We start from the raw sequence: 144179 nt of genomic DNA, 5'->3' as shown, positions 1-144179 counted from the left end.
ATCATACAAAATAACTAGGAATGGTGTGGGGGGGGGAAGGTTTGGTATTTTGAATCTTGTAGCTAAGGGTGTTCTCAGTAGCATGTGCATTAGCAGTATGTCTTAATAGCAGGACCTAACCTCAACTAACTGCAATAAAGCAGGTACAACAGCATCTTTTTACTAGAATTATCTGTTGCAATAGCTACTTTCATGGTAGTGCAAGCTTTTAAAAATCAATTTGTAGCTACAAACTATTTTCTTCTCAGCAAATGAGTGCATTCATAGTTAGGCTACTTCTGTCTTCTATAGAAAACTTGTATTTCTAATATGCCTAACCTGCAATGTACGTGGCTTTTTATCATGCTGGAAGCACTGTGGTCCCACTGGTGTTAGTGAGAATAACAGAGCAAGGCTATATGAGACAGTGTGAGAGGCTGACCTTGACTGCCAGCCTCCCACCCAACTGTCTCCCACTCCCCCTACTCAACAGGACAGATGATCACAGTACCAAGAAAAAGACCATGGGTTGACACAAGGACAGGGAGATCAGTCACCAAATACCAGCATGGCCAAAACTGAATCATCTTCCAGAAAATTATTTTAATGTATTGCCAATTAAGAGTAGGGTAACAAAAAATAAAAACAAGACTACAACCACCTTCCTTTCCCCCACCTTCCTCTTCTTTGGGGGCTCATCTCCATTCCTTCATTCATACTCCTACACATGCAACACAGACAAAAGCCATGTAGAGAATAACAGGGGCTGTGGTCTGCTCATTATGATTTGTCTCTGCCATTTCTTTCTCATCATGCTCTTTTCTGGCTACCAGAAGTGGTCTCTTCCATGGAGTACAGTCCTTCACAAATTTCTCCAAGGTGCATCAAAGACTGGTGAAAGTTTACTGGTATTCCATACCATAGAACATCATGCCTAGTATATGGGGGGTGTTGGCTAGAGGTGCTGATTGGGGGAAAGTCTGGGCATAATTAGATTTTATTTTCTTTCAATTATTAAACCATTTTTATCTGAACTAATGAGTTTTTGTGTTCTCCTGATTCTCCCCTCTATCCTACAGAGAGTGTAGGGGAGGGGAAGCAAGGAAGCACCGGCATAAGCTGCCAGCAAGGCCAAACCATGACAGATGTCCCAAGGTCTGCAGCATGAATATCTGCCCCAGCATGATCCTCAGTGAGCTGCAGGGAAAGAACCTGCACCGCCACACTCCTATGCTTGAGGTATCAGCAGAGCCTCGTGTTTTTCACAGTCTTCTCTCTCTGAGCTGCTGTGTGTCGTTTTTAACTCTATAAATAACTATAAAATCTATAATAAGCATGACATCACAGAGGTGCCAACCACCAGTGCTGCTGATTGTCTCAGCTTTGGGCAGCTGTTGGGTCTGTTTTGGAGCCAGCTGGTGCTTGCTCTGTCCAACACCTGGGCAGATGCTGCTCTTTTCTCACAAAGACCACTCCTGAAATCTCCCTGCTCCCAACACCTTGCCATGAAAACCCAATACAGATCACCTCTTCTGGTTTCAGCCACTGAAACTACCAGGTGCCACTAAAGTTACTCCAGGAAAGTTCTTGAAAACTATCAGAATAGCTAAGAACTTTAACTCCCTACATAAAAAGTAGTAGCATGTTTTTTAATGTCTCTGGTAATAATGAGAATAATAACCCTTACAATAGCAATCACCAGAGGGATGTTCGGGACTTCTTAAGGCAAAAATAATAAAAATCAAGGTAACTGCACAGCAAAGGAGTTCATCTGATATTTAAAATCAATATCTTTTGCCCAAATGGTTGTCTACAGTCTACAGTGTAAATGGTTGCATACAGCTATGTGATACTCCTCCAGCTTTTAGCTTTCCTTTATATTTTTTTCTTTCTTTTACGAGGGTGTATAGGAGATCAATAAATCAGACCAGTTTTAGTCTTCATAACAAAACTGTAATATACCAACACTGACTAAAAATACACTTTGCCAATGGCTAGCTTTTATTTGCTCTCCATCAATACCACTGCATTTTCAAAATTAGTTTTTAATAATCTTGTCTGAAATCAGCTGTAAATGAAGACTTGATGCCATGCTAACAGCACTGATGACTATAGTTCTCCACTGTTTTAGTAATCAAAGTTCAGCTACTCAGGCTTGAAAGCCTTTTGGTGCAGAGAAGCTGAAATCAAAAGGAGACAACATGCTCCAGATTTATTTCAACACCTTTGGTGGTGTTATGTTCCTTGATCCCTCCAGCACAACAATAATAAAAAGTTGAGGAATCTCATCACCCAGGATTGTTTATCTGATTTTGGGAGCTGGGTCTCACCAGGCAGGTTTCCTCTTTGTTCTACAGAATTTTTCTGTTTTCCCTGTGTTTGGTGTCCAGGTGCTCATTTCCCGGGTTTTCTACCTGAACTACTGTTCAGGTGTATTCCTGCATCTTGGCTGTGTAGGAAGTCTCTATTGCAAGTCTCTTTGTAGCTTAGTATTGTTTATGAATTGATGCTTTGTGGTTGGTACCAGTTATGTCATTAGCAGTATTACAGTGCTAGAAAATTCTTACATACTGCTATAATTTACCCTATTTTGATGCACTTATGACTAGGCTCAAGGCATGCAAATACTAATTATATTCTTTTTAGTGTAATTCTACTTTACAGGAAGCAACAGCCTTCTTCTTTTGCTAAAATTCATCTCCTATTAAAGATTTGGCTTTCTTATACTCAAAAATTGCCAAAGGCAAAAGAACTCTTCGTTGATTTCCACATGAATTTAACTCCCAAGGATAATGAATCCTTCAACATATAATTTACCAGAGAAATGCTGTCAGGCACTTGCACCCTAACTGTTAATTTGGGATCTTTAACATTGAGATGATCTTCATGATCAAGAGCATAATTTTGCTGAGTTAAAGCCTATTACATTAAATTCCATATGTTCCAAGTGGTTGGTGGCTGGAGACAGGGACCACACACACCCCAAAGCTCCATGGGACAAACAGCCTGTCTTATTGTTGAGAGTCTTCTTATAGAGGGAGTTCAAAACTGACAGGTCTCAACAGCTCATTTGTCTGATCCTCTCACAGCCCAGCTCCTGACCAGGGAGATGCCAGCAGCTCTGGATGGAATGTGATACGGGAAGGTCCCTGTCTATCAACCCAGGGACCCCAATGCCACAAAAGCCCTTGCTCATGGCTGAAAGCTATCCAAAGCTGTAGCATTTGATTTACTGGCTGTTATTACCATGTTGTTATAGATACATATTATACTTTTGGCTTTTCACAAATATTAAAATGGATTCTATATGTGTGGTGTTAAAGTAACTTTGCTATAAGGATTTAGTTTTTATTTCTGTTGTTAACTAAAACTTAGAAATAGTTGATACACATATGCTTTTGTTAAAATGCCTGCTTGGTTGGGATAATATCCAAGGAATATATGATGAGGACCCTGCTATGATAGGCTAACTATCAGCACTAGCTTTCTGAAGACAGTACAGACCAAGGCCCAAAACTGGAGGTGATTATAGGAATGAACTAAAACCACAGCCAAGGAATAGAAATGCTCTAAAAAGGCAGACCCGAGGAGGGGCCATGCTAAATAATTCTTGGAACATGTAAACTAGTTTGGGGAAAAGTTTACTATGTAATTGTTTATGAATATGTAACAGGCTGATGCAATGGTAATGGTATATAATGGGTGTTTCCAAAATAGCAGGTGTGCTCTTGGCTTCCTAGAGGCACCTGGCTGTAAATCTTTGCCTTATTGTCTTTGTCTCCTATTGTTCTTATAAACTTTTAATTTCTTACAGGAGAGTGAACCTCTCACAATGCAGTGTAAAGGAATGTAAATAGCAAACTCAAGCAGTACAATACAGGATAGTGTATCTATCTACACTGCCTTCTCCAGCAACTCTTTTCCAATTCCCTTCATTTTAAAATATTATTTGTATTCACTTGGGTTCCCATCATGCATGTTTATTTTAACAGCACCTTGATTACTCTCTGTGATTACTAGGTCATTTAAACCCAAAGTATTTTACTGAAAAAAGTTTCACACCATCTATAAGTTATGTGATATTCATTCAGACTTCAGATTTCCTTTAAATTTCCTTTATAATATTAGGATGTATAGAAGACTAACTAACTTCAGAGTTTCCATCATTAGAATTGACCTGACTTCCAAACATAAAAGTCGGTCTTGTTTATCTATTTATTTGTATAACCAGCATCTTGTCTTGAAATTCAAAGCTCTTGGCAACTGCTTTGTTGTACACTTCATAGTGGGCAGAGCGTATAATTTTGTACGTCTCTTTATCAACTGCATGTGATATGTGGCCTTCTGCATTTTTTAGTGAGACCAAAGAGCCTCTCCTACTAAAGCAGTAAGCATTATCACAGAATCACAAAACACACTGAGTTGGAAGGGACACACAAGTATCATCAAGTCCAGCTCCTGGTCCTGCACAGGACAACCAACCCCAAGAGTCACACCATCACCAAAACAGCAAGAAAAACAGAAACTCTCCAACATCTTTTCAGTGTTAGATAATTCAGGCATTACTTTATTCTGGCCAGGATGTTATTCTGGCCAAGGTGTGCCAGAGAAATTATTTCATCCACACATGCCCAGGTTGTGCAGAAAATTATTGAATCACACAGGGCTCTTTAACCCGATTTTTCACATATTTATACATACAAAACCCAAAGAAATTCTCATTCATTGTTCCAAATTACACAATTCTTAGTGTTGGATCTCCTGCTGGTTATTGATGCCTTCCACTTCCATGCTAATTTGGTCCTAATTCTTTGGTTCTCCTATCAGTCTTTCCCAGACCAGGTAACTGGTCCAGGGGCCAATGTTCCCTAATGCTCACTTATCTCCTGTATATCTTCTGGCTACTCCCAGTCTGTTGATTTTAAACTAGTCAGTGATACTCAAATAGGAGGAGCCATGGACTCTCTCCAAGGCAGAGAGGATGTACAGAGAGATCTGGAGAGCTGGGAAATCACCAGCCGCTTGAAACTGAACAGGAGCTAGTGCCAGATTCTCCCCCTGGGGCAAGGTAATTCTGCTTATACATACAAATTATGGGATGGGACCCCGGAGGGCAGCCCTGCAGAAAGAGATGGGGGTGGGGGGACTTGGGCTGATGGCAAATCCAATCTGAGTCAGCAGTGCCCTGGCAGCCAGGAGGGCCAAGTGTGTCCTGGGGTGCATCAGGCCCAGCATCACAGCTGGGCAAGGGAGGGGATTGTCCTGCTCTGCTCTGAGCTGGGGCAGCCTCACCTCGAGTGCTGGGGGCTGGTTTGGTTGCCACAAAATGAGAAGGACATTCAGCTCTTCAGGAGTGCAGAGGAGGGTTACCATGGTAGTAGGAGGTCTCAAGGGCAAGATTTACAAGGAGCAGCTGAGGTCACTTGGTTTAATTAGCCTGGAGAACAGAAGACTGAGGGGTGATCCCATCACCCTGCAGCTTCCTTCAGATGGGCAGTGCAGGGGTGTGCTGATCTCCCCTCTCTGGTGAGCAGCAGTAGAACATGAGAAAGTGGAACAAAGCTGCATATATGCTCTAGCATTGCATAGTCCTGTGTCGTAGACATCTTCTTGTGAAAATACTTTCTTAGGATTTTTTTCCCTTCTGAGAAGCTGAGGCCTCAGAAACAAAATGTAAACAATGGTTATCTGCTGCTGTGGAATGCATCAGTTGGATTTTTGATTGGCCCATCTTGGACGTTTATAATTAATGGCCAATCAAGGCCGAGCTATCTCCGACAGAGACCAAGAGAGCTGCCTTTTGTTATCATTCTTTTCTATTCTATTCTTAGCTAGCCTGCTGAGATGAACCTTTTCCTTCTATTTCTTTTTAGTATAGTTATAATGTAATATATATATATCATAAAATAATAAATCAAGCCTTCTAAACATGGAGTCAACATTTTCGTCTCTTCCCTCTCGAGGAACCCCTGTGAACATGGTCACAGTCCTGCAGGGAGTTGGACTTAATGAGGTTTATGGGTCCGTTCTATTGAGATTCTCTATGATTCTAGGTTCTATAAGCTTCTCATAGGTTGTTCAAACTAAAACCCTGGAAGATTAACACTTCTTTCTAAACTCAATGTCGGTTTTGAAAAAACAGGATGTGCCACAACTCTTACAAATTTAAGCCCTTTTAAATTTGACCTGTATATCACTGTTGCAATCAGTGCTGTTTCAGAAAAGACACCAGTCTGATAAATCACACTGCTACATTTAAACATGTTTCTATGTTCCTACCTACATACCAAGCAAGAGCTTCTTACAAAAAGTCTGAGAAAGCTGCTCCAGGTGGTAACAGCCACAAAACATGCAAATGACAAATCTTTTGAACTGAGAGGTGAGAGCAGCATTAATTTTATCAAGTAATCTCCTGTTTCTCAGCTAAAGATCCATTGTTTCTCAAAAAAGAACTCCAATGCTAAGAGACAAGTTTGAACACAAATGAAAAATTATAATTTCACAACATTCAAATACTATGCATCAAGTCATTTCTCTTGTCAATTTTGTCCCCACATCAAGTCTGAAGGTTACAGCAAGAGCTGGCTGATTCCTTTTTTCAGAAGGATATTTCTCAAATAAATGAGGGTTTTTCAGCTGATTTTTTTTTTAATAGGAAAAAAAGAGATCACCTGAGGTGATTTTTTTATAATTAGCTATGGAAACAACACTTATCAATTAGTCTGTATGCTTTTTTACAAGCCCATCTGTCTATCTTGTTATCCCAAACAAATTTTGGACCTGCTGGCTTATTCCAATTAAATTACTATTTTAAATTCAAAAATTAATTTTTAAAAATCTTTGTGAAATCTGTGATTGAAAACAACAGAAGCAGAAAAAGTTCATTAGTAGTCCTTGATCCAGACAACACTAACATGATAAAGAAAAAGGATCTCAATGACCACAGCTTTCTTTCTGTTATGACAATGAGAGAAACTTGAATCAGAGCTCCTGATTACCTGCAATTGCAAATAAAATCCAAATAGATCCAAACATCTATTCATCAGATGCAATTCTTCTAAGCAGTAAAAAAAAAAAAGCTGCTTTTTTGGGTGTTTTTGTTTGTTTGTTTGTTTGTTTTGTGTTTTGTTTTGCATTTTGGTTTTTTTTTAGCTGATTTTAATTTTTGGAAGAGAAAAAGGTTAAACCTTTCCCCTTTAAAAAAAGTAAAGAGAAAAAAGTAGAAGCACAGGATGTAAAAGACTAGGGGGCTTGTTTCTAATGTTTTTTTTTAATAAGTATTTTGAAGTAGATAGGTTTTTTCCTACTTTCAGAACTGTAACTTGGAAATCTTATTTCTGTATTTCTTATGAACACCGAGACATATAGTGTGCTTATGATTCTGCCAGTTAACAAGGGGCTTTAACACAGTCAACATAAAGACTAATTTGGTTCTCACAGGATTAATTAAGCTAATTTGAAGGAGCAGAAAATTTTGTTTTGTTTAACTTAGATTGCTAAAATGATGCTAATAATTTAAATGAGGATTCTCCTCACTCTTTAATTAGTTTATTTTCTTATGAAAGGAAAAAAAATACAGAAGATGGAAAAATGAAGTTCAGAACTACAGCCTCTTTGTCAAATAGTGAAGAATTTACATTATGAATATATATAAATTCAGCACAGTGAAGTACCACCAGTTATATGTCATTAAGTTATGCAGTAATTTTGTTTCTGTCACATCACTCCATTCCTCCTGGGTCAGCAGCCTACTGATTTACTCAATTTTGTTTGCATGGGTCAAATATTTTGCTTAAAATAAAAGCACCAAGAGAAAGCAAAAAATGGAGAACAAAAGGGGAGAACAAAACAAAAGCAAAATACACCATGGAAGAGGAAGAGATAGAGAGATAGAGCAAAGGTTTCTAGAGGTGAGACAAGAAGTCTCACATTTGGATGAAGTGCCTATTCCCTAGAAGGAACTTATCACTTTTGCTGTTAAGTGGCAGCCAAATAAACTCCACCAATCCCTAACATTGCTAGAATCCTTCAATATACACCTTTGGCTACAAATATTGCTGAAACATCAACAATTTTGGTAACTTGAAAACTTCCAAAATGGTGACGGTCTCGCAAAACACAATTCTAGGAAGCTATTTGTAAGAGATTATTTACTGTTAGAGTAATCCTTCTGCCTGTGTCTAGTCAAATAGGCTCAACTGATGATCCTCCAAGCCATGCCACTGCTCCTCCCTATGCCACTGCTCTTTGCTAAACGCTGCTCCTTACCCTGCCTAAGGAGTCCGCAGCAGTCTGATCATCCAAAGGACCTGCCTTTGGTACTTTGGTTGATCAGACTGCTGCGGACTCCTTAGACCCACAAACCACTCACAAAGAATATCAAGATGTGGGGGGAAAAAAATAAATAAAAGGGGGTGGGAAGGGGAAGTTTCTGGGGAGATCAGAAGTAGATTTACTGCTTTTTAAATTTGATCAGAAAGATTGCAAAGCAAAAACATCCTCCAGATAATATCTGCACTTGCATCTTTGCATTTGTGTAAAGTTATGGTTTAAGTTGAAAATACAAGAAGTCTCAGATAAAGTCTCCCATCCAGAAAACCCAAATCTGTTTCAGAGCTTGAACTGTGTAGACAGCAAGTTTCATCGGTCAGTGGTCACAAAATCAGATGAAACACAACCTTGAGGAAAAAAATCTTACAGAGTGATCTGATGAGCCAGTAAGTTTAATAAGCTTTAAAATAACAACCTCCTCATAGCATTTAATTTCTCATAGTCAGGGAAAGATATTTTAGTCAGCATTTTCAAATAAATTATTTTGTACCAAAGATACCTTACTGTGTCTTCAGTCTCTGACATAATTTTCCCCAAAACTTGTTAAGACTTGAATATCTGATGAGCTACTTCAGTGAAAATGGATCATGGAGTGGTTAAGATTACTGTACATTTCCAGTTTCTGAGCATTTTCTTCTTTTTCTATTTACAGTGACGTGCTTTGAAATTAATCACATTCCATGTATTGTCTCTCAAAACTTCAAGGTAAATGTTTACTCATCCTAAACATTTAGGCATGTGTCAGTTTCCAAATTCTTCACCTAGGAACTGCAATATATTTAGAGAAACTTTTGATAAAGGTATTTACTACAGGTTTGCCCTCACTTTACAGTCCCAGACAGATGACAATGATCAAATTGATAAATCTCCCATTGGCTATGGTGGTACAGGACTAGCTGAAAATGTTAGCTTGGTTTAATTTTGTGAATATAAGTGTGAAATTTTGTCATGTATAATTTTGAAATTCTCTTTAATCCTGCAACTGTATGACAAGCTGGTATAATACTCATATATGTATCAGCAGTTGTCAGCTGTATTTAGCTCTTTTTACTTCTGTTCACACTGATCCTTAAAGTCACATTTCATCCATTAATTAGAAGATAAAGAGAGGGATGTGCCTTTGCACCAGAGCATACGCTGCTATCACTTTTCAGATAACAGTCATGATCTTCCTTTGTTTCACAAATGGAAATGCAGGAGACCCTTCCCTGGACTGGAGTGTGACTAATCAGGAAAGAATTCTCAGGAATTAGGTGGGATTATGTTGGCCTGTCATCTCTCCCCATCCCCCAGCAGAAAATCATGAAACAAAACATACTTTCCAGAAATCTTTAACTTTACTTTTCTCAGATATTTCCACCTTAAAATAAAAATCCTCTAGATCCTACTTGATCCCTCTTTCTCAGGAGATGTCAGTTTGGGACAGGGATTTAGTACAAAGTGGATCTATGTGGTTTGAAAACTCCACACTGACATTTTTGGGCTCATGGTAGTAACTTCACTGGAATCTTGTTTCCATTGAAAGCCCAGTTTTCCAGAACATGATTAAAATTTTCTGTTGAGAGCCAAAGTTTCTGTATTTCCTCTACTTTAAATCCATTTGTTTTGGAAACATTTCCAAAGTAGAGTGGCCAGTGTCTTGTCCATGAAAACCTCTTGGGTCACAGCAACAGAAAGCCATCTCAGCTGTGGTCAGGATGTAAGGCTCAGTATGGCCCATGAATCAACCAACCTCAAAACAAACCAACCAACCAACCAAACCCCTGGGGAGTACTGGAATGATGCACTGTCTTTGGAATCTCAGCTTCCCTGGTGGTCTCCACTTGGTTTACAGTTCTCTTTCTGAGGCTCACCAATGTGTGCCAGAGAGGCACAGTGCACGCTGACAGGATTCAGATCCTTGATTTACATATTTTTAGCAAACATTTTTCTGCAGATTTCTCTATGGCTGTGTTTTCTTTCCCAGCTTTTTTGTTTTGTTTTTTGTTGTTTGTTTGTTTGTTTTTGTTTTGCTTTTGGTTTTGTTTTTATGTACCAAAGAGCAACAGTACACTCATTTAAAAGGTCAGAATTAATTAATCAGCAATTACGCTGACTCGCTGAATAGAGCAAGTCACAGGCTTCACATAGTGAGTCCTGCATCTAATCTTAAAATGAGCTATTATGTCTGCAGATGTGTGTTGCCTCATATTTGTTCCAATGTTTAATTCTATGTCTGGTTAAAACAGTGGCATCTGCATGAACTTTCCTATATCATCTGACAGCCACTCTATCTCATTACACCTTCACCTCCAAGACAAAAGAGGCACAGCTGCAGGTGTGAGAGTCATTAAATTCGCACACTGAAGACATGTAGGAAGTGGAGAAATAACTGTTGAGTGGAAGTAACTTTGCCTCTGCTAATGAGAGCACTTTTCCATTAGATTCTCCTCAAGTCTGTTGGGTGCCTGTTGCCATTATATCCACTTGTAATTCTACCTTTCAAGATTGCAGTTTTTCCTAGTGTTGCAGTAATGAGACGCAGCCTTTACTGCTTCTATGTCGAAAGAGGCTCTTTCACAGAGGTATGTTGATGACTAACACCACAAGCTCACTTTTCCTTGAAGTATTCTCCTCTAAATGTTTCTGTACCCAGCAACTCAGAATAGCAAATTAATAGAACAACTTTGCCTGTGCCTCTCAGTTCTATTTTGCTTTTCTCCAGCACCCTACTCCAGTATTTGAGCTTTATCAATGTGATAATCTCGTGGCTCACAAAAATCATGTATTTTTTTGATAGTGCAAAGTTTGGGCTACTTCCCAAACACTTCTGTTCTTTAACTTGTAAAAATCAAAGATACTTTATAAATTAATGAGAAAATATGTAAATTTTAAATTAAAAATTAATAGATCTATGTATTTATTCAAGACACTAATAAACTTTCTGAGTTAAGGATCAGGCTTGTTTAATGTGCAATTCTTACTTCTCTTTAGGTTTTCACATGTAACTAAAACATGGAACATGTGAAATAATTTTTCAGTTAACAAACAACTACTGCTACTAAGACCTTATAAATGTAGCCAGAAGACAAAAGAAATATTTAAACAGACTTCTGAGTTTGGACATTTCCTTACATGCTACTGACCTATTACTCATATTTAATGTAATGATTTCTAGAACATGGTAACTTTTTAAAAAAATATACATTTTATGTGAGGTCATCAACATCCTGTGTCTGCTCCACTTAGGAAACTCAAGGCTTCCTTTCTTTTTTTTTCCCCAAATATTTTTTTCTCAAGTATTCTTTTTTGATTTTTTGTTTGTTTTGCTGTTGTTTTGTTTCCAGTTGCGCTGGTACTCAAGGGAGTAAAGATCCAGTCTAAGAATGAAGAATCATTAATCCTGATGGTACTCTCATGGAAGAGGCATGGTGGTTGTCCTTCAGCTAGGAGAATTGGTTTAACAGCAAAAGATCATATAGGAACCAAGTCATCAGGCAAGGAGTGATGTGGATGAAGTCACCCCAGGCACTCAGCTGAGTGCTGCTGTAGATGCCAAGTAGAATGAGGGTAGTCTGCTGATCTCAGGTGCCCTTCCAGAGCATATTCAGGAAGGAGCACGAGTCAGAGCAGGGGACTCTTCAGTTTACTGAGTGTCTCACCAGTAATCTATGTTTGTCTAGTCCCAATATTGCCTAGTCCCAATAAGTAACATGCAATCATCATTGTTAAGCTTTGGAAAGCCTACTTCAGTGATGGGGACTATGTCTGTGGCATGATTTTGGAAAGAAAAGAGTGAAAATCATGCTTAAATTGGAGGAATACTAAGCTGCCATCCATTACCAATCCAGCACCTGAAATGGTGGCTAGGACCAAACAAAGGCAAGGTGTGATATGAGAATGCTGTCTAGCTCTGCTGAGGGGAAAGCACACTCTATTAGGCTCATGAGTTTCTAACAAGGAGAAAGCAACTAAGTCACTTGCAACAACACATTCTCATTCTAGTGTTTCTACTTGAGGATCTGGGTCACCCTGCTGTACTGCTCAGGAAGCTGGCCAAACTGGAGCTGGCACCTCCCTTTCCTCTTTTACAGGCCTCTCATATGGATACCATGGTTCCCATCTCTTTAATCTCCTGTCCTGACAAGGCAGTGGGTGGGGTCTCCTTTTCCTCCTAATACATCCTAGCTCATTAGGAACTTCTGCGATTGAAGTTGTTCTAGGAAGCTAAATTATTTTCCTTTTCTTTGCCAAAGACGAAACAACATTTTTTAAGGACAACATAATCATCATGAATACAAATAAATCACTCTTTCTCTGAAGTCTTTATATTGAAGGATAACAGCATACTGTCAAAACAATAGCAGATTAAAAAAAAATAAACTCTTGGAGAAGGAACAGTGTAGCTAGGAAGAATATCAGTGTGTTCTGCTGCTGTAATCATCCTGCAGCTTGTAAACCAGTAGCCATTTGTGAATCATGCACAGGAACTAAGGCACTCTATTCACATTGGAAAAATGTCTTAAAATGGGCAGATGATTTAAATAAATAATTTTCAGGGCTTGATAGCATACTCAAGCAAAAATATCCATCCACTTAGACAAAAATTACTCACTATGATATTCTATTCACATATACACAGGTATTCCTTACCAACGGCATTCTTGAATACAAAGGGTGATTATCAGAATTCCTGCTACATTTTCTTTCAACATTAATCTCCAGACTCTCATATCACACTTGGAAAAAACTGCTTCCACAGAAAGTCATCAACCTGACTTTTCCTTGGTTTTACCCCCTAAATACAGGTATAAAATAGATAAAATAGACATAAATCTACAGCTTCATTAAAATTTATTAATTATGTTGATAAATAATAACAGTTGTCATTATTCATTAAATCTATAGCCACACGAATTTACATGTGAGCTGAATATGTGTATGAATTTTCTTTCCCTTTTTTCTTTAATCTCATTTTCCTTTCCTTTCCTTCCTCTTCTATCATAGAATGCAAGTAGTGAAATTTTTACCTTATTAAAATTTTTGGCAAAATTCCCAAGTCTGACATGGAGCCAGGATTTTACTCAGTAAATCTGGTTGACCAAATTCTTCATTTTAATAGTACTACAGTGTATCTTTTTTTCTGTCTTGTTTTCATGCTATAGACTTTTGTGGAAGCTTGTATTCGAACTAGCTAGCATGCAGCTGTGAGTACCTGCTTATAGAAAAGAAATCTGAATATTATTTTGTCAGGTTTAAAATAGAAGACATGAGCTGCAGTTGTCCTTTATGCTCCTCTGATTGATATTCAAAAGCATCAGACACCTCTTTTGATTTCTCACAACAATGTGAATTGTGTATCTATTACTTTCAGCATATTTAATGCAAAATATCCTCAGAAACTTCCACCTAAATTCTGTGCCTTACTTTCATTTATAAGGAATGTCTTCTTGTTAGGTCTTTTCAATTTCTCCACAATCCCTAGACATGCTTTGATCACTGGAGTTAGAGACAAGATACACTCAAACTCTTCTCACATAAAAGAATGGGCAAGGCTGTAACTAAAGATAAAGAACAGTCATCACAAAAGCATTGATAGAGTTCTTCTGCTCAACAGCACATATATACCACACAAGAGGCAGAACAGTAGTGGGACCTGTGAAACAAATAGAGATATTTTAAGGTTCTAAACATTCTTAAAAGAGAAAGATGTCATTGGATCAAAGAGCAGGTAATTCAGATCAGCATATACATATATGAATCTGCATGTCCTTATATCTCTGTGGATTTCCACATTTAATGACTACGCACTAAGGATAACATTTAAATGCAGGACTGATAGTTTGATCTTTTGCTGTATTATTTTTCACAACCAATCTGGCTTCAAGTGGTAAATGCTGCTTCTCTTCCAATTTATTCCTGAAGTTGTATATTGGGGTTCCTTTCTTCTGTTTTCTGGTGTTTGTGTGAAAACAAGGATATAATTTCTATACTAGGCCCTCCTTTTTTTTTAAACAGATACCTGTTTTTCCAGCATAGGCATATATACAGATACATAAATATAAAAATATAAAAATGCAAATATCTATATAATTTTATCTGGCATTCAGGACCACTATTGTATCCATTCCTAATAAGGGTGTTTATTTCAGATATGTAAATAAAGCTTGCTGGAAAATCTTCACCATGAAGTTCATCAGTACTTTTGCTGTCAAGCTATAATACCTGTAGATATTTTTGGTGAACACAGTCAGAGAGTTAGACAAACTAAAGCCCCCTTGAGAATCCCAGTGACAGGGAGGCTCACAAAAGTTCTCTTCAGTGACTAACAGTGGAAATCTGCTTGACAGCCACCTAAAGTGGAGACCAGCCTGATCTCCCTGGAGCTATCCTTGACTACTTCATTCATGCCATTTCAGAATGGTCTAAAACACATTGCAGTAACACTTTGTAGGCAGTTTAAATCACTTGCATCACTTTTCTCTTGTATTACAACATTAAAATTTTTCTCCATTTTCCCAAACATTTTTCACTGAACCGTAGAAAATTTGTCTGGGAAAAACCATTACACTGTACTTAGCTTGTTCTTGGCAGACACATTTTTCTTTTGCAACCATCTTCAGTGTTTATGTGATTCCACCACCTTCTTAATTAAGTTATTTCTGTGCTAACCTACATCCAAGTTTTTAATGCTCCCCAAATAATACCACATCTGCTGCAATCTAAGTAACTTACATCTTGATTTCTCACTTGTTTCTTCCAGAGTGGCACTTGGCCACTTTGGCCCTGTGTGAGACCATTCAAGCAGGAATTTGCATTCATATATCTACTTGAGCATTAAGAGACAAATGTATCCATCACCCTAAGCCGCACTTAGCTATGCTTCTAGCTTTTGCTACAAAAGATGTTAGACTCTGACAGGAAAAGCAGAAGGTGGCACAAAGTGTGTGCAATGTGAATAGAATTTTGCAAATTAATCTTCAGCTGTAGGTAACAATTTTCAGGGAAAGGTCAATACATTAATAAGAATGGAGGAGAGGAAGTCTGCCATAACAGTGGGGAGACAAAAATGACAAGTTTTAGCCTTAACTAACAGAATATTACATTCACAGAATCAGTTAGGATTTCATGGACATCTTATTGTCTGACACTAGAAATTATATCATTTGTTTATCATCTTTTCTGTCAGTCCTTTTAATAAATTCAAATCTTAATGCAAAGCTAATTTCTCATTAACTTGCTGACATAAACATATCCTATGCAGAATAAAATCACATGGCAAGTAGTCTTAATATTTGAGGAAAATTATCCCTTCAGCTGGAAAACAGACTGTGAAGTTGAGATTTCTATGTTGTCTATACTTCTGAATGTAACTTATTTGATAAAGTGGAGCTTTTCATCTTACTTTTGATGTCACACATTTCTCAGTAACCCCAAAATATGTCAAACTTTGCACATCTGTAAACAGTATTTATGCACTATTCAAAACACATAATTTTTCAAATACACTACACAAAATTATATACACAATGAAAATACATATTTCAAATCAAACTTGGTCTATGCAGACACTTAAAATATAGGAGAGAAGAGAAAGGAACAGTATGTATGTACAATGCCTGGCTGAGATGGAGCTGGTTTTTGTCAGAACAGCCCTTATAGTGCTAAGCTTTGCATTTGTGGTTAGAACAGTACTGAAAACACATCAGTGTTTAGTCTACAGTATCAAGGTTGTCTCTCCAACAGCCTTCAACTACCGAAGGAGGGTAGGCTGCAGCTGGGCAAGAGTTTCAAGGGACAACAGTCTCCAAGTGATAGAAGAGATAGCCTGAATGGTGTGAAATTCTGCTCAGCAATAAAACTGTGGAAAAGGAGAATCAGGAGGTGTTATAGTGCTGGCTTTCAAAGCAACCCTAGGTAAGTTGAGACCTAGCTTCCAAGGCAATGGACAGACATCTGCCTGACAATGGGAAGTAGTGAATAATTCCCATTTTTTGCTTTGTTTCCATGTGCAATGTTTTCTTTTCTGGTTAAACAGCTTGTATCTCAGACTTTTCCATCTTATTTCCTCCTGCTGTCTTGAGGAGGAGTGAGAGAGCAGGAGAGAGAGCCTCAGAAAGCCATACAAGACAAAGTACAATGTATTACCACTTGATCCCATTTATCCTTTTCCTGCAGTACTTGGAAAAAATATTGTATTTGTAACTCTTAATACTAATGTTGTATGAAAAGAATTGCACCATGCTAAACGCAGCAGAGTGCCATTGGGATAAAGAAGCAAGAGATTTGATACTTTGTTTATCACATCACCTGAACTGGTATTTATTTTCTGGGCCATTAAAGTAATTACACAACAGCAGCAGTCCTGAGTGCTGGTTTCAATGTAGGATGGTGGTAATTCAATATAATTGAATTTATTTCCAAATTTTTGAATCATTCACTTCTAGCATTAGTAAGTTTGAGCAGAGTATAAACATGAGTTCTGCAGTAAATGAAAATCCTACTAACTTGATAGATTTCTGGTGTGGTTATAAAATCTGTTCCCAGGTGTGGTAAATAGTCAGAATTGTACAGTGTTGCTTTAAGACAGGCGCAGAATTGAAGAAGCTGGTTGAGGAAAACATGAGCTGGGCCATTTGGTTATCATGCTTCTGGCTCAAGCAGGGCTTAACAACAGAATGATGTCTGGAGTGGAGACTCCCACCCGATGTTGTTTCAGTGAGGCACAGAAAAAATACAAAAATATGGCACCTGCTGTACCGTACTGTACTGAAAAAGGTCAGGCAGCCTTTTCTGCAATCTCAGTATGTGAGGGAGGACCAAAGTGTTTATTCTACCTCTTTTGTCAACTATAAATCCTGACTAAAAGTAACTGAGACTCTCATTAAGCCCCATTAACAGATTAATTTAAGCATCCTTTGGGATGCAAATGAAGAACATGTGTTGTACAACCCATGTATGACCAAAGTCATCAAACCCCACCCCAACATATGATTGTTCAGTCCCCTAGGGCCAGTATAAAAGGTGGGCTTCAGGGCAGAAAAGGCTGGATTGGGAAAAACACGTGGAGGGGGAAAAACCTGTGGAGGAGGAAAACATCGCTGGAGGGGAAAAATATCTCTATCTGCTCGGCATTGACTGATAGACAATGTCTCTCCTCTTTCTCCTCTCCTGAAGGGATGGTCTTAGGTGAGGTTTACACCTCCAACTGCATTGTAGCACACCTGAGAATATTAATTTTCATATATATATACACACCACTATTAGAATATCTCTCACAAAACTTTCTGATGTGACACTGTGTATTTTTTTCTGTATTTTTAGTGCATTTATCACTGGCAGTCCTGAACATGCTGTTCTGTTGCTTCTGATTATTGTGAATCTGGATTGTGAACATTACTTTTTGAGTGCAACTAGATCTATAATGTTGGACTGGTAAACTGCACCTATGCTTCAAATTCTTTTGAAATTGACCGGATTTACAGTGCTAAATTGGTTATAATCAGGCCTTCTGATCTCTGAAGGCCACCTGGAACTCAAGGGGTCTCATTTTCTGCTGAATTCCCATACTCTTAACGTGAGACCAGGTAATTTGGCATGTGGGGTCTTAATTTACTGTTTTTGAAATATGTGTATGATGACCTAAGTACAATTACAAAATTGTAATAGTATTTAGATTATTTTAGACCATGCTAGATTGATGTGGTAGGTAAGTCAAATATCCAAGTAAATAAATATTTTAAAATTGTGTACTTTTCCTTTATATTACATTTTATCAAGTGCAACAGTTGAAAACATCAAAATCAGGTATTTTTGTATTCAGAAATATGTAATTCCTTAGAATCTTGTCTGAAGCAACTATATTTTAGATATACTTTTTGATCTTATTATGTATGACATTGAAAAGCACTAGTGACCTCCACAGTAAGGCTGTCCATTATTTCCAAAATAGATATAATTGCACCTTAGTGGAGATGACTATGTCTTGGAGCAAATATTTGTGCAAATTGTGCAAATTACTCTTCACAGTTAGGTTAAATGTCTAACAGCTAATTAAAAATTCTTTACAGATAAACAAGGCTAATCCAATCCAAGAAAAACATCTGTCTCATTTTTCACTATCTTGATTCATCTCTTAGGCTTCTTACCCTGAGTGGACTGATCTTAATTAGGTCAAGTTATTTACATGATTTTTTGCAGCACTATATGCTGTTATGAATATTTGCTGTGGGATACAAGTATTTTTTCTTTCCTTTAAATTCAGCATACTGTAATAAAAGACACATTGGTAAGTGCATATTTATTCAAAATATTGTCCAAAAAGATATTTTTTTCCTTCTCTTCATGCAGTTTTGGAGTTAAATGAACCAGATACACAGCTGCTGTCAGAAGGAGCAGTCTAACCATTTATTTTTCTTCTTATTTCCTCCCCACCCTTCCCAGTATGATGATCCAAATAAAAAACTTTGTATTTTGTACCAACATGTTTTCAGTGAAAATGCAGCTCCCACACACCACACAACTTCACTGTCACTAGATCTAACACAGGCTAATAAGGAGGAGTACACATCAAAAGGATGAAAAAAGACAGGACCAGTTGGCGACAGCACTGCTTCAGCTTAATTTGAACCAGTTCTGAAGCATCTTCTGAGAATGAAAGATGGGAATAGGATATTTCTGTCTTGTTTTTTTTATTTTCTTTCAAGTTCAGATTAATTTTTGACTGTCTAGCAAAGTGATAGCCTGTAGATAGCCTTGTTAGATTTATTATTATTGAGTTTACCAAAAGTCTGTGGACATCCTGAGTGTAGAAGTTGTGCAATTTCACTGGTCATAAATTTTCGTTGTTGTGCAAGCACTTTTCAGGCCTTTAGGCCCTTCCTGAGAAAATGGAGTATGAGTTAAATCCAAACACCTCTCCAGTCCTCCTCAATGCATATTTACTGAATAATTTACTGAAAATGTAACTGTCCTTTATCATGTTATCATCAAACAACTGCTGAATACAAAAATGGAATCAAGGAGCAGTATTGAGACCTTGTTTTTCAAATGAATGAAACTTCTCAGATCTCTCCATATTATAGATAGGCTGTTTCTTACTTGAGTCTTGATGATTAATTCAAGCAATTAACTCTCCATAATTCAGTAACAGTGCAGGGCTCCACAATTATCTCTACAGTTATTTTACTTTTTAAAAAAAAAGGCACAAAAATTAACTGTGAACTGACGCAATTGTTTCTCATTAAGACAGTTATAAGAGTAGTTCTCTATTCTAGCAGTAAGAAGATTACTTTCCTGGAACACATGAATTTGTTGTCCAGATTACTCAGCTTGTAGATCGAAAATTATACATTATTAAAAGACACATTGATATAAAACTTACATTAGTTTGAAAAGGGTGTAGAGGTTTGGCCTGATGTCAGCCACAGAAATAGTCCATCTTCTTACTACTGGGGCGAAAATCCAATACACCTGACCAGACACTTCTGCATCAATTTGATCTGGGAAACAATGAGGTGATGAGGATGTGTTTGCAGTGAGTACTCTTACACAAGACAAAAAATGATGCTCTCTCATGCCAACACCTACTTAAAAAAAATTTTGCAAGATGAAGCTTTGATCTGCTACTAATGGAAGGGATTGGATACTATTGTTAACTGATAAAGTATCCTCTTTACCACATAGTATAGATTACAAACCATATGTAAATGAAGGTAGGTTTAGGAGACAGATATGTATTTGAAGATTTTGTTTTTAAAGCTGTTACCAAAGATACGATCTCTCATCTATAATTTAGAATCATGGAATCATTTAGGTGGGAAAACATCTTTAGATCATTGAGTTCAACCATGAATGTGACACTAACAAGTCCACCACAAAAGCACATCCTTAACAACCACATCTACATGTCTTTTGAATACCTCCAGAGATGGTGATTCAACCATTTTCCTGGGCAGCCTGTACCAGTGCTTGGTAACTCTTTCAAGGAAGAATTTTTTCCCAATATCCAATCTAAATGTCCCCTGGCACAACTTGAGGCCATTTCCTCCTGTTTTGTTATTTGTTATGTGGCAGAAGAGACCATGCCCACTTAATCACAACCTCCTTTCAGAAAGCAGAAAGATCACCCTTGGGTCTCCTCCAGCATAAACACCCCCGGCTCCCTCAGCTGCCCTCTGAGGACTTGTGCTCCAGACCCTTCGCCAGGTCCATTGCCCTTCTCTGGACACTCTCCAGCACCTCAGTGTTTTTCATGGGTGGAGGGGCCCAGAACTGAACACAAGATTCAAGGTGTCGCCTCATCAGTGCCAAGACCAGGGGGACAATCACTGCCCTAGTCCTGCTGGCCACAGGCCAGGATTCCATTGGCCTTGTTTATAGCCATGAAGGCCATCTGGGCACAGCTGGCTCATGTTCAGCCATTGAACCAGCACCCCAGGTCCTTTTCCACTGAGCTGCTTTCCAGCCACTCTGACCCCAGCCAGCAGCACTGCCTGGAGCTGTGACACAAGGGCAGAACCCATCACTCCACGTTGCTGAACTTCTCCTGCTATAACTGTAACTTCTAGAATGCATAAACTACCTACTAAGTCACCTGAGCTTATTACACGGGTATTAGTAAGTTAGTTACGTACATGTAAATCACATAGCTATGATACAAATATTATATACTAATAAAGGCATCAGTTCATGCCAGATAATATATCTATTTCCAATGTGCTGAGAAGTTCAGCAAAGCTTTATATTGTATAGACATAATTTGTCTTTTCTAGGCTAACTGGAAGTAAGAGGACCAGAAGATATTGGGAGAATATCTGAGAAATAAGCTAAGGTTTTCTGAAAGCAGGAGTCAGAAGATAGCTTAAAAAGCAAAAAAGGAAAAAAAAGTTTGCCTCACACAGATTATTAATTTGCTATTAATAATGTCCACATACATATTAAAGGTTAGGTATTTGTATGTAAATAATATGCAGATAAAAGTTATTGGGATGTTTTTTCTCTGTCACTACACTCTGTTCTTCAGAGGTATTCATCTGCAAGTGGCCCAAGATTTCTCTAGAGTTTATTATTGCAAATTAAGTATACCCAGTGAAATTACCTCCCCAATAGGCTGACTTACTGCCACAGAATCATAGAATAATTCAGACTGGAAGAGGTAAATTCCCAACTTTAATGGCATAAATTTCAGTATTGAATTTACATATTTATTTCACATTGTATGCAGTAAGAGACTGTTTACTGCTGTTATATGTGACTTTCATATGTTTTCTTGGCTGTTAATGAATCTTTATTTACCTACTGTTCCTCAGAAGTCCCAGAAAAAACATGTTTCTGGTAAAATCTTGTTTATGTAGACTAGCTTCCTTAAACTGCTATAGGTCTCATCCTATGTCCAAGAATCAGTAAAACATTGTTAACTTTTAAGTTAGTTTAAGATATTATTAAGAAAGAAACATGAATTTTTAATTTTATTTCTGATACACAAACATGTGATACTCATAACATGACTCTAACTGGGAAATGAACAATCAACATATTTAATAGATTAACAGCAGTGAACCCATCTTTGATCATCAGATAATATGAATTTGAATTAAACAGAGACATGATTTTTGATTTTTTTTTACCTGAAATCACTTTAAGAATGATTTAAACCAGTCCATTATCCACGCTTTCTTAAAATAAGTCTTGAATTAATATTTGCCAAATAACTTCAGCTTCTTACACTATGGACAAATTCACTTATTGCAAGTCACAACATATTTCCTTTTTATTTTCCTAAGAGTAATCTGATAATAGCAGGGAAAGAAAACAACACACAAATAAACAGAGCTTCACCACAACCCCCCCCTGCCCCCAACACCAACCTATAAGTTTAATCAAATCATGATCTCTAGAAAAGTGAAGTGCATCCATTCACAAATCACTTGGTTAAAGAAGAGTCAAAGGAAAATTAATTTTGCCTCAGATTTTCAAAATGGGCTGCTTCAGCACTATAGAAGTACCTTAAAAAAATCTAAACCTTTCTGCATTGATGGCAACAGGTACATAATGAAAGTCTGAAATTATTCAGGCCTGAATGAGAATCGTCTGACTTTGAGCATTTACTAAAACCTGTTTATCACAGGATTATGATGCTGTTGAACTCAAGGATTTGAAGAAAATATAATTCCTTATATTCTGCAAGTGTTAATAATAGGTTCTGGATTAAATTCACAAATAATTACAAACACTAATTCAGATATTGTGTTTTCAATAAGCTTGTGCAGCAACTTAAAATTATATGCTGCCAGTAAAAAAATAATTGCTTAACATATGAAAATTAACTGCATTAGCACTGTATCTTTAAAAATATCTATATAATTAACTGAATTACTTCTTATTTTCCTCTGCATCTCATGCTCCTTGATCAGATGAGGTGAACCCAAGCCCTTGGTTTCAAGCAACTCAGAGTAGAAGGATGAAACTGGTTCCCACACTCATAAAGAGTTGGTACAGAAGGGAAGTTATCTTTTCTCTTCAAATAATGTGGCTGCCTATAGTTTAATGCTTGCTCTGAGAGTCTGCTGCTGTGAACACTTTTTTAGAAGGATGCAGAAGAAAGGAACAGGTGTCTACAGAGCAAAAGTTACATCTTATTTGACTTTATGGGAGACTCCAGTTTAATGATCTGAAATATTTCTGAACATTTGTTTTCCTGTCTTTTTACACTTTTTTGTTTAATATTAGTACTGTTTTGACTTTATTAGAAAATTGTAGGGTGACACTTTCCTGATATTTCTTATTGATAGGAAAATAATGTTTCTGTGTCGAGCATCTATATGAGCAGTTCTCAGAAGTTGCTTAAGAAAGCTCAGAATTGCCTCCACAGAGAAGGATGCTCAGCCCTGGACCAGAATGGAGACATTAAATAACTAGAATTTTCTTAACATGATCATGGAGAAATTCTTAACATGTTCATAGAGAAAATTACATGGGAGGGGACCTCTGAAGTATTCAAAGCAGAGCTAACTTCAAACTTAGACAGAGCTGCTCAGGGACTTGTCAAGTTTTGAAAATCTCTGAAGATGGAAATTCCAGTTTCTGGGCAGCTCATTCTGGGGTCTGATCTCTTTACCAGAAACAAACTGCTGTTTATAAAGAGTCAGAATTTTCACTGCTCTAATTTATGACTGCTGTCTCTTGTCCTTTCACTGTGTACCTCTGAGAAGTGTTTGGATGGTTAAAGCTACAACACACCCAAAATCAGCTTGAAGAAGCTGCTTACAAGCACAAGTTTAGATATCACATAATTAAAACAAAGCACATACATATGGCAAAAAAAGACCCCACTTGTGAAGGAAAACAGGTTCTCAGTAAATTATGTTGAAATTACCTCACCTGCCAAAAGTGACTCTTCATTATATAATTGTTCCTCCATTTTTCCATTTATATTACGAGCAGCCGAAGCAAATTTTCAAGAAGGTGGTTACACGGCAATAGGTAGACTCTAGCGTAAATATTCTGACAACTTATCTAAGTAAATAGGTATCTTGGAGATGGATTATGGGATCTGCGTCTGGTGAAATGAGGGGCTTTAACCTCAACATCCCTTTTGTGCTCATTCAGCACCCCCGTTTTACACAACATCACTGTTGGTTAGACAAGTTTAATTAATTATCATGCTAGAACATGCATTTGTGTTTCAACTACACTTTCACTGCAATTCAGACTTACTGGAGGAGCCTTAAGGGAGCTGTTTTCCAGTCAAGTGAACTAACAGACATAAGAGGCCTCAGTTTATTTATCTGCAGTCTAATCTCCTTCCTAATTTCCTTATATTCTTTCCTTATTCAACATTCCCTTTCCTAATGGATCTCTATATTTGAAATAATATTGCAACCCTTGCTGCAAAGCTCAAGATGAGACCTTATAAGAAGAAAAGGTTTATTTATTTTACAGTAAAATCAATTTCACCCACACTATCATTCACACTCACAAGTGCACTCAAGAAGTGTGTGTCCATGAGCTGTGTCATCTGTCAAGCATCAGGTGCCACTTAGTGTGCTGTGAGGTGTCTTTACAGGATTCAGATGACAGTGCAAAGGGCAAGGTACATAGACTACCAAGCCTCCTTTGCCACAAAAGCCACTATATTTCTCATTATCTGTTTATCCACTTATCCACTAGTTTCAGTTTTGCATCTGTGTGTCTGCTCCTAAATTTCTTTATCTATTCTGCCAGTTACTCTTTAAGCTCTCTTTAGTAACTGCAAGGGGAACAGAACATTTGTAATCTTTGTATTGTCTGTGTTATCTGTCAGTGAGCATGAAGACAGAGGTAGCAATTGCTTCAGCCCCACTACAGACACATATGTAGTTGCAATCTAAATCCCCAGCTGGCATGCCCACCTCCCAAACAGGATGGATGTTGATGCTGCTATTGGACAATCCGTGTTACTTGTTTTCTCTGATTCATAAGTAGTCTACACAAGTAGCAAAGATTTATTTTCTCCCTAAGTGAACAAAAATGGTATCTTTTGATTCTCTGGAACCATAGGTAAACAAACTTCACGGATTACCTTCCTCAATCCTGCTACACTACATAAAAATCACGTCATAAATCCCAAGATATTCAGATACTATTCTGTTGCAAAGATTGATGATTTCTGTAAGCAGTGAAGTCTTCATTGAATTATAAGCTTTTTTGAGAGTTAACTCTGAACATCTCCTAACAGTCCTAACAGCAGGAGCTTATAAATTACTTTTCTTTCTTAATGAAAGCAAATCTACTCTATATTGAAACCAGGAAAACTTTACCTCAGTATTTTTTGAACAATTTTCTTTCTGCAGTATCTTTGCTGGTAGGCTGGCTAGCTTATTTCAGATCCATTTGATTCATTAACACCTCAAGCCGGAACAGTTTGAAGCAACTTTCTTGCACTTTTCAATATTGATTCAATTTCAATTTATGGCATATTATTTGTTCTTCCCAATGATTGCATGATTTCATATTGTATATTTTTTATCACTGTGAATGAGAGCTAAAGCAGAACTTAAAAAAAAAAAGGTGAAAATCTAACTCTGGTTAGACAGGAATATGTTTTCCACAATTAAATATTTGAATGACAATCCTTTGTGTTTTTTTAAAACGTGATGGATTTGCTTCGTAACCACCTATATTATAGATTCTACAGGGTATAGAAAACAGTATAAAGAGTAAACTAATCAACTCTGATATCAAGAGATATGTTCCCAGATCACAAATTTATATGTCAGATCTGAAACAACACTGTGAAATCTTGTCAATCATTATCAGCATATTCCAAAAATGCATATTCATGGAAGGCTGCAAGAAAATGCATTTTAGAGAGATCTACTCACCTGTGAGATGTTCATGTAAATTTCAGTTTTTAATGTATACAGTTCCTGGAAATATTCAAGATATTTAAAACACACAGGTAAGCCTCAGGAAAAAAATGTAAGAAACTGTTCTGCAATTATGGTGATCACGAAATACTACCATTGGGGATTTTGGTGATCATTAACTATCTGCTTTCTGGAATTAACCTAGATGTTAAGTTTTGATGGTTTCCTTTTGAGTTAAGAGGGAAGGAAAATATTTTAAATGAAGGTGCTGAGAATCTCTGTAAGTTAATGAGCTCCCTTAAATCTTCTCAAGATTTACAAAGTGATCTTTATTCTCCATATTAACTGTGTACTAGAAATACATATAGTATGACTGCTGCTCGCTGGCTTCACAAAATGAAAGAGTACTCAGGCTGACTACTCCGATAATATTATTAAATATAAACAGATTGGAAACAATTATTTTTAGACTGTAGACTAGAGAATTTCATTATATGAACAGTCAGTATATGCCGTAGTTTGGTTAAGTCTGGCAGAAAAAGCACAGGAAAGCCTTAAGAATCTTTATCTAGGCAATTGCACCCACAAGAATGTTCATTCACAGTACCACTAACAGGTGCTTACATAAAAATTTCCTTTACTGCATCTACCAGTGCAAGAGGAAGTTGTGGGGAAATCAAGATTAAGATCAGAAATTAGATTAAGATCTTTTGAGCAACCAAACAAAAATTGCATCTATCATGCTAAGAACATTTACATTAAATTTAACTGAGTTGTACACATTAACATAAAAAACTAGAAAAAAACAATGCTCTGCACCAAGCAAACAATAGCAAGTGATAGAGGAGAGTAAGCGCTAGTAGGGAGTATCTGAAGTGAAATTTTAGATTGCATATATAGAGAGAAACAAACTAGGAACAATTTCTTCACTAAAAGGGTTGTCAGGCTCTAGAACAGGTTGCCCAGGGAAATGGTAGGAGTCACTACCACTGGATGTTTTTAGAAGATATGTAGGTGAGACACAGAGACATAATTAATGGTGGACCTGGCTGTGCTAGGCTAGTGGCTAAACTTGATCTTAAAGGTCTTTTCCAACCAAAATAATTCTATGATACTATGTCAAAATACAATTTTATAATTAAATTCAGTTAGAAACTTTTAGTCCCCTTGTATAAATTTTTGCTCCCAAGTGTGGTTTAGAAGGTATTTTGGTTTTAATCTCCCCAGAGGAAAAATATTAAGGCACAAAGGACAGTTATTTTGTGAAAATACTACTACTAAATGGATGTCTCCATCCTTTATCAACTGGTTCAATGGTGAAAAGCAGTGTTTGTTCAGCAGAACAGCACATTGTTTCCATGAAGACACATGATGGGTGCAATGGAATGGATCACATTCCACTAAATCCATATATAGAATTATTATATTTCTGTCCTGGGAGGTACCTATTGAAATAGCTGTGAAGTTCTGTGGGTATGTCTTCTATCAATTGTTCTGGTGTGATTTGGTTCCGTTTGCTGTATAGGCTTCAGGAAGCTTGTCCCTAATGAGTCTCACAGGGTTGTGCGGAAATGAAGTTCGTGCTTTAAATATGTTTTATGAATTCTTAATAGAATTTTCAAAACAGACTGGTATAAAATAACTGTATGAGGTATCACTTCATATTGTATGAATTTTACATAGGTTTTCCTTAAATTCTTCTCTCCATGCTGAGCCTTGTAAACTACTTTTCCCTTGTGTTACTCTTTCTTAATTTCTTTCCAGGTTCTGTTGCAAGTGCAGCTGAGTATAAAGTAATTGAGGCTTTTATGCAAGCATATGTTTTAGATGGTTGCAGGTTTTATGAAGGTGGATGTGTTATGTCTGAGTTTAAGTGCACCTAGTCGTCCACAGGTTGCTATTTCTTTTCATATTCATCATCCTACTCAGAGCTTACTGGATAAGTATCACTATAAAAACAGACTAATTTGGATCCCTAGACCATCACAGCTGAGACCACTAAAATGTTCATCTTACCAAGTTTTGTACAGACTGCATCTTCAGTATCAATACAGAACACAGTAAAGCCCACTTTCCTCTTTATACTAACCATGTGTAAGAATTAGCAAACACATCTGAACTGGAAGTGACATGGCTGTACTTAAAGCAAAATAAATTAGGTAATGAAGACAGCACACATAAAAAGTGAAGGAACAAATGAAAATAAGAAATATAAAGCACAATTTACAAGTAAAGTACAAGTTTTCATAGTAAATACTATGAAAAATTGAAACAGAACGAGATATGCTAATAATGGAACTGGAAAATACCTTTTAAGTCCTAATTAGTCCAACACTACTGAGAGGAAAATCACACAAGTTTATCTACATTGTATTTTCTATCTTGCATAGAAATACATTTGCCCTTCTTAAAAGTATTTCATAATTTTTCTTCTCCTTTCAGTACTAAATCTTTGAAATAACAGTCTTCCTATATTCCTTGAAGGCTATTAATAAGTTGAGGTGACATGCCTTTTTTCCCAAGATTGGTCACAGTGGTTTTCTTTCTTTTTCTTCCTGCTGTGTACTTTTTTAGTATTATTGTTTGGTTCCCCTGGAAAGCCTTAAAGAACATGGCACAGAGACCACATGAATCTCAAGTGGTTATGTAACTCTTTTAAAAAAAAAATTATCAGAATGGAAATGATTGTCATATATTTGCAAAAAAGTTGTTAATCAAACTTCTCATGTTTCAAAGCCCATATAATGGAAATCACGAACAAAAAGTGTACTTTGAAGTATCTTCCTTTTCTGTCATAGAGATTAATGTCTTCTACCTATATGGAAATCAGTGAAAAAAATGCTATATTTTGTTCTGCAAAAGGCTGGCAACTACTTATTTTGGATATATGTGTATGAAAGTGAGGAGGGACGATATAAGAGTGGGAGGAAAAGGGTTTAAATTTCTGCAATAGTAGTATGATCCACTGGACATTGTCTCTTGCTGTGATCAAAGTAAGTCTGTGAAGCAGGATGTCATCTCATATGACAGAAATATTTATCTGTTTTAAAAGATAATCTGTTAATATCTGTGATTCTTCTCTCAAAGCACATTAGACTCCTTCTCCTTCAGTAGTTTATCATTCCTTGACACTTAGTAATAGATCATTCACTTATAAAAGGGATGTAACTACACCAGTAAAAATGAAGACTTTTGTTAATAGTAGGAAAAATATAATCACAAATTGAGACTGAGCTATAAGAAAAATAATTAATTTGGCTACAAAAACTTCCCTATCAAACCTCTAAAATTTCAGTTAGTTTTTAGATTTTGCTTCAAACTGAAGTTCTAATTTAATTTATTTTGAACATAGTTTAGTTTGTTTTTTACTTTTTATATGTTTCAATTCTAAGCAGATTCACTGTAAGCCTAGAAATTAAACACATTGATCAGAAGTCACTCTCTCTGTTAGCACATGATAGACATTTCTGATAGATCCCGAGCTTCAGTTCTGTAGCAGTTGGAGAATCTCTTTAGGCTGAGCTTTATTCACCATATTCTGATGCATACATAGATAAATTTTTCAAAAGACAAGTTTTAATATAAATACCAATATTTGAACCTTATTGTTGTTTTACTTAAATTGTTAGAAGACAGGTATTTGGTTCCCGTAGATGTGATAATACACAAATGTTGCAACTATGTCATTCAGTAAACACACTAGGAGGCCTGTTTCCTTTAATTTTAAATAACTTCTATATCAGCTTTATAACAACTAGCTTGGAACAGACAAATTTTCCAGAGAGTCAATTAAAGCTACTCTTTAATACAGCAATTAAGTCCCATTAGTCCCTTAAAGAAAATTAAAACAACAGGCTGACTAATCCCAGTATTTAAGGATGCGGATTGAAAATCAGGCTCAGAGGCAAGGTAGCATTTCCCCTTCAAATTCACAACAAGCAACTTGTATTCCAAGAGTTCTTGATTCTACCATCAAGTCAATAATCAATTTGTTTCTTCAAGACTGACTGCTAATAATTCCTAGAAAAAGAAAATGTTTCTGGAACTGGGGAGAACATGGTTCCACCCAAGACCAGCCTTCAAAGCTTGTGGGAGATTTCAGCCATTCTGTTCCCAGAGAAACTAAGCAGCATTTAGAGCATTAAACATTCCAAGAAGTTTTTGTACAACATTTTGTAAAAAACCAGGATACTAATAACTGAATTAAGCGGCTTTTTGAGTTCACAATGTGATGGTGTCAAATTGAGCTCTTCATGACTCTTAAGGTACTCCTAAGGAAGCAAGATGAAGAGTGTTCTACAGGTCTTCAGGAATTAGTTTCTTTGTCTTATGTTGTAACAAAAAAGTCACATTATGTCATGTTATACCTGCCAAGCTCTAGCGGAAGGCTTTTCACCCTAATGGAACCAAAAAGTTAGGAGCACAAACAACAGTTCACCATGGCCATGTGAAAAGAACTTGCAACCTTGTGCTTTTTTTAGCAGGGAATTTTGAAATGTTCCCCCACATTCTTTTTTGTTTCCCTGGTTCACAGATGACAAGAAGGAGACAATATTAATGGAAGACTTCTGATATAACTACTCCTCCTGCAGTTGAAGAAATATTGCTGAGTCTCTTCCATAAGGAAGACTATTTAGTACAAAATATAGCATCTGGGTTTGCTTTGGTCAGCATCTGAGGGCTTGTATTGCCTAGCCTAATTAGTTGTCAGATAGCCACATAGTCTTGGGCTTCTCTGGACAGACATGACCTCCAACATTTCCTCAGAAAACCTGAATGGACATGAGAGCTCCAAGCTTGTGCCAAGGAATCCACAGTCCGGCTGAAGCAGAAGGTCAGATCCAAAGCTGCAAGGGTTACACAGTTCAATTTGCCCTGCCCCACCTACAGTCAGGGAGGAGCTCTCAGGAATTCAGAAGGAAGAACAAATGGCCTTGATGGGCAGTCAGTTTCGCAAGAGCTTCTCAATCAAGTGATCTCCTATGGCTCAGGGATCATCACACTTCAGATCCTGAAGCAAGGAATGGCTTGATAGCACTGAGGATCCTTTTCTGTGAGGGTTTTCCAAAGTAATGACTCTCTCATTCTTTCCAAGAGAAGAAAACAACTACAACCCTGACACAGGATTAACAGTAGTTACAGTTTTCCTTTTAAGCTGCTCCTGCCCCCTCCAACAGCATAACAGAACTACAGTGTCAGGAGTGTGTGCACGACCGAATTCAGTCCTTGCTCCTGGGACCACAGAAATTACTTTCTTGATTTCACATGTGGCGTGATGACTTCAGGAGCAAGACCTCGTTGGACTCAAATACTATTTCGTTTGAAAAGCAGCTACATCCCATTTATGTTCTGTGGCTCATAAACTGAGGAACAGGACCTGTGGTACAATGTAAAGGCTTCTGGGTGAGCATGGTAACTGGAGTTATTGGCAATGCATATTTTGGTCTGGCTTCCTGGGTACAGAAACATCTGAACTGACAAAGTGTAGGAAGACTAGAATTGGTTCTTATATGTTGTGGTCTGAATGGAAGCTTCAGACAAAGTTAAACAGAGAGACCTTCCCATTGTGACAGAGGGTTCAGAAAAGACTCCCTTGCTTTCTGAACTCCTTCTCAGAGAGAAGTCTGGGTGTGCTGGATCCAATCCTAGTCACAGATTTAATCAATGATTATGTCTAAAGGACTACATAGGTCTGATCAAAACTTATATGACTTTGTGCTGCAAGATTGAGGATGACAAACCAAACACATCTATATGAAGAAAGTAAATCAGTTACTTTAATTGATGATAGTGATTAGACTAAAAGACTTCAGTCAGGACTGTAACTACTAGCTGAGTGCGCTATTTGTTAAATCAATAATTTTGAAGCTAGCTAAATAATTATTGAATGGAGACTCATGCTACTTATGCAAACCAAAGACCGTGGGCAAAGTAACCCTGAGGGACATCAGCACTCAATCTCCACATGTACTCCTAGAAGGACTGTGTTGCAAGTTCCTCCTGGAAGAAGAGGGACTGGGCTTTCATAGTACAAAGTCATTGACTGTAAATGACATGTTTCTAGGCCAGTTATGTCAGCTCAGCAGCATTTAGCTCAGCACCTTTAAATCGATTACAGTGTAATCACTTGCTGGTTTTTTTATCAGGATCTTTGTCTGCAGCCTCCTCAGCAATGTCAGTTACTGTCAGAACACTGGTTTTTACATCCTCAGAATGTCTAGTTTTGGGATAAAAGACTCAGGCTGGCTTCAGCATTCTTCAAAACCAAAAGCAACATGAATCCCTTCTCTATCTACCACTGATAACTTTTACAAATAGAGAAAGGTTTGAGCTATTTACCCCCACTTAGGCAGAGCATCCTGCTACAGTCAATGACAGCTCAAAAGAACTAATACATCCTAGTACCATTAAATCCTTTCAGAAAAATGGCACCACAGCCACTACTGAGAAGCTGTTACTATCCTTCCATTATTAACTAGCTGGGATATTAACTAACTGTTAATATCCTTCCATGATGGAGTATGTCCCACACCATATATTCAGATCTATGTATTCTCGCTGTCTGAACAGTCATGCATGATTTGATGGGTGGACTGTTCAGTAGATGAGGAATTGGTAGGATGCTTGCATCCACAGAATAGTGTTCAGAAGCTCAGTGTCCAGATGGAGGTTGGTGACAAATGGTGTCCCTCAAGGGACAAGTCCTGTTTAATGTCTTTATCAAAGTTGCAGACAGTGAGATCAAGTGCACCCTCAGCGTATCTGCAAAACACCAAGCTGAGTGATGCAACTGACACAACTAAGGGATAAGATACCATTCTTAAGGACCTGGACAAGCTCAGCAAACATGTGAATTTCATGAGGTTTAAAAAGACCAAGTTCCAGGTGCTGCACCTCAATCAGGGCAACCTGCAGTATCAATCCAGGCTGGGGGAGGAACAGATGGAGAGCAGCCCTGTCCAGAAGGACTTGGGTGTGCTGGTGGGTGAGAGGCTGGACATGACCCAGCCATGGGCACTCCCAGCCCAGAGAGCCAAACGTGTCCTGGGCTGCATCCAGAGCAGCGTGGGCAGCAGGGCCAGGGAGGGGATTCTGCCCCTCTGCCCTCTCTGGTGAGAGCCCACCTGGAACCCTGCATCCAGCTCTGGGGTCCCAGCCCAGGGAGGACATGGAACTGTTGGAGTGACTCCAGAGAAGGGATACAGAAATGGTCAAAGGGATGAAGTACCTCTGCATAAGGGAAGGCTGAAAGATTTGGAATGGTTCAGCCTGAGGAAGAGAAGGCACTAGGGAGGCCCCAAAGTGGGCTTTCAGTACTTAAGCAAAGCTTGTAATAAAGACAGGGACAGACCTTTTAGCAGTAGCTGTAACAGCTGAACAAGGGGCAATGATTATATACTGAGTGGGGATTTAGAGATCGTAGGAAGCAATTTTTTACAATGAGGGTGGTGAAACACTAGCACAGGTTGCCCAGAGAGGGGACAGATCCCTGATCCCTGAAAACACTCAAGGTCAGACAGATGAGGCTCTGAGCAAACTGAGCTGAAGCAACCTCTAGTTGAAGATGTCCCTGCTCATTGAAGGGGCATTGGACTACACGACTTTTGAAGGTCCCTTCCTAGCTACGCAATTCTATTACTCTATGTCTATTTTAATTTCAGGAAAATTTAGCCAATGATTGCTTATCTAATGATATGCAAAGCTGGTTACAGATTTTACAAGCCGACACAGATGGTACAGCATTATTAACTTGTACCCACATCTTTACCAATCTTTGTCCCCTACTTCATTGTTTCTCACTCTCTTTCTCTTTCTTTCTCAGAAGTTTCTTCCTTTAAATTGCAAATGAATAATCTCTCAGAATCTCAGAACCCTTTTATCATAGGAATTACTGGGGACACAGTTCCTTGTATGAAATTAAGAGATGTGAAAACAACAAGGGAGAAACTAAAAATAAGATTCTTCTGTTCTGCCAATAAGAATTTTAAGCAAAGTTATGTGTGTCTGTACCTTCACATACCATATTTTACTTTCTGTCACAGGCACAGACTTCATGAATGATGTGATCTGTAAGTGTGACTTGGGAACTTGGATACTACCCTGTGCATTTGCTACTGTTGAACTAAGAAATCCCAAATGTCCATTCTTTGAACAAAATCTTCCCTTCCACAAGCTGACTTAATTTCTTGCCAAGCCTTGCTTCAGAAAAAGGTACCAGTATGATTTGTTATGGCAGATCAGCTATCCAACTGCTTTCATAATTAGACAAATTTGTCAAAAGGTAACAATCTTACTGATGTTTCCCATTTTGCTGTGAGCATGACAGTATGAATGGATCTTAGAGGTCTGTGCTTTAAAGATTTACCAAAATGACAGACTAGAATTTGATGACACTGTATCATATTTTCATCAATATATTTCCAGATTATTTTACTTTTTTTTTCCTCTCCTAATTAATGCCTTAGACAGTTTCATCTGAAAATTTCTGGTGTTATAAATGATCAGCAAGAAAGCCAAATTAATAATAATAGCGAAAGATTTTATTTTCGCGACCGAAAATTCAGTCCTCGGAAGCCAAAGCCAAAGAGACAGCATCGAGCTCGAGCTCAGGATCAGCGCTTGGTGAACCTGGATCTGACCTCTAGCACATCAGACCTCCTTCTGTTCACAAATGCCATTTCCAGCAGGGCTGGTTTATACAGTTTTTTCTGCCTGAGGCAGAGGTGCCCCCATTCCTTTTGTCACCCCGCATATGCATGAAGTTTCTTTTCACTGTACAGGGCTGGACAAGTGCTGTGTGGTGGCTGTGTGGTGGTGGGGCGCTGATCACGTCAGGAGAAGTCTGTACTCAGATGTATGTTCTTGACGACTTCAGCTATCTTGATTGATGATACTTATCAAGTGCTGATCATTCTTGGGGTTCCAGGGGAAGCCCATCTCCGCACCAGACGTCTTTTTACTTGCTAAGGAGGCATTCTTTCCTGCTGCCACCAGGAGTTTCGCAACTTCTATGTAGTAATCTGCCTCTGGGCTGTCCGTGGATTTTTGTTACATGTATAATTTATTTTACAATTTTTATTTTATACATTTTCCACACAAGCATGAATTACTTTACATCACATATGACACTGGTATGGCTCACCAAATTTCTTCCTTGTGTTCCACTCCATCTAGATCATGCATGCTTCATGAATTAGAAAATACTCCCCATTAGGATTAAGAAACATACTAATTTTCTCCTAGATGTCCTGGCATCTAATACTAACAGTTGAAAAGATGGCATCTTCTTATGGTCTGTCAATTGCTGAACAAGTCTTGATTACTTGCAGGTTTTCCATTACTGCTCCCTCAAGTACTGTCCCTCAGCCTGCCAGGGGCATGGAGGACAGCCCTTCAAGAGGGGGAAAGAATTTTTAACTACTGCTTTTGTTCAGCACAGATTTTTGAAGGCTTCCCCACCTTTTTTCATGTCCTTATTGCATAGATCAACACGTTTTCAGGGAAACCTTTAAGTTGTGAAGGAACTACACCTTCTTTCTCCCAGTAACGTCGCCTCTCTTGAAATGAGAAGACAATTTCATACAAAAATGCAGTTGTTCGCTTGTATTATTTACAAATACTTTCCCTGCTCAGGTTAAGTGCTAGCCTGCCTTCTGGCAGCTGCACCACACTCTTGACCTTCTTCAGCACCAACCCTGGCAGAATTCAATAAGCGTTTGCACAATGTACTTAGGCACATTGTGTGACTCGTGTCCCGTGCAGGGCTGAGAGCTGGACTCGATGATCCTTGTGGGTCCCTCCCAGCACAGGACATTCAGACACGGCCCGGTGGCTCTCTGTGCCCACTGAGAGCAGGAGGGTGACCTGGGGCACGCCGTGCGCCACTCGCGCCCCGTAGGCCGCGCTGTCGCCCATGGCGGCCCGGGTGGGGCTGCCCGCCGCAGTCGGGGCGGCGCAGTGCGCCTGCGCGCCGCCAGGGGGGGCCAGCGCGGGGGAGGAGGGCGGGCCCCGGCCCTGTGTTTTGAACGGCGCGATGCGGGCGGCTCACTATTTGGCAGGAAGGTGAGGAGGCCTCTATCCTGGCGGCGGAGATCGCGTAGGGAGAGGGGGATCCAAATGTGGCAGAGGCGAGCTGGAGGCAGCGGCCGCGGAGGGGGACAAGCGAGACGAGGGGAGCGGCCGTGCCCGCCGCCGCTGCTGCCGCCGCCGCAGAGAAGCTGAGCGGCCCGGCTGGGAGGGGCTGAGCGGCAGCCCTGGCACCCCCGGGCGCCCGCCCCGCCAGCAGGTGAGCGACCGGGGATAGGGAGGGGACGGGGGGAGCGCAGCCCGTCGCGCCGCCCTTGGCCTGGCCCGGCCCAGTACCGGGCAGAGCCGGAGGGAGTCGCTGTGGGGGAACCGGCGCTCCCAGGCCGACCGCGCCTCGCCTCCCTCGGGCCTCTCACTTCGTGGATCCCCCGCCCTCTCCGCCCGGAAGCCGCGGGCGGCATCGGGGCCGCGGAGGCTCCGGTCTGGAGGTGTCGTCTCTGTTCTCCCTTTCCCCGCAAGCTCCCTGGCTGCTTGGCAACCCCCCCGCCCTTCCGGGCTCCGGGGCTCTGCCGCCCTCCCCCGGCACGGCCCCGCGCCGCATCCGCCCGTAGGGAAGCGGTGCCCTCCCCCTTTCCCCGCTGCGGAGCTATTGTGTGCGGGCTGGGGCCCGCCGAGGGGCTGCTGGCGGATAAGCCTTTCCCCGGGGAGGTGGAGGCGGGAAAGCGGGACGAGGGGGGCGTGAGGGCGGCGGGGGAGCCGGGGCCGCGGGAGACAGCGCCGGCGCGGTGTGTGCGCGCCCCGCTCGCTCTGCGCTGCTGCGATCCTTTGTCTGCTGTGCCGCTTTCCCCTCCTCCCTCGCTCCTTTCCTCCCTCCTCCCTTCCCTCTCCCTCCCTGCGTTCCCCTCTCTCTCCCAGGCTCCAAGCGCTGCTGCAGCTGCAGGTTTGTAAATACTGGACCAACACACACACACACAACATGGCTGACGCTCGCCCTGCTCCTCCACCAGGGTCTCCGCCTTCTCCCTCAGTCTCCGCTGCTTAGCTGCTCCTCCGTGTAGGCTTTTGTTTCTTCCCCCCTCCCCCTTCATCGCCCGTCAAAAAAAAAAAAAAAAAAAAGAGAGGAAAAACAATTCACCCTCCTTATTTGCGCGCATGGCGGGATTTCAAGGGTAAGGATCCTCGCTTTGGAAGCTTTCTCCTTTCGTTTTGCTGTTTACAACAAAATGAAACCTAAAATCAGAGGTGATTTGGGAACCTGGCAAGGCCTGGGGCGAGGGAGGAAGGGAGGGAAGGAGGGGGGGGAACTGGGTGAGCCCCGCTGAGAGAGGCTTGATTGGAATGTGCGTATCTTTTTCTCGTGTTGGGTGGGGGGTGGCGGATGCACCAAAGTGCTGGCAGAGATGAGAATACTGTGTTACACTTGGCAGAATGAACTAGGGCCTTTTCTTTCGTTTCAGGACAATTCGGTATAAGGGGTCAACTCTGGACAATCACATTAAAAAGATCTGAACTAGTTATGTCAGAATAGGCATCGTGTAGTTAAAATCCGTAAAATCGGCGTTTTGGCTTTTTCGCATTTTCTGTATCTCCTTGTTAGTACCTTAACAGCTTGCGAAACATGGAGTATGTAAACGGGAATTTACACTTGTCAGGTCTTCGTGTTGCTAGCTTTCTGTCACAAATTAATTTGCCCTTGTGATGACAATAGTACAAACCGAAGTATTTCCTTTTTCCTAAAAGGAGTGATTTCAGATTTTTTTATTTTGGGGGTTTTTTTTTGTTGTTATTGCTTGTTTATTTGTTTGGTTTTTTGTAAAAAAGGCATGGTAACGTGAAGTTAAGTGAGCTCCCAAATGAAAACAAGACAGCATGCTTTTGACCTCTTTAGTAGTGCAAGGCAAATGCTTAGTTCAGTACCCTCCACCTCAGTTATTCAGAGCACCCCCTTCTGGCTTTGATAAACATGGCTTTTATTTTTGCTGCTTGTGACGTAAAACCAAAACACTTGAAGGTAGTTCGAGCGTATCTAAAGTGATCTGCCATGAAACAGTTTTATTTCTAGTTTGTAAATTAAGGGTGAATGCTGAAAGTGTTATGGCATGATGCTTTATATTTGCCTTCTAGACTTGTTACTGTAATTCCAAGTGTTTAATTTTTCAAGGATCATACTTAAAGATACAGTCTTTATTTATACACATGGATAGCCATAGGTTTCTGAGCACTGCTCTTAAGTAACAAATGTCCTAGCTATGTCGTCTTTTGTCTGCTTTGCTTTAGAAGCTTCTAGTGGAGAAGCACTGGAATGGCACAATCTTGCAGCTTTTACTGAGATAGAAATTGCGAATTAAATACTGCATATGAATACTTCTTTCTGCTGCTTTTTCCATCCCCATTAATAAGCAGTGATTAGCAAAAATTGATTATGGAGAAAATAATATATAGAAGGAGCTTACAACAAGATAAAACTTAAGTCATCCAAATTACAGTATCATTTTGGAATGTGTATCTACGTCATGGCTTCTGAGGCAACTGTTTTAATTCTAGATGGAAAAGTTAGAGCAAAAGTCTATAGCCTGATACATCAGTAGATTCCTGCAACAGGCAATTACTTTTTTTTTTTACATTTTTCAGTTTGAAGGCAATATTGCCTAAACTAGAATAGTTTTACCAGTTGTAGTTAATTTGTCATTTATTGTGATAACTACTGCATTTTGAAATTATGCTCACCTACTAAAAATGTGAAATGCATTGAAGTGTGCAGCTCTTCCCTCCAAATACGTCTTCAGATGCTTAAGCCAATTCTTAGGCTGAAGAGCAAAATAGAATAAAAATAAGCCATCCACAACACAGTTTAACTCTGTTACATTGCAGTTTTGTTGCTAGAGCTAAATTTTATTCTGTAACATTTGTCTCTATTTCATCATCTTTGTGAAGTTTCTTGCCTCTGTAGCATCTTTACTTCACCTTGCATTATTTTCTGTGACACTCAAAAGGTTTTTCTTCCTGTCTTGGTTGTGTTGATTTAGTCAAAAATCAGTATTGTGGGTCATCAGAGCCCAAAAGGAGCAGATGTAGTTCAAGTACCTGCCAAATCTCTGCATCTTCACTTAGTGAAGACCTTCCAGTGTTTTTGACTTTGTGAGTTATGCTAGGCTGTATTCAACCAAATTAAAAACCTGAGACTAGTAAAGCCTTCTTTTCAGAAACTGTTTGGCAAATGAGACTGAGGAAAAGGAAGACTGCAGTAAATGCAGTCTCAGTGATCAGCTTGCTGGGAAAAGTTAGTAATCGACTGTTTTTTCAAAGTAGGCATGCTTTTCAGTAGATCTTTAATCAAGTAAATCATGACTTGCTGTAGTTCTAAATATTTATGAAATTACCAAGTAACATACAGTCCTAAAGGTAATAAACATTTAGTACATTCTTATTCAGTACTTAATATTTTCTCAGTCCATGTATTCTTTCACTCTCTTCTTACCCAGTATCTTTCCTTGCTATCTGTTGCCAGACTGCACTCTTTGACATATTCAGATCTGTAAACCAATAGCTGATGCAAGAGCTGTGTGTAATGTAATGCATGATTTGCTTAATGTTTGACAAATTAAATATTTTTAGAAGGATTCTATTTACTGAAGCTAAACACCATTTTTTAACCTTTTTTCCCGTTTCCAAAGAATGAAGCCTTTGAAGCCTTTTGCTGCATACTTCTCATCATTCCATTTTGTTTTTCTTGTATCCTTTCTTTTTTTTTTTTTTTGACTTGGTAAGAGAAAGTTCAAACTTTGATTTCTTGATGGTGTGGCATGGCAATATGTTTTCATAGGTGACTAAAACCAATTCAACAAACTGGTTTAGAAAACCATCTTCGAAAGCTGTGCATTGAAGCTGAACCAAAAGAGAATGCTCTTACAGAAAGTTGTTTCCTGTTGTGTGGTTAGATAGCTTGTTTCTCATGACAGGTGTGGGAGAATTTTTTTGTTTGTTGTTTTTCTTGTGTTCCTTCTCTTACTGCTCTTTAGAGGTTAGTGATTTTATGATGGAAGGCTGAATGCTGATCTTTCTTGACACTGGTTCTCATAATGAGTGTCTCCTGTATATCAAGATGTATCCCACTTGCTGTCCAGATGCTATCTAGCTGCCATTGTGCCACCTGCCTTAAAAGAATGGGGAATCTATGTCGCAGACATCTTTCATGAAAAATCCTTTCCTAGGATTTTTCCTTGTGAGAAGCTGCAGTTTCAGTAACCAAAGTAAACAATGGTTATCTGCTGCTGTGGAATGCAACAGGTAGAGCCGTGATTGGTCTCCTGTGGGTGTTTGGATTTCTTGACCACTCATGGCAGAGCTGGCTCTTGCTCTGTCTGAGACACAGATCCTTGTTATTCATTCTTTTCTATTCTTAGCTTAACTAGCTGCTGAAGAAACCTTTTCCTTTCTATTGCTTTTTAGTATAGTCTAATGTAACATATATCATAAAATAATAAATCAAGCCTTCTGATCATGGAGTCAGCATTCTCGTCTCTTCTTCATCCTGAAAACCCTTGTGACCGCAGTCACAAATCTGACTTTGCTTTATGAATGTGTAGACTTGCTTCCGTCTGATGTGAATATATATTGAGATCCTTAAAACAGTGCGGTTAACTGGTGTGCATTTAGCTATGAACAGTTGATTCTAGAGACAAAAGGGCCTCCTCGCTGATCCATTTCAAACAGTAGTGGAATAATTTGAGCTAACTGCTTTCACCATGTGGTGGCTGAAGTTAACTTGCTGTTATATAGTAACATGTGAATTTGCTAAAGACATACAGAATTCAGGAGGTGAATGCCTTTCAGTTTGTGGAGGATAGTTCTACAAATCCAGGTTATATTTTTTCTTACTTATTTTCTGTGACATATGTTGTGAAACTGCTGTAAATCTGTGTTAAATGAGGTCTTGAATGACTGACTTGGAAACTTCACTATTGCAATGATTCCACAAAATGAAATATATAGAAATAGTAATGATTACCTGTGGTGTCTACTAGCTGTAACTGTTACCTTATTGTATTTTAATTTTTGCAGTTATTGCACCTTGGTTGAGAGGTTCTTGAAATATTTTGATGAATTCATACTCTTTTTGACAAGACTTAAAAATGTCTAAAACTTGATTAGCTTTTTGATTGGGTTCAGTTTGGAGTTTTTTAGTTGGTTGGTGCTTTTTAGTGTGATTTGCTGATGTTATTGTGGAATATTCCAATACACTATTCAAGTTGTGCACCTACAGATACTGGTGAGAGTAGGTGCTTATTTCAAAAGCAGTTCTGTGGATTCCAGTGATATAGTAAATACTTGACTTTCACAGAAGGGGTGCTGAACTCAAGACCGTCTGTTCCATATGGCATTTTGGACAACATGGAGCTGTATCAATTAGTTACTACTTTGTAGTATAGTAAGCTATTCTAGCTGGTCTGTGCCATCATGGTGAGGTCTGTAAAGTGTCACCAACACAGAGTTCAAAAAAACCCATAAACAACAACAGAACAGGCAAAACCCATCTGCCCAACTTTTTTTCCCATTAATTTCTTTTAATCCAGTTTAAATGTAAAAGAGAGCTTTGCTAGATTATGATTTCTTACCCTAGGTGGATAAGGACAGAAAGAGTCATTAGATGTCAAACTTTTGGTCTATTTGATTTATTAAAATCAAGTAATTATGTGTTTCAGAACTGTTTCAGTTTTACTAATTTAGTGTTTGTGTTTCCTAAATGGAAGTTATTGCTAGTTACATAGAATCAAGGCAGCTCAAGTCCAGTATATTAGCTTGTGATTTAAGTTGAAATTTTTGAATAGAGAAATTTTCACCTTTCTAGATTTAATTATTTTTGTGAGCTGAGTAGCACAAGAAAAAACATGTTCTAGATTAGTTCTCCAGTGAAAATTCCATAAAGTTTTGTTGATTAACTTTTCTGTATACCTTGACAAACATGATGTTTGCTGAAGTCTGGAGCTCTGCTTCAGGTTCTTTTAGTAAGCAAAGGTGAAGTACCTGCCATGGACTGGGAAGTATTATGTGTAGTCTGCTGCATATCTATAACTTAGTTCTGGTTTTAATTGTGCACTTAAAAGTGTCTGCAGATTAGACTGTCTTTCTTCCATTTTCTTGGAATTATAAACATTAGTAAAAATAATGCTTCAAATTTGGAGTTTGTGTAACTCATAAAATTTTACTTGGAAAAGAGTTGAGTGATTTTGGACAATTGCTTGCCCATCATGTTTAATAACCACGTATGGTCTAGACAATGAGCTAAACATCCCAATGAAGCTAGAAAGGAGGCAAACAAGTTAGAGATCAATGTACTCCTTTTTTCTCAAAGCATTCCAGTCGCAGAGAGCTTTGTTGAATGGATGTAATTACTTTTTTCTTCAGAAGTTCTTTGTCTTGTTGGTGAAAGATGGCCTACAAACCCATTAATTGCTTAGGTGTCAGTGGAGCTAAAAATGAGATATTGTGGTGGTGCTGAGATTTTGTGAGATATGATGGGCCAAAATCTGTACTCTGACAAGTATGCCTTCAAAAGCAGCTTAACAATAGATTCTGACTTTCATGTGACTTCACAGACATCTGTTTTTGAGTGCTTTTAGGGTTAAGGGATATGCAGACATTCAATATACCTGGAAACCACAGATTGTTGCTTATTCTTAGGGTTGTTTGATGATAGGCAGAGCAGCTGGGCTCTGGGTCATCTCTCCCTACTGCTGAAGGGAAATTTTCATTTCCTAGACTGCAGGAGTACATCTCAGGTGAATTACATCTCTGTCTTCTGCACTCCTTTTTGTCAGTAAAGCATACATACTGTTAGGTGCCAGACAGAAGACCTGAGGGAAAGTGGACTTTCCTATCTGTTCAAGTCAGGGGAAGTTTTGCTCCTGCCTTCAGTATGCGTTTCGCATACCTGTGTGTCTTGGTTTGAAAGACAGGTGTCTGCTAAGGAAGGCAGGAGTGTCCCTTGGAATGCAACATATTATGCCCTTCCTTCTGAATTGTTATAATTTTGAAGTTAAGGGGCTTTCAGGCAAAGATATGAGAAACGGAATAACAGCTCTTTACTAGTGTGTATAGCAAGGCAAGCCAACAACAGTGGCAGCGAAGGCAAACAAGAGCAGAAATCCCATGGGAGTCTCCTCCCACTCTTCAAGCGCTCTCGCCATCGGTAGGGGGCGGCAGGGGGCGCTGCTGGCTCTCGGCAGGCCGGGCGGGTGGGTGGTTCCCCCGCGCCTGCAGGGGGCGCTGTGCGCGGGTCTGGCTGTGTCTCCCCGCGCAGACAGTGGCGGGCGGAGTCCGTAGCAAGGGAGGGAAAAGGGGTTTCCTTTAGGAACCCCCAGGGGCAGGCATCCTGGTGCCCCCTCTGGATAGCAGAAGGAGCTGTAGCAGGGATATCGGAGCAGTAAACTGGGAAGGTAGGGATTAGCAAAGTCCCGGAGTGGTGGATGAGATTTATCAGGAATTTAGCAGCTGCAGCTGGAACCACGGGGCATTCCTGGATATTCGGGGGTGCAGTGCTACAATGTAGCAAAATCTCAGAACAGTAGCAGGAAAACCAAAATGGCGGGGGCGGGGAAGTGGCAGCCTGGCTCTGAGCAGGGCAGGGAAGAGGCTCCTTGGGAAGGGAAAGTAGTTGGCATCCCGGGGTTTTCTCCTGCGGCACCTCACCAGATGGTGAAAAGTCCCTTTTTTAGTGAGGTTGGTTGGTTGATAATAAGGTCCTAGTTCAGTGTGTGCTCTCACCAGCAGCGAAGCAGGACTGGGCTGGGCCCCAGCGGCGGCAGTGAATTCCCTCCTCCAAGTAGCAGCTCCAACCGTCCTCCTCCAAAGCCAAGTGCAAGAGAGCTAGGAGCCGCCTCAGCCCCTTCTCTTTGCAGCACAATTCTCGTGGCATTTCTGTCTTTCCTAGAGAAACCCAGGGTGAGTAGCCAGCTGGACCCCTCCCTTGAGCTGTGGCCACTTCTCTTATCCCTCGTAAGTACCCAGTCGTTACTGTCTCCTAGCAACACATACGGGAGAAAATTCCCCGAGAGAAAGAAACAAAAGGAAGAATCTTAAAGCCCAGCACTGTGTTTACAGTGTTTATACCTGTGGCTTGTATGGAAAGAGATCAGACAGGTTAATGTTACTTCCTGGCAGTAGGGATATGTGGCTGTATTAACAGTGGATGAAAAGTACTTTTTCCGATGCTGTAACCTTGGCTAACCAGAAATGAAATAGACATTGCATTACAGACAGTTTTAGGCTAGAAGCTTGAAGAACTGAATTTGCATGGATTTGTTTGAGGCAGGCTTTTTCTTTTGCTCTTAGGTATAATTTAATTAAAGAAGGAAGAGTGATGGTGTGAATAAGCATCCCAGGTTTTGATTGTACTTAAGCCTCTAATCACATTTCTTGGAGAGTTTGTGTTTGGGTGACGGTGGTGCAATATGCACTGGCATGAGCTAAAAGGGCAGAGGTGTGGTTGTTGTAGTGTGTACTTTGATTATCTCCACGACAGACTCCTAGAAAGCTTCACCTGGTTTTATGGGGAAGAATATTCTGCTTCCTGAGATCCTTTTTGCTGGAAGATGCCTCACTTTTTCTCTTCAGTTTCTATATTTCCCATTCTCTGCTGCCCAGTTGAGTAGACTCAACTTTGTTTCAAGGACCACAGGACAATTTAGTCCTCCCTACAAATAAGCATGTACATTTTCAAAAGGGAAGAGGGATGTGTGTGTTTTTTGGGAGGATTGTTGTTATTACCAATACCTAGGTTAATGCAGAATCTCAGGAAATACACTTAAGTGTTTATTGGAGAATCTAGTTCAGATCAGATATAAAACTTTTCAAAGAGAAAATTAGATTATAAAGCAAAAAAAGAGACTTCGTTTATCTGTTGCTCTTGCTAGAAGTTCTACCTCCAAGTTCTATCATAATTTACTTTCTCATTTAATTTCTGTTTGTGCACAGTAGAATAGTTTCAGAGCAGCAGTTGTTTCGATTACAACTTAACCACCAAAGTTGAAGAAAGGAAGGCAGGTTTACTGTGGGTCAGACACAGTACAGTAAACAAGTAATTCCAAGGTGATTGTCATTCTGGAAGCTTTGACTTCCTTCTTGCCATGATTTTGTTACCTTCTGTAGCTAGAGAATGAGGACAGCATAGTGTTTTAAGTCAGCTATACTCAAATGCATGCAGATGTTGTCTTAAAGTTCATTTTTTCACAGTCCAGTAAATAACTTCCCAGAGTAGCTTGAAATAGTTTGTCATCTGCTTAAATACTTCACATCTGCTAATTCGTTTCCTGAGTATGTAGATACCATCATCAAAAGTAATATTTCATAATACCATAAAATCCAAAGTAATATTTTGTGCATTTTTCTTCTGTGCTTTTTAAGAAATACTAGTGGTATGAGGGTTGGTGTGTTCTGATGTCTCTGCAACTTTTAGGGAGAGTCACTGGTTTCACATTTGAACTTATCTCTCTGCTGTCTTGCTCCTTAACAACACTCACACTGACACACACATACACACTTATGCAGGATGTGTTGTGTTTTTTCACCAAAAATGGGAAAGAACAGTACTCAAGCAAAGAACGCACCATGGTACATCACAGTGCTGATGGTTCTCATCTTAGAGAAGAATGTATGATTGGTGATTTAGTAAGGTACCATTGTCTTTGATGATGAATCCAGTTCTGACTGAAATATTTAAATTAATATTGCAAATATCTGACATAAATTTTCTACAGCTAATTTATCTTCTTTTAAAGTAAATTTTTGTTTTTTCACTGACCCTCCAGACTTACAGAAACCAGTGTAGTTAGCTGCAATTGGAGCTTATATTATAGAATGCTGAATTTTGTTTTCAGTGACTTGCTCTTATGCAGATTGCAACTTTGACATCTGTGGCAGCTATTCACCATTTAAATGTGATAATCTCTTTAGGCCAAGATTTTTAAACAGTGAGTGAATATTCTGCAGTAGATCTGGAAAAACTAATATCTCATTTTTCATTAGCAGCCATGGCAAGAGATTGCCATGTGTAACAGCAAGTATTTTCACTTAAGTGGCTTATGATTCCACTGTAGACTGTTACATGGATGCATTTGAGAACTGATTTAATATAAGCTAAAATGGCTGAATGTGAAGAAAATAGGTAAGACAAATTTGGTTTAAGACTGGCTGCTCAGCTTTTTCAAACTGTAGATTAAAGCCAAGAGATAATTTTCTCTGAATCCTTATTTCAGTGTTGTTTTTTTAGGGTTTTTTTCCCTGGTCATTGCAAAGATAGGATGAAAAATGCTATTGATTTGAATTGTCTAACTATGTAAGGTTTTTTTAAAATGAGGTGTGTAATGAGAAATTTTCCTATGCTTGGAATATGCATTTAGTATTCAGTGTGATCATGCTTCAGTTTGCAAAAATGGTATTGTTTGCTCCTTCATTGCAGTAATTTGTAAAAAATGTGTCTGTCTTCTTCTGGCTAGAAAAGGCCAAAGTTTATCAATACTTTCACTCTTAATTCCTCTTCCTGCTGTCAGCTGATTTAAGAAACAGAGCTACATTTTTATTAGAATAGGTGCAATCAGTGTTTGTGTCCAGTGGAAGTCCAAGTTAATATCTGATTTATAAAAAACTGTCTATTATTTTGTAGCTACTGTGATGTTGGTTGTGGGAGAAGTTTGGATACATGTGTCTGTAATCTTTGAATAAATGATCTTGTGGCTAATCTTGTCATAGTTTTGGTTGTATAGAAAGCTCTAATGTAGGTAACTGTTTTCTAACCTTATCCCTTTTCAGTATTTCGCAGTCCTGCTTTTTTTTTTCAAGTGCTGAATTATTACTACTTACATGCCAATATTCTCACTGGTTACTTAGGTTGGGGTTCTTAACAATTAAATTTTGATATTCTAGTCAATGCTGTGAATAATATCCTTATAAGAATCTTGAATGTTTATGCACTTTGTTTGCATTAGAAGTTGGTAGGTGGTTGTGTTGCACAAGAATTTTTTTTACAAGTGTTTGTGTCACAAATTCTTACGTTTGTTTTAGGATTTTTCTTTTATTATGCCTGGGTTTAATTTAGTATTGCAGTGGCATCTTCTCAGGATACTCAAACACATCAAAGAATAATTTGGTACTTATGATGCACAGCCTAAAAGTGCTCCATCTAATGGAGATCATCCCCCTGCCCCTAAAAGCTGTGCTGTTTGTATTCCCCCCATGTTTGCAGGTGTGTGTAGCCACACTGCTAGCCTGCATTGTGGGGAAGTGGTTGTGATGTACTTAAAATGATGCTTAGAAAGATCAGGCAGCCTTTCCAAGAGTTGTAAATGCAGGAGTTTGATTTGCCATGATTACTGAACCTAACAGACTTATAAGTGCAGTAACTTACCACTCCATTACTTTGTAACAGAAGTGTTGGTATGTTTGCCCTAGGCTTGCTCTTCCAGAATGTTGGAGTGATCCTTTTGGCTTTGGAGCAATCTTTCTCTGACTAGCACAATAGGAATTAAACCTAGTCTTCTGACAGAGGTGAACTGAGGTACACTCTTTGAAGAGACACAAGCAGAGAACAGTGAAGTGCCTTACTTTCTTAAATAGATGTTTTTCTCCATGGTTTCCAGAGACTTCTTGTAAATGTTTCCAAACCAAATTCAGTACACTTGCTTAGAGCTATAATATATTATTTGTGTCACTTCTTTCTGTAAGAGCATGACTAACAAAATAATTGCATTATAAAACTTAAAGTTCACTTGCATTCACCATAGAATGGTAACAAGCACAGTGATTGTGCAGTGCTGCTGTCATATCCTGGGCAGCTGTTATTTTTGTTCATGAGTTTTTGGGTTTTTTAATTGGAGGGAGGGGAGGATAGTTGTCTACCAGAAAAGAAAGTTCTAGAACCACAGAGTGGTTTGGTTTGGAATGGATCTTAAAGATCACCTAGTTCTGACTCCTCTGCCATAGACAGGTACACCTTCCACTAGACCAGGATGCACAAGGGCTTATTGAGGCAGACTTTACACTTCCAGGGAGGAGGCATCCACAGCTTTTCTGAGCAGCCTGCTCCAGTGCCCCATCGTCTGCACAGTAAAGAATTTCTTCCTGATACCTAATCTAAACCTATTCTCTCTTACTTTGAAGCCTGTCCCTCATGACCTGTTGCTCCTTGCCTTGATAAAGTGTCTTTCTCCAGCCTTCCTGTAGATCCTCTTCAGCAGCTGAAAGGCTGCCATAAAGTTACCCAAAGCCTTCTCTTTCCAGGCGGAGCAACCCCATCTCTCAAACTGCTCTTGTAGAGATGTGTTCCATCCCTGTGATCATCAACTGAAAAACTAACCCAGTTCGCATTTGCCATGATGTAAAAGTGTGCTGCTTTGGATGGTTACACAAGCCTGTGACAGTTCATTGTTGGGCCAGCGGTGCAGGTTCTTGCCCTGCGGTTAAATGCAAAGGTATTTGCAGAAGACTGAACGATTAGGAGTGGGTTAAAATTTACCTTTGGATAGAGTGATGTAAGGGAGGTTATCATGACTTTGAATAAGTACTAGATAGATTTCTTCTTTATATTTTTTTAAAAAGCCTTATTTTGTAAGATTGCTTTAAGCATGGAGGACCATGTAAGTATGAAATGATCAGGCCGTAGGTTAGAACATAACACAAGGTTAAATCAGCAAGTATTTTTGCACTGCCTGTAAGAGGGTGGTTTAAAAAGAAATTGTACTTCAGTGTCTTGGTATATTGTGCAAAGTCATAGGAAGAATTGTAGCAGTATAGTAAAAAGAAATAATACCTTTGTATTACTAAGTATATTGTAAACATTGTCACTGTTTTTAAAAGTGTTCGGCTAAACTTTGATAGCTGATGATGATTCCATAGTAGAAGGACAGAAAAGTACTGAAATTGAACCCTGTGTTCTGTTAGCATAGGCAAATAATTCATTAATAAAAGAGATTGTGCTTTTTCATACTGCTTGAGAGAAGAGTAGACAAGAGCTATAAGAAAAGTCTTTTAAAATGTGCTATGTGTGTCTTTATTGTTCTTTTCCTAAAGTCTGCATAATGTTGCAGTAATGGGAATTTTTTTTTTCAAAATTAGTTTTGTTCTACCATCTGTATGTATAGGAAAACTGATACATTTGTTCTTAGCTATTAGAAAGAAAACAGTCTAGAAATTTATTTAAAAACCACTGCATGATTTAGTGTAGAACTTGAAAGTTTATGTTAAAAAGCATATTTCATTTGTTGGGTTTTTTATTTGTTTGGTTTTTTTTTTTAAGGAAGCTCTTGTAAGCTTATTTGGCATGAATCAGTTCTTTTATCCCTTCATTAGCTTCATTCCTAGTCAGTAGAACAGCCAAAATGTGTGTGTTTTAATACCAGGTAGATGAAATTTTCTTTTGAATTTTTGTGTTTAATTTTTGGAATTTATTTTTTGAACCAAGAGACAAGCAAGGAATGCTTCAAAGGGCAAGCATATGTCAAAATGTCAGTGAGTCCTTAGCCAAATATTTAATCTGGTTGTAATATTGTCTATGTGGGAAGCAGATCAAATAAGAAACTATTACATTTTAATCAGTTTAATTTTAGTAAAATGCTCTGCTTTTGCACAGCTTCACTGTTAATACCATGTAAAAAGCCAGACTAAGCCTACAAGGTTTTCTGAAATTATTTTCTGGAGAACTTTCCTTTGTTTTTTGGGTTATTTATTTATGAATGCTTAAAGTTGCAGTCCTGCAGTTTTCCTTTACCCTGAAAGTTTTTGTGAATCTCACAAACATATTTAGTGTGAGCGTAAACTTAAAAACTGGAGTTAATTGAGCTTTTTTGGTTTTGTTTTTGCATTCTGGATCTGGTATGCATATGTTATTTTCTACTTTCTTTTGCCTCATTAATCTTATTTTTCTTTCATTTATCACTGTTTTTGTCAATGGGTTGTTTTTGAGTTTTTTTTCACCTGTACATGTTGATAACTAGCAGTTCCTTTTCAGGCAAAATCCTATGCCTATTTTTAATTGCAGTCAGCAGCTGATGTCTGGCTTAGTGACTATGTAATGTTATCACGGCTTCTTACTTGTAATCAACCCATATGACTTGAGGTTTAAAAAACACTTTTAAAAATCAGTGTTTTTTGGATGCAAACCTAATAACCACTGATGTATGATGCCTTTAGGAATGGCATTTAATAGAGGTTTTCTGCCACTTTTTCTGAAGAATTTTAGGACCATATAGAGCAACATATAAATAAAATTGAGGAAGTTCTGATCGCAGGTTCCCAAACTCTTTCCAATTGATGTAACGGCCCAGAAAATGGAAGAAGCCTTGATCTGTGAGCTGATTAAGCTGTGCCAGCTGAGATGATCATCTCTTGCAGGTGCAACTATCTGTTCTTTATGGGAAGACTGAGAACTTTTAAAACCTCTGGACAGAGGTGGATTAATTCCTACACAACAATAGTAGGCTGGATGTTTCATTAGTTTCACTAATGCCTTTTTGATGGAAAAAATAGAATGAAAAATAGATAAAGCATGATTAAAGTACACCTTTTTTCTGTTGAAAGTAATGTCATTCCCTTTGTCCTTCTTTGTGCATTTTTTAAATTCCAGAGGTAGAAAGACCAACTGGTCTTTGGTTCATTTATTTGGTAGGAGAGGGGGACAATAACATGATTATGTACATCTGCATTTTCAGTGCTGTTGAAAAAATCACTCAGTGTATCGTGTCCATACTGGCGTTACAGATGCTAAGCAAGTTCCTGAGTTCAGAGAACTATTAAAAACTTTCTGCTTATGCTCTACATGAAACTAAGTATAAATGTGGTTTTTATGTTACTTTCACTCTACTGACTTCTATTCCTGATAGTTAAATTAGGGTGCAAGTTGAAAGGTTGTGCAGCTGTGGACAATTAAATAGTGGCAAGTTTTACTGAAGCATAGTATGTCTGATTATTTACAGAGTTTTCTACCAAAGGTTTTCTACCAAAGGTTCCCAGCAGTAGTATCTGCCATTAGTGGGTTGGTATGATGAAAATTTGTCTATAATTATTTGAAGGGGATTTCTCAGTTGTGTGATGCTAATGTAAGCTCTATATAACTGGTGATCTTTTAGTGCATTTTAGGAAACAGATACAAAAAACTGTCATGGTTTAACACTGGCACAATGCCAGTGCCCCCATGAAGATACCTTCTCCCTGGTAGCTGCTGTGAGATGTGACCAGGAATAAGCAAAGCAGGCTCCTACTTAGGGAAAAAAGAACCAGAACTTTATTAACTACTCTACAACTACAGATAAAAAGGAACACACACACAGGGAAAATGAAAACCTCACAAATGCATTTCCTCCTCCCCCTACCAAATTTCCAACACAATACATTTATTCCTCAAATCACCAACTCTCGGTCCAGCAGCACCTTTTAGACAATCAATCCTCAGTTCATCAAGAGGAGAGGAGTCCTTCTTGTACCATGGGCTTCCCCTGGAAACACAGCTGAAGCCTCGTGTGTTTCTGTGTCACTCGTGGCACCGCCCGGAGTACATCTGCCGTCGTGACTTCTTCCTTTTCATGTCCAGTGCTCTCACCACTGAACACGGACCAGAGCTGCTTCTAGGGTTGTCTTTTAAGGATGCTCTGTCTCAATCCAAAGAAGGCACAGTCTCTCCTTTGGGACACCTGTCCCCACAATCTCTCCTTTGGGACACCTGTCCCCCCCATATTTTCACCCCCTGGGGCCGAGGGGCACCAACACTGAACCCTCTTGGTTCTGAGGCCATTTCCTCCCCCTAGAATGCAGTCTCTGTGTCACAAGGAACATGGGTCTGTCCATGGCTGTACAAAAAGAGTCCAGCAAAAGCTACTCCATCATCTCTTCCCACTAGGATTCTTCTCTACTCTTCTACTATCTCTCGCTCACCCAGACCTCTCTCACACTGGCCCATTTCTTTCCTCATCTTCCACTCTATCTTCCAGGAGAGGTCAATGATCTGTAAAGTTCTCATTCTCCAAAAAGGGGTTAAAAGCTCCTACAAGCGGCTGAACCCCCCCCCCCTTCTCCGTCCCAGCCGTGCTGCCGGCACAGGCCCATGTTTATCCAGTTTCAAGGTTACAGTCCCAGGCAGCGGCTCTCTCTCTCCCTCTCCCTCTCCCTCTCTCTCTCTCTCTCTCTCTCTCTCTCTCTCTTCCACCCCCGGGCTCAGGCCTACCTCTCCCGGCCACATGGCTTTTCCCCTTTCCCGCCGGAAACCCAAGAGGACCCTCCCAGGGGAGAGCTCTGCTTTTAACCCTGTGTTCTCAGAGGCATGTCCATGTCCCAATGGCCAGGTTAAATGCCAGTATTAAAGTCTGAATATCCATTGGCCCAAAACACAGCATCCCAAAAAACACATTTCCTGTCAAACCAACACAAAAACTATAATTAATTGATCCCCATCTTGGATTGTTTTGCTTATTAGAAATAACAAGGCACTTTTTACTGCTGAATACCTGAGGGTTGATAGGTGTCCACTCTATCACTGCTATTAAAATTTGTGAAGGCAAAATGGAGAAATCGTTGTTGTTGAAGGTCATTACGTTAATTTTTCTGTGTCGATGATGCAGGTGTTGAGGTATACTTGTAAAATGTGGTGAGTTTATAGATGCATGTGTATACCAGAATGTCTGTCTGGAAATTTGTTCTTACTTCATCATTTATTCAATGCATTTAAAAAAAAATAAATTTTTGCTCCATAAGCATCTGTAACTGAAGCAAAACCTTATATCTCAGAAGTTTTTTTCTTAAATACAGTGAAGTATTGTGAGAGAGTTGTGTCATAAAAGATATTGTTTTCATCAGTCAGCTAAACTTCTTCAGATGAAAACATGTCTTAGTGTAACCTATACTTACGGGAGCTATAAATGTAAGTAATAAATTATAGGTGTGTGCTCAGAGGTAGTTTTTGTCATGAAGATAAGTTTCTTGAGCTGTAGAAGCTGTTTATAGGTAATGACTTGTTGCATGATCTCCTGAGTCCTGATAAACCATGTTTAGTGTGTCCTTGGGTTAGTTTTCATTAAAGTTCCATTAATAATTTGAAAGATAAAATGAAAGCATGCTTACAGAGAATAATTTTAGTCAGTGTATTTTAAAAATAAAAATAGAAAGTCTAGCTAAATGGTAAATAGAAAATACAAGACTTGAAAAATTTGCTTTAGCTATATTAAATTTAACCTACCATCAAATAAACAACAGAAGAGATGATAATATTGAGGACTTTTAAGGCCTAGTTCTCTAAGATTGTATTTTATTATACATTTTACAGGCAGGAGGAAAATCCCTTTGAAGCTTTCACTGTACAGAGTAGTACAAGAGTAGTTGGAAAAGCTATAGATTAATAAGGTAGATGTAATTTGAGAAAACTGTTGTTTTGGTTTTATTTAAGTTGGTAACATGTTTTTTAAAAGCTACTAAAAGAAAATGCTGATAAAATTAAATCACGAAATTCTAGAATATGCTGAGCTGGAAGGGATCCATCAGGATCATCACATCCAGCTTCTGGCCCTCCACAAGACCATCCCCAAGAATCACACCCTGTGCTCGCCTGAGAGAGTTGTCCAAATGCTTCTTGAACTAGACAGATTTGGTGCTGTGACCCCTTCCCTGGGGAGTCTGTTCCAGTGCCCAGTCACCCTCTGAGTAAAAAACCTTTTCCTGATATCCATCCTAAGCCTCCCCTGGCTGAGCTTCTTGCCATTTGCTCAAGGTCTGCCTCTGGTCACGAGAGTGAAAAGGTTGGTACCTTCTCCTCCACTTCCCCTCATGCCACAGTTGTAGACTGCAACGAAGTTTCCCCTCAGTCTCCTCCAGGCTGAAAAGACCAATCATAAGGCTTCCCCTCCAGACCCTTCACCATCCTTCTGGTTCTCTTTTGGATGCTCTCTAATAGCTTAATGTCTTTTTTTAATATTGTTGCTCCCAAAACTACACACAGCACTCAAGGTGAGGCTGAACCAGTGCAGTACAGAGCGGAGTGGGGCAGTCTCCTTCCTCTGTTGGCAGTGCTGTGCCTGATGCACCCCAGGTTGGCCCTCCTGGCTGCCAGGGCACTGCTGACTTACATTCAAGTTCTTTTGACTAGTGCCCCCAGGTCCCTTTCCACAGTGCTGCTCTCCAGTCTCTTGTTCCTTAGTCTGTACACATGTCCAGGGTTGTCCCAGGTGGAGAAGTCAGTACTTGCCCTTGTTAACAGGTTTGATGATCGCCCACCTCTCTAATTGTCAAGATGTCTCTCGCTCCTTGAGGAAATCAACATCTCCTAATTTAATGTCCCTGTCAAACTTATTTAGTATCCATTTGAGTCATGCATCCAAGTCTTTAATAAAGATGTTGAAGAAAACTGGGCTGAAGGTTTGGTTTAGTTAATTTAGTTAATTCCAAAGATAGAGCATCCACAACTTTTCTGAGCAGCCTGTTCTTGTGCCTCACCACCTGCGCAGTAAATTTCTTCCTGATACCTAATCTAAACCTATTCTCTCTTTGAAGCCACTCCCTCATGTCCTGTTGCTACTTACCTTGATAAAAAGTCTTTCTCCAGCCTTCTTGTAGGTCCTCTTCAGCTACTGAAAGACAGCTGTAAAGTTGCCCCAAAGCCTTCTCTTCCCAGGCGGAACAACCCCAACTCTCTCAGCCTGACCTTGCAGCTCAGTGGCCCTCCTTGGGACTTCCTTCCAACAGGTCATGTCTGTGTTTTTGTCTCTGCTGGGGGACAGATCTGGATGCAGTATTCCAGGTGCATACCATGCAGATGGTATTAGCTCTCTAGTCCACTTGTGAGAGTGGACTAGATAGGTAATATCATCTTCTCAGACTTGCTGGTCATGCTACTTTTGATGCGGCCCAGGATGTGATTGGTTCTCTTAACTGCAAACACACATTACTGAGTCATATTGATCTGCCTCTTATCCACCAACCCCCCCAAGTCCTTCTCTCTGTGGCTGCTCTTCAACTGATTGTCTGCCCAATGTCTGTATTCCTGCTTGGGATTGCTTCAACCCAAGTACAGCACCTTGCACTTGGCCATCTTGAGCTTCATGAGTTTCCCACAGACCCACCTGTCTTAAGCCTGTCCATGTCCCTCTGGATGGAGCACAGCCCTCCAGCATATGGAGGGAAGCTGCCCTACACAGCTTGGAGTCTTCAGAAAATTTGATGAAGGTGCATTTGATCCCACTGGCTGTGTTGCTGACAAAGATGATGAGCAATTCAGATCCCAGTACTGACCCCTGAGGACCCCACTTATCACTGCTGTCCTCTTGGATATTGAACTGTTGACCCCAGCCTTTTTGAGTGCCGCCCTTCAGCACATTTTGTACTCATTAAGTTGTCTAATCTATCAAATCATGTCTTTTGAGATTAGAGACAAGGGTGCTGTGCAGGACAGTACCTAATACTTCACAGAAGTCCAGGTAGATGATGTTAGTCGCTCTTCCTTCAAGTGCCAAAACTGTAGAAAGCCACCAGATTTGTCAGTCGTGACTTTGTCCTTGGTTATTGGCTGGTGTTGATGTGAAAATTATCCTCTACTATTACCCAGAAAAGCCAGTATAATGTTTGAATGATGTTGAAGATGTTGAAGAGAATTGGACATTATTAGTGATAAAGTCATTATGGCGTTATAAATTCAACTTGGTTTGAGGGCCAGGATTATTTTCCTGTATTGGGTCACTGAACTACCCGCACGTTAGTAGAACTAAGTGTTAAGGCTTGTGTTATGGTTTAATACAGCTGGCAACCAAATAAATACAACTAAGCTCCATGCAGCCACTTGCTCACTCCCACACCAGCAGGGTCAGGGGTAGAATTGGAAGGGTAAAAGCCAGAAAACTCGTGGGTTGAGAGAAAGGCAGTTTTATAGGGAAAGCAAAAGCCATCCAAACAAGCAAAGCAAAACAAAGATTTAATTACTGTTTCTGATGACCAGGTAGGTGTTCAGCATTCCCCAGGAGAGCAGGGTCACGTCACACATAATGATTACTTGGGAAGACAAATGACATCACTCCAATGTCCCCCAACCCTTTCTTCTACCCCCCACCTTTACATCCTGAGCATGATGTCATAGGGTAAGGAACATCCCTTTGGTCAGTTCGCGTTACCTGTCCTGGCTGTGTCCCATCCCACCCTCCCATGTACCCCCAGTTTCCTCAACAACATGGCAGTACAAAAAGCATAAAAGGCCTTAGGCCTGTCTAAGTCTGCTCAACAATAATAAACCCATTGCTGTGTTACCAACCCTGTGTTCGGCAGAAATCCAAAACACAGCCCGGTACCAACCAGAAAATTAACTCTACCCCAGCCAAACCTAGCACAGAATGTAATAGAGGAAATAAAATTCACCAGCTTGTCAGGAAGTTATAATTTAATAGCCAGTGTCCTGGGAAATTGGAGGAAGAGAAGTCAGGTTTCTTTTTAACCAAATCTTTCTTTAGAGCAGGGACATCTGCTAAATCTTCAGATCTTAACAGTACAGAAAAATAAAAGGGAGATGCTGAGTTGCTGGAAAACTGGGCTAAATATGCAGTGCATTATTTAAAGCTGGAATATTTGGCCTCTGAAATGATATTGAAAATGCCTGAAGCATTTCTAATATCAGTAGATTTTATTGTCACAGATTACATGCTTTAGAGTGTAGAAAAAGTCTTGGTTTAACTGTGATAAAAGACACTCTTGGAAATAAAAAATCTAAGAAAGACAACTATTTCTGCTCTGAGAACTTTAGCTGCAAAAAACAGCGAAGAAACTCCTATGTAGTTAATTATTGTAGTACAGATTTGTGACTATATTTCAGTAAAGCAATGAGTAGTAAGCAAGTCAGAAGAATTTTTTATGAATGCTTCCTGTAAAAGGGAAACTACTCCCTGTGTACATAGGAAAGGAATGGATCTCCTGTAGATCTAAAGCTCATAATCCTCTTTAATTATTCTGCTGGCAAAATAACTTCATGCTCTTTATCTAGAAATATTTGCTACCTTACTAATTCTGAGTAGCTTCAGACTGTCTCTTGCTTAATGTATGCAAAGTGTATAATTTTTGACATGTGATAATTGCATGTTGGGGTCAGTTATAGTAGATAAGTTTCTCTGGGCTTAGAGTTGTTCTGCCTTTTAAAGCCATCAAACAAAGAGATCACTTGCATTAACCAGTGAGTATTTCTTTCTCTTGCTTTCACATGCATGGATGCATGTGGTTGCATTACATTCTGACCAGAATTAGTTTTAATTAGTCGTATTCCTGATAGATGATGACTTCAAGGAAATTTGAAAAATGCTTTTAAGTTCTGTACTGCCTCTCTTGTTCTGAAAGTTGGGAGTAGTAGTATAAGATCAAGTGTGTAATCAGTTGAGTTTTATATACAGTTATGGAAAATACTGTTTTCATATAAAGTACGAAAGCAATAAAACAGCTTAAGTAATACTTCAAATAATATTTAAAAAACATTTTCTCTCTTTAGATTTCAAGAAATTTCAGTGTATGGGCCTATGTGTGCCCTGCATGTTGCTGTTGACTGGCTAAAACTTTTGAATAAATAAGTGAAAATGATGTATGACATGACTTGTCAGATATCAGTTTTCTGACAAACATGTTTGATCTAGTACTTCTCTATGATGCATGTTTGTGAACTAAGCTACAAATACTTTTGGAGGCATAGTCACAGGCTACCCCAGAAATTGTGAAAGAAATGACTGGATGTAGCACTTAGTGCTACAGTCTAGTTGACAAACAAGATGGTGTTCTGTCAAAGGACAATTAATTTTGGAGGTCTTTTCGGACCTTAATGATTCTGTGGGTTTTTTTCATTATTAGTTGATGAACTGAATATTTGCTATAGCACTTCTGTTAATTTGTATGGCCTAATTAATTATAAATCAGACATCCTTGGATGAAAGGCAGAAAGGGTTCGTTGGTTTTAAGAGTGCATAGTGAAACATCAGTCTACTAACAAAATGGTGAAAAGAGCTGGTCAGAACATGGTGTAAATTGAGGGATTAAAATTGCTTCCTTTTATTGCATTTTGAACTAGTAAGATGAGTGTATTTGGGGAATGGTTCTAAGCAGGCATTTAAGAATTTTGTGGTACTGCTTATTTGCAGTTCCTTTTGACTGCTTGTGGTTGTCATTAGTATTTCTTAGCCTGGATGTGGCCTCAAAATTTTAAAAGAAAATTCATAATGAAACTTCAATCAAAATTTCTTAAGTTTCTTTATAATTATATAGTTAGGAAAAACTGAATTTTTTCTTTTGGAAAGAAACTGTATTGTTCTTGATTAATATGTCAGACTTTGTATCAAAGATGTGAAATTGATAAGTATAAAGACTATATCTTTGTTAAGGGCATAGGTTTTTATAAGTGGAAAAAAATTTGTGAACTGCTAATGGATCACTTCAAAGAAATAAGCATTGAACAATTCTTGTTTATGCATACTTAACCAAAGACCCACTGCAACAGAGCTTGGTAAATCCCCATGTTTTCTGTGCAGCATGGTGTGGGCTGAATAGGATTGCAACTGTAATTTGAGTGTTACTTGTTGCACTGGTGAAGACAACCACTGAGACTTGTTTGGTTTGTGGTCTGTGATCTGCTTTATGTTTTTTAATGCTTCTGATGTTGACTGAAATGTAGTTTTTCAGAGTGATGGCTATGAATTTTATTTGTGACAAATAGCCCTCAGTGAGAAGCCACAGAGAACAGTGTACTATTAGCTTTGGTTGGTTTTGCAAACAGCCTAGGATAGAAAAAAATGCTGCAGGAATCCCAAGATTATTGGTATGAGGAACTGCAAAAAAAGTTGAGCAACTGATTGAACTGGTTATGGTCAAATGACTGAAGGATTTTTCCTGTGAAGCAATGGTAGAATGACTTAAATGCAAGAAAGAGCAAGGCTGAAGTCAGGGGGAGGGTTAAAGAGAGAATGTAAGGCAGTGGTTGAGGAGTAAGGTGTTTTCAAGTGAGAGACTTCTTGGCTTACTTTAATTGAATATTTCATAGTGGCAGATAGCTTTAGCAGCTGTAGAGTGACAAGTGGTTTTGAGAGGTAAAGAGACCTTTCAGTCTGGAAGGGTAACCAGTATATGGTAAATGTGGGCAGCCAGGCAAGCCTACATGCTGCTGGTGGCACAGACTTGTTAACCTGATACCCTCCATAGAAGCATTCGAATGGGTTTATGCGATACCACTAGCGACTGCTGTTGTGTGCCTGTTAAGGCTTACCTCATCTCTTAAATGGTCATTATGCATGTACTTAAAATGTTGTGAATGTGAGAGGAGCAGAACTCAAATGAACATGGAAATAATGAACTGTATTTTTATAAAAAAGCTATGCAGTTAGAATTAAGCAAGTGTAAAGGTTGCTCAACTTTCCCCTTAATAGTTGTTGAACTCTTATTAAGTGGCGATGCATCACAGCAAGTTTAAAAGATCCTACTAAGAAAGTGCTAATACTGATTTACATGATTTGGAGAGAAAGAAAAATTTCCTTGAGTTCTATAGAAAATGTCTTTAAAAATGTAAAAGTAATTTAGAAGCCTTCTTTAACTTATCAACTAGGGGTCTGTAGGCAAAAGCTTGAGCTTGCTGTTTTTAGGGATTTGATCTCTGAATTGTATTTTTCTCAAATTTAATCTTTAGATCAGGTTCAGGTATTTTAGATTGTTTTTAGGATACTCTGTATTGTACACTGCTGCTTTGTTTTGTGTTTAATTTTTGTATTCTTTGAGCAATTTTTTTTATTGCTCTGAAATAAGAAATCTAAAATCAAAACATTGCTATCTTGGAGTTTCAACAGCTTGGGCAACAGCAGTTCCTGTTTCAGATCTGATGTTTGATCGTGGGCTCTGTTTTATTTACAGTGTTCTTAGCACAGAGTATGCTGAAATAAGATCAGGGAAAACTGTCTCATAGTTTTAACGTACATGTTGTGAAGCAAGATTCTTTACATGTTACTTGCTATTGGGTTTCTACTTCCATTAACAGCCCTTATTTTCTTAAAAGAATACAAAGTCACGACTTTAGGTAATTTTTAATGTAAAAAGTGATTCTGATATAACCCAAATGTAAGGACTTTTAGAGCACAGTTGCCTGTCTAGGCCTCAACCATAAGGTAAAATTGCACAGCAGCAAATTTAGATAGCAGAAAATGGAGGAAGTTGCAACAGGAAGATGCTAATTCTAGGCCTGGAGGAGGCAAAACCTTGTTAGTACATCCTGGTTAATGCATCACCAAGGATTCCTACTGAATCAAAGTGTGTGAAAGAAGGCAACTGCTCATAGAGTTATCATCGGTCAAACACAGATCTCAAGGGGGTATGCTGCCATGCATACGTGCAACTTTTACATTGGACTTCTGCAGGAGGGCAAACTTTGGTCTGTTTAGGAGACTTATTCAGAGAGTTCCTTGGGAAGTAGCCCTTAAAAACAAAGGAGTCAAGGAAAGGTGGGCATGCTTCAAAACAGAGATCTTGAGGGCATGGGAACAGACTCTCCCTGTGTTCCAAAAGATGAATCTATGACGCAAATGTCCAGCCTGGATGGGCAACAAGGTTTTGAAGGAACTGAGGAAAAAACAAGAGGATGTATCATCTTTGGAAGGAGGGTCAAGTTTCTCATGAAGTATTTAAGGGGCTTGCTAGGGCATGTAGGAAAAAAATTGGGGAGGCCAAAGCTCAGTTTGAACTTAATTTGGCAACTTTTGTAAAAGATAATAATAAATGTTTTTACAAATATATTAATGGTAAAAGGAAGGGTAAGACCAACCTTTGTTCTCTATTGGATGCAGAAGGGAACTTAGTAACTTCAGATGAGGAGAAGGCAGAGGTGCTTAACACCTTCTTTGCCTTTGTCTTTAGTGGGAAGATGGTTTGTCCTCAGGACAACTGTCCTCCTGGGTTGGTAGATGGTGTCAGGGAGCAGAATGGTCCCCGTTATCCAGGAGGAGGCAGTCAGAGAATGCTGAGCTGCTTGGATGTTCATAAATCTATGGGACCAGATGGGATCCACCCCAGGGTGGTGAGGGAGCTGGCAGATGAGCTTGCAAAGCCTCTGTCCATCATTTACCAACAGTCCTGGATCATTGGGGAGGTTCGAGATGGCTGGAAGCTGGCCAGTGTGACACCCATTGTACCTTACTCAGTAGTAATGGAGCAGTTTATACTGGGTGTCATCACACAGCCCTTACAGGATGGCCAGGATATCAGACCCAGGCAACATGGAGGGGTCATGTTTGACCAACCTGGTCTCTTTTTATGACCGGGTGACCTGCCTGGTGGATGCAGGAAAGGCTGTGGATGTTGTACCTGGACTTCAGCAAGGCCTTTGACACTGTCTCCCAGAGCACACTCCTGGGAAAGCTGGCAGCCCACGGCTTGGACAGGAGCACTCCTTGCTGGGATAGGAAATGGCTGGATGGCCAGGCCCAGAGAGTTCTGGTGAATGGTGCTGCATCCAGCTGGGGCCAGTCACCAGGGGTGTCCCTCAGGGGTCTGTACTGGGGCCAGTTCTGTTCAATATTTTTACTGACTATATGCATGAGGGTGTTGAGTCTTTCATGGTAAATTTGCAGACAACATTAAGCTGGGAGCATGTGTTGATCTGTTGTGGAGGGTAGGAGGGCTCTGCAGAGACACCTGGAATGGTTGGATGGATGGGCAGAGTCTAACAGGATGAATTTTAATAACTCCAAGTGCCAAGTCCTGCATTTTGGCCACAATAACCCCCTGCAGCGTTATAGGCTGGGGACAATGTGGCTGGACAGTGCCCAGGCAGAAAGGGACCCGGGGGTGCTGGTCCACAGCTGGCTGAACATGAGCCAGCAGAGGGCCCTGGGGGCCAAGAAGGCCAAGGGCATCCTGGCCTGTGTCAGGAACAGTGTGGCCAGCAGGAGCAGGGAGGTCATTCTTCCCTGTACTGGCACTGGTGAGGCCACACCTTGAGTGCTGTGTCCAGTTCTGGGCCCTCAGTTTGGGAAGGACATTGAGACAGTTGAGTGCATCCAGAGGAGGCAACAAGGCTGGTGAGGGGCTTGGAACACAAGGCCTATGAGGAATGACTGAGGGAGCTGGGGGTGTTTAGCCTGGAGAAAAGGAGACTCAGGGGTGACCTTATTTCTCTCTACAACTCCCTGAAAGGTGGCTGTAGTCAGGTGGGGGTTGGTCTCTTTCTCCAGACAGCAACTGACAGAACCAGGGGACACAGTCTCAAGCTGCACCAAGGGAAATATAGGTTGGATATTAGGAAGAAGTTTTTGCAGAAAGGACGATAAAGTATTGGAATGGCCTGCCCAGGGAGGTGGTGGAGTCACCATCCCTGCATGTGTTTAAAACAAGATTGGATGTGGCACTCAGTGCCATGGTCTAGCTGAGGTGTTAGGGTATGGGTTGGACTCAATGTTTTTAAAGGTCACTTCCAACCTTGTGATTTTGTGTGTGAACTTGGACCATATAGGTGGTACCCCTGGAAGAACGACTTGGGGATGCCCACCACCAAGAAGCCCAGAGTGAGGAAGGATCCCTCTCCCTGTCTTCTTCTGCCCTTCTCCGGAGCTGTACTCTGTCCCCTGCAGAAATAGAGTATGGGCCCAGTGGACTGATGTGTTTGCATGAGAACCTTTTGTATGAGAGCTGGTTTCTGTTTTGCATGAGAACTTTTTATGTTGAAGATACATACCCTCAGTGACTGGATGAGGTATGTGTTCAGAGACCTTAACTTGCAAGTCCAAAAAAGTGTCTAAAAGGGCTTTAGATATGTTATTATTAAGTGAGCAAGGGGTATGTGGAATGTTAAATCTTAATAAAACTGAATGTTATATCACTGTTCACAATGCAGTGGCATTGACTGAAAAAGCCCAAGGCAGAATTAAAAGAAATTGCTGCTGATCACTCCAAGACCAAGACAGTTTTCTAGGAGTTAGTACCAGTTCCTGGATTATGTATGTTTGATCGTTGGGACTCAGAGGGTAGGGGAAGTGGCTAATGAGACTTGGGTTGATGATTGCCATTGGATTTGCATTTTTAATGATTTGGATAGCTACTGTACATTGTATGACTGTTCATGTTATTGCTTCTGTCTTCTTCTTCTGTTGCTTCGTATACATTACACTTGTGGCCAGCCTATGACCTGAAGAACAAAGTCCCTGGAGGGCAGTATTTGAGCCACGGGGTGTAAGGTGTAAGGACTTAAAGAGCACAGTTTCCTGTCTCAGACTGTCAAGGCCACAGAAGGTACTTGTCTATAAAATAAAGCATCACAGTGGAAACTTGAGGTCAGGGACAGAAGGAGACAATTTGTAACATGAAGGTGCTAATTCTAGGCCTGGCAGAGGTGAGATCTGATTAGCACATCCTGGTTAATGCATCAGGACAAAAATTCCCACTGTAGTAAAATGCATGGGAAGGAACTGCTCATATACATACCACCAATAAAAGAAAGAGCATGCCAATACAGAATCCTCTGTATTCTCCCTTACTCCCTCCCTTGTTAACAGTTAAGGCACATTGAAACTTCTGATCTGTAATTCTCCATTCTTATTCTATGATCTTAATTTCACACTTGTCCTAATTTTGGCTAGGACAGAGTTAATTTCATCACAGTTGCCAGGAGGGAGATGGAACCTGGAACTGTGTGGGCAGGGCCAGGTTATTTTATAGCACCCACATCATTATTAGAGGGCATGGCTTTAAATTGGAGAAAAAGGGAACATGATGCAGAACTGCCTTTATTTTGTTCTGTTTTTTCAGGAGAGCAAAGGAGCCAACAGAGTAGTGTGTGGGCAGTCCAGCTGGGGGATTTGTACATTATGGTTTTTGTCTTAGGCCTGAGGAAGGAGCATGGGTGGAGACAGATCACAGAGTGAGCTGGACTGGAAAAGACCTTTTGAGATTATCAAGTCCAACCTATGACATAACACCTCCTCATCAACTAAACCATGGGACAGAGTGCTACATCCAGTCTTTTCTAAAACACATCCAGGGATGGTGACTCCACTCCACCACTTCCCCGGGCAGACAATTCCAGTGCCCAGTCACTCTTGTAGGAAGAATTTTTTATAATGTCTAACTTAAACTTCCCCTGGTGCAGCTTAAGACTGTGTCCTCTTGTTCTTGTGCGAGAAAAGACCAACCCCTAGCTACCTCCAGCCACCTTTCAGGAAGTTGTAGAAAGTGATAAAGGTCACCCCTGAACCTCCTTTTTTCCAGGCCAAATACCCCCAACTCCCTCGGCTGTTCTTCATCGGGCTTGTGTACCAAGCTCTTCACCAGCCTTGTTGCACTCTTCTGGATGCATTCAAGTGTGTCAACCTCCTTCCTAAACTTCCCAAGATGATTTGTCTACCATTGTTTTTCATTGTCTTGGGCTCAGGGAAGAAGATGGTGGCTGTGGTCTACGATATTCTCCTTTGTCTAAGGAATCTGTGTGTCACTGGACGTGGTAACACTGGGTCAGTTGGACTTCTATAAGCATTTTTTGCATGTGATCACCCTCTTTTCTATTCTGCTGTTATTAGTATTGTTGCTACTATTGTTTGTGTTCCTTAGCTTATTGCTGTTTTTCTAGTGAATTGTTGTCTCAATCCATAATCTCTGCCATTTTGTCCCTTTCTCACTGGAGCTGTTGGAGGAAGAGAAGTGTAGTTTGGAGCTTAATTTCCATCTGTGTTTGAGCTACAAGAGCCCTCAAAAAGAAATCTATTTATGAGAAGAATGTCTGTACATTGAGCTCACAGTTCTGTGAACCTCTAGAGTAAGGTTTCCTTACAATAACTGCATATTAAAGTTTCCTACACAGTGATTTCTTCAAGTATGTGGACAGATAATGCAAGTTAACAATGGAGCTTTTCACAGGTTATGTTGAGATTCTTACCCGCATGGAAGGAACTGATAATTCCAGGTCTCTAATGGATCACACTTCAACCTCTGGTTTTGTTTGCTAGTATTCTTTAGGCAATTTGTAGTAAGGGTTGGTTTTTTTTTTTTTCATTTCCCCATTATAAAAAATAACCAAAAAACCCAAAAAACAAACAAAAGAAAAAAACCCAGAAGCCTAGGCTGGTACAGCCTGGGCCTTTGTAACCCTGAAGCTAAAAAGTAGTTGTTTTGTGGTCATATATACTTGCTATTTTGTTTTGTGTTCAAGTATGTTGAAAATGTTACCTTCCACACTAAAGGACCCACAAAGGAAGCAAGCCAGATGATCTTTCTGAGGAGTACCCAAATGGCAGGTGAAAACAATAGCATTCTTGAGGCCAGAATTCCACATTCATGTTCTGCTATATCCTGAGGTGTGGCATAAAATATCAAGCCAGTCAGAGGAGAATCAAGATGACATAATCTTAATTCGTAGTTGTCCAGAAAGTCTGAAATAATTCTATTCTTTGTATGCAGTAGGATCTAGACACTTTGGAAAGTGACCCCTTGCTATGTTTCAGGAGAGTAGGCACTGGATTCTAGATACCTAAATTTTCAGGAAAGTACTTCTTGCTGTTTGGAAAGACCTTGAGTCCCTAAAGGTGAACTTCAGTAATCAATTGCAGTGATGTGGCACTAGTTAGGTCTATTGACTCTTATATTGGGCTGGAAAACAATGGGGAAGTTCCACATCTCACAGGCACTTTTTCACCTATGGATTTTACTAATTTTAAACTACAATACATATTTATATGTGAACATTTTAAGACAAACCCTGTCCTTATTTGCATAGTGCTTAGAATTCTGAAATTGATTTTTCTCCCAGGAATCCAGGGCTTTTCAAGGAACATCCACTCTTGCTATCAAATGTGATCTAATGTGTTCTTCCTGTAATTTTAAGCAGTTCTCCTGAATGGTAGAGTCTAACGTGATTACTCTGTGTTCTGGATGTTTGGTGTTTCTCAGTAGACCATGAAAGGTCCTATTTCCTTGGGTTTTTTGGTTTTTCATGCTGTTGATGAATGGGTGCTCTAATGCAGATAAGAAGACTCTTATTTTTAGTACCTTGAATCTCCCACAATGATGAGGAATACTGCAAATACATGTGCATACAAATATATGTAAGCGTAAGGGTATGCTAAAATACATGTAGATGTCGACACCAAAAATTACTTATAAGCTTGGTGAAAACAACATCTTTTTATCATTCAGCCTATAATGCTTTTTTCTTAAATCAGAACAGGCTGCATTCTAACATGGGGACTGAGAATCCTGTGCCCTCCTGACCTCTTCACTGGTGCTTTTATTGCAGTTTAGAAGTGTAGTGAGGGAGTTCTGAAAATTAGTCTTGCAAGGTAATACTCTGATCCTATAAAGGTGTTATTAAGTCTCTGAAATTAAAAAAGATAATGGTAAATAACTTGCCCATTTGTTTAAAGTACTGTTTTGTAATCCCAGCTCTAATGAAGTTTTTACTGCTGTATTTACAAATTAACCCAAATACACACTGTCAGAGTTTATTTAAAGTTACACCCATTGTAATGCTGAACTGGATTAAGTGAGAAAGCTGCTTTAATGGTATAACATGAAGGAAATGTAATGGAAGTAAAGCACAAACTCTACTGGGTTCTCTAACTGCTACATTTTGCTAATTGAGAAAGTAAAAAGGCTGGATAGGAAACAATGGAAATTGCAATTCTAGGATTTCTCTCTGTCTGTTCTTTCCATTCATCTTTATTTTTCATGTGTGTAAGAACTTTTGAATGCAGTATTCACAGGTTACCATCTACGTGTGATCTTGTAAGACTATACTAGTATTTCAAGTTAATTAAAACACAAAAAATACACCTTTCACCTTGATCACCGTTCCTAACTTTAAGAGAGCGATGGTAAGGACATGTGCTAAAAGATGGTAGGTTTAATGAAACTTGCTCAAACTGTTGCCTGAGATAGCAGCTTTCCGAAAGAATAGTACCCTTTTTAAAGCTATCCATGTAATTCTAAACCTTTGGGATAATTCTTCAACATAATTACTGTTCATAGTTATTGTTCTACTATAATGTTACCAAATTTATTTTAGGATTCCTAAGTTATGTCAGCTTTCCTGGTTTTACTCTTACCTTCATAACTGTGGTGGTTTAACACCAGCTGGAAATTATACTCCAAATAAGACATGTCTCTTCTCCCTGCCCTTCTAGTAAGAGAGGAGGGAAAGGCAGATGCTATGGGTTGACATAACAATTACTGAAAGCAAACAGGAGTGGAATAAGAAACATACAGTAATAGTAGCAATGCTGATAACAAAAGTATAGAAAATGAGAAGGCTTTACACACGAAAACAGGTGTTCATCACCATGACTTACCTTTGCCTGGCCACCAGGGTAAAGACAGGTTGGTGGCTGTTCCTGCACTCAGTGCTGTGGGGTTTCCTTGGACAAAGACAAGATGGCAGGTGCTCTTCACAGCCAGCTTTACCTGTCCCCAAGCCCAAGACAACAGAAAACAATGGCAGAAACACCCCCAAAAGCAAGGCCATCCATGTGACACTGAACCACTGTTATCATTCCTGGTGGCTTCTTGAACCAGTGACACTACTTTTGACATCTCCACTCAACTCCTCTGGACTCTGCTCTTCTTGGCACCCAGAGCCACAGATTCCTGAGGGAATGTTCTTGTCATTCGTTTCCAGTCATGCTTACTTCAGTCAACTGTTGGGATCCCCCTGTCACACCAGAAATAGAGATGGATTCTGCCCCAAGATACCTTGATGGCATCAGTGTGTTAGTGCCAATTAAAGCCTTACATTCTTATGGGTCTTATGTGCGGGGGCATCAGATCCACATTCCAGTAGACGTGATCATTCCTTTCCCCCTCCTGTTTAGAGGCAGGGCATCTCTTGGTCTGGTCATGGTACTTGTTACTACTTGTAAATATGACCTGGAGGTCCCTTAAGAGGATCAGAAATAACATCAGCCTTTTTAATCCCTCTGAGGTCTTCCCAAGGAAAACGGGAGCTGCATTTATTATCAAAGAGTTTAATGTGGTGTTTATTCTTCATCTCAACAGAAGTGCTGCTAGAGCAGAGGTGGGTTTTCCATCCTACTTCCTCAAGTGTTCTCAGTGGTCATGCATCTAGAACCACAGATTACCTTGTGGTGTGTACCCTCTCTCTCTAGCTGGGGAGCACCTGCTGCCTAATAGCAGGAGCTCTGATCTGTACTGGCAGGGCATGGGACATTTCCTCCTTAAATTTTGGGTAGTCTTTTTTTAATTGTTGTTGTTCCTCTTTAATTTTCCCATTACATTGTTGTAAGTCCTTGGACAATCATTTCACAGATGGAGATAGTTTCTTTATATAGCTGGAGTCTGGTAGCCAAATTGTTCGCTTTTTTTTCCTCCTTCCCTCTATGACTTCTCTGCCAGTGAGTTGGCATGTGACACTGGCACACTCTCTAGGAACTTCACCACATGTTTTGCGCACATTGGATTCATCTGTATTTATAGGGGACTGCTCATTATTTGAATCTTACAGATTACCTCCATTACAACTAATTCTCTCAGGTACTGGATACCTTGCCTCCATGGTGTTCCACTTGTGTTGGTGCATTAAAAGGTCATCTGTGCAAAAATACCTCTCCATCAGACTTGGCAGGAGTTACTTGCAGAGACTGAGAGTTTCTGGTCTTTTCTAAATCCCCTGGTCAATGCCTGCGTTCCAGGACAGGGATCCAAATTGCTTGGCTTCATTGCCATCTAGTGTTGCACCATTTGCCACTATATCCCAACATCAAGCAGCCAGGTGAGTAGGGCTCACCAGGCTGGTGGCTGTAATCTTTTTGTGTATCTCAGAGCTCACCCACGGATAGGGATCAGGCGATTATCTCCAGCCCTGTCTCTTCCTCTGGTTTTGAGGATCCTCATCCCTCACCATGTGAATTGATTTGTTCTTGAATTTTTTCTTCTGAACAGGGGCAGCTGCTGCTGGCATGGGTTGTTCCTCTGGTTCAGCTGCAGTTTGAGTCGCCTTGCTGCCTGCTGCTCTGCTTTCTTCTTTCCCTGGACATGCTGTCAGACACACAAGCAGTGTCTGACAAGTGTCAGCAAGTTGCATAACTTTACGCCTCTCTGGAGCTGTCACAGCATTTTTCTTTCAAATATTTTGCTACTTTATCAAGGTCCCCTCTTTTTCAGGGGTGAACTTCCAAACCACTGGAGCAGCATGCTCCTTTAAAAGCTGGCTTATTTTATCCACCATCCTATACTAGTCATGACTGTTCAGCCCAGACTACTCAGACTGTTAGGGCAGTTCACTGAGCAGCTTCCCTAAATGTGTCTATGCTGACTCAAAACATTGTGTAGACGTAATTTATTCTAAATTTCACTTATTCTAGACTGCACTGAAGAAATTTGGCAGACATTGCAATTAGAATATGCTTTCTTTAACATCCAAATGGAATTCAAGATTCTCAAAAACTGTTGTAGGAGGCTCAGAGGAGGAAAAAAGGGTGAAAGGCTGAGAAAAATCATTGTTCTCTGGCCCCTCTACAGGCTGGATGTTATTAGTAATGAATCCTCAGAGGTAGCAGCCAAGGCCAGGACCAGTGAACAGCACTGAACACACATCCCAGATGACCTTTATTGCCATTGATGTTATCATGTCACACAGTACAGCAACAAAACAATCCTGATCCTTCTCCCTACTCTAAAAATAGCATCATGGGGAGCATGTATAGGAATATATGCAGGGTAAATATCACAGCTCCATGAACAAATAGAGCAGCTGTAACTAGCAAATTTTGTACCTAATAAGACAGATTCTTAGATCAAAGTTATTTCAACCCTTTTGTGGCTCACAGTGGGCACCAATGAATAGTGATTTGACACCAGCCACAAATTAAACTCCAAATAAGCCTCTCTCCTTCTTCCTGATGAAGACAGAGACTATGGGTTAAGATCACAATTTAGTGAAAGCGAACAGCAGTGGAATAAGAAATGCACAGCAATAGCAGCAATATTATAACAAAAGTATACAAGAAGAGAAGGTGCATTATAGACAAAAACAGGTGTTCACCACCTCCATGTAGTTCTCTGTGGCAGCTAGGACAAAGACAAGATGGCAGGTTCTCCCCACAGTTGGCTCTCCCTGTCCTGCAGGTCTGAGACAATGAAAAACAGTGACAGACTCCTGAAAGCAGGATCATTCACATTGTGCTATGCCACTGCTTTGTTCCCTGTGGCTGACTCCCACCCCAGTGCCTCTACCTGTGCCCTCTTCACTCTGCTAGGGCTTGGTTCCCTGGGTTTCCACAGGTTCTGAGCAGCACCAGGGCCTTTAACTGTTCCACTGGGCTCAGCTGTGTTTGACACCCAGAGCTGCATTCTCCTCAGGGACAGGAATGGATCAGGAGTGGCAAGAGAGGGCAGTGTCCACTCAGCTGATTCCAGCAGCAACCTCTCTGAAAAGAGGTAAACAAAGTTGTGTCATTTCTGCGGGGTACTTACCTTTTCTTTCCCCCAGGGCTGTGCCCTGCAGTGCTCGTGTAGATGCTATAGAATAGCCACACCCATGCAATTCTGAGCTCCACCCCCTCCCTACAGCCCCAAGAACTTACCAGCAAACCTTTTTATACTGTTTTACATTATGGTAAATAACTTGCCCATTTGTTTATGCTAAAATTTTTTAGTAAATGATTAGAAATTGCAGTGTTCTGTCTCTTGAATTTTAAAGACACCTTGACGACAGAAGACCGTGTGCACAAATTTCAGATTCTTCTAGTCTTCTCCTGAATAATCTGCAGTTCATCACTATGGCATTGCAATGTGGAGTTAACTTTGAATTTTGTGAGTTTTATATCTGTCATGAAAGTAGTTTGTGTTGGAAGGGGCATTTAAAGAACATCTAGTCTAACTGTTCTGCTATTGGCAGGGACTTCTTTCCCTAGACCAGGTCAAAGCCCCATAGAGCAGTACCAGTGCAGTGGCATAGGTGTGTTTGTGTATATGCATACACAGTTGCACACCAGTGCTGTTTGTTTCTGTACAATTGTAGACAGCACCTCTCTGGGTAGAGGTAAAACTGCAGAGGCCGTGATAGTGGAGTGGTAGTTGTACATGATTTGGGGTCTTTCAGTTCATAAACATGTTTCTGAAAAGTATTTTTTCCATAGTTGTCAGCTGCAAATCACTTTTATCTTCAGATTCCGTGTACTGTAACTGTACTTTCTTCTCAGACATCAGATCTTACTACCTACACAAATCCCTAGTATAGAATAAAAGAAGTTCCTAATAACTAATATACTGATTCAGCTGGTAAGATATTTCAAAAATTTGTAATTTGAGTTGCTGAATTCTTGTACCACAGGAAAGCATTTAGGATTTTTTTATTAGGTAATGAAAAAAGAAACCCAACAGTAACAAACTAAAACCAGCATATTTTTATTGTAATCATTACTTAGGAGAAATCTTAACAGTAAAATTGCCTTTGAAGAGGTAGGTGCAGGAGACTTGCTGAGCATGATACTTTCTGTTCATATGGTAAGGATTAGGGTGTCTGAATAAAAGACTAACATGCTGAATAACATTCTTCATCCAGCTTGTTAGTGCTGGAATAAACTATACTACTACTTCATATGAAATATATAGCAGTAGCTCTGACCTAATTTATGGAAGTCACAATTGCTTACCAAGGAATTTAGTTTATGCGTTTCAGTTTAGAATGACTCCTTCCCCAGAACATTTTTGTGAAGCGCTGGTCCTCCCCTGAGCAGCTAGCAGTGGAGGTTCTCAGTGAGTTGTATACAGAAGTGTTTTAGATAGCAAAGTAAAAATATTAAAGCCCACCAGGTGGTGCCAGAAGGCCTGATCACTGGTGGCTCTGACAGCTAGAACAGAGCTGAGAAAGTGCAAGCCTGCCACTTCCGGCAGAAATTGTATCATCTAAATGCAAGCAATACATGCAATTACCCTTCCTCTCTTTCCAAACTTCTCTACCCCTAAAGCATTTCCTCAGCAAATACTTCCTTCTGTATTCAGGATGGTAAAATTTAAATATGCTGGTTAGGAGTGAGGCACTTAAAATTGTGATGCTTGGTGTCAGCATTAATTATCATTGCTTTTGTCTGCTTGCATCCCTCTTCAGTGGATAGCAGAGCAATGAAGCTTTCACTAAACAGCTTTATGCCATGTGTTGCAGTGAAATGCATGCAATTTTATGGAAATACAGACATGAATGTTAAGTAAAATTTAAGCTAGAGAATTAATTTAGGTCATTACACTTATTTTCATGGAGTTAAAAGCTCATATAAACATTTTAATGTTTGTAAACAATTAAGTTTTTAGAAAGGGGATATTTCACAGTAAGAAGTCTGTGCATGTTGTTTTTTCCATAATTTCCCTTTATACTGCAAAAAAATTTTTTCATTACTTTCTTTTTCTGTCCTTATATCATGTCTTTCTGCCTATTTTCATACTATTTTGATAGTATGATTCCACTATTCTCAAATAGAACTGGTATGATTGACAATTTGTAATGCTAGTGTTTTTAATCTAACACTTAATAGCCTCTGAAACACTCTGCAATAATTAGACTACTATCAGACAAAGTAGTCTTCAATTTCCACACTTTTTCCTAAAGTGTGCTTTTGTGTAGAAAGGCTTGTAAAAACAGATGAGCAACACACCTGGGATGGTGAGTAGCAGCTCACAAGTCAAAACAATGTCTGTCTTTTAAGTGAAACCCGCAGCTGCACTGATCATGACCTGTGCTGTTGGGTGTTGAAGAAATGGGTGTCTGACAAGCAGGCAGTCGCACTTCTCTTCCAGAAGTTACTGACAGTCTGTAAAGACTCATCTGTAAAGTCGATTTGGATGTGTCACTTTGTATCCAAAAAACCCCTACTTATGTTGGATTTACTTTAGTGTATCTGCCACTATCAACAGAATGACTTTAAAAAGTTGATTGTTTAATAGGTCATCTTACATATTGCCAAACAAGGAATATCTGCTCTTTCTACACAGAATAGATTATTGCGACTGAGTGCATCAGAAGTGTGTTTTGCTTTTGTGTTTCCTACCTTTATGTGAAGCATGACATTTCTTGAGAGTTGCAGTAAAAGATTTTTCATTTTATGACTTAATTATCTTCTCTTTATGATTTTCTGTATTAGGACATCAAGATATTTGCATGTTGGGATTAAGTCTGATATTTTGTCATTTATCACTTTTAGGAATCCTAAGTTATACAGGGTTTAGTGTATTTGTAATCAAAGACTTAACTTACATATTCTTAAAATTCAGTGTTCTTAAAGTGCATCAATTTGTTTTCAGAAAATGAGGTTTTATGCCTCATTGCTAGTAACTTCAAAACTGTTGCTATGCAAGTGAAATGTATTGAATTCAGAATACTAGTGTTAGGAAAGCAGAGTTTCATCTTCAGTAGGGCTTTGAACTGGTAACAGTTACTGGCTTAGTTTCTAGAAAATCAGTTTAAACAGCTGGATCTGGTTTTAACTTCAGTAGCCTTGTGTCCATCCATTGGTTCAGAGAGCATAGTGAAGCACTTTATTAATTGCTAGCAAATTAATTGTGACTTTAAAAGGATTATGAATAAATTTTCTGTCTCCAAAGCATGATTTCAAATTTGGGAATATTCTATTAAAAAACTGGTAGAAAACCATATCTTTTGTTGTGGTTTAGTTATTTTTCTATACATAACTGCATAAGCAGTGCAATCAAAATATCTAGTACTTTATATTTTCACTATGAATTGGAAATCTTGTGAGGGGGAAGTGTGTAATACTGGTGTTACAAAATACTTCCCTTGAATAATAATTCAACAGCTTACTGTAAAAGGGTGTATTATTTTCTAAATCTGAAGATTTTTCACATTTTGTGGATTTGTGAAGGTAGTGATGGTTGGTTTATGTTTTGGAGGGATTGTTCTTTTAGTTTTGTGGGGGTTTTTAGATCAGAAGATATAATACAAGATTACAGTTACTTCTCAACTAATAGCTTTTCTGGAGGAGAATAATTATCTCTTGTATTTTTATGCAGTATCTGTGAGACTGAGCATGGTACTATATCACAGAAGTGCTATGATTTTAGAGTTGGTTTTTCATAATCTGTGATGGTTCTATATTAATGTGTTTTGGTCCATAGGAGACTACATCTGAGTTCAGTAGAAAAATAATCCTTATGCTGTATTTCTAGTAAAGTAGTTAAGCAAACTAATTGCTTCCTGTTGGAATATTGTTGAATATTGTTGCCATGGTAGCATTCAGCATTGTTGGGTATACACTGGTAGATTTCAGGATGAGATGAAATGTGGAAAACTGGTATGTTTCTGTAAATAATTTTTTAATTTCACAAGTTCTTATGACTTCCTGACTGTAAATTGCTTAAGTTAGTTCTTTCTAAAATTTGCAGATTGCTCCCTACCGATTTTTCTAGGTGTATTGCTCTTTGTTGCTGTACTGTTCCAAGAAGTAAATGGGTACAATTCATGAAAGAATTGTCAAGTGTTAGATGTAAATGCATTTTTCTGTGTAACAGTTTTACCATACCTCAAGATTTGTCACCTTTATGTTCCATTATTCAGTAAGGCATTAGCTTAAGCTACATTTTTTCCCTTGTCTGGATCACTAGTTAGGGGCATTCTTCAGGTTTTAACCCCTGTATGAAAATTGACAACAGTTTCCAAAACTGAAGTAAAAGAGGGAAGACAGTGCTGACTCACAGATTAGACCGACCTCATCTCTCACAGATTAGCAGTGACATTTCTTAAGGAAGTGATCTGATCTCACTTGCCTCTTTTGTAAGCAACACTGAAGTAGTGAATTCTTATACATAAATGTTTCTGTCCCAGAAATGTTATTCTGAAATAAATTAACCTGTAATGCTTAGATTTTTTTCACACAGTAAAAATTTTCTGTTATTAAATCCTGAAAAGTGTATTAAAAAATTGTCCTCAGTTACCTCCCTTATCTAGAGGAATGTGATGACTAAGTGCTTTAGGAATTTGATGATCTTAGGTGGAAGGAATTGCCAGAAACTTAAAGAGATCTGTGAATCATCAGATCTATGAACTCTTGACCTGCTCAACAAATTGCTGGTATGAGCAGTCATTGCAGTGAAATCAGTGCTTTTAAAAGCTTTTGTGTTGCATTTTTTTCACCAGTCTTTTTTAAACTTGTGTGAGGCAAAGTTATTCCGCTATGTGAGTGGGAGCATATTATTTCTAACCAAATAGATTGGTTAGATACTTAGATTGGTACTTTAACCCAGTAAAGATAATACAGTTTCTCTAAGTTAGTAGTCATACCTCCCTGTGTTAAGCTCAATGGTTTTTAAGAAGCTTTCCTTTGTCTTTGTAATTGACATAGTGACCTGGAAATATACTGTGATTAGGAGATAAAAGTAGGAGCCCTTGTATTTGTTTAGCCATATATGTCCTGTGTTGCTGAATATTTTCAGAATAATAAAATATGAAGGAATATCCTGTTGCATATGAAAACAAACATTAGGTGGGACTTGCTTAAGATGGAATATTTTTGTTTCAAAATCAAGCTACTTATAAACTTCATCTATTTTGTTTTTCAGAGAACTGTAATTGAAAAAGCATCTTCTGCATTTGAAGAAGGACAAGTTGTTGATTGAATGGTGGATTAATAAGTGGTTGTCTCATCCTAAGACTAAAAAGAAGATATCCTGGAAGTTGGAAAGAACTGGATTTTCACCCTAGTCCAGCAGCTTTGCTGCTCACTTAAACACAGATGAATGAAGACCCCATTTGGAAAATCACCAGGTCAGCGGTCCAGAGCTGATGCAGGTGAGGTATTCTTTCTGAATGGTTTTCTTTGCTTTTAATGGATGAAAAGCATTATTACTTTACTGACTTCTTAAATATGTGAATGATTTTCTGCACATGTTAATAATTTTAGATGTCAGCATTCCTGTTTTAAAAGAAAATTTGCTTTTATTCTAGAAGATCATGGCTTGAAAAGACAAACTGAAAAATTAAAGTAGTAAATGTAGCAGTACAGATCTGACTGTCCTATTTTGTGTTGTGTCAAAAGTTATTTATCAGTGACCTGTGTAGGGAAAGCAACATAATTTTTTATCACCAACCATTGTGAATTGTAGCTTTTATGAAACTCTCAAGAAACCAACTGACAAGTGCAATTGGGAAAGCTCAGATAACTTTTAAAATACCTATGCAATAGATGATTTAGGTGCTGCCAAATACACATTTGATTCATTGAAAAGTGGAACTGATACTGGAGGATTTCTCAGTAACCCTTTGGAGACTTTCAAACTTGTATTTTACCTGAGACTGTGTTAAAATTTGCTGTTACTTATTTGAAACATGTACTGATTCCAAAAGTAATGCAGTTATCTTTCAAGTAAGAGCTAGGGTTTCAAAGGGGAGATCCATTCATTGCAAAGTCTTAAACGCTTGGTTCAGTAACCAAATGGAGACAGTGATGACTGGAGGTCCTCAGGTGTCAGTATTGGGAGCAGCATTGTTTAACGTCTTATTCAGTGGTAGGGATGGTGGGATTGGGTGCACTCTCAGCAGGTTTGCTGATGACACCAAGCTGTGTGTTGCAGTCAGCATGCTGGAGGGAAGGAATGCTATCCAGAAGAACCTGGACAGGATTGAGAGGTGGGCCCTGCATGCCTTGGGACGTTCAACAAAGCCAGGTGCCAGGGGCTGCATTTGTGCTGGGGCAATTCCAAGCACAAGTATATCATGGACAGAGAATGGACTGAAGACAGCCTTGACAAGAAGGATTTGGGGGTGTTGGCAAATACGAAGCTCAACATGACCCATCAGGGTCACAGTCATGCAGACACTCACAGCCCCAGTGGCCTCTCACATCCTGGGCTGCATCAAAAGCAGCATGACTAGCAGGTTGAGGGATGTGTTACTGCCTTTCCACTCCAATGAGACACCACCTGGAGTTCTGCATCCAGCTCTGGGGCTCCTAATATAAGAATGGTGTGGATCAGTTGGAATGAGTCCAGAAGGAGGGCCATGAAGATAATCTGAGGTCTGGAGCACCTGTCCCGCAAGGACAGGTGGTTGTTCAGCCTGGAGAGAGAAGGCCTCAAGGTGACCTAATTATGGCCCGCTGTTACCTGAAGGAGACTTCAAAAATTGCTGTAGAGGAGCTATTTACAAGCTCTTGTAATGACAGGACAAGAGAAAATGGCTTCAGACGGAAAGAGAGTAGGTCCAGAGGATGGCCGTAAGTGACTAAATGGCTGGAGCTCCTCTCATGAGAAAAGGCTGAGAGTTGCAGTTGTTCAGCCGGGAAAAGTGGAGGCTCCAGAAAGTGCAACCTTTTAGTTTTTAAGTGGTACTTACAAGGAAGACAGAGAAAGGCTATTTACCAAAGCCTTCAGTGACAGTACATGGGACAATTGTTTTAAACAGAGAGTACAGTTAGGTTTGAGTATACAGAAGAAATTTTTTACAGTGAGTATGTGTGGTGAAACACAGGAACAGGTTACCCAAATGTGAGTGGCTCCTCATTGGAAATATTTAAGGTTATGTTCAAATGGATATTAAGCAACTTGATCTAGTGAAAAGTGCCTTCCCCCATCATAGGGCTGAACTAGGTAAACTTAAGAGAATCTCTGAGATTACCTGGAACAGCTGTTAAAAAAGAAAAAAAGTTGTGCTTGAAGTAGTAACTTTTTAATCAGATTTGTTGAGCTTTACAGCATTATGGATACAAATATCTTATTTACTGCCTTCCATTTTTAATGGTGATTGCCGCTTTCCAAGAAACTTACAAACAGCACATAGGGTTCCAGAATGGCTACATCTTAAGTAGAAATTAGAATTTTAAGTCTTGCCTATAAAATTTCTGTTATCTGAAATTGAATAATAAAGTAGTAATATAGTCTTTATCAGGAGGAAAAAATAGTAAAATAAAAAGATAAAGTGAAAGAGTGGAAATAGTCTATGTGTTTTATATTGGATATGTTAATAATGTAAAATAATAAAATTGTTGGATTTTAGGATCATATATGGGTAGGTAGCAAAAAACAGTCTGGAGGTTAGAGATAAACTGGTGGTAGTGTCACATATTCATATAGGGCAAAACTTGATGCATTAACAAAGCATTTTTCAACTGGCTTTGATTTCATCCTGTTGTAGAGACTTATCAATCAGTGACACTGCAGGTTGGTAGCATTGTTGACAAAGACAATTTTCAGCTGTCCTGTCTGTCTGCTTAAGAAGGAAATGGTTTTATAGATTGTTAACTAGGTGTAAAAGAAGAGATATTTGTGATTTATAATATCTAGGCTTTTGAAATGTCTCTCTGGGAAACATACTTTGTATGTAGTTCCTTTTTGAGAAACAAGAGGTAGGATTGAAAGTGGGGAAAAGAAGGGGAGGTAGATATTTAATTTTTACACAACAGTAGAGTACATGGCTGCAGACTCTTGGAGTTTGTCAAAGTATAGAGTTGCTTTCCATGATGTAGTTTCTGTGAATCAGACAGGTGCTCTTGGCAGTGTGCCTCCCTGTCTCTCTAATTAGTGTATTGCTGTCCCAAATATAAGAGAAATACAGCCTTTTTAAAAAAGTTAATGTAGTGTATATTTGACTGTAAAGTAAGATATGATTACTCTGTGTTAACTCAATTGACACTTCTAAATCTAATGATCACCTGTATAGTGCTGTATAAGTGAAAGGCATGGTCCTCTGGAGTCTTTCTTAGCAGTGTTGTCCCAGAGATACAGAATCCTAACTGCATTGTGATGCATACATATCCTGCATGCATACAAATCCTGAACTGCATTGTAATGGGTTAATTTCTCAAGTTTGTTCATCAAGTCTATTAAAAAAAAAAAAGGGAAAGCCGATGAAAAACCACAAGATAAATGTAACAGGCTAATATGTTGCAAAATGTTATAAGGCTTAAACTGCAATATGTCACAAGCTAATATGTTGAAAAGCTGAATATGCAGTATGTAACTACATGCAGCCACACACCTATATATGGTAAAGGCTATTGCCGGGTCATCAAAACTCTGAGAGAGAGAGGACAGGAGCCTTCCTCCAAACAACCACCAAAAGGCAGAAAAAGACCCCTAGCAACTACTGGCGCAGACGCAGAAAACACCGGAAACTACGCCACCACGATAGATAAAAGAGAGGCCTGAACCGCCGGGTGTGTGTGAGCCCTTGGTGGAGCAGAGACTGCCCGGCTGCACCCAGTGCTGTAATTTGCCTATTATCACTTGCTCTGTCAGTTAATAAATTACATTTCATTTGGACTACTTGTTGGTGATTGCTTCCTCACCACAAATCATAACATGCATGATGGTCAGGAACAATTGTAAAGCCTTTACTAGATGTTTTGAAAACAAAAAAGTACTCTCTTAGTAAAGAAAACTTTTAACACATATATGGGCATATAATAATTGAATCATATATGAGCATTTGTAGCTTTTTCACTTGTAAATCAAGTGTAAATTGTTTCAGTATTGTCTTTATTAGCTAAGAAAAGAGAACTTGGATGTGAATTGCTTAGAATTGCAGTGAAATCTTTTGTGCAGAGTTAGAATTTGGCTTATGTCTGTACTTCTGACCTACTTCAATTAAAAGACCTCCCTTCTTCAAACTCATAAGTTGAGGTTGAGCAATACCAGGTGTGAGTCAGCACACTGAAGTGTTTCTTAGGTCCCTGAAAGTAATTCTGAAATAGTCTCCAGATACAGAGTGGAATTACTGCTGTTCACACTGATGATTCTGGAATACAACTTTAAAACATCTAGGTTTTGCTGCCTGTTGTAAACATAGGAGATATTCAGAGAAGTAAAATATGGTTGCTGTTTTCTGGAGAGCCTGTCTGATTTTCATGGATTGCATGGAGGGTACCAACTCATGTCACAATAACAAAACATTGCCAGTAACTTTCTCCTATCCTTCTTCTTATTCTCCTATAGCCCCAGCTGAAATGATGTGTATATTTCCCTTGAAGCCAACATCCTGAACAGTTATTTTTTTAGTCTTGTCATACCCTATTTCTTTATCTTTGTCTGGAGTAAAGTTCAGAAACATGATTTCTAGTTTTGCTGTTGAATTTTAAGGGTTTAATGGAAGGGGTTGAATTAATGAGCCTCAGAAAACACAAGTATGACAAAACACCATATGACAATTGAATTTTTAATTCTGTTGCTTTTGTCTGGAAGCTGGAGTTTGTGGTCAATTTCTGTTACAAAAAATATGTTTCCATGCTCTTAGTCATAAAAAAATATAAAATAGTTTTATATGAAAGGAACCTTTTAAAGGTCATTTTTTTTAAATAGAATATCCCCAGTCATTACTATGCCCCAAATTTGAAATCATGCTTCAGAAGACAGAAAATTTATTCATAATCCTTTTAAAGTCACAATTAATTTGCTAGAACTTAATAAAGTGCTTCACTGTGCTCTCTGAACCAATGAATGGACACAAGGCTACTGAAGTTGCAGTGAAGACTTGGACACTTCCAGGGATGGGGCAACCACCAACTCTGAGCAACCTGTGCTAGTATTTCACCACATTCAATGTACAAAAACTTCTTATAGCTAATCTTCTCCATTTTAAAATCATTACCTTGTGTCCTGTTGCAACAGGCCCTTCTAAAAAGTCTGTCCATATATTTCTTATAGGCCCCCTTCACGTACTAGAAGGCTGCAATAAGGTCTCTTCAGAGCCTTCTCTTCTCCAGGCCAAACAATCCCAACTCTCACGTTTGTTCATACAGCAGGTGCTCCAGCCCTACAGTGATATTTGTGGCCTTCTGTGACCTGATTCCAGCAGGCCTGTTCAGTGCTAGGACCCCTGGATGCAGGGTTCCAGTTGGGGTCTTACCAGAACAGAGGGGCTGAGTCCCCTCCCTGGCCCTGCTGCCCACACTGCTTTGGATGCAGCCCAGGACATGTTTGGCTCTCTGGTCTGGGAGTGCCCATGGCTGGGTCATGTTGTCCACCTGCTCCATTCTTGTGGACCAAGACGAATTCAGGAGGCAGATAGTTCTGATTTTGACCTTCTGACTAGAATATGTTAAACCTATGATTCTGTGCTGTCCTCTCCCCATGTCCAGAGCTGCTGTAGAGGACAGAGAAACTCTTGTTGCAATTTCTACAATTGTGTAGCTGTTATGTTTTAACATAGTTTAGGTTTTAGTTAAGAAAAAAATCCATGAGCTATGGAAGTGATTCCCTGTAAGGACCTTGGCAGCTTCCTTTGGACCTGACAAAACCAATCAGTTGGCTAGTTTGAATATCGACAACCTGTTAAACCACTTAAAAGAGCTGAAAATGCCTCTGTGGAAAACGTGTTTAAAAATGAACAAATCCTGGGAAAAGCTCTCTTGCTTCTAGCCTTTCATCAGGTTACTGGATGCTAGCCAGGCAAGGCCTCACTCTGCTGTGTGGTGTGGCCAGGCCAGTCCAGCCCTGCTCTGCCACACAGCCCGGCCAGCCTGGCCTGCAACCAGAGTGGCCACTGCCCAGCAAAGATCATATGGCTGTCCACAGCCCGGGCAAGATATTAACATTTTTAGTGTACCGATGAAACTTGCAGTCATCAATCCTCTCTCAAGTGAGAGAGAAGGAAAGGGTGAAGACACATAGAGAAAACAACATAGAGACACCAAGGTCAGTAAAGGAGGAGATGGAAGTAGAATGAGGAGATGCCTTAGTCTTGGGCTGAAATTCTCTTGTATGGCTATGGTGAAGATATAATTGATACATCAGACTTTTTTCCCCCCCTGTAACTCATGGAATGCGCTGGCGGGATGTAGTGTTCTAGCCACATTGAGCAGAGGCACCAGTGTTGAAGCAAGCAGATGTTGAAGTAGCTTGAACAGAGAGAGATGAGACAGATGAGAAACCTTTCCCCAGAGATGGAAGAAGAAAACCTCTGTTTCCAGAGATAAAAGAAGAGAACTTTTGTTTCTATACTAGAACAACTCATCCTTAAAATTGTACCCCAATAAGCTGAAATGACTCACCTATGGTGATAGTTATGGAAAAAACTACCAAAACATGGGAAGGACTTAATGATTGCAGATTTCCAGCTGCTATTTGTGAAAATTAAAGCCATGAGGGGACTGTTTCTTGTGGAAAAGTCTCCATGGCATGGCAAGAGGGACTCCTCTCCCTGAGAGAAGTGAAGAAAGACTATTTTAGAGGTGGTAAACTGACTGAAAGTCCCAGGCTTTGTCTCTTTACTCTGTCTCTTTACTTTCCCAGTGGAAAAGAAAAGAGGGTGTGGTGAGAGGTGAGCTGTTCTGAAGGTTTATTCTGATTTCTTTCTATTTTTCTTTTAATTGTGTTAATAAAGTTTTCTTTATACCTTTTGAAGTTTGAGCCTGCTTTGCTCTCCTTCTAATCCTTATCTCACAGCAGAAAATGAGTAAGTAATTCTAGTGGGTGGACTGGCATTTGGCCAGCATTAGACCCACTATGGTAGCCAAGCAATTCAATAGTATAACCCGATATATCCTTAAAAGGAGTTTACATCTCTATGAGACCTATCTGAATTCAGACTGTGCAAATTAAGAGGGCAAATTGTGGCAAATTGGCGTCTGGTTAGTACAAGAGTGTGTTTAACCTAGGATCTTCAAATACTTGCTATTGATATATTTATTAAACATCCAAATGCCATCACTTCATGTATTAAACAGGGAGCTCTCTTAAGAGACTGACTTAAGATGATGAGTAGTACTTAGTTGTCTATGTTGCCTTTGGTATAGAGCTCATCACATCAGTGAACAAGTTGAATCTTAACAAAATTTGAAGATCCCAAAGTGAAAACTTAGGAAACAGCAAAATCCCGTTCCCGGAGGTCAACATAACTTCTCTTCTGTACTTACTGCAAATGTTGGAGTAAATCTTCCTTCTGTGTCAATCTAGTGTTTTTCAGTTCTTGACTTTGAAAGATAAAACCTTCATACCTCCCTTCTTACAGGTTACAGAGTCCTTGAGAGGTGGACAGAAAGCAAATTCTTGTGCTGCACCATTCTGTTGTTTTGCTGGGTTTTTACTTGAGCTACTTTAGCCAAAATCTTACTTTTCTCTCATTAGCTGGAAATGTAAAATGTTAAGTACCTATGTTCATCTTCTGTTGATGAAGTTTTTCCGTCTTGTAAGAACAGTTCTTGGATTTGAAGAAATTACTTCTTTTAAAATAAAACATCACCATATTTTTAATAATTTTTAAAAATTTATATTACATATCATAGAACACAGCCTCATGTACAGAGAGGTAACTGAAATTATGCTTAGAAAGTTTTTTACAGGTTGTAATAAAGTCCTAAAGCCTTACAGGTTTCTAATCAAACTTTTTGTGATTTTTTTTTTGTCTTTCCAGCTAAGTTCTTACAAATACTCAATTTAATTATTTGGCTTTGTAACAGTCAAAAATTGCAAGAAGGATCTTTACTGCAGTAATTGACAGACAAGGCCTAATTTTTAAAAATGAGGAACATTTCAGATATCATTACTGTAGGAAATGCAGATTCCTGACTATTTGATGCAAGCTTGAATATACTAAACATAAGATTATTTTAATTATTAATTAATTATATTAATTCTGCCATTTCTGTAACTTTGTGTATGCCCTCTTAAATTTTGCATACAAAAATTAGAATAATAAAATACTTATGAAGACTTTAAAGATTATTGGTACTGTCACTGCTTGACTCCTGTGTGATTCTCTTCAATATGTATGTAATTCTAGATATGCTTGGAACATGCACATAGTGTAAAATTTAAAAGAATTGGTTTGTTTAAGCCTATAGAGAAATTAAAGCACTTCTCTGCAAATGTTAATTCAAGCATTCCTAGTTAAAATTCTAGGCATGTTTGTACATAAATATGAGCCATTAGAGTTATACATGGTTCAGTCCAGCACTGTGAACAGATTGTTTTAGATATCGCAACCAAGAAGCAAAAAATCCAAAACAGCCCAAAACAAGCTGCTGTGAAGAAATTTTAACTCCATACTATTCAAAGGCAGTATAGTGAGGAAGACAGGGAGAATCAGGATCAAGGTCAGTTATCTTCTGGCCATGTAGTGACCATCAGCCATCACTTTAACAAGGGCTGTTTCAGTCAACCCCAGTAAATGATCCCTGTGCAGGTGGCCTTTGACTGTGATCTGAGGCTGCAGTTTTCATTCTAATCACTAATTTTGATTTTTCTACCTGTGCACATTACCTTTAATGTACAGTGTTCTTTTGAACGTGTTTTTCTGTCATTTTGATCTTGCATATTTCCTCTGCTGAATTCTTCACGGCTGCTCATAAGCAGCTCTCTTCCAGCAGAAGCCTGATTTCTGCTTTCCTCATTTCATCTTATTAAAAGGTTTCCATTTTTCATATTCATCCCAAGTTATCACTGGATTGAGTGCAGTGCTCTTCTCTCAGTAAAAATTTATTTATTTTTAGTTTTTTATGTGCTCTGTTAGGCGTAGGTAGTGCTGGTCTTGCTAACTCAGGATGATGTGTATTGGCATCTCCTTTTACTAACTCAAGGATGGAAGCTTAAAACAGCCTGGTGATTCACTATTGTTGCTGATTCACCATTGCAACTACTGTCTCTGTTGTGTTTAGTTCAACTTCCATTTTAATAGTTGCTGTCACTCGTTAACTGAGCTTCTCTGTTGGGTTTGCATGGCAAGGTGCCAGGGGGGTGCAAGGGTGACTTCTGTGAGAAGTAGGTAGAAGCTTCTCCTGTGTCCAAGAAAGCCAGTGCCAGCCGGCTCCAAGATGGATCTGCCAATGGCCAAATCTGAGCCTGTCAGTGATTGCAGATTTCCAGGCAGCTGCTATTTGTGAAAATTAATGCCATGAGGGGACTGTTTGGGGTGGGTAGTGCCACTGGGCATTGTATTTAAGAACAGGGGAAAGATTCTGCCCCATAGCAGTTACGGGAGAGGAGCGTAAGGATCTGCCAATGGCCAAATCTGAGCCTGTCAGTGATTGCAGATTTCCAGGCAGCTGCTATTTGTGAAAATTAATGCCATGAGGGGACTGTTTGGGGTGGGTAGTGCCACTGGGCATTGTATTTAAGAACAGGGGAAAGATTCTGCCCCATAGCAGTTACGGGAGAGGAGCGTAAGCGTAGCAGCCCTGCAGACTCCAAGGTCACTGCAGAAAGAGAGGGAGGAGGTGCTTCAGGCCCTGGAGCAGAGGGTCCAGTGCAGACAGTGGTGAAAATCATGGTGAAGCAGCTGTGCCCCTGCAGTGCATGGAGGACCCTACACTGGGGTGGGTGGATGAAGGAGTCTGAGCCTGCAGGAAGTCTGCACTGGGGCAGGTTTCCTGGCTGGATCTGTGGCCCCATGAGAGAAGAGCCCATGCTGGAGCAGGTCTTGTGACCCTGGGGGGGGGCTCACTGCAGAGCAGCCTGTTCCAGAAGGATGGCACACTGTGGAAGAGATCCATGCTGGAGCTGTTTGCCAAGAACTGTAGCCCCTGAGATGGATTCATATTGGAGAAGTTTGGAGAACTGTCTCCTGTGGGAGGGGCCCCACACTTCAGTGGGGAAAAAGTAAGATGAGTCCTTCCCCTGAGGAGGGAGAACTAACCCTAACCCTGAGGAGAACGAAAGAAGCAGCAGAGGCAACATGTGATTAACTGACTGCACCTTCGTTCCCTGTCCACTTGTGCTACCAGGGAGAGAGGAGGTAGAAAAAAATTGGGGGTGAAGTTAGGCCCAGGAAGAAGGGAGAGCTGCGAGGAACGTATTTTTAAGATTTAGCTGTATTTCTCATTGTCTTACTCTGACTTGCTTGGTAATAAATTAATATTCCCCAAGTCAAGCCTGGTTTGCCACTGATGGTGAATGGTGCGTGATGCCTCTCTGACCCTCTCTTGACCCAGGAACATTTGGTTGTATTTTCTCTCCCTTGTCCAGCTGAGAGAAGAGATAGAGCAGCTTTGGTGGGTACCTGGCATCCAGCAAAGTTCAGTCCACCCCAGCTTCATGTGCAAGTAGCCAATGTCTACCTCTTTAGAGCCTTTTCCTCTCTAGAGCCTTTTCACTGATCAGTCATAACATGAGGTGTTTGGATTCTTTACATTTTGACATTCAGTATGATGGCTTTTGTGTAAGTTCTTAAATTATTTTTCAGTAATTCCAACATCTTTTATATTGTAGGTCATGCAGGAGTGTCTGCCAGCATGATGAAGAAAAGAACATCCCACAAGTAAGTCGTTAATGTATTTACTAAAGAATAGCTCTCAGTAACTGGAAGTACTGTTCTAGAAATATATGTGATTGTTCCACTCTGTTTTTGAAAACTGTGGAATAATATTCAGTCTGTGTATGTGTGTAGAGTCAGACTTTTAATCCTTTCAGGAGGATAGTAGGGTAAAGAAAGCCCCACAGATAAAGTTTTAAATGTTGTTTTGACTGTTAATATTATATTTTTTTAATACAATTTCGAAATTCTTCTGGAATCTGTAGAGAAGGATTTTCAAGCCTAGCTTAGCCATGTCTACTGTAGGATGTCTGTTCTCTGGCACAGAGTTCGTGCAGTCACAAGATCAAAAAAAAACTGCAAAGCATCCTTACTAAGAACCCAGTTGGGAAGGAATCTCAGATATATCTAATCATAGATAGCACTATAACTGTAGTGTTGGAAAAGATTTTCGTTTTTTAAAAATAAAAAATGTACTGAAATACTTCTGTAAGGAAGTTGGTATTAGTATGTGAAGGAAGGATACCTGCTTTTGCTACACTTTCATGGCATGTATTTTTCCATCTTCGACATTTTAAATAGTAGCAGCTGAACACTGGTGAGTAGCTGTGTGAAAGTAGAGGTAACCTTCTGGATATAATTGGTCTTAGTGTCATGCAGCAAGATACCATATCTGGCTGTATCTGGTGAGAGAAATCTAAGCCGGGTAAGTTGGAAACTTGAAATGTTACCAGCTGTTTGTAAGTGTAAAGTCATATAGTGTGTATCAATCACAAGCAATTTGTTTGGCAGGTGTATTTTCCACAATTAATCTAGTTTATCACTATTAACAGTGTTAACTGTTTCCCAGAGACAACACTTGATGTTAAACTACTCTGGTGCCTTCCACCAGCTCATCATTATCCATTCTTGTCTATCTTCATAGAAGGCAAAGAGAAACTTTTTTTTGTCTAGGGCAGGTAGAGTTGGTTAAACTTTAATTTCTCTTGTTCTCTTTCAACCGCTCAGAGAAAGGAGTGTATGATGGGAAGACTATCAGAGGTGGGTTGCCTTTTGTACTTGAGGGTGGCTAGATTTGTCTTTATTGTTGTGTTAATATACACTTATTTAAATAACTAAACAGGCTGTAAATTTATTAGTATAAAAGCTTTTGTGGGACATAAGAAGTTTTGATCTTAAGAGACATAATTTTGAGGTATTTAACTTAAGCATCCAGCTTAGTTTTATGTTAACTTAGCCTAGTTCAATTTTTTATTACTTAGTTAAGGTTTTTTTGTACCAAGCCAAGGTGACTTCTTGTGTGCTGCTTGAGAATGAGGTGTAGTAGTGGAACATTGTTTATAGTTTACCATAAATGAGTAGGATATGAATATGATGTAATACTGTATGCTGACACTACTCTGAGCCAACATGATCGACTGTGAGTTAGTAATGTACTTTGTCACTGATTTAGCTATTTATATAGTTATGTCCTCATTTAAGGAAAAAGAAAAGGAAGCCTACTAGTACTCAAAGGCCATTGAGATTTTAAAGGTTTGTTTCAGAAGGTTTATGGCAGAGGAAGGAGCAAGGCATGACTCATGTAAGTGAGGCTGTGATAGAATGAGCAGTGTGGATGAGCCTTCTGAACTCCTTAAATAGTAGTTAACTATTTGTCAGACAATACCCTTTTCTTTAAAGGAAAGAGGGACCCACAACCGTTGAGCCTTTTGGAGATGATTCCAGTGGTTTTAGGACAGTTCTTCCAAGCGCTCTGTCACTGAGTAGTGGTGATCTCTGCCAATATGAAGCTGACCTCACTGGCATCAGATCAATCAATAAACTCACAAATGTCATTCTTTCCATGCTTAGTGTATAAGGATAGTGCAAGATCTAGCACAGGTATGAAACAATCCTTTCTTCATAGGCTCTTCTTGTAGTCAGCAATTCAGAGACTCGGAGGTGTAGGTTATAATTGCAATTTATTCCAAGTGAACTTAAACATTTTGAAATTTTGATACTACTTTAATGTAACGTGCTCTTGGCTTCTGCAGCATCTAGAGCTGAAATTCACAACTTAATGATTTTTTTTGCTTTTGAGGGAGTATACAGAATATACTTCAAAACTTCTGTGTTAATTAACATGCCTCATAGTCTGAATATTCCGAAAAGTAGTTAATAACAATTCTCAGATCACCATTATGTTATTAGTCATAGACATTAATAAGATCACAGTTGTATTAAGTTTTGTATCCTGTTTTCTGTAACTTGTTTTGTACCATGAGAGATTTGAAGGCATACTGACCACTGCTACTGTACTGCTTCTATAATGTTTTATCATTTTCATTCCAGTTTTTCACAGTTGTGCATGTTTTGCATATCTGAGAGATGTCATTTTCTTTCATCCTTCTGTTTTTGTTTTTTTTCTTTTGGTGTTTTTCTGAGATGACATGATAAGGATAAAAAACAATCAACGAAACTTAAATGAGTAACTTTGTAGGTTACTGGGCATTGCCATTCCTATTCTTATAAATGCTAGTTTGTGTTTTAAGCACAACTCTCTGGTAATAGCTGATTTTTCTGCTAGCAGTCCTCTGAAGTTCTGAAATATGTTGGTTTCCCAGACAGCAGTAGCCAAATTAAAGTTTGAGTAAGGACCATATAAACACAGCTTTAACATCTGAGCAGATTTCCTTCTGGCTGTGTTGTCTTTAGAACATTTCCAAAATATCTGGTTCTGATAATGAAACTTTTTCGCATTAGGTTTTTATTTAACAGCATACAGCCTGCAAGATAAAGAAGAGGATCAGGAACTTTTGGGAATCGAAGGGCCGTTTACAATGATGATATGTCTGATGTGTCAAGAACTACGTCCAGGACTTGCTATTTTCTGTTTATCCTGGCTTCATTTCTTACATGTCTAATTGTTTTCAAATATTCAAGAGCAAATGTCTGTGGAAATTTTAAATACTGTTTTAATGAAAGAGAAGGAAAAATTGTGTTGGACGTTCTGGATAGAACATCATAGAAGGTTATCTGAGTAACTTGATTTATTACAAAAATGACACGCTGTTGAGGAAAGGAGATTTGGTTACTTGGTTGTCTTACATGGAAGTACATTCATAACTTACTTACTAATAGTTAAAAACTTTTGTTTGCTTTCTTACCATGTTCAGATACAAGAAGTAGGTTTTCCTTGATAATTTACTAGTTTGAGTATCTAATTTGTTATAGTATGAACCGCTTCAAATGAGAAGTGAGCAGCTGTTCAGTTATGCAACCTTCAAACAAAAATTTGAACTACAAGTACATGTAGCTGGTACTTGATTTGTAATTAAATTCCTAATAATCTTTGTTCTATGAGGCATTTTAAACCTGTTTGAACTCAGTTATGTTATCTTCTTCCATCTTTTTTTAGAATGAGTGTAAAGCTTTCTACCTTATTGTTCCAAATTAAATATTAAAGTGGATTATGCTTTGTAGGCAGAAAGTAAAGTTGACTGTGAGGTTGAATATCAATAGCATTATAATTTTTTTCAAAGATGAAATGATGAGCAACATAAACTGCTTAAATTAGACAAAGCAATGTCAGTTTAAACTTTTTTTATTTCTAGTAGTTTTTATTCCCTTCAGAATGAAGCAGTGTTCCATTAGCACTAATTAAATGAATTGAAGACAAAACAAGCTCAATTTTGTACTGAGAACCTGATCTCTGAACTTATTCTGTAATAGTAAGCTATTACTGACACTTACTACAATTAAAAACACATATATATACTTGAGTAGAGCTAGAATCTGAAAATACATTCTAGTTTTTGCATAAAATTAGATCCAGCTTTGTGGGAGAGTTTTTCTTTATAGGAACTCAAACCTGTTCCAGTTATCTGTGTTAATCAAAGTTAGGAATGCAAAACTGCAGCCTGATCTTTGGAAACCTCAAATGATAACAAAAGTCAAATTTGAAAATACCCTTGCTAAGACCTTCATGGTGAATTAACGTCTGGAGGTGGGATAAGTACTGAAGTTAATTGTGTATCTTGTTTTTATCTAGTTATGATTACAGTTGTGATACAGCATTAAACATTCCAATATCATATTGTGAGTGTATTATTCTGAAATATTGTTTCCAGGATTTCAGTGGTATGATTGTTATCTGTATTTTTTGGATCATATAGGGACTTCTATGAGAGCATTAATCATATCTGGAGACCTTTTTCTTTGATCACTATCTCTAATCTAAGGAACAATATTGCCTTCTGCAACTGATCATCTTTTAGATGTTACTTTTAAGCTAGTTGTGTGTACATATTACTGCCATTGAAATGATGTGTACTACAATCAGTAGCTCAAAAATTTGTTTTACAACTAGTTGATATCCAGGAGAATTTTGTATATTGTCATAATGCCCCTTAGTTTTTTCCATTTGTGTTCAACATTGTGTTTTTGATAGCTGGATAAAACAAAACTTGTATAACACTTTCAGTGATTTGGAACTGTCAAATAGCTTACATTACAGTTCATCAGAATAGCAACTGTTACTTACCAGAGGGAATTTTCATGCCAATTCCATGAAAATATCAGAAGGACAAAAAAGTTACTTGATCTGTTTTCCACATAAAGGAGTATCCCCTCTCTGGCCATTTACATTACATGCAGTTTTTAATTTTCCATATTAAATATGGAAGTGTTGTTGCTGTCATGTGTCTTTAAAACTACATGGAATCAAAATTACCTGTAAATGAAGGAGCCAAAATTTTCTTCAGGTGAAAATAGGTCTGTTTTAGGGAAAACAAGCATTTTGAAAGAATTTCAGTCAGCCACATAATGCTTGCACTGACTTCTTCCTTCTGGAAAGGAGTTGTTTACTGTTCTGCAGAGAGTAAAAAGGTAGTAAAGTTGTAGTAGTAACTACAGGTTACTACTACAGTTACCAGGTAACCTTGTGTTTTGAGATTTGATCAGGTGAGTTTCACTTTTGACATTCAGTGACATTCATATCCAAGGGATAGGATTTGTTATTTTGGCTTAAGCAAACTACATATAGAATTTACTGCTAGGAAACTGAACTTATACAGCATGTCAAAAATGTGTCACTACTTCTAAGTATGTTTTTCTTTTTTCCAATAAAGTTTGATAAGCTTTATGACCTAATTTGAATAAGGTGTGCTAAGCTATAAATATATTGTCATGTAAAAGCATACAGCTATTTTCTGAGGCAGATTATGTATGTACCTGTTTAATATTAATGTTTGTATCTGTGTACAGAAAGCATAGAAACAATGTGGGACCAAGCAAACCTATCTCTCAGCCACGAAGAAACATTGTAGGCTGCAGGATACAGCACGGATGGAAAGAAGGAAGTGGACCTGTAACACAATGGAAGGGCACAGTTCTTGATCAAGTTCCTGTAAATCCCTCGCTCTATCTCATAAAGTATGATGGATTTGATTGTGTGTATGGACTAGAACTTCACAAAGATGAAAGAGTTTCAGCACTTGAAGTTCTTCCAGACAGAGTTGGTAAGTGTTTGGGTTTTTTCTCCTAAATAAATACACATATTGGCTGACATGTATCACCAAATGTTTTCTACTAATCCCTGCAGACTTCCCCCAGGATAACCCATGACCACTTAAATGTTACTGCTAAATTTCATTTTTGTCTCATAGCAGGTAATCTAAGTGCTTTGATTTTTTTTCTATTCCAACAAATTTTGATGATGCTAGTGAGTGCAGTTGCTGTCTTCTGTCTTTAAAGTAGTATGCAGTACGTTCTGTAGTTTTCAGATTAACATTGATATTTCTGTTAAAATTCCAACTCTAAGCCATCTAGACTGTGTTGTCTATTTTGTGTGTCTAACAGTAATAAGGTTACATTTTTTCTTGTACAACCACCATGTACTTACAATAATGGCTGGAAGACATTTTCTAAGTGAATTAACCTGATGAGTAATAATGCTTTTTGTTTTTCAGAATTAGCATTTGGATTGTTAAACTGCAGGTTTTTCAATCCACCAACTTTGATATCTACTCAAGTAAACCCTAGTTTGTAAATAGAAAAGGCCTCTTGCCTCTTCTAGCTGCAAAGGAATTGGTTACAATCTGTAGGATGGCATTACGAGGAACCATCCCCAAAGTTGAATTAATACCATCATAGAACTGCCTTGAGATAGGCTTTTTGTTTCTGCCTCTCCCTGCCCAGTGTCTAGTTAAAGTACAGAGTCTTTGCTGCTTGATTATCTCCTGTTAGCTTACATTGTGATTGTTTAATCACAGGGAGTACAATAATTCATAATTTTTTAACAACATTCTGAAGTTCTTAGTTCTGCAGCACTAAACTCTCTGGAATGGACACTGTTTGTTTTGTGTGTGAATTTACTAACTGCCAATAAGATTTGTGCATTAATCAACATAAAGATTATTTTTACAAAGACACATTTTGAATAAATTTCTGAAATGCTGTCGTTTCAGCTTCGTCTCGAATTAGTGATGCCCACCTGGCAGACACAATGATTGGTAAAGCTGTGGAACATATGTTTGAGACAGAGGATGGCTCAAAAGATGAATGGAGGGGGATGGTTTTGGCTCGAGCTCCTATTATGAACACGTGGTTTTATATTACCTACGAGAAAGATCCCGTCTTGTACATGTACCAGCTCTTAGATGATTATAAAGAAGGTGACCTTCGCATTATGCCTGATTCAAGTAAGTAGGCCAATTACTCTTTTCTTTTGACAGCTTTTTGTGTTAAACATTTAGCTGTGGTTTATTTATGGTCAAGACAGCTGACAAACCATCATATTTGATGTTCCATTTAATTTTTTTTCAAAGTATCACAGCTAACAAATATGGTGGTACAAGAAAGAACATCTGTGTTAACTGCTGAAATATTAACTTTTCGTAGCAGTGACATATGCAGGGTAATACCTTTTCATAATTAATCTTAATTCTGCTGAAAATATGGGTGTGCTACCGTGAAAGACTTCACATTTTGGTTTTTTAGTGCTTATATGCTTTCTTTTTTAGTGGAAATTTACAAGCCAGAAGTCTTCCAGTAGTTGCTTGTGAGAAAGAAGTACTTATTTTTTGAAATTTGATTTTCTCTCACATTTTGTAACACTAATAAGAAAAGATTTCCTTTTAGTGTCTTTCCTGTCATTTGGGAAGTAGTCTTCTTCAGGACTTCCATAAGTTCAGGAGGCTTTTCACAGAATCAGTATTATTCTAGAGATTTAGATAGTCAGTTCAAAGAAAGAGATTATAAAGAATACTTTGGGTTTACTTCTCCTGTGTTACAAAGCCCTTTCTGATAGAAGCCATCTGGGATTTAAAGAAAATTATTGTAACTAACACATATGCAAAGCACTATGTAGCCAACCACTACAGTTATCCAATTAGTAATTTGTTGAGTTTGAGATCATCTTCTTTCAGGTGCATTACTGGTAATGATTTACTGGCAGAATAAAAAAGTGGCACTTATTTGCATAATCTCTGTGTTAATGATCTGTGTTTAGATGACCCTCTCCTCTGGCCTGAGCAAAAAGCAACATCTCTGATGCTTTAAAGAAAGCACCACAAATGTTAATTGAGAAAAGTGACCTTCCTCTTCTTAAAGAAATAAAGCAAACTCTTTCAGATTTGAATGTTAAAATAACTTGTTCTTTGTATTAACCATCAAAACGGACTAGGAATGTATTTTTAAGTCTGCTTTGCTTTCTTCCACCTTGAGAGTAGGGAAAGCTTATATGCTTTCTTTCCATTTAAATCTTAATTGGTTTTAGTGCACTTTACCCTCTGTGCTTGCCAAAAGATTATTGCTTACTGATTTTCTAAACACTTCTAAGTATTTGCTTCCTTTCCTGAATGTGAATGCTTTCCAGATATTTTGAATCATGTCCTTGACTCAACAATTGGATGTTAGTATTTTGGAGTAGTATTATTCAAAATCAGATTTTAGAATATCTGAAAATACTTCTATAAATTTGGTGGAACTTGCCATAATGTTATAAATAATATTTCTAGGGTACTGTCCCTTATCAAATATAGGTTCTGCACATGTGAGGAGACCAAATAATAGGTAATTTGCTTAACCTTTTTTCTTTTTGTGAGGGGAAAATATATTGCTGGATCTGATACTAAAACTTGGCCTACACTTCTAAGTGAAAATGTAGGAGTTGAACTTGCATCTTTGCCAAGAAATATAAAACTCATACTAAGAGAATAATAACTATGCGTGACAATGCATTTATAGAGGAACTGAAAAACAAAAACCTTCTGTTTGCAAGACTTTCAAAGTGCAAATGCAAGCCAGTCTATTCATTCCCTGTTGGTTTTTTTTTTTCTCCTTTGAGAGTTTTTTCACAGCTCTCAAAACTCAAAATAAAGTTGGTAGAGTCTGTAAGGGATTCTTAATACAAACTTGTAGCTAAGTTATTAATTTTAAAGCTTATGATTTCCAGAATAAAAGCCACATCAGATATTGCAATTGCTTTAGAAAATTTTCCTGTAGAATACAAACTACAAGTTTATCTGAATTAGGAATCCAAGAAGAGGAGTTGAGAAAGAAGATGTGGTTAGCTTTCAGTTCTCCATACAGTACTTTTTACCCTTTATCATTTTCTGTAATTGGCTTATATCCAGTCACTTGGCATGTTACAAATCACACCTTTCATAATCCAGATTTAGCATAGGGATTGTCTGGTTAGGTTTTGCCAGAGAGGAAAATAATACAGTCAGACTTTACCAAAATTACTCAAACATGGAGTCAAAAGTCCCTTTTAATAAGGAGTTGACACCTAGTACCATTTCGGAAGAGATGCTTCTGTTGTAGTTAAATGCACGTATTGAACCTTTGAATAATGTGTGTGGGAAGAGGGAAATTAAATTAGGGTACCTTTCTGCTAAGTAGGTCCAATGCCTTTTTCTGCTCATAGCTTAAATTCAGCTATCTACAGCCATTTTCTACAACTTGTGGATACACCCTCCTGTCAAAGTTTTACTTCTCTTACCAAAGTGCTTTTTTTGTTTTAATAAAACTGAAGATATCATTGCTTAAAAACTTTTTCTGCGACTACTTTCTACAAGCATGGCATGTTAAATGCTTGTCTGAATGAAATTAAGTAATCTGTTTACAAATTCTAATTGTTTTGTATGAGTTTTAAAGATGACTGTGCAGTTGTCTTTCATAGTGCAGAATTTTATTAAAATGTCTACTAAAGCCTGCTGGGTTTATGTTACAGATGATTCACCTCCTGCAGAACGGGAACCAGGTGAAGTTGTGGACAGCCTGGTAGGCAAACAAGTGGAATATGCCAAAGAAGATGGCTCGAAAAGGACTGGAATGGTCATTCATCAAGTTGAAGCCAAACCATCTGTCTATTTCATCAAGTTTGATGATGATTTCCATATTTATGTCTACGATTTGGTGAAGACATCCTAGACATCATCATGAACTTTTGCCAAATTTGTGGAACTATTAAATGTAAAATTTATAGACACAAAGACTTGACTGCTTTCCAGTTTAACGAAAGCTTAAATGTCCCTGCGAACCCACAATCTCTGCCAGCAAAACTGTTTTGTTCTGAGTAATACAAACATGACACATTTTGTGTAAGAGAACTCCTTTTCTTGAAGGAAGTCAGTATGTTTGGGCAGGAGGGAGTTAAAAGCAAAGAACAGCTGCAAATTCAAGCTGTGTAAAGTTGATCTAGTGTTGTAATCATTAATCTAAATTTTTTCATAGATTTTGACTTTTTCTTCAATCTTGCACTCACTTGTTCAACTGCCACATGCAAGTGTAGTTTGATATTTTGATACGCCTTCTTTTGTAACATTAAATTTAATTTCTTGGATACTGGCAGTCCTTGTCTTCAGGGTTGGGACAGAGGTGACTTTTTTGAAAGGTTTAAACCGTTTGTGCAGTATCAAGGAGTGCCTAACCCAAGTAACATCAATCTGCTGTGTTTCTACACTTTATTTCAAATTTAGCTTTTTAAGAACTTGCAGTGCGTGGAAATGCTTGTGCATTTTTTACTAGTCACAGGGCAGTAGGATATCAAGTGTTTGGATTACGCACCTTTCAGTGAAAAGGCATTAAACTATAAAATTACATTTAATCTGTATAACCACTTAATTAGAATATGCAGGTTAATGGCCCATATTTACAAGTTGTAGGAACCAGTAAAATACATGCAACAAGGCTGCCTTCAATCCTAAATGTCGTACTTCTTTCTTTGTTTGTTATACACACTTCTTAGCAAAACCCAAGTGCTTGGTGCCACAACTCTAACAGTATGTATGCTACTTCAGAAGACTTTAGACTACGCATTGGCATCAGTAGTCTCTCATTTAAAATCAAAACCTAGCAACCTGAATGTCTGTGTGTGGACTTAGAAGCTTAACAGTAGTTAATATTTTACATGGTAAATACAATCTCACACCAGGGGAGTGGGAGGGGTTGTCCTTTTACAGTGAAGATGTAACTTTAGAGAAAGAGAAGCATTTGTTGCCTTCTGCTCAGTCTGTTGCATTCCTTTGTTTGGTTTGCTTTTAATAATTTTGGTTCAAGAAGGCATCTTCCCGGTTTATTCTTTTTCTGGCTTTTCCACTTAAGGAGTGTCTGGAAAAATCTACAGTTTAAACCTGTTGTTGCCTTTTGTGGTGTACATTGTACTTGCTTTGAGGTATGCTGTTAACATTAATTTCATTCTATGAACACTAGAGTTCTGCATGCCAGTGGTGTACTATCTCATGGAAGCTATAAGGCAGTCTCAGTGGTTCAGTCATCTGCATTAGATTGTGGATGTAAATAGCAGCCCACAACTGCAAAACCTTTTCATGGTTATAATCTTGCAAGATAGTTGTAAATGAAAATTAGGGTTTCCTTAAGTGTGGCAGCTTTTAAAAACAATGGAATTGGAACAACAATGCAGCACAGCAACAAGGTTGTCATGTTACAGTAAGGCAGAGCTCTGCAAGTTTCAAGAACTGCTTCACAGAAGTACAGAACGTGAAGACAGTTAACACTGTTGATGGAAGGAACAAATACCCTGATATCCAGCTGTGTGCCATTAGTGGAAGAATGCAGGAGCTGTTAATCAGAGGACAGAGGTGCAGATGACCTCTGTTGTGGGTATTCCTGATATTGAAGACTCAGTGGTTTAAGCCCCTTTCTGTCCATTTTTTTTGCCTGATTTCATATTTTAGCCTTAAGTCTTGTGCCTCATTACACTGTTGAATGGTAATAAATACTCTCCATATAAATATGATACCTTAATTCTTTGTCCATTGCTACTATATTGCATTATGTCCAGTATTTCATCATGGGCAACCAAAGGCAGGCTATTGTCTTTCAGTGAATAGCTTGTGATGCAGTCCTTATGCAGTAAGTAGCTGAGTCGTAAATTGTTTCTTGTGTTTGAACAAAGTGAGCAGATTTGCAACACAGTGTTTTCATCCTGCAGATCTGTTGTGTTTTCTATTGACTCTTAAGAGTCCTGCATGTAAATCTCAAAGCTGAGCCTGGCTCCGTGAGCCCAAGTCGACATTTGTGGCACAGGAATGAGTGAGTGTATTAGTTACACACAAGATACATGGATTACCTAGCACACTGAGCTTGGGGCTATATATCTGAGGAATAAGAGGTTTGTTTGGAATATCTGAGGTTTAGGTCTACTGGAACACTTCTAGCATTAGGCTTGCATTTGTGGGTTTTCTGCAAGCCTATTGAATACACTATGTATTCTGACAATTAGAGTATAATCTACAAACTGTAAATTTCACTGTCATTTTTGGATGTCCCCGTTTGTCTGTTGTGTGGATATTTTCACTTGGGGTTTCTTTGGGGATATTTTGTTTTATTTTGTTTTTTTGGGTTTGGTTGGTTTTTTTTTTGATAGCTTAAACCACAGTTTTCAGGCTTGAGACTAATTCCACTCCCTGCCCATCTGCTTTGGGCTTTGTTTTAGGCTCATGTTTCAGATCTGCATGCAGTGCTTGCGTTACCCTGGTAACTAAATGTTGGTTCCTTGTTATAGGGGTTCAACATTACTTTCCAAAATCACATAGGGCTTGTGATGGCACAAGCCATGGATCTTTGTATAAAAAGTTATTCACCTTTCACATTTACCTGCTGTAGTATTGTTGTATATTGTGTGTGTGTGTGTGTGTGATGTCAGGCTGCCATGTAAAACTTAAAAGGGAAAAAAAAACCAACTTAAATGCAGACCATCCTTTTTTGCATGCTTAGAGGGTTAGAACATTCAATGTAACAAACTAAAGTTGCATGTTAAAATGTTTAGGTTTTTGTTTTGTTCTGTTTTTATTTTGTGTTCAGTTTTTTGTGAATTTGCTTATTGTGCTGTTTTAATGGTTGTTAGTAGGATTAAATGCACCGGTGAGACGAGCATAGTGCCAACGGAAGGTAATTTTCCAGTTGTATGTGTCATACAGCATTTGAAGGGACCATGTATTCTGTTGAAGAAAAAAATAAAATTTCAGTTGAATAGCAGAACACTACATTCTTCTTCTTTCTTTTGAGTGCCAAACCCTAAACTATGTTGGAGTAGAGATGGGGAAAACCCTTTTTGTTGGAATAGGTAGAAGCATTCTTTAAATCCATTGTTTAAACATAGGGGCTTTGTCTTCAGAGAGAATTGTCTAGTTGCATCAGGGAAAAGAATTATGGTAAAAACAGTTTCTGGTTCCTTGAAAATGCTGTGCTTTTTGTATTTTACATCATTAGTGCAATTTGGATGGTTCTTGGTATGTGTATAGTTCAGAGGTCTTCGTGTTCACATTTTTAAATTAGGTAATTAATTCATCTTTAGAGCTTGGTTTCTTTATTTTTATTTTATTTTGAACAATGTAGACAGTTCCCTGTTCTCTGCATTTAGAAGTATAAACACTTTAAATTGTTACTTAATTCTGTAAGTAATTTTTATAATTATGATGTAACTCTATCCTTAAAACATTTAAAATAAACCCTTTATGTGCAACTTATGCCTGTAAACTTTGTTCTCATGAGCAAAACAGAGATGTGATTTCAGATTTTGAAGAAGCAGTTTCTTCATTTTTCTGATTGAAGAGTTTTATTATTTTAATGTTGAGCCATGTATGTTGGTATAATACTTGCCCTATGAAATATGTTTGCTTGCAAGATGGAACTTGCCTAAGGAAAAGCATACTGTTAAATTGTATTTAACTAAACACAGAACCCCCCCCCCCCAACCAGGGACTGTGCAGATCTGTGAAGCAGTCTCTATTTCCAGAGCACACAAAATGTCTCGGCAGTGGGGAACTGCAGAAGCATTTCACAGTCTTTCAGTGTTTTGGTGGTACATTAATTTACTTTGAATTAAAGCAGTTTAAAAGTTAATAAAGTATATTGTAATGGTGATAAACAACAAAGTTGATGCAAATTGGAGGTGATGAGGAAAGAAGATAACATTACCATGTTATGGATTTTCTAAAGTCTTCTAAGTTGTTTTGAAGACTTGATGTGGTTTAATTACTAAGGCAGGCTTCCCATATTGAACAGATATTCTTTATTACTTTTCTGATAATAAAGGGTGCATGGCATTTAAAGGATCTGGTATAGTGGTGAACTTTGTAGTGTTAGGTTAACAGTTGGACTCAATGATCTGAAGGATCTCTTCCAACCTAAATGATTCTGTGATTCTAAAACGTGTTTTTGGCACCAAGCTCATTTAGTCATATACTGAAGAACGTGGAGAATATGGAGAATGCCAGCATGCATACCCAAGCCTTTTCCCTTATTTCATCATCCAGTTTATTGTATCCTGTTGCTTCTGACACTGCTCCCAGTGAAGATTTATATTGTGTACATCTGTGATTAAGGAGAGTCTAAGACTTTGCTCCAAAAAGTCTTTGCACCTGCATAAAGTAGGTGTTTGTCTCTGTGATCAGTCTGTTAAATTGTAGTTAACAACAGATACTTACACTTTGTGACTAATGCCTGAACCTGTTCTGTATTACCACTAATAAACCACCCTCAGTTTGGTGGCATCTTCCTCTGCATAGAGAAAAAGAGAAGGCTTATAGAAGCAAAGATATTTTTGTTGTCTATCACTGCAGTAATGAACTCGCTCCTGAGAGCTGGTTGCTTACAGCTGACTTAAAAACATCTGAAATGTCAGTGCTGTGTAGACAGTAATGTCCCTCAGATTTAAGAGGGTGATAGGGGTCTTACTCAGAGCTATTGTATTAATGCTGCTGTATTGTATTTTCACATCTGTCAGGTTCCTCCTTGTCAATATGAACAGGTTAAATTTTCATGGGAAAAAAAAAAGCTATTTGCCCACTGAGTTGCTTATTTTGACATAATTTCTTTTTATATTCATGCTATAAGCAGTGGAGCCATTGATGACTTCAGGGGACTACTGCTTTCTGGAAAGGATAAAGTTCAGTAAGGATATTTTGGAGGAGGTTGGGCTGCTGTAATTTAAGATCATTAGGGTACAAAAGGAGAAGTAAAAATAGGTGAAGGAAATTAGAGGTGTATTCTTTCATCCTCAAGCACTAGATAATAAAGGATTTTTACTATTTTACAAACTTTGAAGCATTATTTTCAATCTGACTCATTTTTCTTTCAGTAAGTTCCTGCCTTAGCGTGTTACATCACTTAACCTCTTCACCAGTATAGTATCAGTAACTTACCAATTTAATTCATTTCAGGATTTACAGCCTGAGGAAGTTATCAAACTACTCAGGATTTTTTTTTAAGCTCTGCTCTTCCCATTGCCTTGTGAGTTTCCTGATTTCCAAACAGAGTGCAGAGCTGTATATGCCCAATGTCCACCTGTGTGTATATAACAGGAAGTAGCTGAGATCTCAGCAGTGTGAGGTGGTGTCAACACTTCCCTATTCTACACAGATGTTCATTACAGATCTCTGCACATTTTTCTTCTGAAATCAGTAATGATTTGCTTAACTTCACTTGTATGCAACTTGCGTGAATGGTTTTGCAACCTCACAGTTTAAGTACCTCTATGTTTTGACACTGGTTCCACCCACCCCCATGCAATTAATCCTTAAATTTGTTTATATTCAATGGAGTCTCACTTTTACAGGCCCTTTTTAGTATTTTGATGCTGTTGTTTTTACAGGCCCTTTTACAGGCTCACTTTTACAGGCCCTTTTTTAGTATTTTGATGCTGTTGTTCCTCAGGTCTACAGACTGATCTGTTTGAAGCTGACTTAAGTAATGAACATGGACGTCTTCACGTTTACTTTGATTTGCATAATCTTGTCACTTCCTAAGGATGTTCTACCCAGATCTGAGAGATGAGAGGCAATTTTTTTTTTAATTAAAAAAAAAAACGACTCAACACAACTTCACACTACTTTAAACACACATTCTTGTTGATCAAAGTGATTCCTTGTAAACAGCCACTGAGGAGAGAGTGGTCTTATTCTTCTCTTTCTTTTATGGAAGATTACTCAGTGTCAGGGCAGCACTCATCTGAGTTTTGGGCTGATGCGTTTTGTTCCTGTGGCACTAACTAGCTACACATGATGTATTCAGCTTTGAAATGGACTGGGGGATGACTGATTAAATTATCTTCATAAAGACCTTTACCACTGGATAAAAGCTGTCACTAATTTGTTTGATTTTGCACACTGTTCACTAACTCCTCACTATTTTTAGCTTACAGAGGCAGATGTCTAACTTAAACTTCCATTGATTTAATGAATTACGAAACATTAACCTTTTAAGCTGTAAGAACAAAACAAATCAGCACTAACAGCAGAAGCACTAGAGAAGATAAAGTGATTAAAAGGTTGTGCTTAGTGTTGGAAGAATGGCAACAGCAGTTTTTACAAGTAACTTTTCAATAGGATGCCACACATTTCATTATGGAAATTCGGAACTCTGTTTTGCTGGGAATCCTCAATATTCTCCAGCATTTTTAATTTAATTCAGGTTATGCCTCAAAAGGATGTCATTCTGCCTGACACAAAATCCTCTTCTATTATTATTACTGCAGCTCAGTGTATTGTCTACTCAGTAGCTGATAGACAAAAAATAAAAAAGGGAGTTACAGTGCAGTTTTGTGAAAAAGTGAGGCCGAAAACCTAACCACTCTGATTCAGAACTTCTGATGGTAGGGGGGAAAAAATCCAAACAATATAAGGATCCATTCTCTACTGATTCGGAACTGAGAATAAGATTTTATTCTAAAAAAACTGTCAGGAAGATTTAACAGGAAGATGCTCATATTATATGAGAAATGCATTGTGTTAAATTTTACTGAGAAGAAAAGAAAATTAAGATTAACTGCAATAGGTAGTGCTTTTTAATGTTGTAAATCCAAACATTATCCTAGCCTTTAACTTGATATTACAAGACTAGCAGTGTGCACAGGAGAAGATTGTTAGCATTTTGACTTCCACAGATTTGGTTTAACACATGAAAATTGTCATATTTAAAATATAATCAAATTATGCAGGTAAATGGCCCAAAATAACACCAGATGTTCTACAAAATTCTGAATGTTTAGTTCAACAAATACCACTCTAGCAGATGACAAAACTATATCTACCTAAAATTACTACTAATTGATACTATCTAGTCATACTCCTCCAGATAATACAAAAGCATGAAATGGAGATCTGAATTGCTTCAAATTAAAGAATGCACTTGTATGTGGAAGGAAGAAAGTATCTGAGGAGTGCTAAAAACATTACTGCAGAAAGCCTGTGCATTTCATGCTTTGTTTTGAGATGCTCCTCTGTAGAGTACAAACATTTTTTGCACTCAATATAGGTTCAAGATTGCAAAGATAAGAATTGCTGATACCTGTGTCCTTTTGAGTCAATTAATAAAAAAATGTATTCACTACGCTGCCAGAGGCAGAAATTTGAATTCTTCAGACATCTGCTTTTCTGTAAACTACCTAATTATATCACTAAAAACATTTTGGAAATAACAAATGCAATTTCAAAGTTAATTTTGGTTTTCTTAACTGGGATTAGTCAGTACTCTTGAGTGGCAGAGTAAAGGTGCATAGTAAGCACCAGAGAAAATCGTGCTATGGAGTAAAAAATTACCTGCCAACTGACTGAAATCCTAAACTGCCTTTGGGATGGCACTGGGGTAGGAGGCTCCTGCAAGGTATGGCAGCAAATGAACCTGCTTTTTACTGGCCTTTGGACAAGAGCTGTTAGGGTATAAATACTCAGTTCTGAAGTAGTGATCCTTTCTTGACTGGACCAGATTAAGGTTGGTCCTGACCCATGCTCTAGTGCTCTCCTTGCAATGGGATTAACAACATAAGGAAGGCTCTGTCTTGATGCTCTGGTACTGGGGAAGTCCTGTGTCACTCTGTTACTTCTATTCAAGATCCAGGGCCATCTGACAGGAAGAATGTCTGTCAGAGCCACTCGGAGATGCAGGTTAAATGTGGTTTTACTGTGAACATCAAAGACTGCTGCTTTGAGGCTTTAATACTTTTAATACTGTTTATGTAGAAAACAAATCCAGCCTTCTAGTGGCAGGTGACATAAACAGCATTGAGGTCTTTGCATCCTGGACCCAACTTTCTGCATCTTCTCTATGTCCTGTTCACAGTGATCTGTTCCTGTAGCTTAGCCCCAGAAGTATGCCTGGAGCAGAAGTATGCCTGGAGCATTTTTTCATAATTAGCAGCCTTAACAATTTCTTGAATATGAAGACGATTGTGTTCAAGTAATTCCTCTTCTGAATTGTTTCAACCATAGAAGAAGTTTTGGGATGAAGTTACTGGGATGCAAGAATTCAAAATAGGGGTATTGGGTGTACATGTCAAGTGTTGGAGTAGAGAAGTTGTAGGAGTGGCCTTTGTGAGAAAACAGCTTCTGCTGCCCTTGTGTAGGACACAGCCAGCCTGAACAGTCCCACTACAGGACACTGCTGATCACATTAGCCAAGCTGTTAGTGCTGCCTCTGGAAAGCTTATTAGAGAAAGGGTACAAAATGCTGCAAGACAGCTGTGAGAGAAAAGTGAGATTATGTGAGAGCAACAGCCCTGCTGACACCAAGGTCAGGGCAAAGGATGGGGAAGAAGGTGCTCCAGTCATTGGAGCAGAAGTTCTCCTGGAGCCCCGTTAAAATCTAGTTTAAACCCAGAAGAACAAAGGAAATTAATCTCTGTGTATAAAATAGACTTTCCATTTTATACACAGAGACTTAGAGAGTTAAATTTATACACAGAGATTTATTTTATACACAGAGATCTAATTTCCACTTTGAAAATTGGAAATACACCCAAAAACATGATTAAAAACAAATGAGGTTAGATGTTGGTGCAAAAAAAAAATTATTTTATAGTAAAAGGGAAGGAAGTGGTGGGGGGAAGGGAAGGGAAGGGAAGGGAAGGGAAGGGAAGGGAAGGGAAGGGAAGGGAAGGGAAGGGAAGGGAAGGGAAGGGAAGGGAAGGGAAGGGAAGGGAAGGGAAGGGAAGGGAAGGGAAGGGAAGGGAAGGGAAGGGAAGGGAAGGGAAGGGAAGGGAAGGGAAGGGAAGGGAAGGGAAGGGAAGGGAAGGGAAGGGGAAGGAGCATGTGTGGGACAACAGAGAGAGAGTGGCAGGGGTTAGGTGAAAGCATATCACTTTCTAGACAAGAGACGTCTCATTGCTCCTCTCCATCTGGTCTTCTTGAGGCTCCCCTGCGGCTGCCGTGCCCCCACAGCACACGGAATGTACGGAATCCCGTGGATGGATGTGCCTGTGGGCAGTGGGGATGCCCAGGTGCCTCCCTTGCAGGCCCCAGTTTGAGGCCGTCCCTTGCAGTGCTGCGGCTCTGTCGTACCGCGCTGCCGTGCCCCGGAGCGGGGTCTGGGAGCCCTCGGGGCATCCTGTGGCAGCCCACGGCAGCCCCGGGTCCTTCGTGTGGCTGCGGCTTCTCCGGGGCGAAGGGGCCCCTCGGCCGAGCCCTCTGCACAGCCGGGATGGGCGGCTCTCACCTGCTCTAGCTGACTGGCCTTGTCAGGCACTTTGGACTGGCTGATCTCCAGAGGTCCCCTCCAACTCTAACAGTTTTGTGTTTACATGAAGGAGCAGCAGAGATGGAGTATTATGAGCAGAGCACTACCTCTATTTTCCAGTTCTTTGCACCAGCTGGGCAGCAGGAGGAGGTAGAAAATTCAGGAGCAAAGTTGAGCTTTGGAAAAAGAGGGGTGGGAGGAAGATATTTTTGGCACAGTCTTTCTTTGTTACCATCCTGCTCCTATTTTTAATTTGCAAAAAATTAATTTTTCCTTGGTTAAGTCTGCCCTACCTTCAATGGTACTTAGTAAAGAATGTTTGTGTTTTCATCTCAACTGATGAACTTTCTCAACATTTTTCTCCCCCAGTTCTGTTGAGGAGGGGGACTGAGAGAGCAACTGAGTGGGCTTCTGACAGTCATGCAAGGTTAACTTGCGTTAATAATAATAGCATAAGGATTTATTCTACTCAACTCTAATCAACTTATGTATGATTTCTCTTTTCCTTGCCCAAGATGATTTTCTGTGTAATTGAAAAGGATAGAATCATAAAAAGTCTTGGATTGAAAGAGACTGTAAGATCAGCTAGTTCCAAACCCCCACTATGGGCAGGGATTGCCCATGAAAACTACATGAAAGTCAATGTTCATGAGGCACAGAAGCAAGCATGTGAAACCTGAATCTTTGACATCTGTCATTCTCTGCAGTTAATTGTCATTTCGGAGCTCTAAAGTACAGTCATTGTTTTTTAATTCACAGTCAACCAAAGGAACAGAAAATAGCTTTCTTAGGCTACTTTTTGGGGAGGGGTTCTAGTGGACACTTCGGCCTATTTAGTGACATCGCTTTCTCAATTATTTCTGTGCTTCTAATGATTCTAAAATCAGAGCACATGGTACTACAGGCTACAGAATGTTACATAATGTTACATATTCTGTGTATGTCTGTGTAAGGGGAAGGTCTTTGGGATTTTACAGTGGGTAGATAAAATATGTACAATGTAAGTGACAGTGAATGCCAGCCTTAAAAGAACATTCCCTTAATTCAAACAGCAAAACCACAGCTTTCTTGTGAAAAGGAGCATGCTATACTGAAAAGTCTTAGGAGGCTATCTACAAACCCATGAGAAAAGTGACTGCAATGAGGTGAATGTGCTCTGCCAAAAATCTCAACATGAACTCCTGCTACCAGCTGCCACACAGCTGCATTGGCAGCTTGGTTATTGGCAGAACAGTATTCTAGCTTCAGCACTGTAAAACTTACACTGGCTTCTCTAGACCCAGTCCTTTTTTTGCTAATAAATGATCACCTGAAATACAAGGTTTAATGAAGTCATTCAATCTAGCTAGAAGAGAGGCTGCTAACAAGGTGGGCAGAAGTAGATGCAGGCTGTCCCTTCCACAACTGAAGACTCTATTCAAGTTTTGTCAGAAGAGGTTGTGCAGATGCCAATTACTTTTGTATGCACCTATCAAATTAATTAAAGCAACTGAAACTGCTATTATACTTATGGAGCCCCTCCTTGCAGCAGAGTGCTTGTGACAATCTGACATTTTTCTTCAACCAAAACTCTGAAAAAAATTAGAATTAAGTGGCGGTTGCTAGCAACTGTAGGGCACTGACCTAGATTCTGCACAAAGACTCAAAAGCAGCTTTACACTTCTCATAAGGCACATAAATGCAGGATCTAGTGTTGGATGACTCTGAACCTGAAAGGAATGCATCTAGTCAGAGGTCTCTTCAGACAAAAAAAACCCTAAATGTCCTCTTTACTACATTAAACTGCCAAAAGGCTAGAGTGAAGTGAAAAGTGTGACTGAACTCAAATGAACTAGAGCAGAATTTTACCACAGTATTTTTCCATTTCTGCAGGTGAAAATGTTGTTTCTTGTTGCCATGCAGCTGCTGCTGTATTAGATTACACTGCATTGTTTCCCTGGCATACCTGTTTGGAAGTCAAAAAGTTACAGCACTGATATTTAGACTATCTAGCACTTGGTAATTTGAGATACACTACTCAGGATAAATTTAGATGTAAAGGATCATTGAATCAGGCTTTTTGTACTGCAAGGAGAAGTTCATACACCTTTCCTAAATTCAAAATCTGTAAAATAGAAAGAATGTACCCATTATTGCTGCACTTCCTATCACAGACTTTTTGCATAGTAGGAATCTGTTAATAGGCTGCAGTATTTCCTGATTAAAAGAAAAAATATTCCTTGAAAACTCTCAAATCCAGCTAATTTTTAAACATTTTTAAGAGCATTCTTTCACCCTTTCCATATGTGCTATTTATTTACATCAACAATGCTTATTAAACTGGGATCCAGACCTAATGTTGCAAATGTTTACTTAAAAATTGCTATTGTAGAACTAAAGAATATCCTGATTTGTAAGGGGCTCACAAGGATTGTTGAGTCTATCTCCAGGCCCTGGATAGGACACCCTGTCCTTGCATGAGAGCATTGTCCAAATGCTTCATGAACTCTGTCAGGCTGGTGCTGTGACCACTTCCCTGGGGAACCCGTTTCAATGCCCAACCACCCTCTGGGAAAAGAACCTTATCTTAATATCCAACCTAAACCTCCCCTGACACAATTTCAGGCCATTCCTGCAATGAGATCTCCCCTCAGTCTGCTCCAGGCTGAACAGACCAAGTGACTTCAGCCACTCATCATGAGGTTTCCCCTTAAGGCCCTTCACCATCCTTGTTGCCCTCCTTTGGATGCTCTCTGATAGCTTAATGCCTTTTTATATTGTGGAATCCAAAACTGCACACAGGACCCAAAGTCAGGCCTCACCAGCACAGTGTTCTCTGATAATTATTGCCTCTTATTGCTAACAATCTGTTGCTTAAAAAAAGGAAAACAAAAGAAAAGGAGATATACCTTACAGTATCTTCTGTACTAAAATGTTTTGGTTATTTGGTAGCTGCTACAGCTCTCATTCATTCTTGGTGATGGTGGATGTCTTTGTGGTAAGAATACTAAGCTACATCCCAGCATCTCTTAGGAAGGAAAAGTAAGATTCCCTAACAGGTAACCCTTGATATCTGCAGCAATAGGCACCAAAGAGTTGAAATAAAATTAATAAAATAGTAAGTAATTAAAATAAAAAGTGTGCTTCTTATTTGATTACTTTTCCTACTGGAGAAAAGCTGGTATTATTTCTTTTGTGTTTGGGGTTATGTAGGGGAAGCAGCTCCAAGAACAATCATGAGGGAGCATTCACTACCTATCTGTATCACTGCTGACTATGTCATAAGATCCTGAACCCAGCTGAGGAAAAGGTGTTCCGAATGTGTCAGCTCTAAGGAATGCTATGAATATGCAATAACTACTTTAGTTGGCAAGCTGTGTGTAGTAAAATTGAATTATTTTTGGCTCAGTAGTTCTTTGTGCACTGGCTTCTTTCCCCAGCTCATTGGTTAATGTGTTGGGTTGAGATCAAGAAACTTGCTATTCCTTTTTTTCACTGTATACACTGTGGTGAGTAACTTTGCCTCTTTCTCACCAATAACTCAGATTATAACTCTCTCCTGTAAAGCATATTTTTATGTATTATGAAAAGGAATTTTAAAAACCCAGCTATTTTACAAAATTTTATCAATGATTGCTACAAATTTAACTCTTCAATCCACTGATGTGTTTCCTTTATTCTGTTCTGATTTTCTGTTTGGCTAATAGTCACTCATAATGGGATTCACCAAGGCCAATTGCTAATATGACTTCTTCAGGGATTGCACTACATGCAGTACTGCCCAACCAGAGTTTATCTTTATTAGTTTTGTCATTTGCATGTTTTCATCGGGTTATAATTAAGTAGGTGGTGCATTAATGATTAATTGTCCACAGAGTCAATAAGCCCTCAACCAGGTCACACTCTCCTTTGAGTGAGTTTAGTCAGCTTTTGCCTCATGGCTTCTCACTGTATGGATATACAGCCTGCCAACATCAACAGTGTAATGATGGCATTTCCTACAGAATGCCTAAGAATTATAAGTAGATTGAAACTTGGTGTTCTATACCTTTTCATTTAAAAATCCAGCATCATGCATATAACATGAGTTTTAAGAGACTCTTTATTGCAAATATTTATTGGGTCAAATTCACTACTCAGACCTGTGCCAGCTACAAAGAAGGTACATGAAGGAGAGAGCAATGGGTATGTTCCTTAAAGACCTAGACAGGCTTTCAGAACCTTCTCACACTTTATCTTGTGTATAGCTTACAGAGACATTAACTCTGCCACCATGGGTGTATGGAATTATTTTGCTCTGAGCACATATTGTATGTATTGTATTTTCTTATATTACTTAGGAGTCAGCAAGTTTGAACATTTTTTACTTCCAGTTCATTTCTTCTACAGGTCTATCTCAGCATGCTGCCCTATGTCATTAAAACCAAGAGTTTATGATTCAGACTCTTCATATTTTCTTTTTTAAATTCTCAATTGTGTGTCAAAATCTGGATATGTAATTAAATTCAGTGTTAATTGAAGCACAACTCACAAGGAAAGTAGGATAATCTTTGCAATTTGAGCACAAATAAACCAAAATCTTGGGCTTAGATTAAAGACAGGACTAAATACTGTTACCTTAAAAATAGTATAGTAAATTCAATAACAAAAAGCTCTTTTCTAGCAAAATCATAAGCACAATTTTCTGTTGTAGGAAGTTTTTGTTTAATTTTATCCTGGAATTCCCCAGAGGCTTCCACTGGATGAGCATTGTGTGCAGATTTTCTGATAGTGTCACATCACAGCCAACACACTACCTTGAGACAGGACCACAGGTTCTGTGTAAAGAATCTCCAATATTTTCAGTCGAAGGGGATACTGGGGATGGAATAAATCACCACAGTGTTAACATCACTAACAAGAACAGTCCAAGAAGACATTTCTAACTGAAACAGGTCTGAGTCTCTTTGGTATGAATCGTAAAGCGAGGCATTTCTTATTGGTGCATGTTAGTGTCGTGGAGAAATGTCCCTGTAGCCAATTCAAGGGCAGGTGCAAGACAAGATTTTCCATGTTATGCAGCATTTTCAGTGAATCTTTGATATGTTTAGAGAGTTGATTGCCTTAAGCATCCTGAGGGAAGGTGTCTGGTTCCTCATGCCTAGTAGCTGTTCCTCAATGAGCTTCAAGAAATTTAATATCACAGTCATGTACATCCAGCTCTTCTCCCCAGGGAGACGCATGTAGTTATCAACTTTTTTTCTCTGTACCTAGAAGTCTCAAAGACAATCTCAGTATTTTCTTTTCTCGTGGCATAGCCCTGTTTCTGGCTAACCAGCTTTCTAATCTGTACAGATGGAACAGTTTGAAGTTCCTTGGGTCATTGCTTCCACTCATATTACCTGAGAAAGTACACTTTCACCACCGATGGAAAGAGAAATTGGTAGGAATATCAAGAATGAACCTATGGTAGCCTGAACTTGTATGGAAACTTATTTTTCCATTTGTTGGTGATTCTACAGGCTCCAAATGCTTTGTCTCCATCCTATTTCACAATGGTCTCACAAAAGCAGACAGTATGGCAAATAAAAAACTCAGGTGAGCCTAATTTCTCACCCATGCTATTTTAAGAACAGGCAACCTTCAAAGCTCCTTTTGTCTTCTACTTTTGACATCCAGAGGAATTTTGAAGTGGGGAAATGCACAAAACAGCATTCAAAAGTTGGAGAAAGGATTGATAGGAGATGTGACAGATGGGAGGACTAGATTGTTTTAAATGTCACTTCTGTACTGGAAGCAGATGAGTATCTGGGTTTGAAAAAACATAGTTTACCTCTCCACGAAAAGTGGAGAAATACAGTATTTGAATAAAAGCTACTTTTTAAACACCTAAGCAATGTTTTTGGCTTTCCAGTTGAATATTAGAATTGAAGTAACATATTAGTCTAGATATACTTGGAAATAAATAAAAAGGTCTGCTCTGTAAAGATTAATTCAAAAGAATCTCTTAGAAAACAATGATGAATGAACTATTTTCTTTTAAATGTGTGAACTTCTGCACAAGAAACAAACAGTCTTTTAATTAGCAATAAATGTTCATAATAAGGCAAAAGGGGTAAGAGAAATGGCAGGAATGCAGCTCCCAATTCAAAGTGACCCTACAACCAGTTTTGATGAGCCTACTGAAAAAAACCCCAAGATTGCTGTGTTACTTCTGAGGTTCATCTTTGGGTTTTCTCTCTTTTCTCTCACATCTTCAACTATTTTAAACAAGACCATATCCTTTTCCATTGAGGACAGAACATAGACAAACAAAAATTTTTTGTCAAGTCAGTGGAAGAAAAGCATGTTTCAAAAAGACCTCAAAAGGAAATAAACGTGGGGGAGAATACTTGTGCTCACTTTATTCCTATGCAAATTTAAACTGGAATTCTGTCTTGAAGTATCACTGTTCTCACTGTTCATACTCTATGGTCAGAAGATGATCAGATGTAGAAACTGGACTTTAATTTCACTATAAACTTGGTTGCAATTTACCCAAGCAAGTACTTTTCATAACTAAGGACCATTCCATTCTAGTGTTAAGTATTTGAATCATAATACATATTTGTCACGATTTTATCTTTTCTGTAAGTAAAATTGACAGATTTTTGAGAGGCTGCAGATTAAAACGGGGAAAAACTGAAGAGTAAATCCTAGAATGAATTTGTACACACCATTTTAATGTGAAATAATTTTAAGCTAGCTTCATTAAACACTTGAAGTATCCATTATAAACACTAGAATTTATTTTGGGGGATACTGATAATTTTTTTAAGACAAATTCTCTTTAATTGGGTTTTGCACAGTTCATGGAAAGGAGAAAATGTACCAAGTTTGATTATCACCCTAACGTGATGATCCTTTAATTAAACTGTAATTTAATAGCCCTACCACCAAATCACCTTTCATTTCCATTTTTGCAGTTTGCTTTAGGCAGGAAAAAAGATTTCTTATTTGTAATACAATTTTTATTAATTTCTAACTCAATGTCAGCTGGAGGAAAAAAGCATTATTCAACCCAAACACATGATAAGTGCACTGGAATAAAATGAGAATTTCTCTTATCTACTGGGACAGAGAATAGACAGCTCCTTTCATATCCAGAATTCAGATAATTTTAATGCTACAAAAAAAAAAAAAAGAAGAAAGGGCAGGACGCCTGATAATAAAAATTTTATTGTCAGAATTACTGAGGCTGGTGGTCAGACCTCCAGGAGAGAGGCGGCGAGCTCCATGGTGAGCTGAAGGGGCCGGCCCCCGGGATTGCTGTTTGAATTTACTACACGTCCGGCTCCTCGAGCAATCCTCGAGCTGCACCGAGCTCCTGTGGAAGGAGGAGGCGCTCGGAGGGCCAGGGGGAAGCGGCCGCGTCTCCGTGGCTGCGCCGGGCGCTGGGCGGGCCCGGGCGGTGGCGGGCGCTATAAAGGGGCGGCGGCGGCGCTGCCATGGCAGGGTGGCCGTGTCGCGGCGGTGTGGCGGCGCTGGGGGAAGGAGGGAGGGTTCCTGGGGAGCGCTCGGGCCCGCGGCCGTGCCAGCATGGTGGATGTGTTCAGCGGCCGGCTCCTGGTCAGCAAGGATGGCCGCAGCGTGGACCCCGAAGAGGCCCTGCAGAACAAAGTCGTGGGCTTGTACTTCTCCGCCGGCTGGTGCTCACCGTGCCGCGACTTCACCCCCGTCCTCTGTGACTTCTACACGGAGCTACTGGAGGAGAGCGAGCCGCCCGCCCCCTTCGAGGTCGTCTTCATCTCCTCCGACCACAGCGCCGAGGAGATGCTGGGCTACATGCGCGCCATGCACGGGGACTGGCTGGCGCTGCCCTTCCACGACCCCTACAAGCAGTGAGTACCGGCGGCCACCCCAGCGCCGCTGCCCCGAGGGCCGGGAGGGGGCGGAGGGGCGCTCGGATAGCCCTGACACAGCAGCTGCCGCGAACCTCCGCCTGTGCCCCGCTAGCCCGCGCCTGCCTTCCCGCTGGGGCGCCTGGAGCCCAGGCTGCGGCGTCTCCCGGCCGTGCGCCCGCCGCTGGCTGTCACACCGCTTGGTCGCGGGTTTTGGCCCGTCCCACACGTAAAGAACGCGGGTTTGCGCCCTTCCTTTGGAAGCTAAAAGGTCTGTGAACAAGAGTCAGAGAGTAAAGACCTCATGTGTTAAAGAGATGAGCGAGGTAAAAACGAATGGCAGGTGAGGATCAAGTGATTGCTTTTCAGCACGGCGGTAATTGTTACTAAGGTTGGTCTGCATTGTCTAGGTTAGTGCTCTGGGAAAAAGGCAAATGAAGACACAGGAAAACTTGTAACTGAACTACTTCAAGCAGAGGAAACTGTGAAGAATTTCAGACAGATACAGTATCAGCTGGAGTTTAGCGGTGGCATACTGCACCTGGTACTGGGGTGTAGAACTCCTGTGCGGTTCCGTTTCCAAAGTGACATTCCTGTAGGCAGCTTGCTCATGAAAACAGCAAAAGGAAAGGGCATGTGTGTAAGGAACAGGGTGAAGGATGATACCAAGAAGTGTTTTGATGACCTAAATCAAGGATGGAGCCTCATTTGGATGACTTTTAGAAATCTGATTTAGCTCCTATATGTTTAAACTGGGATTACAGGAGGACAAGTAAGATGTTCAGGATTACTGAAATGCCTGTAACTGGAGTCCTGAAATACATGTAAATATTGATAAAGAGATTTTTCCCCCCTCTCTTTAAATGAGTTGATTGTAGAAATTTTTTTTCCAGGTGGTACCAGTCAAGAAGGTAATATGACTTTTAAATGGAGATTGGGTAATAAAACTTGCAGCCAAATCAATTATTTTAAGAAAGGAATCTTTTCTAGTGCTTCTAGTAACTTCTATCTTTCCTTTTAATTCGAGATTGACCCCAGTATGCTACCTGGTATGTAACACCCCAGCTATTCACTCAACAGGGAGCATGTTGGCTAATCTTGTTTTTTCAGTGCAGTTTGACAAACTCAAGAGCAAACTGCTTGAAGCCAGGAACAATTTCATCCATTCCTGACTCATTTCTGGATGCCCACTACCAATTTATGTTAGATCTTTTTCCCACTGGCTTGAATATTGTTTTGCATAGTTCTCTACAATCTTCCCAGGCAGTAATTGTATTTGATATCTACTAAACATGATAGAATGCAGGCAGATTTCCATCAGGAAATGCAGCCCTTGAAGTCCCCACACCCAGCAAGCTGTTCAGCATGGCCCATGGGAATGTGCTTACAGCTTCATCCTCTGTGGATTAGAGGTCTATTTCTGACTGCTCTTGCTCAACTAATGCAGAGTGGAGGCAAAGAGATTGTTTAATTGGCTTTTCTGTGGCATCCTGTAATGTCCTTCACAGTTCTGTTGAGAAGCATGGCTTGTCCTGCCAGATGATGTGAGATCACAGTGGTTACTGAAGAACAGAATGGAGAGGGGATATGAACAAGCAATGTTTTTGGAGTTGTGTTTCTTGTGTGTAACAATGAAGGACTGTGTGGAGCTGTTCAAGGTGCTTAGGCTGGATTAACTGGTAGTTTGGTGTCAGGGGTACTGGTTAATCATCATAGACTTAGTGCAGATGTGTAGTCACTACTCCAAACTATAATTCTGGCTAGGTACTAGTTCTATTTAAGAATATAATTTTTAAAAAATGGGTAAGATAATTGTATTATTAATATTTTAAATTTTATTATTATTTTTAAAGTTCCATTGCAATTATTTGAATTGGCTATTGTTATTTTGACTGTGTAAAGAAGGCATTTAATATCTTCAGTGAGGTTAAGATATCCTAGCTGGTTGCTTCAGTGTTTAAGATACATAATTGCAACATAGACTGATGTCTCTTCTAGACATGAGGACCAATTTTAAGTACGCCATCCAAAATACTTTTCAAGAACAGAAGCATTGGTGATTAATTTTTCTTAAGAAATAGCCAGCATTCATTCTTGTAGTGTGTAGAGCCTAACACTGCAGTGTCAAGCCTACCTTCAGAGAAACAGAATACTGAATTCAAAGCAGGATCTCCAGACTCTTCCATGCTGTCAATCCTGGCTATTTCCCAGAGGTGGGACTGCACCTTTACTACCCTATGTGGTTTGTGGCATGACTAGGAAATACTGCTCCTGGTCCTTTTACTGTCTGAGGTTGATGTAAATTTTTTTGTTGCCTGAGGCGCAGTATTTTGATTCTTGAAGTGGAGTGTGAAGACAGTCTGGTAGGAAGTGAACACTTGGAAGAGAAAGAAGGTAGTAGAGAGGAAAAGCAGGTGTTGGACAGAACATCAACAACAAAGGGTGTTAAATAGGACTGATGATTTGATAATGGCACACAAAGACATTCTGCTGTGTTTGTACTGAATCTTGTGATGAAAGGCATCAGTTTTTGTGAGGGTGCCTGGTGTGTACAGTAGTTCTTGCAGGCTTCCAGGTAGGCAGGTATTTACTGAGTTGTCCTGTACAGCTCAGTAAAAATTAGAATCATGGAAAATGCCCATAAAAAGAAAATTAAAAGGTTATATGTACATCTTATATTAGGAAGCTTTACGTATGAGGGTAGAATGGCACCTGCAGAAATACTGGGGAGGATGGGGTGTTAAAAAACAAAGAATAATGTTAAGTATCTGAGCAGTTAAGAGCAATTGCCTAGTTCTTAGAGTTTTTAGATTGCTATTGCAAAATCTCAGCAGACACTTTAAAATTTAATCCCAAGCATGTGACATGCATGCTTATGACTTAAGATTTAACAATGCAGAAATTTCACAACTAAAAGAAAATACTTACAGTGGTATTACAGGACATACTACTAGAAGCAGATGAGCAAGAAGCCCATCACTTTCACATGACTGCACTTCCAAGTGAAAGATGCTATAATTCCAGTGTTTTCAGATATCACATTACACAAGTATATAAAATTTACCATTTATGTTCCCAAGATTATATTATATCTGTCCCATGTTGTCTTCATCTCAGGACTGCTCTTGCCCATAGATCTTAAACCCTTATATAAAGATACTTGTGTTGTGGCTCAGCCTGGGTAGGCTCTGCCTGACCCAGACAGCTGCTGGGTCACTCCCTGCCCCCACGGGATGGGAGAGGGAATGTGGATGGTGAAAGTGAGAACACTTAGGGGTTGAAATAAAAACAGTTTGATAGATAAAGCAAAAGTAAAGATACACAGGCAAATCAAGAAATGAAATTCATTCACTAATTCCCATTCACTGACAGATATTTAACAGCTTCCAGCACAGGATAGCCTCATCCTGTAATGACTGCACGGAAAAATAAATCTCCTGGCTCTGAATGTTGGTCCCTCCTCCCTTCTTTCATCAGCTTTTACAGCTAATCATAGTGTTACATGGTATGGAACATCCTTTGGTCGTTTGAGATCAGCTGTCCCAGCTGTGCCTCCTCACTGATTCTTGAGCACCACCAGCCTACTCACTGGCATGGTAGCACAAGAAGCAGAAAAGGCCCTAGTGCTGCATAAGAACTGTTCAGCAATAGCTAAATTACTTGTGTGTTAGCAGTGCTGTTTTGGCACACACCATGAAGGATGCTGTGAAGAAAATTAGCTCCCAGCTCATGTCAGTATTTTCTAGAAATACAAAATCTGTGCTCTCAGAAACTTTCATCCAACCTTCTCATAAGAATAAAAAGATCTAACAATGGCTATGCCTTCCAGTTTGCCTCAGTCTTAATGTCATGGGTTTTTATTTCTATTTATGGTTTAATGATACCATGAGTTGCCATTGGAGTTAGTCCCATGGGACATATGTGGTTTGTGGAGGTGAATCATGACATTTTAGGTTCCTATCAGAGAAAATGATATTAATAACTTTTAAAAAGTCATTTTTGTAAGCACATGTACCTATGTACCAAGTGATTAAGAAGCACTGTCTGCAGAACTCTTTCTGAGCCTTCTTCAGGTCCACCGATCTTGAAAGCTGCGCACAAATGTGAGCAAAATCTGTGCATGCTTCAGTCTGGTTTGATGCAGGCAACCTTCTGCCCTAAGGCTCTCTGAACAAGGTGCCATGCTGGGCTGGATATATGCACTCCCTCAGGAAAGTAATGTGTAAGATTCCAGTCTCCATGGCAAATTCCGTATCTTCAGTCTCCTTGTGCTCTGTCTGTGATTGATACAGTTGTGTTTATCGTTCACCAATAAGTCTTCCACCCATCTTGTTTGTCATTCAGGTGGTATGAGGTTGTGAGAAAGCTGCTCACTTTGAAAATTTAAAAAGGTTTATTAAACCTTAACAAAAATACAACAAAGGACTGCCTAAGGAAATAGCTGCAGCACTGGCTACACGGTATATGTGCATACCACATAGCCAGTTAGTCTTCAGGATGGGTGCTCAGTCTTTTATACCCCTGGGCATTGCATCAGCCAGCCCTGGCCCCTCCCAAAGTCTGTCAGTCAGCTCCTCTTTGCCATTTGTCAGTGGAAACTGCTTTCTTGTAACTTGATTAGAGGTCAGGTGTTGCCATGCTGCACCCCCTAAGCACCAAGCTTTCCCATTCCCAACTGCCCCATGCAAGGGACACATGTGCAGCCTTCTTTTTACCTGTCCTAGATGTTATATTTGCCCAATTATCCCATCATAAAAAAACCCGCAAACCATATTAAAGGTAGCAGCAATTTTAATTGAATAGCTTAGAATACATAAAATCAGATACACTTGAAATATTGACAATATAATTTGGTTTAAATAAGGGATATTTTGGTTCCAATAATAGCACATAAGCAAAAAAAAAATAACAGTGTGAGGTACAGAGTGCAGGGTCCTTGAACCCCTGCCACCTCACATACAAGCTTGTCAAGCGAAAATTCCCCCTTTTATGCCATATGACAATGCCATCTCCTCCCATTTTTGATTCATCACATTTCTACCTCTGCCCTCATCACCACCTTTACTGTGCGCTCTCCTCCACTCTTTTAGATGGTTGCATCATTCTTTGGGGGTCATCTCTGATGAAGGCCTCTCCTCTTCCTCGATGTCCTTTAATTCACCTTTGAGTTACACATGCGCACCGAGCTAGTATAATGTAAGCCAAAACTAACATAATATTATATTTAACCATCAAAGCAATAAATCTCATATAATTAGCATTTTCCTGGGACCCAACCAAATTTTCCTTTCTTTCTGTTAATTTTTAGTAACTGTTATCTCTTGCTTTTTCCTGCCTTGAACATCTGCAGGAAAAGGGTGTGGGGGGGGTGGAACCCCTCCTCTCCCTTTCTTTCTTGGCATTACACCTTTTAACTGTTTTATTATTTCCAAATATTAATTACTGTATCAATATTGATTACTGTTTCAATTTTGTCAGCACGAATCATACCTATTTACCACATAGACAACCCAGGCTGTCTCATGGTCACAATACTGGGCAGGGGGAAAGGGAGCTATGGGGAGAACAGAGGACATCTAAACTCTAATAACATAACTATACATCACTAAAACTTTTCTTAATACTCACACAATAGTCATCCCTTAATTGTGACAGCCAATCGTCTCATTATCTACCTATAACAATGTGATAGTAGTTTTACATGGCTTCTATGCATACTTGCTTTGGAATGTGTTTTTTTTACCTGTTTTAGCAGATTTTGGAAAGGTCTGTGGGGATTGTTGGTTGATTGCTTGTACGTCACAATTCACTGAGGAAGCAAACCTGGTCCATACACATTATTGCTGCTTCCATAGTATTTTCTGCATTATTGCTCAGCCAACAAAACAGCAGAGCAGTATGCTTCACCTGTTGATTTTTCTTCTCTTAAGGAAAAATAGAGAAGGGAAGGCATGTTTCAGGTATGCCTTATCTGGGTCAGTATTTCATTTCAGTCTTACCTTTCAGTATTTTTTTTCCTCCCAGGAAATCATTGAGAATGTCTATGTATTAGTGTAAAGCATTTTTTAGCAATGTCTACATTTTTTTCCTACTCAGATTTCTGTGGTGTTTGAACGTCATACAGCAAATGTTCTTGCTTGTGGTGATGGCGCTCAGGCAGCGTATTTCCATTTAGTATTTTAAGTATGTTTTGAGAGAGATGTTGTAAGTGTTTTGGAATTTGGCTATTCTGTTACTGCCTGTTTTGTGTCTGTCCTCTGGTTCTTCTAAAGGTGCAGAGGAGGTGTTGAAATTTTTTTCTCTGGCAACACAGACAGGTGGCTCTTATTCCAAATATTTTGATTGCTCACTTTTCTGTCTGTAGAAGGCTTGTTTCTCTGAGGGAGTTTAAGGAGTATCTTCAGTCTCCTCCATTTACACAAAAAGATGATGTATCATGCTTTCTTTAATGGTGATTGCAGGAAGTAGCACTATAGGACACTCAAGTGTATTTGTAGGGGAATGAATATCAAATACTAATCTAAGTGAGATCCTTCTCCTGTGCTGTAAAATGGACCCAGAATTACATCTGTTTTGGGCTAGCAAAAAAACAGGTGGAAGAGTATATCAAACTTTGCTTCTATGGACATCTTTTACATCTCCAAGAGCCTCTGCTCCTGTGGAAACTGCAGGCAGCAGTGATGAGCATTTACAGGAAGGATGCTGCAGCTCTCTTAACTCTCAGAGCTACATTTCACTGTGTAGGCTTCCAGCTACAGCCTTGTTCATCTCCTTACAGTGCCCAGTGCTCTGCTTCAAACTCTGAGGAAGCCCAGGCACTCATCACTCTGCTCTCCCATATGTCCTGGCCAGAGTAGCCTTTGTAAAGACACTAGGGGTTTTCTTAAAATGCTCCTAATGGTGTGTTTTATTTTTAATTTTTTTTCCCACAGTGATCTGAAGAAGAAATACAACATAACAGCAATTCCTAAACTGGTGATTGTGAAACAAACTGGTGAAGTCATTACTGACAAGGGAAGAAAGCAGATCAGAGACAAAGGGCTGTCATGTTTCCGGAACTGGCTTGAGGGTGCAGATATCTTTCAGAATTTTTCCAGCTAAAATGTTGACAAATAAAGCAAGAAAAGGCATAGTGGAGAACTTGGTAGAGCTCTGAAAAGACTCTTGCTTTGTTCAGAATGAGAAGGGTAAGACTTATTTATTTACCTTTGCTTGTAAACAAATTTTGGGTTTGACTTGAGAACCAGTTATTCCAGTGTCATAAAATGCAATTATTGTTGTATTGTTCTATCTGTGATATTTAATATGAAGCACAATGTTCCAAATAATACTAAAGAAGAATAGGCTGTTTAGACAGTAATAATAGAAACCTGTGAAATCTATGCAAACACTTACTTTGCAAAGTCAACACAGTAAAAATAAATGCAAAAAACCTATTTATTGATGACTTTTTTCAGGTGATTAGCACATTTTATTAAGAAAATGAAACTGTTTGCTTTAATAAATTACTGTTTATGAAATATGTCTCATGTATTTCCTTATCTACCTTAACAAGAATAATCAGAAAATGTCATGACTTTTAAATAGAACATATTTGTTTGTCAGTACTGAAGAAATACTATTTTAATATTCTTTTAAATATACTTTATTTTACTTTATTTTACTTTTATGGGATTTATTTATATTTATTTATAGTTCTGCTCAGTTTTCCTTAACCATGGGTTTTAAAACTTTGCCCTATAAGCTAAGTTCCAATTCCACAGGATTGGAACTAGATGATCTTTAAGGTCCTTTCCAACACAAGCCATTCCATGGTTCTATTATGTTAGCACCCAAGTTAACATCAGGTCAGGTTAAGAAGAAACCATTTTCCATCTTTTCTTTTGCCAAAATATGTAGAAGCAAACATCAACAATTATACCAGGTCTCTCTGATGAATGCTCATGTTGTATCCAAAGCAGAGCTTGATTTGCTGTTTCTTCATGGTTGGCGTCCCAGCCCAGACATTCATGCAATTAATGAGCCAAAAAAACCCCACTTCCCATGCAAGCTGAGTGTTTGCTGATTAGAACTTAAAGACTTTAACAGAGCTGTTATTGTTTCCATTACAAGCACTTATTACTAACACTTGAAATCTGGTTGACTCAATTTTGGCTCTCAATCAAGAGAGCCTGCATCCATCAATTGTAGCACTCCAGTTGTGCTTAGCATCCCCGCAAATCTCTTTGTGACCCCAAGGGGGTCGCAGTCCTCCAACTGCACCCAGAATTGTGACTGCCTGTCCATCCCCTGGGCTATGCACGTTAGTGTGGAGGCACTTCAGTGAGGCACCCGAGAGTGCTGATTCCTCAGAGTGTGCTGGTTCTGCAGACAGTTCTTTGCATGAAGGGTCACCACTTCAGCCTTAAAACAAAACATTATTGTGATGTCCCATTTGCAGTTATAGGCTTGCTGACCCCATCCACCATTGTCTCTATTATTTGTTGAGGTACATTTGCCTTACCATGAGAAAACTTAACAAAGAGGGTCTGAACTTTAATGTGTGTGAATAGTTGTATCATTTAATAACAAACCTGTGCAATTTTCTTGTAATGGAGGAGGAAAAGATTGTCTGAAGAGTGGAAATGTAAAAAGTCACATGTACTTCACAGTAGGTAAGAAGCAAGTACACCAGAGAAACTGATTTTTAAATGGAAAATGATAACTCTAGAAAGTGTTCAGCAGAGCTGTGACTTCTGTGCTCCTTTTAGCTGTTTTAAAAATTACATATGGGTATACCACAGACAATTTCTAATTTGTGCCGTCTCACCATATTAGTATTCATGGTCTTTCCTAATGAATGCTAAGCTCCTTAGTAAATTTTTTGTGCAAGTGAGATGTGAGCTCTGCCTGCTGTTCTGAAACCACCTAATAGCAGATGTATTTCAAATATAAGATGAGAAAAACAATTATCAAAGTTTTTCCAAAAGTTTGAAGATAGGTTACCTGAACATGGAACAATTTTTATAGCAAAAGTATCCACTGCACCCTATTATCAGATATCAGGCATTACTTCAGCCAAGATATCTTGATTCAAGATGATTGATATCTTGATTCTTGTTTGTCTATATGCACATATATGAAAGAACTCAGTATTTTGTAACAGAGATGGACTTAGGCCCTTTGGATAATTGACACCAACTGAGTAACACAAGTTCCAAGTAAAATTCAGCTAAAAATTCATAATGATGAAACAAAGATATATACGGTATAAAAAGCTTGGTGTGACTTCAGTCAAGGACTGTTGGTTTTGCACATCAGTGTTTGGAATATCAGAAAATTGTTTTTCTTGTCAGCGCTAAAATAATGCATATTTAACCTAGATGAAGTACAGAGTAGTGGAAAATATTTTCTTATTAGCAATACCTTGTGAAATTAGAGAAGCAAATCCTAGAAATTAGAGAAGTGGGTCAGCTGTAAGGCTTATTATTACTTGGGATGTGTGTTCTTTGGAAATGGAACTTTCAGTGTACTCATCTTAGAATGTAAATAATTGTCCCTTTAACTTTCTCTTAAATTATTCTTCAGTTCACTGATGACTTTCTACCCTCTATATTTAGTCACCATCACGTTGAATATTAATGAGTACTACTACTTTTTCAGTAGAGTGAGGAAAAAACACCTCATTTTAAAAATACAACAATAGGCAGCAGCATAGTGATACTTGTTGATATATGCTAAGATTGCTAAGAACCAGTGGTGTTGAATTTGTTGTAGGTGCAGCATCAACAAGTACATATGTTGGTGTTGTAGGCTTTATGGACAATTACTTTACTATGAAAAATGGCAAGGATTGTAAATTGATACTTTGTGAATTGATAAATAGCCTGAGTCTTGTAGAGACTTGCTGCAGGTGAGTGCTGCAGGCTGTCCTGTGACTCTTATTTTAGGAAGAGGCAAAGCAGAAAGGGTAGCATATTCAGACATGAAATAAACATCAAAAAGGCAATAATAATCTCTCTCTTTGTTAATCTTTTATTCCTTTTATTCCTTAACCCTTCCCCCAAAAAACCTTTCCTTCTTCCTCCTCCAGAGCTGCTGTTTTCAAACTTTAATAGTGTTATGATGTATTTAAATGTATGTGCTTAAAAATAGGGGGGAAGGGGGTGTTAAATCTCTGTTTATTCACCTAAACTCTTCAATTATGATATTTTGGGCTGAAGAAAAAAACCTAGAGTTGGTACTTGAAAATTCCTTGAAACACTGTCATGATATCTTGATATGCATTTTTAACACTAACTTAATCTTTTACTTTTCTTCTCAGTTGAGAGTACCTGCAAAATCTCAGTAGTTCTTCCTGAAGTATGAGTTAAATCTAGATTGCAAACAGCTGTTCTGCAGGACATAAGTAGCAGTTGGTACATACATGACAGGGTTTTATTTTTGCTTTTCATTTCATTTCCACCCTGTGCATAGCCTTGTTTTGCCTATTGTACAGCTGAGTTTTTTCTTAAAACCAGATAAGCGTTTAACTGTTATGTGTTCTCTCTGCAGGCAATATTCATAAAAGGGCAACCGTAAATTTTTTTCAGTCAGTTTCTGTGAAGATGGACATATAAATGACCAATACTGAAGAGAAATACTTTTAAGGCTTTTACCTCCTCAATGTCATTTAAATTTCTCTAGTGGATGAAGTTTAATGATCAATCTCATGACTTTCTGATATCAATTAATGCTGTCAGTGTTAGGTGAAGAAGGTGCTGTGGAAGGTGCTATTTCTATCAAAAAACTCTGCATTTAAGCATAGTGGTACAGTCCCAAAGAAATACTTCAAAGAGAAGTTGAAGAAACTTGGCACAGGGGTGTTCTTATGTTGACTTCTCTCTGGGCAGGAACGGAGATGGGAGCCGTAACAATTCAAACAGATAAACAGAAGTTGTAGGCAGGTTGTAAATAGATATAAGCACTGTCCTGGAAGTGTTTGTACTGGCTGTTCCAGTAACTCTGCCTACTTGGATTTGTAGGACATTGACAAATCAATAGATTCTTAGAACAATAAACAACCATTTTGTATAGGCAGTAGCCAAAACTCCCCAATCCTTCTTGTACAAATAACCTTAAGTGCATGCACAGGACATCCAAGGATGTGTTTTTCAGAGATTACTGTTTTTCCAAGTACAACGTGAGGGCACATTTCCCATGCAAACATAAAATTTACTAACACTGTCATGCCTGGATCAAAATTACTTTCAGAGGAAGTTATGAATAAGTGGGGCTTTGTCCCAGAACAAGGCCATTTACTGAGATTCTCTTTGGCAGTAACTTCAGTTTGGTTTTGAAAGGCACTCAGATTTCTAGCAGGACTGTCAAAGCCTTAAGTTCTCTTCAACAGGTAGCATGCCTGCTTAAGCATAGAAGAGGATGTTTTTAGTTGTTTTTCATTTATGCAGCAATCTTCTGGTTATGCTTATTTCTTACTTGGAAATTAATAGCAATACTGCCAGCCTCAAGTGGTACATTGGGGGTTATAATCTCAATTTCATTGTGCAAGGGACTCTGTCTCTCTGCTCCTGGCTTCTTCCAGTATAATACATAATAACCCATTGAATACCATCTCTGAAGGTTGACATATTTGAAGGGTGCTCTGAAGTTCCAGGTGTGCTGATGCAATGCCAATGCATGCACATTTTGTGACCCAGTGCAGTCCACATAAATTGGAATGCAGCTGTATCTTGTTGGCATCACCAAAGCAAAATTCCATGATCTACATCTAGATACATCCTCTCTGAAACCTCATATAGTCCTATCTGGTGAAGAGAGCAGAGAATGAAGGGTAGGCAAGGGGAATGAGTAGACATGATTGTATCCTTTCTTTATCAACACTGAAAAACACATACTCTGTTCCCTGGATCAATATTACGTGCTGCAGCTATTTGGGCTTATGAAGAGTGCTGTTTTTAGTGATACCTTAATTAACACCTATCATTAGAAGAGTATTCACATTAAAAACATCTCCATTTCTATTCAAAGTTGACACATTATCACCTTCTCCAAGAGAAATTCAAACAATTGAATATTTAAAAGGCCATGCAAGATTTTGAGTATGTGGAGGATTTTACTGTGCGGGCTGCAGAGGGATAGACCAGCTGCAGAGGCCAAGGCAGAAGTGTCCCACATGTGAAAAGAAGAAAGACAAAACTAACTGCTTGATGTTGAAGTAGTTGTAACATCATGAAAGAAATTTGAAATTGGTTTGAAGTTGGAACTTGGCTGGAACAAGTGTGGGGTTGTGACAGTAAAATTCTGCTGTATTTGTTTCAGTCATCCTACATTCAAGATGGTGTGACTTTCTTTAAAAATGAACAAGATTGACCAAAACAAACCCCCCTCCAAACCCTTCAATTAGATGGTAATAAATTTCAAAACTTCAAGCCTTTGACTTTCTGCTTAAGTTGAGAGACTAAGATTCAGACTTTGTCTGAAACTGGATGCAGTTTCTGGGCTATCAGGAAGAAATGGGTACATCTGCTGAAACACATTTCCCTTCTGTAAAGATGCTGCTCTGCTCCCCTTCACAGCAGTTTGTATATGCTGTAAATGTATGCAAACCCTAGTAGAGTTGTGGTATGCCATGGTTCGTACTGATGGAGGACTGAACCTTTCTCCTTTCTGCCTGTTGAAATAACCTCCTGCCTGACCAGAATCTGTGAGGTAGATTGTGTTTGCAGTATGACAGGTATTTTGTGTAAGAATGCACAAAAGTGCAATAGCCTCTTAGGCTCTAATACGCCTCTAGTAGCCTCTAATAGGCCACTTCTTAGTGATTTATGTTCTGTTGTACTTTAAGCTTGCAAATTTCTGACCACTAAACTCTGTGAGTCCATGCAGAATGTTTCTTGCTCACAAATTCAGCTGTCGTTTGTAATCTGCTTATCAGATGTGTTTTAAAAAGTCATGATGCACTTGACCTCTGAAGGAAGACATTAGTTTGAGGTATTTATTTTCAATCTCAACCTAGAACATCTTGTCTAGTGGTCAGATGCCAAAACATAATATGCAGTATAAAAGAGAGGGCTCTTGAAGCTATGTTAGAAAGTATTTGTTTCGTCTGTGAGAGCATAAAGAAGAGAACTTGATGGGACCTTCAAGTGCAGTCTGGTTCTGCCACAGTTTATTTTCAGCTGTACTTGTTGACAAACTGTACTTATTGACAAACTGTACTTATTGACAAATAATTTGTTGCTACAGTCCAGCTGCACTTCATGAAGGTAATCCAATATTGCTGGGCTTCCAGAAGCATTCTTCTGTCTTTCACGAGGGTGGTGTAATTATCATGCTGGATAGGGCTCAGGTGATTATTGAAGAGGAACATGGGTGGGTCTTCTTCTCAAAATAGTAAGGGAGTGGGTGTTTGAGAGTTATGCAAGCTAGCAAGAGGCACAGCCATCTGCAGCTGCTCCTGACTAGGAGGGAGAAAGGAGAAGGAGACCAGGTATTAACCTGGAGTTGCTATTGACCTGGCCTTCAGGCTGCTATCTGTTGCTGTGGACCAAAGGCCAAGAGTAGCTCAAATAACAAACAGGGGTGAAGAATGGAGGGACCAGACGTACCCCTCTGTTTCTATATGGAATAGAGAAGCCAAAATCCAGCAACAGAATCCAAGCTTGAATCCTCATCAAATGGTAACAAAGAGACAGGCTTAGTCCTTTTCTAGGGAAGGCGAAGGAGCAAAAAGATTGCAAACTGTATTTGTTACATCCTCCCTCTCCTTACTCTGTGCTAAGGCCATGTTAGGAAACCCTACCTGTTCAGGGGCTGTAAGATGCTCAGATTCCTCTCTGAACACCTAAATGCTTTATCTAGAGAAGAGATTGTCAGTTCCTGAGGACTCAGGAAAAAGGCTTTTTTAATCTCACCGGCTCACTAAACTCAGGGTCAGTTAATGCAGGGTTTATCCCTGGTCTAGTAGTTTTATGCTGAAAAACTGGCAGTTTTCAGCATGAAATCTTTATTTTTCCACTTGTTTCTCCAGTTTTTGTCATCCATATTTATCATTTTTCTACTTACCCTTTTATATTGAAGTACACTATCTCCTGTGCATAGTAAGAGAAAATCTAGCAGATTTTTATTTGTATTCACTGTGAGTTACAATGCATGTTAAAAGAAAAAAATGGATTCTCTTGTAAAAACTGAACATATAAAGTTAGACCAGTTACAATCTGGAAGTTAGGATAGAAAATTAAGTTAAAAATTCAATACCTATGTAAGTATCTGATTTAAATAGGCAGAACTGAGGTTTTTCAGGTTTCTCATCCTTCTAGTTTATTCTCATCCTTCTAGTTTAACATAACACATGTTTCTGTGTGTAAAACCAAGGCAATGGTAAAACGGTGCATCTATTTAAAATTAATTCAACATTTAATATTTTTTATTCACTCCCCTCTTTTCTTTCTAGTTCAGAGGATAACACATTATTAGTTACAGGCATATCTGAAACTGTAGAGAGTATTCCAAAAGTTAGTTCATCACCACTGTCTTAGGTAGGTGATTGTCTCTGGAGAAAAGCTAAATCACATTCATACACATCTCTGCAATGCACAGATGTCCAAATGAGACCAGACAGATTCTTGAAGAGAAATTCTTCCTTATGCTTGAACAAGGTCCATTGCCCCATTTAAATTAAATTTAGTTCTAAAAATAGGATTTAAGGGAGATTTAAATAATTGAAGAAAGATTTTCACCACAGCACAGAAATTTATATTTCTCCCTGGCACTGATCTCACCACAATCATTACAATGATCTCCAGGGACACCATTTTCTCAGCTTATGCCCTGTTTCTCTTTGAGAACATTTCTACAATTTACATAAACATTAACCACAGTTTCAGAAGAAAATACATTTTAAAATAGGTCCTGCAGTGTAGCAAAGAAGCCATTATTCCCATGTAAAATGTACTAGCATCAGCATTTTGATCCACATGCTCAGAAATTATGATTCTTTTAATTGGATGTTGCAAGTGTGGAACAACAATATTCTTGCATTATTTTGCACCAAGTGGAAATTTTGAGCTGTGTTGCTAGATACAAGAATAGCAGAAAAGGCAAATTGATGGAAGTAGCAATGGTAAGAAGCAGAATGCTTTTTCTCTTAGGACTCATAACTGCAAAAATAAATGGAAGAGAATTGCTTTTAGTATGAAACCAGGAAATAGATTCACAAATAGAAATTAGTAAGCACAAGAAAAATAGCAGACTACAGGTCTGATTTTTAAGGTTTATTTTCCAAATAAACAATAGGATTTGCCCACTAGGAAAAATGATCTGAGAAACAATGAAGCAATCAATGTTTTAATCTAGTCTTGTAAAACAAGCCTTTCCTTCCAAGTATTAGAGTCTGAAAAGCTGTAAAATAGGCAGGGAGATGCTTAAAATTTCACAAGCAAAAATGGCTAAAGCATTATGCTTTTAAAAACATTTTGACAGACTATGTCATTACCCAGCTTCATGGAAGACAAGGCACCAGTTAAAGGCAGAATTATTTTCTTCTGCACAAGTCTTGTAGGTGGATCTGCTGGTTTTCTGTGACTGTTAGGTAATTTTTTTAAAACACTTAGTTTAATGAAAGATGATGAGCGGTCTTTGTTCCTTGGTTATTGGCTGTTTTCTTTAAATTTCCTAATCTTCTTTCCTTAAATTCTGCTGAAATCTTACTCTGCAAGGGTTTATTTAATGTCAAAATCTAATAACGGCACTCTATGCCTCTCTGGTCACATCCACCCAGATTTCACCATTACCAAAACACCAGTCATCCCAACAGTCCTGGGAAGCAGCTGATGCAATCTATATTAATTTAATGCGAGAGAAAACAAGACATAATGAAAGTGTCTGGAAAAGTTTCCTGTGAATTTTGTAGCAGGGATGCCAGGACCTGAACACAAATTGTGGTATGATTTGATTCCTAAGCCAGTGGTTACCAAACTACAGCCAGGGACTCATTGTGCAATTGTGGTAAAAAGTCTACAGATAATTCACAAAATCATAGTGGCCTTTCAGTTAGAGAAGTTGATTGTAAGAGACTGTGAGAAGTTGCACTCCCTTGGTCTGAAATATTTGGATAGAACCACATTTTCCTGTGAGTGTGAAAAAACATAGCCAAAAGGCCTGTAGCTTTAATTGCTAAATAAGCTTGAGCCTTTATAAATCTGTATTTTTCTCTTCAGAGAAGTATGAATGAAAAATGGCATCATAACAAGTTGTGTTACATGCTTACACCAACAAATGTGCGTATATGCTAAAAAAGAAAAAGGAGAGAGAGTACTTACTACAAGAAAAAATATGTAGTTGTAGTGTAGGAGAAGAACATTTACTGCGAGAAATATGGTGAAGTTCTGCAGCACACGTGACACCAGACATAATGTAGGACCCAGGAAGAATGCACAGTCACTACAAGTACCTTCCAGGCCCATTTAAAGAGACAAGAATACTGGCTGATTTTCTTAAAGACATACTTGAATCCTCTTGTTCTGTGGCCACTGTGTCCATTTTTCCAGGACACGTTCTCCTCTCCTGCTCTCAGTGTCTTGTCCAGGCAGATTTCTGGTAAAAGCAGTTCATGCCTGTGGTTTTTTGCCCCTGTGAAAGAAGGAGCCAGAGTATTTGTGTGGGAGGGAGAGCAGCTGTACCTGTGCCAGCAGAGCAGGAGAAGCTGAGCAGGCACCAACTGGCTTCTGGACAGAGACCTCAGGCTGGGGGGAGAAGGCAAGGGAAGATGCCCAGCTTAGGGTGAGGAATTTAGGGAGATGTGAAAGGAATGTGATCATCCAGAGCAGGAGGAATAGATTTTTTTTTTCTTGCAACCATATAATTCTGAGTTGGGATACACTGGAAGTCTTAGGACAAGCTGGGACTACAGCAAGACTGGAGGCTGCATATTACCTGAGGATCCAGGAGGGATGGGGTTACACTGGAACAGCCGCTCCACTCCATTCACTCAGACAACTAGGCATTCTAAGGTTTGTGGGACAGAGACGTGACAAAACACCCGTTAAAGATGGGAGGCCAGGTACTACCTTCCTTTCTCTATTGATACTGGAACCCTGTTCTGTCACCAGGAGACATCAGAAGGAGCCACAAGGTAATTGCTGCACCAGGTAACAGCCACTGAGCACACAGAGGGTATTCTTCTGGCTCTTCCCCGTGTTGTGACCAAGCCTTGAGGACTCAGAAGAGCCGCTGGGGGCCACTAGAGAGCTCCGATCTGCTCCGACCACAGCCCTGCGGCGGCAGGGCGAGGCTGGCGCGGTGCTGCGCTGCGCCCTGGGCTGTGCTCAGCACCGCACCCAACCCAGGCACTGCTCCGCCCCTACAGCACCACGTCTTTCCTCCAGCTCAGCTCTGGCAATCGAACGTGGACCTGAAACACTTCCTCCTAACTTTGGCACAGCTGGCTTTATCTAGAGGTACATTATTGCTAACATTTTTCTGTCCTTAAACACTTTATTGGCGAAACACAGTAAAGTTAGCTTTTTAAAAAAAGTGCTTGCCTTCTTCTCTGTTGTGTTATCCTGAAAGACAAACTGTCTGAATAGTTTCTTTCTGTGTGCACTGGTCAGTTAGAGCGTACATCTCACCTTAGAGTACAATCTCTTATTGCCCATCTCACCTTTACAACAGCCAATTCCATCTTCAAACCACTACTTGGTGTATGAACAAGGTATGGCTTGTTCTCTCCTCATGTATCCTCCATCCCAAATAACTTGAAATTGAGACAGTTTGAACAAAGACTTTGAGAGAGTAAGATTTTACTTAGTCACTGCAGTTGCTACCCGCATTTGTACATGCATGCATACATACATGTATGCATATTTGGATATATATGGAAAATAGAAGAAAAACAAGCCCTTCTAAACCCAGAACATATCTAGTGTGATTTATTCCTCTATAGTTTTGCCAGGGTTCTTAACAGCTGCTCCCCACAGTAGATGACAAGCGGTGGGAATATTTTTCTTGTGTTGAGAATAGAATGTTTATTAATGGACAATATTCTGGCAGCCATGCTTACTACAACAATCCTATATATGCTATTAACAGTGACCCACCTGTAGGCCTGGGTGCCTCCTTCATAAAGATATCCAGAGACTGTCCTGCATTTTTGTCATTGCAACCATATAGACATCAGAAACCTACCTGGGCACCAGTAATATGCTGCTTTCCTTAAGGCAAAACTAAGCTGGGTTGTCCTCAGCCTTCCTGTCCTCAACCTGTCTCCTCCTTCTTGCTTTTGCTCATTCTTCTTCATCCCAAGTTTACCCGTTGAATAGTTCATCTTTTACAAGGTTCTCTGAAGAGATCTGAGCAAAAATCAAAATCAGCTTTCTTTATAAAAGAAACTTTATAAAAGTAACTGCTCAGGACAGCCCATTTTAAATGTCCACACAACTGTCATGGCTGGACAGTAACCCACTCTATAACATGTTTTTCAATACAGTCCACAATAATTTATAAATCCTCTAAAATGAACCCAAAATCACCTCCATCCCAACACTCTGTACAGTATGAATTATACTTTTAGCAGATATGAACTGAACTGCTTGTAGACAGAACTGAGGGGATATTTTTAAAGCAAAGTGGTCTTAGCAGGATTTGACTCTCAGTGGCACAGCTCTGTGTCATGACTCTTAGGCTAAAACGCTTTTTTTTTTTTTTTTTTAAGCTTTTCACTCTGTTCTTTCTGAAAAGAAAATCCTGACCTCGGATATCTGGCTTTCAAGGGGATGCTTCTGAGCCATAGCCTTACAGTTATATCCTTAGCCAACACACTGAACTTTTTGGTAAAGATTTAATCCTGGTCCTGTAGCATGCCACACATTCTCAGCTCTGAATGACCTGAGCATATGGAACAAAAATGTCAGGAGGTTTAAGCGCCTGCTTTAATGAGACTCGCAGGATTAACAAACCCTGCCGGCATCAGCCGCTGCAGCTTCGCTGCTTTCTACTTCAGCGTTTTCCCACGAGAGGGCAATGTCATCCCTATTTTCCATTCTTCAGTACCAGAGCACTCCAGAGCTTTGCGAGCCTACACATTGCCCCCTCTGCTGACCGATCCACACTCAGTTTGCTGCCTTGTTCTTATATAAATGGACCTATTTAGCATTGCGGCTATTAATCTTCAATAACGGGTCTACCATTTGCTGGCAAAAGAAATAGTAGTAACTGGGAGACTGTTCCTTGGCAAAGGCACTGCAAGCTCCAAAATTATCTGTCATTATGTGAGCCCTGAACTTGTGTGCTCCTTTGAAATATTGTAATTTACTTTCTGTGTAGATTTGTATGAGGAAAGCAGCCTCAGACATTAGTGCTGGCAGGCTATCCTTGAACAATACAGTTATCAAGCAGATGAACAGGAGTTGTGGTCTTGCATAATTGTTACTGAAGAGGAGCTGTGGGGGGAAAAGTTGTGAGGAAGAAGAGGGTAATTACTGTTCAGTGATTTGGCATATCATCAGTGCCAAAGTTGTCCTGTAAATCAACCTCATGTTTCAATACTCTACTGTAAGAACTCTTCGTATATATCAGGAACAAACTATGGGTTTGTTGTTTCGAACCCAAGGTGAGTCAGTCATGCCCTACCCCTTCCCCCTGTACCTGTCTGTTTAAAAAGTGCAGTTTTTATAGCTGGTTTTTGTTCTTGCCTTTGCAGGCATGCAGGACAAATTAGCAATACTGTCCATTCCAGTGATACCAGTTGTTTTGCCATCTGGCCTGTCAGCAGTGCAAGCACAATATTGCAACATCCAACTCCTCCCCATCATTCTCTCTTCACCACAGCAGAAGGAAAGATAAATGGTATTCCAGAAGAAACATCTCAGCAGAAATCCATGCCAGTGCTACATCCCTGCATCTCTCAGGAAGCCTTTAATATCTTTTGGGATTGAGACTACGTGAATTACCCAAGTGAGTGTGTGTCATGTCCAGGGCTAGGTATCAGAGCTTCCTGGCTCCAGGCCTTCTGTTTTGACACAGCTCTTTCTAACTGTAGAAACTGGTGAGTTTTCAGAATTGCAGCTGATGTAGCTTACACAAATACTTTCCCTTACTCAAAACGTGCATGCTGCAAGTTTTAAACCCCTGATATCAAGGCGGGGGGGGGGGGGGGGGGGAACCATTCCAGTTTGAGTTGCAGCATTCTCATTATTCTAATTGAGTTACATGTTTTTTTAATAGCCAAAACCACCTGTCCAAAGCAGAGAAAATAATAAAATTGGACTATTTAATTTTTCTCTGAGATATATTTTCAATTTGGTATTTCAGGGATCAGAAAATTCAAACTGTTGATGTTTTGAAAATGTTCCCACAGATGCCTTTTCTGCATTCCTCCAGCCACTGTAGATCATGTTCATTCAGTGCAGTCTTGGCTGGTGTGATTTATTCATGTGCTGCAGTGGAGATGCTCTCTGGAGCATTCAGTGGCTGATGGAGATGTGTGATGGAAAAGGAACACTGCTGCCTACTGTGAGCAATACGCTGTGGACTCTTTTGGCAGCTTTGTGGTTTCCATTGTCTGAACATCCTTCTAGACTCCTATAAAGTATCTTCTGCTACCTGAATGGTTAAAAGGATTAGAGGAGGGTCATAAACATCCACAGAGTTCATGTTACAATTGCCATTAATCTCCTCTTTTGCTTTATCTAGAGATTATTTGCCAGTTTAATTCTCCAATATGGTAAAAGAGACTGAACACATTTACAGAGCCATTTTTTTCTCTTTTCTCTCCCTTTGTTTAGAGGTTGCATTTGTTGGGGGTTTTTTTTTGGTTGGTTGGTTTTTGGGGGTTTTTGGTGGTGTTTTTTTCTTTGTTGGGGTTTGGTTTATTGGAGGTTTTTTGTGTTACATGTATTAAAAACATGCAAAGGTTATTTTTTGCCACTTAAGTGCATCTCCTCAGTTGTTTTTTACTTTCATTTTTTTGGTCTAGGTACAGCCTTAAAAAAGTAGCAGTTAAATGCTACTTGTTTAGCTTGAAAGCTAAACAATGTCTCAGCAGTTACACCACTGGAATACTGCCAGATTGAGGCAGGCAGTGGCCTGGCAGCTGGGCTGGGTTTAACTGCACTGCGTGGCACAGAGCTGTGCAGCAGCAGGGCACTTCGGCACGAGTGCCATCCTGTGTCACTGGCCCTCACACCTCGCACCTGGAATCAGATTGATGGGAAGGAATAAGAGGTACATTTCAAAGCTTTCTCTGTCCACATGAAATAAACCATGTCTCTAACACAACTTAACTAACTTACTGTACCTTGCAGTCTTGAAGCTTTAACTGTAAAAAGTGTGTTTGGGGATTAAAGCACACTGTTTCCACAGAGCATGCATTCTAATTTTTGGGACCCTTGTTGAGATTTGGGATGTGTGATATATTTGGAATAGATTTTGTTTTGCACATGGGGGATTCTGTTTTAATAAATCTAGATTACATTGCCCATGTCATAAAAATATAGACCATGACATACATGGTTATGAGAGCCTCTCAGCTAGATTTGGCAAGTGATACTACTGTAAAATATTTAGACAAGGCAACAGAAAAGTCCATATAGTGACACTGTGGTTTGGTTGGATGATTTTTAAGCCACTGTCATTTTTCTAGACTACATGGATATGCTTTGAAGCAGAACCTTTTGAAATGAACCCTAAATGCACTTTGGCACTTGGAATCAAGAGATTTTTTTAAAAAATTGGATCCTGTTATTATTAATCTCTTGGTTGCTGGGAAAGAAATCCAGATAAATGTGTCAGTCACTCTTATTTGCATTTAGATGATAGAAACTGACATGTTTTCATTTTATCTTTCACAGATAAAAGATTTCAGCAGAAGAATTCAAATGTGCACTTTGTTCTTTTTTTTAAGCAGAGAACCTGCAAAATAGCTTGAAAATTATGATTTAAAAAGAGGTATATATATCAAAAAGACAAATGCATTTGATAGATCTGCAAATGCTGTACATTGTTATAGTTCTAAGTTTCTAAAGTCTCTGAATTTCATTTTTGTTTCTTTTAATTACATCAGTATTTCTCTAATTTTATTTCTCTAATGTTTTAATTACATCAGTATTTCTTCTTTTTAAAGAGAAAACCCATGCACAGAATGAAAGAACATGATAGAAGTTTGGTTTCTTCAGCACATTTGAAGTAAAATACCCCAAAAGATCTGTTCAACAGATCATTCCTGCAGTGATAAGCTGTTGATTGTTACCTGTGCAATGATCCCTACAAATTGTGCCATTATCCTTCAAAGAAAAGAACATACCAAAATATTACAGCCTTGTGATAAGTGACATAACTCACAGTTTTCCTATTGTGACAAGGGAGACAAGTCTGTTTCTTGCCAAACCTCAGTCCTGCCTGTCTCCTGTTCATTATGTCCACTCCTAAAGCATCACTGATGGTTCCTTCCCACTTTTTTAGCCACTACTCACTTCCTCTCCTTACAGCTGGTGTGTTTGGCTGTGCTACAGGATAGGTTTGTGCTGCTCCTTGCCATTCATAACTGGGAAGTGGTTACCTCTGGAGTGATGCAGAAGACATGTCAGTGTCTGAGAGCTGGTATTGTGTGAGTTAGCATATTCCCTTTCTAGTGGGTATCAGATGAAGGAGGTGGCAGGTGTGATCCTCAAGATGGTAAGCCACAGCACACCACTGGGCAAAAGTGGGTAGAGCACAGTGCCTATTAGGTAAAATTAGAAAGCAATTTTCAATTACTTGTATTGACAGTAAAAAAGGAGATGCTTTGTCATCAGAGGAATAGTCTTCCGTCACATGCTGCCAGATGTTTAATTTTGGTGGCTTAGCCCCTATGCATTTCTACCATTTGCTGGAGCATTACTTGAATCATGAGAATGAGCTGCTTCTGTTCTCTACCTGGTGAATTCTTCTTCTGGTGAAATGTAACAGAGCAATTGCCGTACAGAGAGATCAGAGCCTGAGGAATGAAGGTTGGGAGCTGGCATCAGGTTCATAGGGAAAAGAAAGACCAGCAACATTAACTATGATAAAGCAGCTCTGGGCTTAGGGCTTTTTTGATGAGGGCATCCATGCAGTAGGGTTAACATCCAGGAGTGCACTCCAGAGCCGCTCATCATGCAAGGTGTAGGACAATTCTTTAAAAAAATCAAAGTCTGGGAGAGGACAATTCTTTGTTGTGTTTCTTGCACCAAGGATCACTCCTCTGCTTAGAGCTTGGAGCAGTAAATGCAATATGATGAGCCATCCAAACTTCATTGCTAGCTTGTGGAATATAGATCAGATGGATTACACTTAACAGTTAAAATCAACAGTTGATTGTGATTAGTGTGACTAATTAGAGTACCTAAACAAGATAAGTGGCCTGCAAGATGAAGCCTCCACATTCTCATGGAGATTTGTTATTTTTGTGATCTGTGCTGTGCAAGCACTTAAAAATACAGTATGAATATAAGAAAGCTGTGTCATGACCCTTGCTTACAGCAATAAAGGATTGTTTTTCTTTCTTGGAGAGTTTTTACAAAAAGCAGTGAGCTCATCCTCCTGTATGTCCTGCACTGTGTATGACGCTCTCAGGTTTAAAAGCTATGGTTGAAGTGGGATGAAAAGAGAAAACTGTTTCCATTATGTATTTTGTTTATTTATAGATAGATAGATAGACATAGATATTAGATAGATTGATAGACATAATAAATAAATAAATAAATAAATAAATAAATAAATAAATAAATAAATAAATATATATATATATATATATATATATATATAATTCCTTTATATGTAGAGTCTGTCCTATGACTGAAGAGATGGTGAGAGTCATTGTCTCCTAAGGAAAAGCTGCATGAACCAGTGATGAGGGAAAGATAGTTGTACTAGTTTACTTTCTTTCCATTTTCCAAAATTCGTTTGCTCTGTGACCTTGAACAAATCTTGCAGCTGCTATTTACTGTGAAATAAACACAGGCAATGTTTTTTTAATGGAAAAATGCTTTGAAATGAGAGGATACCAAAATCCATGGAAAACATCTAAGAAAGGTAACCTGTTGTGCTCAGATGGGGTACTGTAGATGTAAGCTTTATCATTCCCCAGAGTTTAACACCTCTAAGACTACAAGAGTGTTGTGAGGAGTTTCTTCATTTTATTTCTCAGATTTTAACCCCTTTTATCCTTCGCACTCCCCTAGACCTATTTTGAAGCTTCTGGTATTGATATGGCATAGATGTGGCATACTATCAAAGTTTAAAACAAGAAAGCTACAAAAAATCACTCCAGTTTCAAAATGCATGCAATAATATCTGGACCCCATTGCCTTCTCTGTAACTGAAAACTAACGAGGATAAGCCTGGGCAGTGAACATTTTCTTAGAGATGGATTCTCTAGTCAGCCATAGCCAGGCTGTGTGTGGCTGTGTGATGCCAGGCTGTGTGTTGGCTGTGTGATGCCAACACTTATAAATACAATTTTCTTGCAGCAAAGTAGAGAGAGGGCTCAGTGCTCTACTCTTGTTCCTTGGTTCCTGTGGAAGTTATCCTCTATGGCAAGGAGACGGTCCTGACTGCTGCTTATGGCAGGAGTGATGCTGACATCACCCCTCTCCTGCTGCTTTCATTGATTCAGAGGTCAGGTGCTGGTGGAAGCCCCCTGGACTGCCAGCCACAGCAAAAACAGACTTGTCCAGTCAATGATTTATCTGCTCCATGGAAAAGTGACAAGGAATCAGGCCCTCTCCTGCAGCTGATTTGAACTTTGACAGCTGCCAGTAAATATCTATGCTGTGTCCCATGTTAAAAGCTCTCAGATCTCATGATGCCTTAGAGTCTGTCAGATCTTACACACACAGAATGAATAGAGATAAACTCGACCCCTACTGTGCAAGCAGGTTTAAGTATCCTGTGAGCATTCACTTCTATTTACCTGACTTCCAAGCCACTTCATTTTGTTCTTTTCTGAATTTCCGCAAAGTGAATACACTCTAAAAGAGAAATCTGTGGCTCAGTGAAGTACAGATCTGAAGTAACACACCAGCTACTCCAGTTTTTTCTTTCTACCTGACCAGAGGTTGCAGGGCTTTCTTCCTTTGCTGGGAAGTCTGTTTGGAGCAGCTATTTTGCTCCACAATGGTCTTCCCCCTTCCCTTATCAAGGCTAGTTTTCTACAGCCAGTCCCTTCCTGGTAAGGGCAGCCTGGTCTGTATTGTGGGAGATAGTGTGGAGCTGCACATACAGACAATCTTCCCCTAGAAACCCTCAGAGAACTGAAAAGCCAGCATCCTTAATGGAAGATATGATTTCAGACCATCTCCATGTCTCCACAGGAGCCCAACTTCTACTGACATGAAGAAAACAAAGGAATTTTTCTTCCTTGCTCCAGGATAGGCACCATATGGCATTGTTCTAGGAGAAAAAGTGGGTAAAACATTATTTCTTGCTGTTTTTTAAGGGAGAATGAAATAATTATTTCAATTGTGATGCTTGATATTGCAACCATTCTTTTCTTGTAAGTGCATTATCATCATATATTGGTAATATCCATGATGTGTTTTCTTTTCCAACCCAATGGCAATGTGGACCACACTTTCAAGGAATGTAGTCTGACTAAAAGAAAAGTGGCATATACACTGAGCAACTGACTAAGGGAATGATCTAGGCTTGTTGCACAATCAGGATCAAGAGATTAGGTGGCAGTCTTTTCATTTGCAATGTGCTTTACCGCAATATCAATTCAAGGATAAGAATGAGCTATTGCAAGGAACACTAGAGCAGTAAATTTTCCCCTTATATTCTGGGTGTGGCATAGCACACAAAATGGCAGCTGCTCTTTGAAAGAGTTTGAAGAACTCACAAATCATTTGTATCTCCATGACACTGCCTCTACCATACAGAGTAGGATTCAATCATTTTCTTCAAACTGTGATTCGAGAGAGACATGAGTATCAGAAAGGCAAGTGGTGCTGGGCTGGACATGCCTTTGTTGAATTGCCAGATGATGGTGCTTTCAAAGAGCCCCAAGTCTCTAAACCTATTAAATTGAGATTAAATATCTGAAAGTCTTAGTCCTTGAACATTCAGGTAATTCTGAGAAAAATAAAAGTCATGACTAAACCCATGCAAACTGTACTGACTTTCAAGAATTCTTGGCAACCCCACATGTATGGTTTGTGAACTAATAACCCACTTAAAGTTTTGCAAGGCCCACAGTTGGCAAATAACTTATATCCAGTATTTCTGTGTTGTTTTTAGCATTGTACGAAATGTTCCATGCTTAGACCAGTTTTCTAAAAGCAGATATAAATTTAACAAGAAAATCACATCTCAAGACCCAAGTTGTATATTTGGGTCTCAGAGTACTCTCATTATCTGAAAGGCAATAGAGACTCAGGGCTTTGCACAGGTCACACTGTGAATCAGTAATTCAGCTGAGATAAGATGATTGACTTCCCTTTCCCTTTTTTTGCCCCATTTATTAGATTCCCCTGCCAGTATAAACAGTCTGCATAGCTTGGTAACAAGGTTAAAATGTCAGGTCGAGTTCATTTTAAATTGCTTGAGCCACTTGTGGAATGTAAACTCTATGATCAAGTTTGTATTTAACCACAAATCTTCAAACAGTTCAGTACTGAGACAAAAACTGATTGCACAGCAAGCCATGGCTGCCTCTGATAGATACAGGCTAACAGTGTAGGTGGGTCTTATCTTCTGCTGGAACTTCTAAAGTGATTTACTATCTCCATATAACAGATGTGTTTCATTCTCATTAAAAAAAGTTAAAGCCACCTGGCTACATCAGGATTAGCTAACACCCAGCCCTGCTAAACAGGACTTGCCAGAGTATGTAAAAATAAAACCACTTAATCAGCCATTAGGAATGATGAAGAAACAGTTATGATGTTTCTGCAATTTAGCATAATAATGAAGCAATATTCTGCAGTAAGATAAAGGGACACAGGGCATGCCCTGCTCTGAGTGGAAGGAATAACTCCACCATGTGCAAGCATTACAAATCAATACAGCTTGACTTCAGAGCAGCTAAGGCAGGGTGGCATTGACTTCAGTCAATGCACATTACCTCCACCAGGCATAATCTATCTCCAGATAAGTTTGTTGCAAAAGTAAGAACTCAATGCCTTAATTTCTGCTGCTATGATTTGCATTGTATTTTATTTCAGCCAGAAAACATGGAAATTATATTAAGAACTAGTCTCTGCCATCAAGTTCCCAATCTGACAGGCAACAGACACTGGTAAACAGCTGGAAAAGGAAGTCTACTTGATTCTGTATTAATTCTGAGAATTGCTGTCTTGTCAGGATCAGTCCTGCATTCATGCTCCAAGCCCCTTCTATCCTCACTAACTAGCTCCCCACAATGAAGCCCAAAGCAGAACTACAGCAAAAGTCAAGCCTGGTTTAAAGCAGGGTCTCTGCTCATACAAACTGTGTGGATGCAACAAACTCCAGCCCTTTGATCACAGTCACAGAAAGCTGCCTGACCAGCAAAAGGCTGTTAAGTAAGCAAAGGCACCCAGGGTTTCTGGGCCAAATGCAGCACCTGGAGCAGGATTGCTACTGTTTGTTACCTGCTCACTCTTAGAGATGCCTGCAGTCCTATGGCAGCCACATATCAGAAAAAGACATCCTGCAGACACTGGTGCATCCCTGCAGGCACGTCTGGACCTGTGCACACCTGCAGGGAGCTGAGCAGGTGGGCAGTCATCTCCTCCTGCAGACCTGCCTGGGGACCCTGCTGCACTCCTCTGCAAGGACCGCCCTGGATGACAGTCCCTGCTCTGTGTCACTGTGGACAGGAGGAGAGCCTGTCACAGACTGTGGGGTTTTGGGTGGTCCCCCATGTTCAGGGGGGTACATGGGCATGTGTTGTAAAACACCCTGGGCGTCAACTGCTCTTTTTATTCAAAACTCTTCTTTTTTTGCCTATGAAGCACTAGCGGTAAGGATAGAAACCTGCATTCTCATGCTCAATAAGAGACCTCAAGGCAAAGATAGCCCTCTGTCTTGGATATTTTTCCCCTCCCCTGATGTCAGAAATCATAAACAAAGTATTATTTTGTTCTTCACAAGAACTTTAACAGGGGACTTTGAAACTCTTCTATCTGACTGCTCTTTGTTTCCTCAAGTAACTCAGCCCCACCTGAGTCTCCTCTTCATCCTGACTACATTTCTTATAGGCACTGAGAAATCTTATAACTACACTCCTATCTCAGCCTGGCTGGCCTTTTAAATTTGGAAAGGAGAATGGTAAAAACTCGTAGCAGCTCTCAAAATGAAAGTGAAAAAAGATAATCCCATAAAATCTCAATGTAAACAAAAGGAAGCCAATTTGTTATGTAACGTAGAACATCAGGTTGCACTCCCACTCCTCTCCCTCTCACTCTCAGGGCACTCTGGGAGACTAGAAGCTATTTTTTTTCCTGTCCTTTCCCTTCCTCTGCATAGGCAGATTGTTTTCAATTGCATAGCTGGAATGGTATTCCTCTTCCCTCTGACATTTTTTCTCTTTCCTTTGGGCCTGGTTCAAAACACAAATTAAGACAGTCTTTTGTGTTTGACATAGTAAGTCTGTGTCAGCAAAATTCAGTCTCCAGCAAGAATTGTAAGAGATGTTGTGACATCAGAAGTAAGTCACTCCTTGAAACACTTCTGAGAAAAACAGACTTTCGATTTATGACTGGTTTACTGTTAAGGCTTTCATTTGGATATTTCAAAGTAATTTTTATTTCTGAAAAAAAAATCAATAATATCCAAACAGCTGGACCTTTTCTTACTAATATAATTAAAAATAACCATTTAAGCATTTAAGCCCGCAATTAGACACCAGTAAAACAGAGTAAATTAATGAGGAATTGGAATTTTCCACCAATGCAAGCATCAAGTCACTTTTCTGTCAGACAGCTTGTTTCACGTCCAGAACCTAGCCCAAACATTACCAAAAAAGGACAGTTGAGGGAGCAGGGTGGTATTAGATGTGAGAGAGCACTCTTGCTTCTACGAGAATTATTCTTTTAATTTTCTATATTGGTGGGAAATAGCCAGAAATTTAGGGTAGTATGCAACAAGTGAGGAAGAGAGACTGAATTTACTAGTATTTCAGGAAACCTGCTGAAACTGCAATGAGTCATTTGTACAAGATGTTAAGAGATTGTGGCATAAAAAATACATAAACTTGCCTCAGTGTGTTGCTGTAGCACACACACTACTTGAAATTATTTTTTCTGACCTTAATTTAATTAAGAACTAGTCAAGAAGAAATAATTTTAGAGTTATATCAGACCAACAGTGTGTCTACAGAAAGGAAAAAAGAAGTTGTTTTTGCGTTTGCATTTTTAAAAGACACCATAGCTTTTCATAAAGCCTGAAGTAAAACAAAAAGGATGAAATGGATGGCACTGTACAAAATACGCAACCAGATGCATAATTAAGGCCTAGTCAAGGGAGGAAAAGGCAGACTGAATAGTTCTGTGGGTAGAGCAGATCTATCCAGCAGTGTCTGGGAGCAGGACCTGGCCCTCAGCCACAAGCTAGAAAATGAGGGTTGTGAGGATAGGACAAGACTGCACAGGATGAAATGCAGCTTAGCGTGCTGGGACTTACTGGTGCTAAATTAACCCAGAAGCACCTGTTTAGTGTAAATTAACCACGAGGTTACTGCTTTCAGCAGCTATTAGCACAGATCATAGCTTTATTCAGTGGCCAGCTACATCAAGGGAATCAGGGATAAAATGGGCTGGTAATTTGCATGCCCGCTTGGGAGTTAGTCATGTCAGCCTATCTCTGGGCACATCTGTCTGTGCCTCATAGGATAATATGTTCTTACCTTACCTCAACAAAACACAAACGGTTTGCTCCCAGACAATGCTCAAATACCTGAGAAAAGGTGCCTAAATAAAGTTTAAGTCACTCTATGAATGCTTTTATACCACATGGAAAGTCCCAAGGCTGATATGTGTGCTTTGCTGAACCAGAAACATTGTTTTGTCAAGATATATCCATCTTAAAATATGGCTCTCATCTGTCATCGGCCTAAAGTGCTTGCAGGTGCTCTGCACAGGGCATGAATACAAACACAATCAAAACTGGCCCCACTTTCTCCCCCCTCGCTCGCACAAGCTCGCTGCAGTTTCCTGCTAGCGTTTCTGACTGCCCATGCTGTGCATCTCCGGCACTTCTATTCCTTCCCAAAAGAGGACTGCTGGCACTTCTTACATCACTTTGCTCACTGCCTGCCTCTCTGTCTCCCTACCTTACCAGTGTGGCTTGAACCTCTGCCCTTTTAATGGCAGGAGACCTGTGCTGATGTGATGCTTCCTTTTCTCTCTGAGGGCAAGCATTTAATGACATGATGGATGCAGCCCTCTTTTGTACAGTTCTTACCCTCAGTGGCACAGTGTGCAAAGGATTGTCTTAAACCACTGTCATGGTATTTCCTATTGACAAGTGTTTCACTTGCTACATTAGGCCTACTAATTAGGCCTACTGCCAGTAAGGTAATGAAGATATGAAACGTAGCAGTTTCTATTTCATTTCCTTAAGTGCAAAATTTCTTCGTAGCTGAAAGCAAAAATCTTCATTTAGCAAGCCAGACTATTAGAAGATTATAAAAATACATTCTGGAAGGAGATAGGGAAAGAACAATATATAAACATTAATACAAGAGTATGTTCAGTTTTTAATGCTGTCACTGCCTCAAAGTCCAATGTACAGAAGGATGAAGTCAGCCAAGGGCAAGTTAGATAGCCCTTGGGTGAGGAGGTCTTCTCAGGGAGCTCACAGTAAGCCTGTGCATGTTGGTGGTTGAGAGGCAGACAGCACTGCAAAAATATTCCTTGCTTTGCTGTTTGTTTTCATTCCTTCCTCATCAAGATCATGGAGAAATTTCTACCCTTCCAAGGGAGCTATTATCTCTACTAGTCCGTTTCCTCCTCCACATCCTGCAAAGCCCAAGGTCTCAAGGGATGACTAAGCCAATGTTTTTAGGATGCAAAGAAGTGAAATGGGTATAAACTCAGAGTAACCTCAATCAAAGCATGGGAGAATACAAGTGTGACCATAACCTGGACTTTGCTGAGACCAGAAAATGTGCTCCAGGCCAGCACTGTTCTTCTTAGATGCCACAGATTTTTAGGAAATAGCAAGGACTGGAGAATGAGCATATCCCTTTCAAAGTAGGAAGGTAGGGTTGATCATTTGCCAAGGCACTTCTTCAGCGGCAGCTGGCAGGTAAACTGTAAACCCACTAACCCCAACTGCACTGAGGATGTGGGAGACACAAGGGGGGAGTACTGAGAGGAGAAGCACAAGCCAACATGCTGTGGATTGATACAGCTTGTGGAATGTCAGGTTTATAGAAATGACACATTTTAAACACTGGCTTTTTGTATCACATTAAAAACACATATAAGGACAGCACTAAGGCATTTGGTGTTCTGAACAGTTCCTGACTTGGCCTTTAAGATATTAAATAGGTCTGATTAATCTCTCAGTTACATGGTTGCAGGGAGGACAATCTCACTGAATTTGGGCAATTAGTTATCTACAGCTGGAAGCTGCATGCACTACACTTATAAAATG

At 39.3% G+C, this 144179-nt stretch overlaps 2 protein-coding genes across 4 annotated transcripts; both read left to right on the top strand.

Annotated features, from left to right (window-relative positions):
- The first annotated feature begins 35629 nt into the window (after nt 1-35629).
- Nucleotides 35630-98783, top strand: SPIN1 (spindlin 1). Of its 3 annotated transcripts, none has more exons than XM_066568784.1 (6): nt 35630-35699; nt 75192-75420; nt 85767-85815; nt 91054-91307; nt 92256-92489; nt 95024-98783. In XM_066568784.1, exons 2-6 carry the CDS (start codon nt 75369-75371, stop codon nt 95221-95223), a joined length of 789 nt encoding a protein of 262 aa, XP_066424881.1. In that variant the 5' UTR covers nt 35630-35699; nt 75192-75368; the 3' UTR covers nt 95224-98783. The 3 variants fall into 3 exon arrangements, with proteins under 3 accessions (XP_066424881.1, XP_066424880.1, XP_066424879.1); XM_066568783.1 differs by lacking the exon at nt 35630-35699 and adding an exon at nt 35708-35922; XM_066568782.1 differs by lacking the exon at nt 35630-35699 and adding an exon at nt 36436-36832.
- A 13501-nt stretch (nt 98784-112284) lies between these two features.
- NXNL2 (nucleoredoxin like 2) lies at nt 112285-120109 on the top strand. The gene is made up of 2 exons (XM_066569545.1): nt 112285-112604; nt 119537-120109. Exons 1-2 carry the CDS (start codon nt 112303-112305, stop codon nt 119703-119705), a joined length of 471 nt encoding a protein of 156 aa, XP_066425642.1. The 5' UTR covers nt 112285-112302; the 3' UTR covers nt 119706-120109.
- The last annotated feature ends 24070 nt before the right edge of the window (nt 120110-144179 follow it).

Source organism: Molothrus aeneus, chromosome Z (genome assembly GCF_037042795.1).
Source record: "Molothrus aeneus isolate 106 chromosome Z, BPBGC_Maene_1.0, whole genome shotgun sequence".
Lineage (NCBI taxonomy): Eukaryota > Metazoa > Chordata > Aves > Passeriformes > Icteridae > Molothrus > Molothrus aeneus.
Note: the sequence above shows the minus strand (reverse complement) of the source record. Positions and strands in the feature narration are given on the sequence as shown.

Bases quoted from the DNA above. Each gene is read 5' to 3' on its own strand.
- SPIN1 (XM_066568784.1), top strand. From the start codon at position 75,369: ATGAAGACCCCATTTGGAAAATCACCAGGTCAGCGGTCCAGAGCTGAT. The intron at 91,308-92,255 runs GTAAGTGTTTGG...CTGTCGTTTCAG, and splicing joins AGTTCTTCCAGACAGAGTTG to CTTCGTCTCGAATTAGTGAT. The intron at 92,490-95,023 runs GTAAGTAGGCCA...TTTATGTTACAG, and splicing joins TCGCATTATGCCTGATTCAA to ATGATTCACCTCCTGCAGAA.
- NXNL2 (XM_066569545.1), top strand. From the start codon at position 112,303: ATGGTGGATGTGTTCAGCGGCCGGCTCCTGGTCAGCAAGGATGGCCGC. The intron at 112,605-119,536 runs GTGAGTACCGGC...TTTTTCCCACAG, and splicing joins TTCCACGACCCCTACAAGCA to TGATCTGAAGAAGAAATACA.